This window comes from Arvicanthis niloticus, chromosome 2 (genome assembly GCF_011762505.2).
Source record: "Arvicanthis niloticus isolate mArvNil1 chromosome 2, mArvNil1.pat.X, whole genome shotgun sequence".
NCBI lineage: Eukaryota > Metazoa > Chordata > Mammalia > Rodentia > Muridae > Arvicanthis > Arvicanthis niloticus.
The window spans coordinates 83,880,298-84,007,134 of NC_047659.1; the positions used below are offsets into that span (position 1 = coordinate 83,880,298).

Sequence of the window (126,837 nt, forward strand, 5' to 3'; positions counted from 1 at the left end):
TTTGACCCAATTGTTCTGCTACCCTGTGACCTGCCCAAGGTTGTGTCCCGAGCCGAGAATCTTTCTGTGCCTGTCATTGGAGGTGAGAGGGTTCAAGAGGGCATAAGGGGGAGGAATGGCAACCCCCGGGCCCCAAAAAGTCAGAAATGAAAACACTGGCTTCCAGTGTGGAGAGAAAAGTCAGGAGGGGTACTTGTCTGTTGGCAGATGAATGTAAATTAACACCAGTCAGTTTGTCAACTGATCTCAAGGCTCTCAGGGCTGGGGCCAGAGACAAGGTGCTAGAAAGGACAGCCTACAGTAAATAGATTGTAGCAATAAGTGGATTGTTGAAATATCTCCCACTGTTGAGGAAATTGAAGCTGCCAGATGTCAGTGCCTCAGGGACAGAACCAAGTGACTCCTCCTTTTAACCTTCCCCACCCAGCCCTTCTTCGATTTAATCAAGCCATCCTAGTATCCCGGCATGACCCAGCCTCTCGTCGCAGAGTGGTTGAGGAGGTCAGAAGGCGGGCCACCTCGGGAGGCAAGTGGCCTCAGGTGGGTAAAGATCTTGAAGCTCTGCCTCCTGTGCCGAATGGTTGCTCTTTCCTCCCCACTTCACTCTGTGCTTTGGGTTTTTTGTTTTTGTTTTGTTTTTCACCCAGGTACTATTTTTTCCTGAAGGCACCTGTTCCAACAAGAAGGCTCTGCTGAAGTTCAAACCAGGTGAGTTAAACGATAGTGGGTGGTGAGACCGAGGGAGGAAGGGAAGAAGCAGCTCCAGCTTGGGGGGGAGTAACTCACAAAGTAGAGGGGAGGGTAAAGGGTAATGGTGATAGGGAGCCTCCTACCTCTCTGACAAGGTGAGTCAGAGAGGACGTTCTTAGTAGAGCAAAGCCACATAGCATTTAGGATTTGTCCCAGACCCTCATGCTACCTCCGTGTACTAACTTCTGCCTTGGGGGATGGGGGTGGAAATGGGATTTAGGAGCCTTCATCGCAGGGGTGCCCGTGCAGCCTGTCCTCATCCGATACCCCAACAGTCTGGTGAGTCTCGGTGGAAGGAAAGGGTGGAAGCAGGGAGCATGAATCCCTCCTGAGTGGACATAAGTGGAAACTGCTGGTGCTGTGTTAAAGATAGGCATCTGGGGTGAAGCATGAGGTGAGGTTGGGGTGTGCTAAAGCAGATTGGCCGGTTTCCAGAAAGAGGAGTAACCTTCTGCTGTTCCTTCTGCTTTTCCTGTAGGACACCACCAGCTGGGCATGGAGGGGCCCTGGCGTGTGAGTGCTATTGTTATTGGGTTTAGGGTCGGGAGTCGGGTCCACCAGAGCATTTCTGGTCCAGTCTCTAAATGAGATGAATGACCTACGGTGTAGGACTGAGAGAACTCTAGAGGAAATTGCCCTCTGACCTCCCCATATTACTTGGCAGTGTTTCTAAGCCTCCCACCTAAGACACTCCTGCTGTAATTACAGTTCCTTATTTACTGTCCTGTGTTTCTTGTTTTCGGGTTTTGGGGGGAGGAGTTGGAGGCTGGTTCTCAACTCAGTGGTCCCTTCTAGAGAGACCATACCACTAGAAATGCTTCTTCCCTTTACCTCAGTACCCAGACTTCTCCTCGACTGCTGCCCTTCCTCTCTGGCATGTTTCCTGCCACTTTTGTCCCACCTATCACCTTTCTGGCCCTTCTCACAACCTCCTGGCTAACTGGAGTTAGGGGTCCCATTTTTCATATCACTGAGAGAAACGTCCCACTGCCTTGCTCAGGAGGAGCAGCTCATCGTTAAACAGTGGCAAACACCTATCTCTCTTCCCTTAGACTCAAAGTCCTCTGGCTCACCGCCTCTCAGCCCTGCAGCATTGTGGATGTAGAGGTAAGAACCCCTTCATGGGATGGGAAAAAGAGTAGTTAACCATGCCTAGCTTTCAGGTCCTGATGAGCTGTGTCTGTTTTTCAGTTCCTCCCTGTCTATCAGCCCAGCCCAGAGGAGAGTAAGGACCCCACCCTTTATGCCAACAATGTCCAGAGAGTCATGGCACAGTGAGTATTACAAGTTACTTCCTGCTATTCCATGAAGTATTTCCTGGAGCAATTCTGCTGAGCAGAGGAACCACAAGGAGGTGCAGGAGGTTTTGAGGCAAAGATAAGGGGTAATGGGGAAGGGTTGAGAGACAGCCGAGACCAAGGAGAGAAAAAGGCAAAGGGAACTGACCGTGCAACAGAGTATAATGAAACCTTGGGAATGTCTTCTGCCACCTCCTCTTGATCTCCATCCTTCTTTGTCCTGAAGGGCCCTGGGCATTCCAGCCACCGAATGTGAATTTGTAGGGAGCTTACCTGTGATTGTGGTGGGCCAGCTGAAGGTAGCATTGGAACCACAGCTCTGGGAGCTAGGAAAGGTGCTACAAAAGGCCGGGTAAGTTACCTTGAAGGTGAGGATATAAGCAGTGTCCCAGAAAGGGGAAACAAGGGCAGGTAGAAGTACTGTGCTGCATTTGGTCCTCAGTACAGGGGCTCAGGGGACAGCATCTGAGCCTGCACTCGGAGCCTAGTGCTGGGAATAAGGCTGCGTATGGCGCATCAGAAAACAAACTGAGTCAACTCTACTGTCATCGATTTCGTTGTAGGCTGTCCCCAGGCTTTGTGGACATGGGGGCAGAGCCAGGCCGGAGTCGAATGATCAGCCAAGAAGCGTTTGCCCAGCAGCTGCAGCTCTCGGATCCTCAGACAGTGGCTGGTGCCTTCAGCTACTTCCAGCAGGTAATGGCTAGAACCCAGGGCAACATGGACAACTTGTCTTCCAAGCCGAGGAACTCAAGATTCAGGGATGATGTCTGAGTTATTATTTTTGGCAAACTGTATTTCCAGAAATACGACCCAAGTATCCTGTCAATTTATAATTCTAGTTTTTGTTTGTCTGTTTTTACACTAGACAGGTGCTTTTTACACCACTCACAGGGCCCTTTCTGTGCTAATAAGACACAGACTATGAGTCTCTGCATCCTCAACATTCAGAGGGAACAGAGGCAAAGTATCTTAAGTTTAAGGCCAGCCTAGGTGTTACAGTTAGATAGACCCTTCTAAAAGTTTTAAAGTAATTAAAAATTTTAAGTTTTGAGCTGTGCATTTCTTAAATTGAGGAGGACCATCTCCATCTCAGCCAACATGTCCCCTGTAGTCATAGTCCTGCTTAGGTTTTTATCGTAAAAAAAAAAAAAAAAAAAAAAAAGTTAGGTCAGTGGCCCCCCAAGTCTGTTGGACCAGTTCTCCCACATAGGCTGAGTCAAAGGAAAACCAGTTTGTCTGGGTTGGAAACCAGGATTGTTTCCTGGTGGTATATCAGAATAGACTTCAGATTCCTGGGGGATCCCCTGACATTCCTAGATCTCTGTGGGAGGGTGTGGTCACCACACGGCTTGACATAGCTTATAGCAGTAAGCAATAGTGGAAGGAAGCACGTGGCCTGAGAACTCCCAGGAGTCCTGGGGAGTGTGCTGATGACTTCTGAGCAGGGTGCTTGCCAGCATCGTTTATAAGCCGACTGAGCAGAAGCCGGAGGAAGATGCCCAGTCCCCACATTGCTCTGGTTTTTTACCTTCCAGGATGCCAAGGGTTTGGTGGACTTCCGAAATGTGGCCCTAGCACTAGCAGCCCTGGATGGGGGCCGGAGCCTGGAGGAGCTGACTCGCCTGGCCTTTGAGGTACCTTTGAGGGACAGCTGAGATGCTTTACCCCACAGCTCCATCCCAGGAGGGCAGTATATTGTACTGTTCCCAGTTAGCTCTTAGATAATGCAAGCTCAGGGCCCTCCTTCTGTCCAGAATCTCCCACCAAGGCCTACCTGGGAACAAGAAGGCAGAAGCTTGCTGGTTTACATTTGTCCTGAAAGAACAAGTACTAGAGATCCAAGATGATTTACATGCAGTAGTCTTGGGGAAAAAGGAGCTTATCAGGCGGGCAATGTGAGGCACTGTCTGAAGTAGAGAACTTAATGGGCATCTCTGTCTCTCCCTCCTTCTCTCTCTCTCTCTCCTCTCTCTCTCTCTCCCTCTCCATCTCTTTTTTCCTACCCCCCCCCCCCACAGCTCTTTGCGGAAGAGCAGGTAGAAGGATCTGACCGCCTACTATACAAAGAAGGCTTCAGCACCATCCTGCACCTGTTGCTGGGTTCACCCCGCCCTGCTGCCACGACTTTGCATGCCGAGCTGTGCCAGCCTGGATGCAGCCAGGGCCTCTCCCTCTGTGAGTCTGTGTTCTTTGCCGCATGCACGCTCTGGGGGCACTGTCAGCACCAGGATCCGTTCTGAGCACTGAGCTGGCCGAGAAAGAGGGCTAGTGGCCAGTGTCAGGGACCAGAACCTCTGAGAAGAGGCAAGATGGGTGGGAACTGGGCAAGAGAGGAAAGAGGTGCCAAGCTGCATTTGAGAAGGCAAACAGACTAGCGGGGCTGGGTTCTGAGGAAAGAGAAGGGAGTGTCCCCTCTCCTCACTCTCAGGTGGTGTAACTTTTCCATTTCCCACTCTTCCTGAACAGGTCAGTTCCAGAACTTCTCCCTTCACGACCCTCTGTACGGCAAGCTTTTCAGCGCCTACCTACGCCCCCCACACAAGCCTCGAAGCACCTCCCAGATACCAAATGCCTCATCCCCCAGCAGCCCCACTGCCCTGGCCAACGGGACTGTGCAGGCCCCCAAGCAGAAGGGTGACTGAGTACCTCAGCCTCCCACTCTTTCCTCAGCTCAAACCCAGCCCTGCTCTCAGGACAGCGCCAGAGGCCTATCCTCTGCCTCAGCCCCACCTCTGCTCCTGTTTGATTTTTTGGTTATCATAGTTTTTTTTGTTGTTGTTGTTTATTTTCATTTTTTGTTTGGTGGGGTCTTTTTGTAAAAGACTATTTTATATATAAATATAAATATATATCTATTAAAAAAAAAAAAACTGAACCTGAAGCTTAGTCCTGAGGGTGGAATCATTAGTTGTGAAGGAACGAGATGAATGGTTGGTTGCCAAATTTCCATTGGAATTTCCAGAAACTCCAAAGATTGATCTTGGCCATACCTGAATTCTCTCATTCACAAGCAGACCGGGGTGTTTTCCTCTATGGAAATCATACAGTGATTTTTTTTTTATCTGCCTCTCCTGTTACCACCTACTAAATATGCACATCTTAATTGACTTCTTCATGAGCCTCTTTTTCAGCCCATTCCCTCTCGTTCTGCCCTCATTAAAGATGAAAATATAGCTTCCTACCATTCCATATTTAACAGTCCCACTGAGAGTTTATTCCATCGTCCATACTCGGAGCAGAGCCCTGTGTTCAGTGAACCTCCAGGTCACACCAACCTCATGGTGCTTCCCTACAGCAGCATGAGCTAAGGAACATGAAAGTTCCCTTCCTGTCCAGCCCTTAAAGGAAAAAAAGTCCCCTTCCCCCTGCCCTTGCTCTCCTAGCACCCAAGGTGCTACATGTCTTGACATACATACATAGAATAAATTAGATTTAGGAAATCAGATCTGACCTACAAAAAGAATCCCTCTGCCCCATAGACTTCAAGGAGGCAGATAATAATAGGCTATCCAGACATGACCTGCCAATGCCAGGTTCAGTCTTGGAAAGAGGGAGGTCCCTTTTGGGACTACTGTTGGAATCTTACCTGGTCATGAAAGTGATTCTTAGCAAAACACTACAGGGAACCAAGATAAGGCTAGCAGCGTGGACGGTGGGTCCACAAGCCTGCCTTTATTGTCACTCTTCGCTCTGTGCTCTTTGCAAGGGTACTCACACAGACGAGCACATAACATTTTCCAGCCACAAACTTTTATTTTTCCATATAACTTTTGAAAGCCGAACTTTCCCTTTACTTCCCACTAACTGGACCCCTGCAACCTAGACAGTCTGACCTGCCCCAGGCTCTCCAGCTTCTTGCACAACAACGAAAACAACATTGGGCTGAGGCTGCTTCTCCACTGAGCAGTAAAATGGACTCTGGGGCACCCCCTCACACACAACTTTGGGTGCTGCTAGGTGGAGCAGGGTGGCCCTCTGCTTCCTACTGGCTGCGACGTCTTTTCTTCCTTTTGCTGGTGACAAAACTGTCACGACGCCTTTTACGAGGCTGTGGGAGCTGTGCCATTCCCAGAACAAGGGGTTTCTGCCCAGAACTACTAAACTGACCTCCCTGCTGGGGTCTCTCTACAACAGTAGCTGGACTCCCAACTAGGGCTTGCTTCCCAGACTTGGGTGGGGGTGAAGGCTGACCATGGTCATTTACTTCAGCAGAGTGGCCATTTACTTCAGCAGAATGGTGGGATGTTTTCACAATTCCCTGACCTCCTGAAGATGTTTTCACAATTCCCTGACCTCCTGAGGCTTGACTAGTACTAAAGGGAAGCCCTCCTGAGGACAGGCTGAGTTTGGAAGCCAAAAGGTAGGAGAAGTTGGAGAGCTCTTCATCTTCCTCCTTCTCTGTCTCACTTCCTTTGGCTCTATCTGCTGATGTTTCTCTAATAGGGATTTCTCTCAGAATAAAAGCATCCCTGGTTCCCCACCTTGGGGAAGTATGGCCCTGGCCCTGGCCAGATGTCAATTTGGTTGTCTCATGTGTACAAGATTCTTGATGACCTTGTAAAGGAACAAGGTCAGTGGGTTTGGAGGAAACTGTGTCTTCCCTGCCCTCTCCTTGGAGGTTATAAGAATTAAAACTTGATGAGCAGGAATCCTTGCTGACCCCTGGCTGGGGGCCACTGTCATTTCTAACATCTAGTATGTTGACCTGTTCTATGTTTTCCAGCATAGGAGGAAAAAGTAGATTACCTCTGCTCTCTGCCTTTTGGCTAGCCTGGAGGAAAGAGGAGGCATCCTGGGTCCCAATAATAAGGAGATTGCCTTGGCATGTGGGTATCAGGGTGTCTTTGGAAGACCCCAGTGGAGAAGAGTCAAGTGTTTGCAGCAGTGGGGGGCAAGCTTCAGCCCACAGATCACTAGAATTCTGTATGGTTTCAGGGCTCAGCTCTTGCTTTTCTTTGGACCTCAAACCTGGACCACTGGCTCTCAAAGACCCTGGCAAGCTGCAGGAGTTTCTCTTTTCTGGGACGGCTGTTTTATCTGTGCCTCCACAGGGAATCACACTGTTCCCCACATCCTTGGGCACTGTGTTTTTTCTAGGACCCAGAGAAGCACTGTTTTTAGAACTCAATGTCTGGTCCTCCCGTCTACATGCCTTATCTTGGATGCTATCTATGACATTTTCAATTTGTAAGGGAAACTCTAAGCCTACAGGATCCATGTCACTGCTCAGCCACAGTCCTGGGCTGAGAGAAACCCTGTCTAGGTTGCCAGCTGCTCCAGGGGAATGGTTCTGACTGTAACTCTGAACCACATCAGGACCTCTGTCATCTCCCCAAATGGCTCTTGAGCCCTTCTGGGAAACCGCTGAAGGTTGTTCTCTTCCTTGAGTAAGCATCCCAACTCCCCCGATCTGCTGTCCAATCTGCTCTCCTATCTGCAACACCAAGGTCTGTTTTTCTATCACAAGTCCTTGCAGAGGAACTGGCTCTATACATCCAACATCCAAACTGGAGGCTCTCATGTGTTGGGGATCTTCTTGCCAACAAAAAGGTAAGACCTCTGGATTCCTATCTGCTACTGGGTAGTGCCCAGAGGACCCGGTACCTCCCAGGTGGCCATCATGAGTTGCAGATAGCTGTTTTATAGCCTCCCCAGACCCTTTTATCTCCATACCCAAGGGTACTGGCATTCCCTGTGAAGCTGTGAGTTCTAGCTGCAGGTCCCAGCTGCTAGGGGATGGCAGACTATTTCCATCCTTGTGAATCCCCTGTGAACCACCTAGTGTTTGCTCCTGCCCACCATGCATTTCTCTTGCCTGCTTGCCTGGAGAAGCAGATTTTCCAATGCGAACAATGCCCGCAGCCCCCTGAAGCCCAGGTGAGGGCCGACGCCTTTGACCCCCATCTTCATCTTCATCAGAAACAGAAGGACTTGAGTCTGACTGAGCTCCACTGCAACTTGGAGGTGTCTCTGCATCTTCCTCCTCCAAGGCCAAGAGTCGTTTCTGGACCAGCTGGAAGGGAATGGACAAATGCCAGTTCTATACATGGTTAGGAGAAGGGGTGGCTGAGTGGGTGACAGGAGATGGTAGATAGTGTGGGGAAAAAAGTGTTTTAAGTGATGGTATCCAAGATAGATATTGTAGCTCTTTCTGCATTAGAGCTTTGTTCCTTTTCTGTGAGCCTTTCCTTATCCCTTACCTACTTGTTCTAGACCATAGGCTTAATGCTTTTGTGCACTGTGTGAAGATTATTCTTGTGTTATTCAAATGCTGATTTCTCTGCTCTCATATGACCCAGAGTCCAATCCTAAATCCTCTAAAAAAAACGGTATCAGGATATCAAAGGGCGATACAAAAATCAGCCAGACTCCTCTTCCTGGTGTGTTCTTTGCTTCCCAACTTTACCTGGGTAAGAGTAAGTCCTTCTTCTTGCTCTAGCTCCTCAATTAAAGCCAAAGGATCTCTCTGCTCTTCCGGGGACAGCAGGTCTGCCAGAAACTGAGGGTGAATGACCGCCTCCACCTGGGGAACAGCAAGAAGAGTGGTGTAAATCCTGATAAGAAGTAATCTGTAAGTCCAAGTGCTCTAGAGACAAAGCTACGAGGCCCATGCCCCCACTTTCACACTGGAGTTAGTTATAAAAATTTGCGGTAGTCCTTACCATCCTACCTATATGTCTACCTATTTCCAGTTTATAGAATGGAGTCACTGACTTATGCAGAACCCTAGATTGCTGGTGCCCCATAGTACCCAACCCCCAAATATCTACTCAAAATTGTAGAATGGAGGCTCCTGCCATGTGCAGAACCCCAGAGAGCTGATGCCCCATAGTGCCTAGCTCCCAATATCTATTAGAAATTAGCCATGTAGACCTAGCTCACCTTGGAGACAAAGACTTCCTGAGAACATAGTTCATCAATATAGCTCAGAAGACTTGGATCTGGATACATCCCTGCATCCTCCTGTTGCCCCTCTTCCTCCTCTGTCTTTCCAGTGTCCACATGGCTCCCCATCAGCCCTTCCATGATGTCAATATATTCTTGCACAGCTTCAGGTGGGATCTCTTTGGGTGCCTCAGGAACTGGAGGCCTTTGGGGTTTGCGCTGCCGCCGACGGGGAGCCCGAGTCTTAGAGGCTGCCTTTTTCGGAATGTACACTGAGGGAAGAGAGAGAGATGGGAAAGAAGCTTTGGTATCTACTGCCCAGTGATGCTTATAAGGAAAGAAATCTGGGTTCAGGAAATGGTTCTAGAATAGGATCAAGCTTTAGGGGGAGAAAACATAAAAAGTTGGAGGGCATGAGAGAAAACACTCTTAGAAATCTTTCCACACACCTTGACATTCCAAGAAACCACCTGATCCAACCCCGTTTTTTAGGCTGATAAAGTATAGGATTCATGCACAATCTAGACGAGAGAGTAGTTAGTTTACTTGGCCAAGATCAATAGCTAATTCCAGACAGAAGGAGCCAAGACCCCAGTTTTCTATGGGACATTGTGTTTGGCTTATACAATGTCACTTCCAGGAAAGACAGCTACAGAAGCAAAAGCAGAGCATTTTCCAGTCCTCATCTGCTTTGTGGGTAGCCTTACCTGGCTGCTGGCAAGCCTCAGGGACCATGGACCCTGGAGGGTCAAGTTTCAAAGGGGCTATAGGGGACAGACCGGGGGACCCATTCATCAACTGTGCGTTCTGTATCTGTGTTTCCTCCTCAGCCTCAAACTCCATGAACCTGCAGAGGGTAAAGAAGGAACAATCGGGGCTAGAGACATGGCTCAGTGATTCAAGTCTCTGCACCCACATGGCAGCTCACAGTTATCTGTAACTCTAAGATCCAACACCCTCACACAGACATACATACAGGCAAAAACACCAATGTACGTTTAAAAAAAAAAAAAATTACAAAATAAAGCACAGTCTGTGGTAAGGAGGAGAACCCAGTCCATCAGTAATACAGACATCAGGCAGTATCCACACATGGCCAAGAAACCAAGCACCCTCATTCTGGCTAAGTACTGTTGAAGTCGGGTCAGCCAGGGGAAGGTGCTCACAGGTAGGCAGTAGCCTAATGACAGTTTGAGGAGATGCCATTATATTGTCCCCTTCACCTTCAATGGTTACTCAAGAAGCTAACTAAAGGAACTGGTGGTATACAGCTTGGATCAGTCTCCAGGACAAAGTGATATCCTCTACTTCTGTGCCATGTCAATCTCACCTGGTGCTTTGATTAATTATTATCATATAAGCTTGGCGGATTCCTTTAAGTGTGGCCCATTTAACAGTCTAGAAATACACTCTAAAGTGTTGCTCCTCATCTGCCCCTTTCTACAACTGAAAATGATGGCAGACTTTCTGAAGCACAGCCCATCAGAGTGCAAAAGCTGGAACAAGTCCTCAAGGGTAAACCTAGGAAGCTGAAGGTTCAGACTCAGGGGAAAAAAAAAAAAAAAAAAAAAAGTACATTTGGAGGAAAAGATTCTTTCCCCAGTTGCTGTGATAAGGATTCTCACTATGTTGCCCAGGCTAGCTTTGAACTCCTGGCCTCAGATGATACTCCCGTCATTCATGGGTGTGCTGACTCACAACGTAACAGTCAGCCAAAGTTACTTTTTTTAGACACAGCTATCCTGTACAAATCGGGGGATGAAGAGCCAGGAGACCACTCTGGGAATTCAGTACTCTGTTTATTCTGGCTAACCTCTTTCAGAATTGGTCCCTCCCAGGAATGGGGGAATAACAGGTTTTCTGTGGTATTTTTAAAAACAAAACCAAAGCTAACTGTGAAAGGAAAAGTGCTCATGACGTTCCACAACAATAGCCACTTGCCATCTGGTGAGCTAAAGAGCCTTCGTGTGAGATTTTAGAGGCCCTGGGTTCAATCCTATGCTAACACCTTCAATATGAAAGCCACATACAGATCCAAGACCTGGAGACAGGGGAGTTTTCAAGGACAGGATAAGCCAGGCAGTGGTGGTGCACACCTTTTAATCCCAGCACTTGGGAGGCAGAGGCAGGTGAATTTCTGAGTTCGAGGCCAGCCTGGTCTACAGAGTGAGTTCCAGGACAGCCAGGGCTACACAGAGAAACCCTGTCTCGAACCCCTCCCCCTCCCCCCCCCCCCAAAAAAGAACAGACAGGATGGAGTAACCCCAGAGATGGGGTGGTAGAAGCAGGAAAGGGCCAGGAAACCCCCATGTGGCCTACAGCCCTCCTCCTGTAGCTCGACTTTATTTTTAAATTTACTCCATTTATTTTTTATTTGTGTGTGTGTGTGTGTGTGTGCGCGCTCGCGCTCGCGCTCGCGCACATGTGGGTACAATGTGTATGTGTAGACCTCACATGACAGCTTCCGGGAGGCCCTTCAATCCTTCCATGTGAGTCCTGAGGATCAAACTCAAGTGGTCAGGCTTGTGGTACCCGCTGAGTCATCTTGCTGTTACTCCCCTCCCCCAACATACACATACATTCACCTGTCTGTCTCTGCTGCCCCTGTATTCGACCACTCCCCCGCCCCTGCGAGGTGAATGAGGGTTCGTCAAACTCACTTCTCTGCCATCTCATAAAAGATCATCCGGTCAAAGTTGCTGGTCCGCTCCCATTCCTGCAGAGCCCTCGGCAGTCCCTCCTCCAAGGTCATAGTAGGCTTCAGTCGGGCCAGGGAACGAAGCACTGGGCTAAAACCCCCATTAGGTCAGACACATTGTAAAAGTGTGCCCTGCACCTGTTCTAATGCCCACCTCAGTTCATATCCCCCGTTTCTCACCAAATCTAGTATGTCCCTCAGGCCCTGTCGTGTTCCATTTTAATAAGACCTCCAGACTCCACAGCCTTGCCTCCCGTTCTTCACCATTCTTGCTGCCCTTCCCACTGAGATGTGCAAATCACACAAATTGAGTGATTCTTCTCCTGACCTTCTGAAATCAACAAGGGCACCCACCTTTAATTCTCTCAGTGCTAGCCTTAACTGAACATTAAGAAGGAAACACTCGGGTTTGTAACTATGAAATAGATTTAACCCAGTTGGCAGTAGTGGTACATGTCTTTAGTCCTAGCACTTGGGAGGCAGAGGCAGGTGGATCTCTGTGAGTGTGAGGCCAGCCTGGTCTACAGAGTGAGTTCCAGGACAGCCAGACCTACACAGAGAAACCCTGTCTTGAAAACAAATAAACAACAACAACAAAAAAAAAAACCCACAAAAACAGGTATAGTAGTTTGGGGATTATGTCCCCCCACCCCCAATTTTCATTCTTTCTTTCCAGAATGCCATCATAGATTTTCAAATAGAATATTGGACCATTACTTCTGGAAAGCTCCAGAGGAAATAAGGGTGCAGATTAAAGCAAGGACTTCATTTTAACCTCTCCAGCTTCTCTTTAGGTTCTTAAACATTATTGAGTATCAGAACCACCTGGGAAAGCTTGCTGTAACCAAGGATTTTAGAAGCCAGGGTCCCAGATGGCTGCTGTATAAAATCTTGATCATGCCTGGCATAAGATCCTACCCAGCACTGAAGCTTGTGGGGAGGTGGGGAAGCTGGCCAGAAACAAAAGGGGATGGGTCCTATACAAATCTTGAGAATTCATACTGGCTCTAGACTTAGAAATTGTGCCACCAGGTCTCAAGAGAGACCTGAAGAACCATCTCAAGAAACCAGGAACTCAGTAAGGTGGTGTTTATTGAGGACCTTGGGAATGTCTCTCGATCATTGATCTAAAGTCCAAATGAAGCTCTCCCACTATAAGGGAGCATGCATTTTTTTTTTTTTTCAAAGTCTGGGGGAGAGAGAGACAGAGACAGAGAGAAAGACTGTTTACTCAATGGTCTGCAGCTGAGAGCTACCCCATGTGGTTGGGAAGTAGAGAAAATTTCCCAGATGACTAATAACTAATATATAAACAAAAACAACAGCCTGTAACTCCAGGCGTCTTGGCTCTAAAGGAGGGATACTTTGCCCTTTTGTGGGCTCCTTTCCTCTTTCAGGTTGCCTTTTTATAGTATTAATAAAAGAATGACCATTTGAATGATTCATTTTCTATGCCAGGCACTTTGCCAAGCACCATTAATCTTCTGATCAACCCTAGGAGATAGGTATAATTACCCCATTTTGTGATGAGGAACCTGAGGGCAAAGGTGTTAAAAGTCCTGTTCTGGATCACACACCTAGTATGTGTGGAGCCAACTGTGCTCCCCCTCTCCCCATTTCACCTCAACTCCCGAGTAAGATAGGGTTCACACACACTAAGGTCTTTGCCTGACTCAGTGTCATCTTCCCCATTCCTACAAGAATGAGTCAGGGCCCAGCCCACCTCATCCCAGTCAGTGTCAGAGGGCAGGCAGGCAGGGCCCTGACATTTGGAGTCAGGACCTACATGTCAATCTCTGTTTTATGACAGGAAGTCTCTCAGACTTTTCAGGATTACCATAAAATGCTTGCCTGATTTCACAGAATTGTAGGTAGTCTTTGAGAAATGGTACCTGAATGGTTCTTATAAGCTGGGAAGAACATAGCACTGTTTTTCATTCTCTTAACAGTGTTTTTTTTTCACTCTCACAACTGCCTTCAAGAATTCTGGAGTAAACGGAAACCTCTGTGTCTATCCTAGAGTCCTCTCTAAAAGCCCTAGAAAAAAAAAGTCAACCTTGGATACTCCCTACCCCCACTTACATAAGAAAGCAGGAAAGAGCTTCTGCATCAGGACTCTGGGATAGGTGAGTCCGGGCCAAGACTTTGTAGCGCTGCCAGCGACGATAGTTCTCATAAACACCCTTGGAAGCATAGGCAAGGTCACCTTGAGAGGGCTTCCGGGCAGCCATGGGACCTCCTTCCATGGTTGTTGCTTGTGTTCCTGGCCAGGGCTTTTCCAGGGGCACAATGGGAGCCAGTTGGGCAGCTGGTGGGAGAACCTGCAGAGGAAGCCCTGCAGGGGCCTCCTGGCTCACTCCAACAGCCACAGCAGGCAGGATGGTCTTCACATTAGAGGTTGTCACATACAGAGGAGGAGGCCCCTCCTGGCTCCCACAGGGAGCACCTGAGGGAATCCAGTTTAGGGCTGTCTGAGTAACTATAAGGTTCTGAGTTTGAGAGGACTCAGCTGACCCCACATCTGTCTTGACTTTGACAATGACCTGGCCAGTTCCAGCCACACTGGGGCCAGGGCCTCCTTCTCCTGTCACCAACAATGGGCTGGGGAAAGCAGAAAGGAGGAGAGGATTGCCTGGAGAGAAGACAGGAGGTATAGGGGGCTGTGGTGACAGCTCCCAGAGGGGTTGGTCTGGTGGAACAGGAGGAGGTGGGGCAAAAGGAAGTGCACTGAAAGGGGACAGGCCAGCACCAGGTTTCATGGCCATATCTGGTCCTGGTAATGGAGAGGCTGTTGAGACAAAGAAGAGAAGGGAGTAGGAGGAAGATGAGAAGTTAGGCCACTTGACTTTGTTTTAGTCCCTATGGGGTTAGAGCAATGACTTTCAATGTGTGAAGGAAGGGAAGTAGATGGGTGTACTTGTAAATGCCTCTCAAGGAGTCCTTTACCCCTGGGCTAGAGAAGTTGCTCCCTTTCAAAGAGACACATAGACCTGCATCTTCCAAGAAGAGCAAGCTCAAGCCATCCCTGCCTCTAACAGCGTCTCTCAAAACACTCCTGAAGACCTCTCCTGCCAGTTCCATAGGCAGATCAAGAAGACATGAAATAAGATTGACAGCTGTTCTACAGGAAAAGCAGTTTGCAAGCATGCTAATGCAGGGAAAATTCCAGGCTCTTGAGAAGCACTCATGGGACCCTTGAGAAGGAGGCGGTTTCACAAACATTGGTCTATCCTTCTCCTTCTTTTCCTATACCTCTTGTTCCTAGTAATCTCCTCAAATAACAGAAGATGCAGGTTATGAACACGCTTACTGACCGTAAGACTCATAAGCTCATTTCTCCAAAAATAGCCCCACTCAACATACATGGACACTTACCCTGCCTACTCCACAAAACAGGGAAGCCACCTGATCCCAGCTGCTCTGTGGCTCCTGTCACTAGCCACAGAAGCACAATTCCCAGGACAGAATATGGTAGTGTAGACTCTTGGTTCCCAGAAACTTCATTATGAAGCAAGGGGAGGACCTTGCAGGGAGGGAGATTTCCACTTTCAGGTCCAACTATGGACAAGTTGATACTTGGCAGCGCAGACTATCTGTGCTTCTGCTGCTTCTTAACTAGAAGTTTAGGGCTCACGAAGAAGAAAGCACTGGAGCTGAAGAAGAAAGCACTGGAACTAAAGAAGAGAGGAATCTAGAACACAGCTCCTGCTAGGGACCAGCTATGTGGATGCTGGTCAGGCAGAGCAGGGGGATAAGCACACAAATGTGCTTCATTAAACAGGGCCTGCCTGCATCCTACATGACTTTTAATGATAAAAACAGAGCCCAGTTGGCCTAATTTCATGCAATACCCTTTCTAAAAAAAAAAAAAAAGGCCGGGTGGTGGTGGCACATGCCTTTAATCCCAGCACTTGGGAAGCAGAGGCAGGCGGATTTCTGAGTTCGAGGCAAGCCTGGTCTACAGAGTGAGTTCTAGGACAGCCAGGGCTACACAGAGAAACCCTGTCTCGAAAAACCAAAAAAAAAAAAAAATTCCACTGACAAACCAGTACCACTCAAATTCCACTTTCTGAATGAAATAGGAACAACCTAATGTTCACATACATCTGAACCATACACCAGAGGGCCAGGTTAGACCACCAAGTTCTGCACACAGTAAAAATGTTCCTAAGATCTGAGCTCCACCATAGGAAAACTGAGCATCTCTGTCTGTCACTAAGATAGCCTATCTCCTTCAGCCTGAAAATCAACAAAGATTGACCCTAACAAAAAAAAAATGCATTGACTTAAAAAATAAATGCAGGTTTGTAAATACAACCACTCTGGAGGATGATCACAAGTCCAGCTTGGGTTACAGAGGGAATTCAAGGGCAGCCTGAGCAACTTTACGAGACCTTGCCTCAAACTAAAAAGTGAAATGGGCGCTACAGATTTGGCTCACAGAATGCTGGCCTATCAGATGCAAGGTCCCAGATTCAATTTCAATAAACAAATATTTGCACGTGCACACAGAAAGAGAGAGGGAGGAGAGAGAGAGACAGAGAGAGAGGGAGGGAGGGAGGGAGAGAGGGAGGGAGAGAGGGAGGGAGGGAGGGAGGGAGGGAAAGAGAGAGAGAGAGAGAGAGAGAGAGAGAGAGAGAGAGAGAGAGAACACACGAACACATGAGCCCAGAAATAGAATTCTGCTCCCCAGAACACTAGATGGAAACTTGACCTTAGACTTCCCAACTTCCAGTTATATGCATAATAAATTACAGTGAAAGAAAAAAAAAAGAGAAAAAGCCTGCTGCCTGAACTGATAAGGACCACCTCTGTTAGAAGGAGCGTCAGACCCTGAGAGCAAGCAATTTTACAAAATCTCTAGCTTTGTTCACTGGCTCATAAGTGAATAAGTGAACCCCACTGAGTTTTAGCTTTCTGAGCAAGGCTAATAGACCTGGCCCAATTCCATTCTTTAGCCCACTTTTCCTCGAAAGATCAAGAGAGCTGGCCCTTACTTCTCCATGGTGAAGTCCTAGAGCAGGTCAGAAGACAAGGATCATGACTCTTCCCCTGAAACCCTGGCAACATAATTTACCCTAATACATAAGGCTCTGTTTCCACCCCAAGCATGTTAAAGTGGTCCCTCTTCCTGGGAATCAAATTGGTAATTGGTATCCAGTCCCAATATTCAGTGTGTTACTTCTGACATACTTTAGTTCATTTCCAAGGATGCTCCTCCCCATTCTTAATGGTAAAAATCTATTTCCCTGGGCTCCCTAGTGCCTGTGGGGGCTCTAATTCCTCAAATCCTTATAGGCTGGCCTAAATGATTTGTCCCTAGGTAAAGTGGCAAATGTGACACCCCAGGTGGCAGATAGCCCACACTCCACTATGTCTAGTCTTACTTCCATCTGATGCCATAATCTGAGGTTTAGGCACACCAACAGTGGCAGTCTGGAAGGCTCCAGAATGAAACAGTTGGGTTCAGGATCCAGGCAATAACCTAGCTCCAACAGATGATATCCAAGGAAGATGGGCTAAAGACTGGGTCAAAACAGAATTAGAACCTTGGAGTCAGGCATTCTGTAGCGGGGGAAGGGAAAGGATATTGTGTAGTGAGAATGGGGAGATACTACTCAAGCAAGTAAGCAAAAATTAGAAAGTCCCTCCCTCCGTGAATTTGGTAGCATAACTGTTGGATGTCCTCCTTTCGGACAGTTTGTACATCGTCTCTCAGATTCCCAGCATTGCACTGCAGTTTTCACTGTTGGCTTCTCATTCTATTCTTCAACAATACGTCTAATCCCGAGCCCGCCCTCTCTCCAGTTCTGCAGCTGAATTACTATTAATAACAGAATGGTGGTGGACCTTTGGCTTGTTTCAGTGATGACTCTATTTTCTGAGCCAGATTCAGCGTGCACAGTTTGTATACTCAAGAATTAAAAAACAAACAAACAAAAAACCAAAAAAACAAAACTGAATGCTTGGCATTGAAGTGTCTCAGATGATCCAGAGTGTTCAACTGCTGTGGGCTGAGCGCCACCTTCCTAAAAAGCTCACACACACACACACACACACACACACACACACACACACACGCACGCACGCACAAACACAATCCTCGGACTCAGGAGGTCAGAGTTTAAGAAAAGCCTGGGCTACAAAGTGGGACTAACTCTGAAAAGAAAAGTTCTCTCTGTAATACCCAAACAGTCCTGTCACAACACCTCTGCAATTCATGGAAGCCACAGCCTCTTTTCCATTTGCTGAAAAAACTTAACTAAATTAAAAAAGATTTTACTTAATTGATTATTTATATTTGAGACAGGATCTCACTCTTTAGCCCTAGCTGGGTAGGAACTCAACAAAGATTTGCCTGCCTCTACCTCCTGAGAACTGGTATTAAAGACCTCCATCTTAAAAAAAAAAGAAAGAAAGAAAGAAAGAAAGAAAGAAAGAAAGAAAGAAAGAAAAGAAAGAATCTTTAATGGTTTTTAAAGGGTTTGTGTAATTTTGTTTTATGTGTATGAATGTTTGCCTGAATGTATGGCTGTGCTGGGTGCATGCCTGGTGCCAGCAGAAGCCAGCAGAGGGAGTCAGAACCTCTAGAACTGGAGTTGGAACCAGTTATGGGTTGCTAGGTGGGTGCTGGCACCTGAAGATAGGTCCTCTGCAAAGGAGTCAAATATTCTTAACCACTGAGCCTTTTGGATTTTTTGAGAGAGTCTGGCTATGTAGCCTAGGCTGAAATCTGACCTTAGCCCCTTGAGTGCACAACCCTTGCCTTAAAATTACCATGAAGTTTTTTCATTAAATTACTTTTTAAATTTTAAATTAATATATTAGCACGACTCAAAAGTCAGACAAGAAAAGTTTTGAGGGTGAGTCCAAGGAGGTTAAGAAAGGCTAAGGTTAAGATATGGGAGGGTGAAAACAACTAAAATTGTGTGTATGTGTGTGTTAAAACATTCGACAACAGTAACATCAAAACCTACACAGAACAAACAAAAATCCAGCGAAATAAACCATACATCAGCAAGCACTCTTTCCTTTCATTTTCCTGTACCAAGTCCTCCATGCCAGAAGATACCAATATTAACTGTTTGTTGTACATTCCCACCACTGCCGGCAAAATCCCAAACACAACACACACACACACACACACACACACACACACACACACACACACCAACCACTTTTGTTTGTTTGTTTCTCGGTTAAAAACAGAGTCTCACTGTTTAGAATACTGTCCAGGCAGACCTTGGACCTCTTGGATGTTAGACATCCTTCCGTTTCAGCCTCCGGAATTCTGGGGTTACAAGCACGTGTTAAGCTCCCTGGCTTTTTAAGCAACGGCGGGCAAATCGTCTATATTCATTACTTTTAAAAAAAATTATGGCTTTTCTGGCTACAAATTTAGTATGCTACTATATTTTTGCCACTATAAGTAGTGCTGCAGTGATCATTTTGCAATATCTTGATTTTAGTTTTTAATTCTTTAAACTAGAGTCTTAATGAGACTTTTCAGTCTTTTAAAAATCTGGAAATACTCCGAGAAGGGATACCTTATTGTGCTATTATCCGCTACTCACCATATAAGAAAGAGCTGAATTTGTGATCCGGTCCCGAGTTTTAATCTTGGTTCGACCTCTAAAACAAAAGCCACCAGTTCATAAGAAAACCTTAACGTTCTTTTCGCTTTGCATAATATTGAATACCCATCATGCACTCTTTGCCGCCAATATTTTGAAATAGGGCGGGAGACCGGATGTAAAAAGTAGGAATCAAGAAAAAAAAATCTTAACTTCTTCCTTAGGATATAGGAGGTTGAAAATCCTGGAGCCCTTGTTTCTCCAGGATCTAGAAAACTATTGTCTCTGAAATGGGTGTGCAATTTGAAATTAAAGATTGGACTGCTATCAACAGTGAATGATACATTAACATTCAACCCACATCCATCCTTACTACCTAATCCCTAGCACTGCCTGGCACACAGTGGGCAATTCCATGGATCTTAATAACTTTGCAAGGTTGCTACTAGCTGGAACCCAAGGCCAAGCAAGACTTGCTCTACTATGCCCCCTTCTGGTCACCTGGAGATGACTGAAGAAATGGACTACATTTCCCAGCATGCCGCGGAGAGACTTCCGTCCAGACAGGAAGGATGTTGGCGCACAGGATTGAGACGGCGCACTCGGGGTAAACGCGGCTGGCGGTAAGCGGAAAGGTGTCTTCCTGTTGAGGGGCAGTCATGTTTCTCCAGTATTACCTCAACGAGCAGGGCGATCGCGTCTACACGCTGAAGGTAAGGGGAGGAAACAACTGTATATCAAAAGGACGAGAAATTTAGATGAGAGGAACGGTTGGAACCGGCTCTGCGCAGCCCAGTGAGTGGAGCCATGTCGGAGCCAAAACCTGGTAGATGGAGGCTGTGGCTTCTTGTTCTGACCATCGCGTCTCCCGACCTCAGGTTTCCCATTTTCTTGTCCCCTTCCTATCATACCATTCATATATTGAGATCATTTTTTTTTTCCTTGAGCAGAAATTCGACCCTACGGGACAACAGACTTGTTCTGCCCATCCTGCTCGGTTCTCCCCAGATGACAAATACTCAAGACACCGAATCACCATCAAGAAACGCTTCAAGGTGCTCATGACCCAGCAACCGCGTCCTGTCCTCTGAGGGCTCGTCAATCTCTTGTGCTGCTAGTCCCCGGGCCGATTATCAGCAACCAAACGCGCTGTAAGCCTTGAAGCCTTCCCATGCTGCTTGGAGTACTATCTCTCTCCCTAAGTGAATGAGTCTATACTGATGGGCCTCGACCGTAAAAGGAACAATCTTTTTTTTTTTTTTTTTCTTCATGTTTTGACCTAACTGCCAGGTTATTAAAGATACAATGATTTGAAAGTTCATTTTGTGTGTTGTTGGAGGAAAAGATGGGGGAAAGGTAATAAGTACCGTTGGTAGTACAAGGCCTCTTGAGATCTTTTTGGTTTTTCAAGACAGGGTTTCTCTGTGTAGTCCTGGCTGTCCTGGAACTCACTCTGTAGACCAGGCTGGCCTTGAACTAAGAAATCCGCCTGCCTCTGCCTCCCAAGAGCTGGGATTAAAGGCATCTGCCACCACTGCCCCGCATTCTTGAGAACTTTCTTAAGCCCTCATTGTAGCAATAGAACTGTGCCATCAGCAACAGGGTGTTGGGGAAGAAAGACTGTGAAAGACTCCTTACAAAGGTCAGCATTCGCTGGAAAAACTCTATTGTCTAATTGTGGCCCCTTTTAAAATACTCTGAATTCTTCAAAGATTTAAAAAAAATGTGTATTAGTATTTTTCTGACATTTATTTATACATATGTGTGCTAGTAACCACCAAGGCCACAAGAGGGGGTCAGATCCCTGGTGACTAGAGTTAGACAGTGATAGCCAGCTTTTATATGGCTGTTGGGGATAGAACACAGGTCCTCTGGGAGAGCACCCCTCTCTCCAGCCCCACCACTACATTTTGAGTTCTAGGATAATAAATGTGCCCAACCCTGGAAGTGTTCTCTCTTTTTCTTCTTAGTCGGAGTCTCTATGTAGAGCTGCCTTGGTTCTCAGGTCTAAACTGCCTCTGCCTTCCAGCACTACCTTAAAGGCGTGCACCAGCCCATGGAAGTTTCTTAACCAAGTCAGTGAGGTCTTGTCTGGTAGGAGGTGTGTCTTCTTGTTTTTTCAGTATTGAATACAATTCTGCCCTTCACTTGCAAAAATAAGTAAAATATTAGCATTGTTGGCATTATTCCATGCCACCAGCTGTGCAGACCAAAATGAAAATACTTCAGCCTGGAAGTAGTACTAGTAGTCAACATGGAGGAAAGGAAACTCATGGATGTAGCAAGGACTTAGAAGATCCCCTGGATAGTAACATCTGACACATGGCTTAGAGAGCTTGATTCTCAGTGTTCAGAGGCAGGAAGAGCTGTGACAGTGGGCTAGGAGGTTTATATAAGTGTATGCAAAAAAGACTGGTATGTGTCAGAGCAAAAATTGTACAAAATGTCTTTGTAAAGTCTGAAGTCTGAATGACCAGCAAGGCTGCCTTAGAAAGTAGATTGCTTAGGAGATGGATTTCTTCAAGTACAATTATAAGTTTTAATCAAGAGCCATAGGCTATAAAAAAAAAAAAATCCATGCTGTGCATGGTGGCTCATATCTAATCCTAGCATAGAGAGAATGAAGTAGAAGGATCCCTATGAGTTCCAGGCCAGTCAGGGTTATGTACTTAGTTCTTGTATCAGAAAACTAAAAGGAAGCTGAGGTTGTACATAGTAGGTCAAGTGCTTTCTAACATGCACAAAGCCATACAGAAGATTGGGTTTAGTCACCCTATTCCAGCACTTGTGACGTGAAGGCAGGTCAGAAGTTGAAAGTTATCCTCTGCTATCTAAAGTTTGAGGATATCCTGTGCAACGTGTGTGAACTCATGTCTCACTTTGTCTCTAAAGAGCAAAAGAGGTATTTTGGCCAGCAAAGGTGCTTCGACAAGTCTGCAGACCTGGGTTCAGGTTCAGTTCCTGGGACCCACAAATAGAAGTACTCATGTATATGTACACTCGAAAAAAATATGTGAGTGTAAAAAAACAAACAAACAAACATAACCAGTTTTTTAACTGTGCCCTCACACTCACTGATGATAGAATCTAGGGCTTTGAATCTGTCAAATACTCAAAGATTAGATACAGTTTTACATTTTAATAGCTTTCCTTTTATTCCCAGGCTATTAGACTAGGAATTGTCATTTAATCAAAGGGATTTTTCCAGACTAGGAATTAAGGCAGCTTTCATCCATGTCTTTTAAATTTTTTTAAAAAAATATAAATCTTTTATATGTATTTAAGTGCAGTGCCAGCAGATCGCCTAGACCTGGAATTACAGGCAGTTAAGAGCTACTTGTGAGAACTGGGAACTAGGAAACTAGGGTTTCCTTCAGAGCAGTAAATGCTCTTAACCACTAAGGGTCACTCTAGCCTCCTGATTCATTAAGTATGCAGATTTAACTATTTGCACCTAGGAGAAACCAAGGACTCAGGAAAGGCTCCAGTGAGCGCATTTTGGTCAAACTTTGAGAAAGTTTTCAAGCAAACATGTTGAATTGAAGTTATTAGACACCTTGACGAATTAAACACTAAACTTTCTAGTGTTTTAGTAAAGTAGGTCAAACCCTGGAAATGGTGCAGAACAGATACCCCAATGTCTTTTCTATGTCTGTATATTTCTCTTTAATGGAAATTTAAGCCTGGCTTGTAATTTCAAAAGGATAGGAACAAGAAGGTGGAAAGTAGCCCACGATGAAGATGAAGATGAAGTCTTTTAGAAAAGACAACTGCAATTTTTGAGAGGTCACATCTAAGGTAAATAGATACAGTTATGGGAGGTTTGGGTGCCATAAAGTTAAGGTTTCCAGAGAATTTTTAATTAGAGATGATCCTTGCGGTTCCAGGGTATAGTGACTGCCTTTACGCAGCTACGAGCAGCACAAATGACATAGAAGAGTAGCTCGCCACATGCGTTCAAGCCCTGGGGCGGACTACATTTCCCGTCGTGCTCTATGTGAAAGTCGCCAGTCCGCGCAGGCGCGCTGCCCTGTCTCCGCTCTGCATACTCCGGGCGGGGCTGTTGGTGCCCACCCGCGGGACGGCACCGCCCTCTAGCTCCCCAGACGTCTCTAGACGGTTAACCTCGAATGAGGAACGAGCGGGGCGGGAAGGGGAGGGCTGCGGCGGCGCGGGCACAGCCCGCCGCGCCCGGGGCGGGGGGCGGCGAGGTCACGTAACGGCTTCGGGCGTCTGCCGGGGAGGGGGCCTACAGCGCGCCGCGGCTCCGAAACGGTTAGCGGCTAGTAAACAACAGCTGCGCGCGCACCCGCATCAGCTGGCGCGAGCTCCCGCACCTGCGACCTCCTCCTCCTTAGCTGGGACCAGCCTGCCTGGCTGTCTTCTCGGCCGAGACCCAAGGAAAGCCAGCGGAAGGCTACCCGCGCCGGGCCCGGGAGGAAAGCGCGTCCTGTCACACGCAGTGCAAACACGGCGAGCGGTCGTGGGCTCGAGGGACTCGCGACGACCAGCCGCGACCCTGCTGCGGGAGCTACCCTGATCCGCTAGCCGCCGCCTCCTCCAGCTCCTTTGCCAGGACGAGACCTCTGGGAGGCAGGAATCCGCTCTGTCTCGGCATCCTGTCGCTGCTCTCCTCTTTCTCCATCCTGTAGTGTGGGGGTATTTTCCCGTTATGCATGCGCATCTCTCCCACCAGACCCAAGTGGATTATCGACCTCAAAAACATCGGGTGGCTCAGCACACACCTCCTCCCAGCCAGACCTGTGGGGTATTCACCTGATACACAACAGGTGGCTGGTGCACACCTTTGCGCAATCTGATCCACTCTATACGCCTGATAAGGGTGGGCCTGCATGCTCAGTCCTCAGCTAGAACCGTGGGACACTCGGCAGATAAAGGACTAACTACCTCATCCGGACCCTGGGGGTTGAGCAGAGGGAGGCGTCACCAGCTGCTGTGAGATCATGGCTCGGAGCCCTCAGCCCTGGACCAGGGGAGATAGCTAGGATTCTGAAGGAACCAAGTTACACAGCATAAGCATCGTTTTGTTCTCATTTTGTTTCTCAAAAAATATTTTTCAGTTACTGGTGGTGCACTTTATAAAACAGTTGGCTTGAATTCTAAGTAGAAGGATTTTTAATTGGGCCTTTGTGGGATGTAAATCAAGGTAATTGAGTTCTTTTTTTTTTTTTTCTTCTATTTTTGCAATCAAAAGTAGCTAGTGTAGGAGGAAGAGGTTTTGTGAGCTTTTCCTTTTTTCTTTGTCAAAAAGGAAAGGAAAAAAAATGCATCCTCCAGAAGCCACCACCAAAATATCTTCAGTTCGGTTCATGGTGACACCAACAAAGATTGATGACATTCCAGGTTTGTCAGACACCAGCCCGGACCTCAGTTCTCGATCTAGTTCTCGAGTAAGATTTAGCTCCCGAGAAAGTGTGCCAGAAACAAGCCGTAGTGAGCCTATGAGTGAACTGTCTGGGGCCACCACTTCTCTGGCAACTGTTGCCCTAGATCCTTCCAGTGACCGGACTTCTAACCCCCAGGATGTTACCGAGGGTAAGTAGAGACTCGGAGAACAGGATGTTTCAACCCCTGGGTGTCCATGCTGGGTAACTACCCAATTCCATTTTATAATAATCACCTGGACTTAAGGCCCCTGTGATGCTTACGAGTGTGGGAATAATAGCGGCAGTTAGTAGGTCACTGCAGTAGTCTTTTGGCTTGGGAAGGTAGCTGGCAAGAGGGCAAGGAAATGTATATTTTGATTTCCTCATTTTTGTCTTATAACTAAAGTGACTGTTTTTGGTAAAAGATATATAACAGAAAATTAAATCGCTTACAAAACAAAACAAAAATCCTAGACTAAAATTTTAATGGGCTGGATATGTGCTTTTTAGAGAGCTTTGACTCCAAAATCAGCACTTAAGGCAGGTTGCAAGGAGTAGTTACTTGTGTCTTAGTGGCTTCTTTTGAAGACTTAGTTGGGCATCATAAAATTATTTTTTGAAATTTATGTTTTTATAGAATATTTGAAGTAACTGAATTCACTCAAGGAGATGTTATTCTCTTGAACGAATGGAATTTGCAAGAGGGGTTTTTTTTTTTTTATTTATTTCTTTCTTTATTACTTTTTTTTTTTTTTTTTTTTTTTTTTTTTGGTTTTTCGAGACAGGGTTTCTCTGTGTAGTCCTGGCTGTCCTGGAACTCACTTTGTAGACCAGGCTGGCCTCGAACTCAGAAATCGGCGTGCCTCTGCCTCCCAAGTGCTGGGATTAAAGGCGTGCGCCACCACCGCCGGGCGCAAGAGGGGTTTCTAGTGCCAGATTCCCACATAATTTCCTTTCTGAGCTTTAAATAACTATTTTGTATATTGTTAATTGGGTTTCTGTAGTCAGGACATACAGAAACCACTTCTGTTCCTATTGACCACTTTCCAGACTCGACCTTGAACTGACCAGACTGACTTGTATTAGAAGTTTTCATTTGATTTAGTGGACAGAGGTGGTGCAAAGAGAAAAGTTAATTTTTTTTCGGACTCAATTAAAAAGTTTGAGAATTGCCACTTAGTTTTTATGCCACATTCTGACCAGCATATATATATATATATATATATATATATATATATATATATATATATATATTAGTTTTTCCTTAAGACTCTTAAAGAGTTTTAAAATTTCTACACAAGTTTGAAAATACGGCCTTAGCCACTGACTTGTTAAAGCAAGGCTGACTTACCGTTTCCGGTCTCAGGAAATACTGTTCCTCCTGACCTTAAGTGCTCCGGAAGCCAGAATAGTTTTAGTTCCTCAAATTTGTTTGTTTTTAATGTCTTGAGAAAGGTAGACTTGGTAAAGCTTATAGTTCCAGAATTTACTAATCTTCAGCTAGTCATATTTCTTTTATAGCAGTAGTATGTGTTAATATCTGGTCTAATCGCTTTCCATTGTTTAATAAACCTTACACTGGATTATATACACTGTGTTAAAATTAAGATATGAAATAAAAAATCATAACTTTCTTTTCTTCCATTATCTATCTATCTATCTATCTATCTATCTATCTATTTTTATGACAGGATCTCAAGTAGCTCAGGCTGACGTTAAATTTTCTATGTGGTCAAGGATGAGCTTGAACCTGCCTCTACCTCCCAAGTGTTGGGATTGAAGGCCTTCTCAACCACACCCAGTTTTATGTGCTGCTGTGGATGGAACTCAAGGCCTCTTGCATGCTAGGCAGGCACCAAATTACTTACAAATTATAGTTTTAATCTTTAATTCATCACACTACATTTGAATTGTTAAAACATGCCAATTAAAAACTACAATGTAGCCGGGCAGTGGTGGCGCAAGCCTTTAATCCCAGCGCTTGGGAGGCAGAGGCAGGCAGATTTCTGAGTGTGAGACCAGCCTGATCTATAGAGTGAGTTCCAGGACAGCCAGGGCTACACAGAGAAACCCTGTGTTCTCTTTTGTTTTGTCTCGAAAAACAAAACAAAACAACAACAACAAAAAAACTACAATGTACATAAGTCCCTTCAAGGAGTACTGATACCTTTTTATTCAGTCCTATAATCCAGTCAACTTGAACAGGTCATATATCCTTATGTCCCTACTCAAGACTATAACTACAATGTCTACATCACTTTATTGTGTTTATTTACAAATCATATTTCTCAACCAGACTATAAAGTTCTAGAGGACAGGGCCACAAAAGATATGGTGAAGCACCTGAGGTGATGGCACACTCCATTAATCTCAGCACTTGGGAGGCAGAGGCAGGTGATCTGTGAGTTCAAGGCCAGCCGTGTGTGTGTGTATGTATGTATGTGTGTATGAATATGATAAAGGAGATGAAAGGCAACTACTGAAGCAGAGAAGCAAAAGAAGCAGGTTGCGTGTGTGTGATGTATAATGAGAGAATTGTTTTAAATGTTTCTATCCTAGTGCCATTTTTTGACATTCTAACTTATTTAGATTAATATTAAAAAACAAAAAACCTCTCCAGCTGGCTCAGGTATGAAAACAGTGCTGACTATAGCTCACATGGAAGAATGACTAATGCTACATACATGGAAAACACTTTCATGTCATTTGAAAGGTGATCCAATGTGCACCAAGTGCTTAGGGCACATCTAGCTTTTTAAGAGAATGTTAGAGGATGTTATAGAATATTTACCTACATTTGGAATCACTACATTTCTTGTGGAAGTTATCCTACCCAGTTGCTCTCCCAGTTCTGTGATGTTGTATAAGTAGGTTTCATCCAATCCCAAGCCCTTTTCATAAAACAGTGGTTTTAAAATAACAATCACTTTTTGTTTGTTTTTTACTACAAAGACCCACTTTGTAGTCCTAGCTGGACTAGAACTTGCTACAAAAGCCATGTTGGACTTGAATTTACAGAGCTGTCTGCCTCTGCCTCCTGAGTGTTAGTATTAAAAGGGTATACCTTCATTCTCAGCCTCACCAAGCAGTAAAAAATAAATAATTAATTAAATAAATAAATAAATAAATAATTCTTTTTTTTTCAAATAATTTTCTTTGTTTCCTCAAAGCCAGAACAAATGAATCTCATTGTATACACCCTTTTCTTAGATATCCTATTAATACTTATTGACCACCTCTCATGTTTTACTTGGCTTAGTTTTGTGACATTATATAAGGAAGTAAAAAGACATTTTGTTGTCACATATCTAAGACATTTCTGTGAGTCTGTCTGTGTGTGTAAATATTGGCATGGGTCTGTGGAGGCTAGTGATTGTCTTCCTCAGTCACTCTACACTTTACTTTTTAAAGCAGGGTCTTTCACTGAACCTGGAGTTCATCTGTTCATGGGGCCAGCTGGGTAGCCAACAAGCACCAAAGATCATCACCTTGTCCCTCCCTCCACAGTGTTGATATAATAGGTACACAGTGCTACACCAACTTTTTACATGTGCACTGGGGAATCCAAGCTCCAGTGCTCATTGTCCGTGTTTGGCGAGCTCGTTAGGACTGCTCTGTCTCCCTGCCTTTCCAAAAGGGTGTGGATTAAGGCTATAATTGTTTGTTCCTCCTCCTCCTCCTCTCCTTCCTCCTCTCCTTCCTCCTCTTATTCCTCCTCTTCCTCCTCCCCTTCCTCTTCCTCCTCCTCTTCATACTCCATGTTAGCATTAACATTTACAGCATTCTGCCTTCTCCTTTATTTATGAAATACCCTCTTAAGTACCTTGGTCCCTAAAGCTAGTAGAATTCCAAGATCAAGTCATAGAAGTGAGATGTGTGGACCATAATTGATGAATTGACAAAAGAAAAATTATACTTGGTACAGCTCATTTTAAAACCTGATCGTATATTAATATTACTGTGTATCACAAAAGCAATCAGCCAAATTCAAAATATGGGAAATTGTATTTAATGAGTTACATTCTTCAAAACATGAATGGCACAGGTTAGAAGGAAAGTGATTTATAGATTAAAAAGAGCTGTGTCAATTAAATGCAGTGTTTAGGTTTGGTTTAGCTCTTACAGTGGCCAGAAGGACTATAAAAAGACACTTGTGAGATAATGGGAACTGGGTAGATAGTGTGTATCTGTAGTTCCAGTACTCAAGATAACAGGATAGAGAGGGATTAGTTATACCTACAAACAGGCCTCCAGCCTAGACAGCATAGTGAGACACTGCCTCAAAAACAAATGAAAGTCACAACAATTGAGGGAATTTGAAATACATGGTATTAAAAAACATTAATGAATTACTCATTTTCTTAGATCTCCTTATGATATTGTCATGAGAAGCCCTCAGGTAAAGATAACCTGTTGGAGTATTTACAGGTGAGATGAAATGTTCTGGGTTTCTCCTTCCCACCTACACACCTTCACACACATACACACACACACAAGAGAAAAAAAGAAAAGCTTGAAAAACAGTTTTTATTTACTGTTGTTAAAAAGTACATGAAAAACCATTTTATTATTTTCTCAGCTTTTATTCTATAAAGAAAAACTTTTCAAAGGTTGAGTTGCATGCTCAAGAGTCAGAGACAAGATCGTAAGTTCAGGACCTACCTAGGCATCATAGGCCCTTGTTAGAAAAAACAATGCTAGGGGTTACAGCTTCATGGTACAGAGTTTGCTGCATACTCACAGGCCTTTGGCTTGACCCAGGGCTACTTTCTTCCACACTCCCAAGAAAGGTTGAAATGTTAAGAGCTGGCTTTGTAGGCAGTATCTGCTGTTGAGGCAATCCTGGAATTCCGTGGATATGGATAAGTACCATTGATTGCTACAGTGATTCTGTCACCTTCTGATCCCCCATCATAGTGTTCTCTTTTATTCCTCACTAAGTCTTTCCTCGGTTAGCCCACATGGTTTACCTCTCATTGGCATGCTAATAGATTTAGAGTCTCATAATCTTTTTCTTTTTATTGAAAACAGATTCTTTTCTCATATAGTATATCCTGATGTCACCTTTACTAATGGAAAAGCATAAGGGGGTGAGGATAGTTCTAGAGGTCTAGAGCCTTACAAAAGTCATGCTTTTTGTTTTAATAAGGGCAGTGCTGTTTCAGGCAGCCTATAACGACCTATGAGGACATTACAGTGTTGTTATTTAAGGCAACTTGTAATGACCTGTCAGGATAACATTACCCTATATGCTTTTTAATCATGGATGGTTTCCCGTTTGTTCTTGGTGACTAATAAACATTTTTGGACCACCAAGAACGTTGCACAAATTTTAACAAGGTACTACCTTCATGCTCTGAGCAATAATGGCTGTAAGCATATGGCTTCACTGGAGAAGAGCAAGCTGGCATTCAGTCCTTGCACTCTTGGCCTGATGCACAGTCTACCCTTGACAGACTTGTTAACTGAGAATAAATCAACTTATGTGCACATTAGTTTTGGCATTAGATTTTGAATAGTATGTATCTTTTCATAGTAGATAGGAAATTTGAAATGTTCACTATTGGAATTACAAAAGCATTTCTGTTAAATATTAAAACAAAATATTGTTTTAATTGGGTTTAATAAGTTTTACAGATGAATAGGAAAACAAGGTATTTCTATTAACACTCTCTGACTAGTGCTTTAATGTGTTGTATAGAATCTTTTTGGTTTGGTTTGGTTTGGATTTTAATTTGTTTTTAGAGACAGGATTTTTTTGTGTAGATCTGACCGCCCTTGAAATCACTCTGTAGACCAAGATGGCCTCAAACTTGGAGACTGGCCTGCCTCTGCCTCTAAGGTGTTGTTACTAATGGTGTTTGTCATCACCACCAGCACCTTAATTACATATGAAGGCAAAACCACATAACATATAATGACTCATGTAGTACATACATGAGACATTTTGCCTGAGCAATAGTTCAATGGTTGGTTAGTAAGGAATATTTTCTTACTTCTGAGGTATACCTTTGTCTTGTTTTAACATTTATTGTTTTCAGAACATTTTATTCCTGCTGCCCTTGAATATCTGTATATGAGTGTGTGTATGAATGACCACACATGTGAACATGTGTGTGTTGTTAAGAGACTGAGCCCAGGGTCTGTTGCCTTGCTAACAATGGCCTGCCATGTTCTGTCACTGAGTCTCCAGCCATATATTTAAATTTTGTTGTTGTACTAAAGGTTGGTCTCTGGGCAACTTTTATAGGTTCACTTCGTCTCAAATTCCTTAATATTCTACCTCTATTACCTAAGTGCATATTTTATTTTTGAAGTGGGATGCATGTGCAAGTGTGTGCATGCATGTTTGTGTGCTTATATACATGAGGCCAGAATCTTAGGTGTCATCTCTGCAGCTACCCATCTTACTTTTGCGATAGGGTCTCTCACTGATATTTGGTGCTCACTAATCAAGATAGGCTGGCTAGATCTCTTTATTTGCCAGCAGGTTCTTTACTCTCTGAGCTGTCATGCCAATTTTTAAGCTCTTTCTAAGTCAGTAGTGAAACTTAATTTACAAGGTTTCATAATCAAGTCAGAATAAATAATCTCATAGACTGATAAGATGGTTCAGTGGCTAAAGACACCTGCCACCAAACCTGATGACCTGAGTTCAGTCTCAGGACCCACATGATGGAAAGAAAAAACCAGTTCCTAAAAACTTATTTATTATGTCTTCCACCAGCATGTGTACATGCGTGCGCGCGCACACACACACACACACACACACACACACACTCCAAATATGTAGTAAATCTGAGAACTATACCAAATTTAAAATGTTGAAATTTTTTCCATAGAGTAACTAACAAGATGGAAGCTTTGAAATGTGCAGTATTTAGGACTGGAGAGCTGGCATAACACACTGTTCTTGCAGAAGGCCTCAATGGAGTGTGAGTCTCAGCACTTACTCTAGGCATCTCACAGCAGCCTGTATCTCCAGCTTCAGGGGACCGATGTCTCCTCCAAGGGCACTGCTGTTCATTCACCTGCACACACAGTCCTACCCACATGTAAATACAATTAAAAATAGATTTTTTAAAATGTGTGGTTTTTAGAATTAAAAAGCTAAAAACTAGAAAAAAAAGCAATATTAAGTCATAAGTGGCAGGTATTTGGGGTTTTTTGTTTTTTATATTTAGTTTAGTTTTTCTTTTGGTATTTTATTTTTGTGAGTATAAGTGTGCACCATGAGGCACATGCAGAGGTTGAAGACAAGTTTGGAGAGATGATTCTCTTCCAGCATGTAAGTCCTAGAGACTGAACCCAGGTAGTTGGGCTTTGAAACGAATGCCTGTGACCTTTGTCACCTCACTGACCCCTTATGTTTACTTTTTACTCCTAATTTTAGTCTTTTGTATTTAAGGTCTCTCTTTAGTCAGGAGCTAGCCTCATTCCAGCCTCTATATTCCTTACCTAATTTATCAGTGGCAGCTTTTGCTTTGCTGTTTATTGCTGAATTTGATAAACCTTGGTATGTTTCTAGTGACCTTGAAAAGTCTATACACAAAAGCCAGTTGATAGCACTTATCTGTTTGCTTTCATAATCATTTAGTACATTTAAGATTTTTGACTAAATGGCATTTGAGTTTCTTCCAGCTTACCAGTTAGGTTTGCCTTCACTTTGTTGAAAAGCTCTTCATTTTACATATTGTTGGTTAAAGAAAAAAGAAAACAGTATTAAATAAAAACCTGGCCATACACATGTACTTTTGTACACATGTGCATGTATTTATTACATGTAGTCACCTAAGGAGTAACTACAGTTAGAAGTACAGGAAGTTACAACACAGATTAAACTTTTTAAAAAATATTTATGTATGTATTTATTTTATGTATGTGAGTACACTGTCGTTGTCTTCAGACACACCAAAAGAGGGCATCAGGTTCTATTGCAGATGGTTGTGAGCCACCATGTGGTTGCTGGGAATTCAGGTCCTCTGGAAGAGCAGTCAGTGCTCTTAACTGCTGAGCCATCTCTCCAGCCCTAAACTTTTTTTTTCTAAGATTTATTTATTTTATGTATGTGAGTGCTCTATCTGTATGTGCACCTGCTGCCAGAAGAGAAACTGATTATAGTTGGAATTTGTTTTGCTTTGAGATTATTTGCATTTATTACCTTAAACATATAAATAATGCTTATTTTCATTATTGAAAATATGAAAAGTGTCTAGTTACGTCCTAAGATGCATACAAAGGACTTACGATTGATTTCTTCCCTAGGTTAGCAGTGTGCTCTATTCCACTTAAGGGACTAAGCACAGGCAGGAGCTAGGATTCCTGCTCTTCTGTATAAATAATGTTCTTTCCCTTCCTTAAAAAATAAAAAGATTTGATATTTTTTCACCATAGATTTTTGTTTGTTTTGTTTTGTTTTGTTTTGTTTTTTTCCTGTGCTAAGATAAACTTTTTCTTGTCTAAGAAAAAAATCTGAGGCATTAGATAAGTAGACTGGCCAAATTTATGGTAATCATTGAAAAGTAGTGATTGAGCCGAGGAGTACTGTGTGATTCCAATAAGTAGTGTTTATGTCTTACATAAGTTGACCCTGATAGAATGTTTATTAAATTTTAATTATATAGTAATATATTAGATGCATGAAATAAATACACTGGGACATTATTTTGCCTGACATTCAGAGGAAAGCTACAAACAGAAGACAATACAATTACATGTTCTCTGGATTGCTAGAGTCCATGTTTCTTAAAGAAAATTCAGCCTAAAATATGTATGTGTGCTCAGATTAGTGCAGTGTAGTACTGCTGAGTTATTGCATACTTTACACTAGTCTAGCAGTAAAGTTAGTAAATATTCATGTTTTGAGCCAACTCTTAGTAAAGTCTCGTATCTTTTTTCTTTATTATTTATTTTATTTATTTATTTTTAAGACAGGTTTGTGTGTGTGTGTGTGTGTGTGTGTGTGTGTGTGTGTAGCCTTAACTGGTGTAGAACTAGCTCTGTAGATCAGGCAGAGTCCTACTTGCCCCTGCGTCTGGAGTGCTGAAAGTAAAGGTGTGTGACACTTCTGCCTGGCTTCTTTATGTATCTTTTAATTTTTTTTTTTTTTTTTGAGGCAGTCTTGCTGCTGTTTAGCCCAGTTGGCCTTGAGTGTGGATCTTCCCCCTTTAACCTTCTGAGTTCCTGGATACCAGGCGTTCATCCCCACCATGTCTGGCTCAGGAAATCTCTTCATAAATGGACTTTTGGAGAGGGGCAGAAACAAAGCAGTGATTCATAAAGTTATTTTTTCTTTGAAGTAAAAATTAAATTAATGAGGATGGTCCTGAACTGAGGAAGCCACTCAGTGATAGACTGCTAACATAGCATATGCAAGGCCCTGGGGTCAACAGTTGGCACCACAGAAAAACTATTGCTTGGTTAATCAATTATTTTGTTAACAAGGACAGTTTCTTTGGGACTTTATTTTCATCGTGTTTTCCTTATGTTTTAGGACTGTGTTTATAGTTTTGACAGTACGTTCCATAGTGTCATGTTCATATACTATAGACTTTTCATTAGTAGAGATGCATTGTTAACCTGCCAATCACTTAATAACAGAAAAATGAAATGTGTGGAAGGTATATTGAACTGTAATGAGGAACTGAGTTGTTGTTTGTATTCTTAGCTACCAGTGCTGCCTCCTTGGTTGGTGATTCTTGGATCCAACTCACACCTAAGCTCAGTGACATTAGACCAAGGGGACAGCAGCCCTGTACAGGAAGTTACAACACAGACTAAACTCTTTTGTTTTTATAAGATTGATTTATTTTATGTATGTATGCACCCCTGCATACCAGAAGAGAACATCAGATCACATTATAGATGGTTTTGAGCTACCATGTGGTTGCTAGGAATTGAACTCAGAACCACTGGAATAGCAACTAGTATTCTTAACTACTGAGCCATCTCTCCAACCTCATGGATTAAACTGTTAACAGACAACTTTAAGAGCCAAACACTTAGTTTCCAGAGGCACTTAGTAATACCCCATTTAACGTTTGGACACTGTTGCCAGAGATGACTTAGCCATCACATCCTATTACATCCCTCCAGTGAACACTCAGAGCTTTGGGCCCCTAAAGAAGTAACAGATCTGAGCAGAGCGGTGGGATGTTATGCTCTCCTGGTTCTTGTTTGCTTGTGTATTATACTCATAGTTGGATAGTTCATTGGCTAACAAGACTGCCCTCCTTGCAGGACTGGGGACAGTGTCTTGCATTGTTTCATTCCCATTTCTGGTACCTACTGGACACTGTAAAAGTATAGAGTAAATGCATGATTCTTTGAGAGTCTTGAGGCCTCAATCAGAGGACTCTGCCTTTTGTCCTCTACAACAGTATGAATCTACCAGGAAGGAATGTCTCATCTTTTATCTTTAAGACTTTCAGCCCTAAAATTTATTAAATATTAACCACTACAACCATTTTATAGAAATCTGTTTTCATAGTTTTAAATAGTATGTTCTTGGTGTCCTTGTTACCTGGTCTTCACAAAAGTAATTCACTCATCCTTTCTGTACTTGTATGCTACATGAGATAAAACTTAGAATTTTAAGTCATTTAAATTGAAAATTGGTTTAGATTTTTAATTTTATGTGTATGAGTGTTTCACCTACATGTATGTATGAGCACTGCATGCATACCTAGAGCCTTGAGAGGTCAGAAGAAGCACTGGATCCCCTGGTACTGGACGTATAGACGGCTGTGTGCTACCATATGGCTGCTGGAGTTGAATTCAGTTCAACGGCTAGAATAAGTGCTCTTAACCATTGAGCCATCTCCCCAGCCCATTAGTTTGATATTTTAAACTATTATTTAGTCTCTCCATAGCAAATAGATAAAAGGTTTGCTGAATATGATAAATAGGGACGGTGTAGGCACATCTTTTACTGGAGAATGAGAGTATACTTAGCAAACTCTAGCAATAACAGTAACTCTAAATTTAAGTAGTGAACTGCTCATTATCTTCTGTGAGATGTTTACAACATTCTGTAAAACAGCCATTCGGAGTGTAGTATGCAGACAGTGCTGGGTCATATTGTCTATGAGGAAGGTAAGAAATTGAAATTTTAGAAGTTGCATAGTAGCTTAATAGAGCAATCTTATATCTGCTGAGTTTCATGATTTAAAAACTTGGGATTTATTTGGTATATCTTCATCTCATTTATTTCATTAATTCACTTTATATTTATTATTAATTATCATGCTTTTTTTTTGTTTGTTTTGTTTTTTGAGACAGGGGACAGGGTTTCTCTGTGTAGTCCCGGCTGTCCTGGAACTCACTTTGTAGACCAGGCTGGCCTCGAACTCAGAAATCCGCCTGCCTCTGCCTCCCAAGTGCTGGGATTAAAGGCGTGCGCCACCATCGCCCGGCTATCATGCAATTATTAACATGTAATGAATTGGATATTTAAAAAATTCTGCTTGGCATGGTTGCACACTCCTGAGAAGGTGGAGGCAGGATGATCAGGGCTTTAAGGCCAGTCTCCATTCCATAATGAGTCTGAAGCTGGGCTGGGCCAGGCTGGGCCATATGAGACCATGTCTCATTAACTAGAAAAAAAAATTCACCAGAAATAGTTTCCAAAACACTTTTCTAAAACACTATTCTAAAACAGCAGTTAATTATCTTTCATATTTGTGCCTGACCCTCCAAATGACACCACACTCAATGTAGAGATTGAGTAGTTTCTCTACCATTGGTTCTAAATAGGAGTCTGAAATAGGTTTTTCTTTCATGCAACTATTACCTAAGAATCACTGCTCTAGAGCTGGGAAAATGACTGTGTATGAGAGTGCTTACTGTATAAGCATGGGGGTCTGAGTTCAAATCCCAACACCCACATAAAGGCCTACTATGTCTGTATGTGTCTGTAGTCCCAGCATTGGGAGATGGCAACTGGTAGATTTGGGGCTCACCGTCTAGTCTGCTTTTCCAAATTCAGTGAACTTCAAGTTCTATGAAAGACCTTGTCTCAAGAGAATAAGGCAGAAAGACATAATAGAACACTTGATTTCATTTTCTGACTTACACATACACATATGAACACACTTCACCACACACACACACACACACACACACAAGATCTCTGTTCAAAAATTAACATAGGTTTCTTTACAAGATAAGTTTTATACTTTATAAATTCTTTAGTTCAGACATTTTAAATAAATGATGGGTGGAGGAACTCATGAGGGTCTATGCCTAACTGAGAAGTTATTGGTAGCTAACAGCTGCTGGAGAAGTGAATGAGGGGACATTTTTCTTCAGTGGTGTAACCACTGCTAGGTAGCCTGTGCCCTGACTAACCCATACCATGCTCATGCAAGCAACACTAATTAACTTGAGTGGGTCACTTAAAAAAATACATGAAACTAGAAAGGGGATTTACTGGAAAGAAAGAATTAGGTGGGAGTGAGAGGAGAAAAAGAGGGTAAAGAAGGAATATTATCAAAATATGTTCTATACATTTTTAAAAGTTTCCCCGTAAATGAAAGTATAATTTTTAACTTATTTGAGTGCTGGCTAATGGTTACCATGATTTAGTAAAAATATCTACTTAAAGCTAGATGTGGTTGTGCAGGCCTTTAATCCCAGCACCAGGGAGGCAGCAGCAGATAGATCTTTGTGAGGCTTGGCCAGCCTGATCTATGTAGTGAGCTCGAGACCCTGTTTTAAAAACCAGAATCAGAAAGCCCACCGTAACTATTGTGAAAACAGTCATATGTTGGAACTCTTCAAGTACTTGCTGCTACCTTTGCTGTTTGTTTAAAATGCCATTTGAAGTAAAATGAATACTTTAGGTGTATAGCCATCTATTGGGCTTGATTTGAAGTGTCCACCTCAGGTACTTATATAGCTCCTTAACAGCAGAGAAAGTACTTTAAATACTGTGTAAAAACTGCAGGACTTTAGAAGTTCATGTGATTTGAATCTGTTTCAAGGCCAGAATTCACTGCACTTCACTGAGGATTCTCAGTGAGCACTATACTTTCATAAACCCTTATCCTGTGTGGTGTGTGGTCATATGTGTATAAGATAATGAGAGAATTCTGTGGACATGTATATGCAGATGAAGACTGCACAGTGTGGGCTCATGGTATCTGGTCTGTTGTATCTATGTTCTGTCTTTAAAATGTTTTTATTTTTATTGTGTATGTATTGCTATTTTGCCTGTATGTATGCCTATGTGCCATGTGTATACCTGGTGCCCATGGAGGTCAGAAGAGGGTAATGGATTCCCTTGGACTGGAATTACAGATGGTTGTGAGATTCCTTGTTGGTGTTAGGAATCAAAAATCCAGGTTCTCTGGAAGAACAGCCAGTGCTCTGAACAGCTGAGCCGTCTCTCCTGCTTCTGGGTCCAGTTTTTAAAGATAATATGCCTGAACCTTTGATCAAATTTAATTTTATATTTAATTTTAAAACTGAGTTCTATTTAAATTTAAATATACTACAAAATGTTTAACATATCTGCGGGATATTTTCAAGAGTGCACAAAATGGTACATATCATAGTTCATGTTTTAAGATACATAGAGCAGTTAAATATCGGGGGTTTTGCTTTCTGCCTACTAATAGTTTTTTTGTATCATAGACCCAACTTTCAAATATGTGTTAAAAGAAACTTAAAACTATTTCAAGGTGGGTATGATGCCTCTTATTTCTCTCACTAAGGAGGCTGAGGCAGGAGGATCATAAGATCCAGACAAGCTTAGGCTACTATCAAGACCCAGTCTCAAAATGAAGACATAAAACAAAAAAATGACAACAAAACCATTCAGCAATCAGATCATATGCCTCTAGGCTGGGTGTGGTAGCACACACCTTTGATTCCAGCACTTGGGAGGCAGAGCCATCTCTGTGAGTTTGAGGCTAGCCTGTGAGTTTGAACATACTCACAGAGGATCTCTGTAAATTTGAGGCTAGCCTGGTCTATGGAGTAAGTTCAGAACAGTCAGAACTACATAGTGAGACCCTGTCTCAAAAAAAAACAAAAACCAACCAACCAAACAAAACTAAAGATCATATGGCTCTAGGATATTCATATATAATATAACTGTTAGCTTCCAAAAACCAAGATAAAAATACATAAGATTTGACCAAAATTTGAGTATTTTTGCCATTGGAGAGAATAATTAAAATATCTTACAATTTGATAATTTTTGTGAAAATAATTTTCTACTAACTTGTCCTTGTTCCAGTCTTTTCACTATGTTTAACTCATCTTTATTTTTTATTTTTTTTAAATAAACGGCTTAAATCAGACAAAATACTAGTTATAATGAATTGTAAGTTCAACCAAAAAATACATACTTGCATGGGGTGGCATGGTAAGTTATGATTTAAAAATAATTACCCCAGATAGCCTTGTTCTTTTGAAGGATGATTGTTCTGTCAATTTAAAAATAGTTATAAATAAATGTTTTTTACTGAAACTAATTAGCAAAGAAAATGTGTCTACTTTGGGCCTAATCTAGACAACACTGTTGAAGGAGATGTTAAAAATGCTCCTTTGCATAAAGGCCGATGGCCTGGCCTGGTATCTTATTCATTTAAATGCTACACAGTTTTACAACATGACAGGGCAATATTTCAAACCGGTACAACAACTCTTTCAACATCCATAGCATTAAAATGAAGCTATCGAACCTCTGTGTGAAAAGGAGGGTAGCCCCACAGTGACTGCTGAGAGTCATCTTCCGTTGAACTTCCTAAGGTTTCATTAGGAAAATGTTCAAACATACAGAAAACTTGAAGGACTAATGCAGTGTCCACTCATAATTTTTATTTTGTAGGTTACTATACCTTTCCCCTTTACTAATCTATTTTTAAGCATTTTAAAGTTGTCAGAATCAAAATGCTTCACCCCCAGCAACACTGCTATGTGTTTCATTTGTGTTGTCTATAATGCATAATCTCTAATGTTGTGGTGTTGAATTTACCTGATTATTCCTATTCATTGTTGAGTAACAGTCCTCTGTCTAAATCTACTGAAGTGTTTGTCCTATTGATTTATAGATACTGGCCTGTTTCCTTTTGGGCCATTTGGATCATTGTGAAGAAAGCTGCTATATACATATTAGATTTTTTTTTTTGTAACTACATCTTTTAGTACTCTTGGTTAAAAATACCAAGAGGGTTTGCTGGGTCATATGATAAAAGTATGTTTTAGACTTATAATTCCCAGAACTTTCCCCAAGGTATTTATATGTGCTCTCCATTTTGTTCATTTTCATGTGTATCCCCCTGATGATCCCTGATGGGGAGTACCTTTTCAAATGTTTCTTAGCCATTTGTTTATTGTCCTTTGTCAGTTGTTTGTTTTAATCATAAGTCTTGTCTTTTTATTACTGAGTTTAAGAAATCTTTGTGTAGGGCTGGAGAGATGGCTCAGTGGTTAAGAGCACTGACTGTTCTTCTAGAGGTCCTCAGTTCAATTCCCAGCAGCCACATGGTGGTTCACAACCATCTGTATTGAGATCTGATGCCCTCTTCTGTGTCTGAGGACAGCTACAGTGTACTTGTATACATAAAATAAATAAATAATTATAAAAAAATCTTTGTGTAGATATATCCAAAGTTCTGCATTTCAAGGTAAATTGAGATACCGGTTCACTTTCCTACAAACTTGAATGTGTATTATTATTTAAAGCTTAGAATTTCTTCAAGCCTCCTTTTCTTTTGAAGTAGACTTTGTGTACAGTGAAATGCAAAGGGACGTTCCAAGTGAATTACTGAAGTTGACAAAAGCACACACCTAAGCCCTAGCAAGATCGCTGTCATCATCATTTCAGGAAGTTTTGCCATGTTGGAGCCCAGTTACTCTCCACTCCACCTTCTCAGAAGCAACCATTGTACTAATTAGAAGGGCCATTAGCATGAGTATAACAACAGTAGGTTATATTCTAACATTTTCATTCACATATATTTGATTCTGTCCTCCTCATTGCCCCCTTTCCTTCCCCCTCACTGGTACCCTGACTCTTCCTTCATCAGTAGTCCAGTCTTAAGTTTAAATTCCAAGTACAAGCTATAGTATAATAGTTGTTATTCTGAGCATAGCTTATTTTGCTTAGCGTGATGATTTCTGGTTGCACTCGTTTGTTTTTTTTTTAAACCCATGTTTTCTTTATCTATTTATTTGTTGTTAAACACCTAGACGGATTTCATCTGACTTTCCATGTCATAGACTACTTGTGTCTGTTTTAAAACCTTAAAGCACTGCAAACACATTCATGTTGTGTTTATCTATTGTTCATTTTTAATTTCTTGAATAGTAAATATACTTTGACTCTATATTTTTCTTGTGAATGAATATCTAAGGTATTTCCACTTTAGAGATGTCAGGAATACGAACTTTTCATGGAGCACAGTTCGACTGTTAGGAGTGCATGCTTGAGTGAAGTTGTTGAGTGCTAGGGCAGGTTTAGGCTATTTTCCATGGTTATCCCCATTAACAGCCCCAACCGCAGTGTTTGAGAGTCCTTTCATTCCTTTCATGCCACATTTAGTCTTATTAATTTTAGCTGTCTCAGTGGGACTATATTAGTACTTTATTGTGACAGTGCATTGCACTTTAAGTATCTGTTTATGATATCTTACCTTTATGTAATTACTTTTTGTTCACATCATATCTTAACATTACTTCACCTTCAGTGTTCTATGGCCTGCACTTCTATCTACAGTTCATCCTAGGAGAGAACTGTAAAACTGCTGACCACTGTGGTACAAAGCACTGAGTTGGTAAATAAATTACTCCTATCATAGAGTTTATTAACAGGACTTTGTCACATTCCTACTTGTTTAGTTTGGTGGACTTTTAGAGAGGAGGGTGAGAGAATAACATTTAGATTTAGTCTTTTTTTTAAGATTTATTTTTGAGTGGGTGTGTTTATGTCCGTATGCATTCACATGCATACAGGTATGTGTAAATGAGAACAGAGGTATCAGACTCCTTGGAACTAGAGTTAAAAGCAGTTGTAAGCTGCCTGGTGTAGATGCTGGGATTCGAACTTGAGTCCTCAAGAATGCCTAAAATCCCTAAGAATGTTCTCTTATCTGCTAAGTGGTCTCTCCAGCCTTTGGATCTAAGCTTATACACAGAAGCTATATACATGTTTGTAAACAGTGTTTCTGTCCACCAACTACAGAACACTAGCCACAGTTCTGCTCTTCATAAGACGAATGTGAAAAGCAGAGTCCAAGTAGAAAATGTACTGGTACCAAAAGTATTAATGAATGTTGAACTCTGAATATAAGAGTGAAATCTTTGACATATTGGTACTTTTAAGTTCCTTCAAATAAATCAGTGGAGTAGCTAAGTTATAAATACAGACAAAACACAAAAAACAAATGACAATTTATTTCAAAGAAAGAGATATTAAATAAGCCAAGTCAGGTGGTACATACCTTGATTTCCAGCACTGGAGAAACAGAGGCAGGTGGAGGTCCTATCTCAAAAGACACATATGGAGGATTGGGGGAGAAAAGGAGAGAGAGATGAAAATATTCTTTAAAAAAGACAAACACAGAGCTGGAGAGATGGCTCAGCGGTTAAGAGCACTGACTACTCTTCCAGAGGTCCTGAGTTCAATTCTGAGCAACCACATGGTGGCTCACAACCATCTGTAATGGGGTCTGATGCCCTCTTCTGGTGTGTCTGAAGAGAGCTATAGTGTACTCATATGCATAAAATAAGTAAATAAATCTTAAAAAAAAAAAAAGACAAACACAGACTTCTCTGGTGATAAATTTAACCTCTATAGCAGTCTTCTATTTAAACCTTGGTTGCACATTAAAACAATGTGAAGGGACTTTTAAAAGTCTTATGGTCCAGGCTCTATTGCCAAAGCAGTTAAATAGGAATATCTGAGATGGAACCAAAGCACCAGTATTTTAAAAGCTCCGAAGATGAGTGAACGCAAACCATGACTATTAGGAACACGTGAAGTAAACGTTAAGTACTTGTGAACTTTCTTTTAAATATAACTTGTGAACTTTCTTTTAAATATAGTCTACGGTGCCTACCATAAGGCTTTAGGTATTTTAAAGTTTGCCTTACCATTCACCATGACTTCAGGCATCTTTTGTATCTAAATGTTTGTGCAGTGAATTAATGAGACTGGTGTAGAGTTTCTAGTGTAATGCAGAGTACAAAGGAGGACTGACTACTGGATCGGTCTTCTTTAGAGGTGGTGTGCTTTGAATGAATGATGGCCACATGCTTTTATTCTCTACTCAGTACATTTTGCTCAGTCTTACTTGTCTGGTAGAAGACATTTCTAATGACAAAGTCTTGCTATGACAACATCAACATGGAAAGTAACATAAGGCTTAATTTTCTTATCCATCTCCCTGCCTGTGTAATCAGCTGAGCACTTGTTATAGCTATTCAATATTACTGTGGAGTAGAGTATGTTAAATGTGTGCTTATGGAACTACAGACATCTTAAAGATATCTTTAGGTTCTTTTTCTTTAAAACAGTTATGTTGACACTTCCTTTACACACCATTTTAAAACTTTAAATATAGTTTTCTCTTTTAAACTTGTGCTTTTGATAAAATTAGTTTCTCCTCTTTTATGTCCTTGCATACATCTGGCAATCTAAACTTTATTGTTTATAAAATATATTTGTGTCATTAAATATTGGCTAAATAGATGTTTCTCCTGAAGGAGGAAAAAAGCCTTTCACTGACTCTTGCAAGGTTTTTCCATATGCTTTGACCTTAAGCAACAATGGAAACTTGACAGCCTACCTTTTTTCTGAGTTGACATAGTGCCAGTCTTCACTAAAGAGGGTAGTTTGTCAAATAAATTGTTTCCTAATCGTTCTCGTGTGAAGTAAAAGGACAGATACTGTGAGTAAGAGGTTGAGATGATGGAGCCCAGAGAGGTGGCAATAAATTAAGTAAAGGAAACAAGTGGGAGACACAGGGTTGACGAGCTACGCCCGGGCTTCAGCTTTCTGCCGCCTGGAGAAACTGCCCAGACAGTAGGGTTTCCACAGGTTAATAACAATAAGCCAGGGTGGAGTGCTTAAGCCTTTTAAGAGAATGATAAACACGGCGGAAGGCGTGTCTTCAAGCGTCCCACTCCCTTGGGGCTGTGGTCACGTGGGCTCAGTACTTCCCGATTCCCAGCCACTGTCTCCCTAGGCTGTGCTGTGAGTGTGGAGGGAGGCAGGGACACACAGGAAGGAAATTTAAAAGCAGAGAGCAAGGGTCTATAAGAACAATGCCGCACTTCACCGTGACCAAGGTGGAAGACCCAGAGGAGGGGACAGCTGGCCCCCTCTCTCTTGAGCCCAGCTCAGCAGAAGTAAAAGCCCGAATTCAGGATCCCCAAGAACCAGGTAAGTCCTGTGCTTGTAGCTTTGGGGACCCACAAACTAGTTTTCGTGAGGGAAGTGGTAACTTGGCCATCAGTCTTCCAACTGTTGCTTACAGATGCTGATGGAGAAAAGGCTTCTTTTTCAGTTATTTCACTCCCCGTATATCTGATAACGTGCCTTTTTTTTTCCACCAAGCGGTTTGTTTTTCCCCCACAAAGAGTTTTCTGTGTCCATTACCAACAGGTGAAATTGAATCGGTAGCAATGTATGAAAAGAGTTTTCAAGCGCAAAGAAAGTAAAAGTCATTTATGCAGATTTCAGAATTCAGTTTTCTCTCGGATGGCTTAGATGCTATCTAGAAAAAGCTTCGAACCAAACAGATAAGTGTCCTTTTAATCTTAGCTGTTTATATAATATATACAAAGGGAGCATGGTTCAGTAGTTTTGTTCTGTGGACTTTTTTACTTGTGAACCTGCGGTTATTCAGAACTCTGCCTCAATTTACCCGGTACACAATCAGTAACAAATGTTCTAATAACTTAAAGAATAAGTACATTGGTTGGTCATTGTGGTGATCAGCATAGCATTGGTTTAATACAATTATTTAATGAATGTGCTTATCTCTCTTGTGGCCTCTGAATGTTGACAGTTATACTTTCCTGGGGAATTGTGGTTTGGGATTTTTAAACATGCAATTAAAGTCTTAGTTAATACTGTGGTATTAAGTATAGTTACACTTTGACTCTTTTTTAAAATTCCTAAATCATCAGCAACATCTGTATGTGGACAAAGGTAAGGAAAATGTACAATTCCTCTGTAGTTCTTCCTTGTGACAAGCAGCTGTGGTAGTATCTTAAGTACTAGGGACATTTAACTTGAGATGGAGAGAAGTGTTGATATAGAGTCACATGTTTCATTTATTTGTTCTCATCCTTGGAGTGAGAGAATTTGTCAAGAGACAATAAAGAAGATAGTTTATGTAAATGTTTTGTCCTTTACGTAATTTTTGCTTTGCTGAATAACAGCAAACTGTGAAAGTTAGTCTATGTTACCTTGAACTTAAACCTGCTTTTCTATGGCTTCAGGTAGAAGAGCTAGAGTCAGTCTCTCAGGCCTGGGTGTTTTGGAAGTTATCCTTTCTCATTTGCTGGTGCTTTCAATTCCTTTAGCGTTTAGTCTACTGTCTTGAATAATTTCACGAAATGCAAATGATGTATCTCATCTCTCATTTCTTTGTGCCACTTTTTCCTCTGCCTTTGATTATTTCATCTTTACTAGTCTGATTGTTTTGAGAAATTTGTTTTTTGGTAGGAGAGGTTAGAGCAGAGTAATAGAATCAGTCTATTGACAGCCACCGAGAAAGCCATATAAGTTTTGATGGAACCCAGTGTTATTAATAATACAATATTATTAGGCATAATATATTTTTCCATAAAATTGCTGTGAAAAAGGAAGAGACAACAGAAATAAGCTAACTCAAATTTAATAAGAGTCTTTAATTTGGTGTTTTCTAAAACATTTCGAAGAGTATGCACTTGAATAAACTATTTGACAAGTGAGCAGCTACTGGGACTGTATTATCTCAATTGTTTTTACCCCAAAGTTAAGTTAGAAGAAAACAAGGGATTGTATTTTATTTACTTGTTATTGAAAGCTTATTTCTCTCCCTTTCTGGGCACATTTGCTTGAAATGTAGTGAGTTTTAGTCCCTTGCTCTTCTAAGTTGAAAGAAAGAACGAACAAAAGAAAGAAAGAAAGAAAGGAAAGAAAGAACAAAAGAAAGAAAGAAAGAAAGGGAAAGGAAGAAAGAAACTCATTGAAGCCTACTATTTTGTACAGTGAATAGTACTAATGAAGATACTACCTCGTTTATTATTTTATTACTTCAAACCCTGATGACTTATGTAACCTTTCTTTTTCTTTCTGCATCTGTGTAGCAAGAAAAATATATAGTACATGCTATTAATAAACTTATTTAAACTATAAAATAATTGAGATAAAGTAGAAATATGAAAATAGGGCTAATCCAAACTAATTTTTACATAAAATAATTTTAAATGTATATATATATTTATTAATGTAAATATATTGTACATGCTGTTGGGTTACATTAACATAAATTGCTGTTGGGGTACATTTTCATAAATTGTACATAAGTAAAGTAAGTATAGTCGTTATTGCTGCATGAGTTACGAGAAGGTCTGTAGTAGACTCTGCTGGAGTTTCAGAAGGAAAACAAAACCTCAGATTTCTGTAACATCTTCCTTTCTTCCTCTGCACTGTTGTCTTGGCAGCATGCCTGTGGAAGTAGCACTACCATGCCTGTGTTACCCTCTGTCCCCACACCAGACTGAAACAGAGAGGCTGAGACAGAGACTTTGTCAGATCATTTGTATCTCAGGGTCCTAAGCTATTTAGCAAACAGTTCAGTGACTAGGCATGCTCTCTTTCAGCGTTTCAAGTCACCAAACTTCAGGCCAGGTGTGGGACTTTCCTCCTAATGTTCCAAAGGTGTAAATTTTACCAAAGGTAGTAAAATGGCTTTAGAGTCAGGGATCTGGCTATGAATCCCAGACCTACTAATTACTCCTAATTAGTAATAGTGACAATTTGTAATAATTAGTACTTGGGTGACTTTCTGCAAGTTGTTTAGCTTCTCTCCTCATTAATAAAACCAATGCCTACTTTACAGGGTGGCTACAAGAACTGTATGGGATAGGTAATTCGTAGATACATGTCTGACATCACACTCACAAATATGAATACCTGTTCTTACATTGTGATAGTGGTTCATTGAGAAAAAGGAGAAGGTTTGCATAACTGATGTTGGAAGAATACTAAATTGCCTGGAGGGCATTGTAGGTAGGTATCTGAGTAGGGGATCCAAATGATTCTTATGGAAGGAAAAGAGAAAAATCATCAAGAATAGAAATAATTTGAAGATATCAGGAGAGAGTTAAGCTCTTATGGGAAACGAAATTTGAGGGTAATCCTAAGGCATGTGGTAAAGAAGAGGTGGGGGAGGAGGTAGATGGAGACCAATTAGCAAAGCTCTATCCATTTCATCTCCTCTTTCTGTGGGATACCCATCCAGGCCAGTACTGCCATGGACCACATAATCTGTTCTGGACGTGGTGCCTAGTTACTGGTGCTCCCCATTGCATCATTTTGCTAAGTCCTAATAGTTTGATAGGATTATTAAACATATTTTTTTTGTCTAGGTTTAGGGGTACAAGCCTGTAATCCCAGGCTCAGGCAGGAGGGCAATGAGTTTGAAACCAGACTGGTCTATACAGTGAAGTTCTTTCTTTTCCTTCCCTTTTTTCTTCCTTCCTTTTATTCATTCTTTCTAAATTGGATATTTTATTTATTTACATTTCAAATGTTATCCCCTTTCCTAGTTTCCCCTCTGCAAATCCCCATCCCATCCCCCCTTACCCTGCTTCTACAGTGGTGCTCCCCCACCCACCCCCCCCCCCCACCTCACCACCCTAGCATTCCTCTACACTGGGGCATCAAGCCTTCATAAGACCAAGGGCCTCCCCTCCCACTGATGCTAGATAAGGCCCCTTCAGCTCCTACAGTCTTTCCCCTAACTCCTTCATTGGGAGCCCTGTGCTCAGTTCGATGGTTGGCTGCAAGCATCCACATCTGTATTGGTCAGGATCTGGTAGATCCTCTCAGGAGACAGCTGTATCAGGCTCCTGTCAGCATGCATTTCTTGGCATCAGCAATAGTGTCTGGGTTTGGTGTCTGCATGTGGGATGGATCCCCAGGTGGGGTAGTCTCTGCATGGCCTTTCCTTCAGTCTCGGCTCCACTCTTTGTCCTTGTGTTCTTTAGACAGCAATTCTGGGTTAATATTTTGGAGATGGGTGAGTGGCCCAATCCCTCAACTGGGGGTAGGGGGGAGTATGCCTTACCTCTGGATATGGTCTTGACAGGTCCTACCTCCCCTTTGTGGGGTATTTCAGCTAATGTCATCCCTGTGGGGTCCTGGGAGGCTCTTGCTTTCCTGGTGTCTGGGACTTTCTGCTTGCTACCTACAGTTCCCCATCCCCCATCACCACATACCTCTGTTCAATTTTCTGACCCTCTATACATCTCCTCCATCTCCTCAAGGCTTTTTCTCAAATAAAGAAAAAAGTTATTTTATAGGACTGTTACAGACCTTAACTCTTCATTGCATTTTCTTAATCAGATTTGTATACTACATTCATTTCTTGATTTAAATATTAAGTTCATATAAATATTTTCATTAAATAATTGCTCTAAATCTCCTTGCTCCTCAAATCAGCTTATGGATTAGGTAAATGTGGACTGCCATGTGTGCCTCAGATAGCAGATTGGAGATGTTAAGTAGGATGCAAATAGAGGTCTAAGGGAAGTTTCAGAAATGGACTTGTAGAAGTAGAGAAAATATCCTCTGCTGTTAAGAAACAACTGCTCCATGATATCCTGGTAGAAGAGCAGGTGAGAGTTCTGTTAAGTAAAGATTAAATCTTAGTAACTCTCACAAAATGTAACTGTTAGTTACATGTTAGTTGTATTTGTTACCCATGAAATATTCTTTAAATGGTGGCTTTTGACTGTGTTGTCTTATTGACTAAAATTAAAATAGGTTGAACTAGACAACTACAAATTTTCTGTATAGATTATTTTCTGGAGTGAAGATTTTCAGTGAGATGTGCTGGCATACACTTGTATCCCCAGGCTGGGTAACAGCCAGACCTCTGTCTCTGCACATTCCTTTAATCCAGCACTTAGGAGCAGAGGGAGAAACAGAGGGATCTCTGAATTCAAGACCAGCTTGATCTACATAGCAAATTCCAGACCAGCCTGGATACTCCATCTCAAAAGAAATTTTTTAAAAACTTTACTTTTTCTTCCTTTCTTTAATTGGGATTTTTTTTTTTTTTTTAAACTATGAAAGCAGAAACAGATCTGCAGGTTGTAAAATCTGAGTTAAAAGTTTTGAAACTAGCTGGGTGAGATGTGTTTTTCTGCCTCCTACACTACACCACGGTATTCCAGAATTGGAAGAAAGACTTCACATGTCCTGCAAATATCTTTCCAATTATTTTGCTATGATTTTTATTGTACCTAAAAATAAGAATACAGATCTTGGAGTTAGGGAGGTGGCTCAGTGGTTGGAATGCCTGCTCTGAAAGTGTGAGGACTAGAGTTCATATGCCTGCTGGGCATGTCACCTGCCTGTCTTTCCAGCCTCAGAAGGTAGAGAGCTCCAGAGTAAGGTGGCTAACAAGACTTGCTGAGTTCTGGATTTGCCTAAGCAATGTTGGAGTCTTGGACCTCTACATGCATGTACATACACTTGCAAAGCACAAACATGCAGATACACCACACATACATAGAACATGGAAAAAGAAAAAGGACTATAAATCTGAATGTGCTTCCCTACAGTCTTTGCATCTTGAAACACTGTGTGGACTTGACATGTAACAGTCTTCAGATTTGAACATTTGCCCGCTCTATTTCTACACTGCTTAAGCACTGATTTAGAACTGATTTCCTAGGATTTCTCACTCCCAAGATTTCTTTCTTAGTATCCCAACCCTCATGTACTGTCTGCTACTTTGGCCCCACAAGAGACATACCAGATTGAAGATTGAATGCTATAAAGATAAAAGCCCTATAAAAATACACTTGTAAGTGGGTGTGGTGGCACATGCCTGTAATCTGAGTACTTGGAAGGCTGAGGGAAAAGCCTATATAATGAGGCCCTGTCTCAAAAATTAGAAGCCTCCAAATGACCTCATTTGATTTTAAATATTGCTTATTACTTTTATATTCTATACTCAATATTTAGTTGTCAGTGAAGAATGTATTACATATAATTTAGCATATGATTCGACTTTTTAAAACTTATGCCATATGTCCAAATTCACCATGAAATTGAAAATTTGAAAGATTTTAGATTTTAATCCAAATTTGGACATGCAGAGAAAGGAGATTATCAGCTGGTAACCTCTAAAGAAACTAGTATTTTTTGGTTTTGACAGGTTGAAAGAGGAAGACATATAAAATGTTATCAGCAGTATAGTAATAATAGCCATTGCCATTGTGAGGCCAGGTGAGTAGCTGAGCCAGTGTTAACCCAGGCACCTAATAATATTGACTTACTTCATTCCCACAATGACTGTTGAACCATGGCAGATCAGGAAAATGAGGTGCCAAGAAATCTGAGCTACACAAGCGGAAGGTAGAGAGTGTCTCAGATAGAGAGTCGGCACAGCAGCACAGCCTGCCTTCCTCACAGGCTGGGGTATTCCTGCACCACAACCCCATAGTTTTTTAAACATACTTTAAAATTTTTATTTAATATAAATAAAATACAATTACATCATTTCTCTTTTTCCTTTTCTCTCTCCAAACCTTCCCATGTCCCTTCTCTTCATTCCCACATATGTGTGTGTGTGTGTGTTTATATGTGTAGATATTTATAGATGTGTAATGATAAACACTTTTAAAAACTCTTATACTACTAGGCTGCTGTATTCTTTTAGTTACTAATTCTGAGTCTTTATTTCTTTATAAATATGAATTCCTCAGAATTTGGTGGAATTTTATTTGTCGTCAAACTTTGTATTGCATTTGAATTGCATTGCTCTTTTATTTGGTACGGAATATTTCCAAATATACTGTATTTTTCTAAATTATGCCAAAAAATTGAGAAAACTGAAGAAGCAGGAAGCTTGGCTTAATCTGACTGTTCCAGAGTGTCTTTCTGCCCGTCATATGTAGGCAGCCACACCCTTACCAGTGAATGGAGACTTGGAGACTTGGAGACTAAGGGTAGTGGTCAGATGTAGACAATGTAAAATTACTCATTTTTAGAATTACTTAAAAGTGATAGAAGCTGGGAAGTTGGCCAGTGCTGCAGTAGATCTAGCAGGGGGATCATTAGAACCAGCTCAGGGCCAGCCTGAGCTACAGAGTGAGACCTGTTTCAAAAAGAAAAGCAAGAAAAACCTACATGTATTGCTGAAATTATACTAGGTGGTTTTTATTTAAATAAAATAATTTTTAAAAATCCCATTTAAAGAATTTTCATATAGGTGAAACATACACACGGTAAAAATTGAATATGGCACATAAATACATAGATAAAATTATTTTAATTCAGTAAGCCCTGTATATATGGTGGGTGACTTCATTTCCCTCCCCAGTAAGTGTTCTTCTTACTGCAGCAGAACCTTTTGTGGAAGAAAATCCTAATTTTAGTGTTAGAAATGCCAGCTCTGGAACAAGAGTCTAAAAAGCTGTCGCCATCTTTCTCCCATCTCCTCGCTTTTACTCCAGTTTGCTTTTTATCTGAACATCTGTTTTCGTTCTTTACATACCATAAAAAATTGCACACAACCACATTGAACTCCTCCAGTATCTCCAGGTCTGGTCCGTCTCCATTTCTTCTGGGATGGCATGACTGATTGTCCCTGGCTTTATTTACTCCATTTATCAGTATCTGTCAGCACTCAGGCATACCAACTCTGTGTGTCAACTTGCAGGTGCTTGTGATTAAACCTATATATTTTATTTCATTGATTGACGTGCAGAGGGCTAGTTTCAAACTTGTGGTCCTTCTGCTTGGGCTAACAGGTGCTGGGATTATAGGAATGCACCACAGTATTTGACATTGTAATTATAGTTTTATTTCTTCAGTTATATTATGAATTGTGGGAAGATGAGAGATAGTCTTTTTTTTGTTTTTTTTTTTTCATTTTATTTTATTTACATTTAAGATGCCATCCCCTTTCCCCATTTCCCCTCCCTAGAAAACCCCTGTCCCATGCCCCCCTTTCCTTTTTGCTTTTATACAATTTTTTTAAAATGTTAATCAAAGGATTTATAAGTTTGGTAATGCTCAATCAGAAGGGTAATCCAATACCCAACCTAGATATAAAGACTATCTTTGACTGGTGGAGACCTGTGAACATCTGCCTCCATGCCCCCTCTCTCTTTCTCTCTCTCATCACCTAGCTTCTCCTCTCCTTCATCTTCTCTCCTTACTCCATCTCTTCCTCTCAGTACTCCTTCCCACTTAGCTCCTCCTACATATCACTCTTCCTGTTAAAGTAAAACTTTTCTCTCAAAATACAGTTAGAGCATACTTATTCCTAATTGTACCAGTGAGGTATAAGATAGTTCTAATACCCAGTCCATCATTTTGTTGACTAACCAGAACCTCTGTCATCTCTTCTAACTAAAACACTTACTTTTGATCCTGGCTTTTTTTTTTTTTTTTTTTTTTTTGGCTTTATAATGAATGTCAGCTGAAAACTATCTACTCAGATCTTTTCTCTCAAAGTAAATAGCCAGGATTGGCTATGAGACTATGGGTCTTCAACCCCGTCAGAAATCCAGAATGACTGAGTTAACTGAAGTTATAGGAAGCACTAAACATAGCTTCTAAAACTTAGCCAATTTATAGAGACCTCTGAACACCTGAGAAGCCCCTATACTACGAAATGTTCGAGCATCAAATCTTCAGCCTTCTGGCCCAGAGTCATCTGACAGACCTTAGTGATGCAGGATTATTAAGGGCTGATTACTCTGTCTGGGCAGATATAATCAGTCGACTATTCTGCATGTGTGTCCTCTTCGGGACAGTAGTTAGTCTGTAGATGGAAAGAGGCAATTTTTGCCTAGTGGCTGTCACCACACAACTGGCATAACTCCAAGGATGCTCAATTTCTTCTTAGAATCCACAACAGGAAGCTGTCAGGAGCAGACAGGTCTCTAATCAGAATGGACATTTATATAAATTTTTGTAGCGTCAATTCTATGGACTTCTGACGTTTTGAAAACCAACTATCCATGTAAGGTCACCTGGACTGTTGTCTGTTCACTCCTCTTGGCTATTTCTAAATAAAATATGGTTAACCTCCTAACAATTAACTCAAAGCCATAAATTTGCTATAGTCTCTTAACTCACAGGCTAACCATCCCAAATCAGTTAAAAAAGTTAAGGAAGGACTGGGTCTAGGCCTTGTATTCCTAAATGTGTTATACAAGCACATTGCCCATGAGAGTATCAATATTCATCTCACTTTTATATTAATGAGGAGCTCGTACCAATGAAAACCTTAAATTTGAAATCAAAGTAAATTTTGTACCATTTAAGAAATTATAACTTCATCTTGATAATAATTATACAGATTTCTACCAATAGGTTATGGCTGTGCAATAAGTCCTAACTAATCCTCCCTGTTCCAACAAAACCACTACTTTTCCCTAGAAAGACAGACCATTATTAACCACATTAGTCCCCAAGCCCAGGGAATAGGGGCGCTGACTCTTCTGTAACTTCTTCAGGCTGATTACGGGCGTTGAGATATTAGAAGAGGGGTGGGGGGAAGAGTAAGTTGATAATCCTCTGATGCTGTGTCTTCACTGAATCCAGATGGAATTCCAGGACATCGGTGGTTTGGGCAGGTCTGCTCTGTAGACTTGATGAGTAGATACACCAAGGCTGTGTATTCTGCAATATACAATTCTCAGAACAAGTTTTAGTATCAGGGAAAAAAAGAAAAAAAAAATTCCCCCCCCCCCCGGGGCTGACATTTTTTTAAAAGATGTTGGTTCTAACAACTTTTCTTCCCTCCCCCCCTTTTTAAAATTGGTTGCAATATTTACATTTCAGGTTTTATCCCCTAACCCCACTTCCTCCCACCACCCAGAAACCCCCCATCCCATCCCCCTCCTCATGTTTCTATGAGGCAGTGACCGCACCTACCCCCCCAACTATCCCCTCCCCACCCTCACATTCCCCCTCACTCTGTGTTTATTTTTTTTTAATGGGACCAAGAAACTCCTCTTCCACCTATTCCCGACAAGGCCATCCTCCCCTACATATATCTCTGGAGTCTTGGGTCCCTCCCTATGTGTTCCCTGGCTGGTGGTTTAGACCCTGGGGGGCTCTGGTTTTTGGTATTGTTGCTTTCCTCCTGGGGTCTCGAACCCTTTCCGCTCCTTCAGTCCTCTCTCTAAGTTGATGAGAGATAGTCTTAATAAAAGTAGTTTCTACTGCAGGAAATTTCAAACTGGAAAAACAGCGAATTTTCTGTCAGTATCTCTTTTCTCTTGCTGTTTTGTTTGTTTGGTTGGTTGGTTTAGATCTGTGTATTTAGAAATATCAATCTTTAAAAAAAGTTGGAACTATTTTCCTCAATCATTATTTTATTAATGTTTCATTGAGGTATAGGTGACATAAAACTAACTACATAAATGTACCATTTAATGAGTTTTCACACATGCATGTACTTGTAAAACAGTCACCATAATCAAGATAATGAACGTTTTTCATTACCCACAAATGTTTCCCTGTGCCCTTTATAATGTGCTTTACCTAATTCCCTGGTTTGCAAGCAACAGCTAGGTTTTTTTTTTCTCCTGTCACTATTCACTTGTTTACATTTATGAGAATTTTATATGAATAGAATAATAGAGTATTACTGTCTTCTTTTATACAACATAATTATTTTGATATTTATTCTTTTTTTGTTTTTTGTTTTGGTTTTTTTGTTGTTGTTGTTGTTTTTTGTTTTTTTGAGACAGGGTTTCTCTGTGTAGTCCTGGCTGTCCTGGACTCACTCTGTAGACCAGGCTGGCCTCTTACTCAGAAATCCACCTGCCTCTGCCTCCCAAGTGCTGGGATTAAAGGCGTGTGCCACCACTGCCCGGCTATTTATTCATTCTTGTCAGTATCCTTTGATTCTAATTCTCCTTAACATTTTTTCTTTTAGAACTTAGCATTCAAGGGAGTAGTTGAAGACAACACAATCTATAAATGTGTAGACTTCACAGAGAATTTGAGGCAGAAGGAACATTGAACCCAGGAGTTAGAAGCCAACCTGGGCAACATAACCAAAATACATACATACATACATACATACATACATACATACATACACACACACACACACACTACTCTCCCTACTCCCTGTAATTCCCCTCCCATCTCTGACACTCTCTCTCATCCATCCCAATCCCTTTCCCAGATTCTTGAATATTGGTTTGGTTTTGTGTCCCACCAAATTTAGCAAGAGCCATCTGTGTTAGCATTGTTTTGGAACTATACCTTAGAGCCTGGTGGGATCACCAGTGGATACACAACTGAAGGCAATGACTCCCTTTCTTCCTGTGTCTATCATTAACAAATAGTTTATCAGTGGGGGGTGCGGTCCCCTGAGACCTTCCTTCATCCATACCTGTTAACGGGCCTGTTTTTTTGCAGACACAGTGTAGGTATCCATAGCTATTGCGGTTGTGGTGTCTGCCTTTCCCAGAGGATGGCATGTTCTAGTCCTTCTCTCTGTCTTCCAGCTCTTAGATTCTACTCCGGCTTCCATGAAGCTCCCAGAGCCTCACAGAGAATAGTATAAAAGTCTTGGTTAGTGCTGAACATTTACCCACTACTTATTCTCAGGAAGTTTGGTGCTCTGTCAGTTTAACTAGTAAACAATTTGCAGTTCCCCACTAGGGCTTATGATATCTACTCTTTGGAGTTCTTGACAGGCTGTAAAATACCAGACATCATTCCCTCCTGTGTTACAGGCCACCATATCAATCAGAGAGCACTTGGTTAACCCCTATCAGTATTGTCACTCTTGTATAAGTAGGCACATCTTGCTTCACAGGTTGTCTTATAGTTCACAGGGTTTACAGGTGGTGAGACTGTTTTAGTTAGGGTTTCCATTGCTGTGAAGGGACACCATGACCAAGGCAACTCTTAGAAAGAGCAACATTTAATTGGGGCTGGCTTACAAGTTCTGAGGTTCAGTCCATTATCGTCAGACAGAAGCATCCAGGCAGGCATGACACTGGAGGAGCTGAGAGTTCTACATCTTGTTCCAAATACAAACAGAAGACTGGCTTCCAGGCAGCTAGAAGAAGGGTCTCAAAGCCCATCCCAAAGTGACACACTTCCTCCAGCAAAGCCACACCCACTCCAACAAGGTCACACCTTCTAACACTGCCACTCTGGGCCAAGCATATTCAAACCACCACAGAGACTGTTAGTATTTTTTTCTCTCTGAATGCCCTGCATAGTGGCTTCTTCCACTATGGAAGCTAGTCATCAGAGAGGAAGCTTCCAGGTCAGTTCCAACTTGATTTCTCTATATGATGCAATCAAGGTGTATAATGTCTTCAGCAATAGTGTCTTTTTATATAGTTCTGCTGGACAGCCAAAGGAATGGCAGGAGCTGATCTTGTTTAGGGTTACTCCTGGGGCTCCTATGATTGACAGCTCAGTAGGGACACTAGGGCTTTTGTTTAATCATTCACAACTCCAAGGAAAAATATGTTTTAAAAACTGGTTAAAAGATAGTAGGTTTCTTTTATATATGTTTGTCCAAATTTTAGTGTGTGTAGGATTACTCTATAAGCTGAACCACTTTTACTGAATGTTTTGTTTCAGAGCATGTTCTAGAAGGGTTGACTGTTTTCTAAGTTTTAAAAGTTGTTGGTTTTGTAGCCCAAGCTGGCCTTGAACTTGAGATTGTTCGACCCTAGACTACTGAATATGGATATTACAGCTATAAGCCATCCTACCTCAAAGGTGGGTATTTGGATATCCCACTGTCTGTCCATTCCTAATTCCAGCTTGTACCTCTTTCTCTTTAGCAGAAGTACCCTGGATCTAGTGAATTGTTGGGGATGAGAGAGACAATGGACCCTCAAGGCCCTTTCAGGAAAATATGGCTTAGGATTGATTTGTTTCTCAAAGGCTGCATGAGAGCCTTTAGTGCCTCAAGATAATATTGAGAATGGAAAAGCTAAAAAGGACATGACTTGTAGAGATCCCTGAGATCTCCCTATCTCTGAGGGTAGAAGGTAGATGCAAGATTCAATAAGGTAGGTGTGAAGAGGCTTCTTCCTGCCCCAACAGAGGCCTGTGCTTTGTTGTTGTACTGCTTGCTAACAGAAGCAGACATTGAGTTCTTTTCTTCTCTTCTTCTTCCTCCTCCCCTTCACCCCTCCCCATCTCCCTCTTTTTCCTTCTCTTCCTCCTTTTCCTCTCCCCCCCCCCTTTAAATTTAAGCCTCTGTAAAAGAAATGAATTGGTTCATGATTCTGGAAGCTGGAAAGTCCAAGATAAAAGTGTCAGTATAAGATGAGGGCCTTCTTGAGCAAGAGAAGAAAGAAGTGGACCAAACACCTCGTTATAACAAGCTTGCTCTTACATTAATAATACTCATCCATCCAGGAAGACATTGCCCTCATAGCGTAACACCTGGGCTGAGGTCCATCCTCCCAGTCATGGTGGATCCAGGGTTAAGTTTCTCGAACTTGCCTTTCTTCCAGTCTCATTGAAACTATAACAGATGTTTGAATTACATCTTATTTTATTGTAAAGAAGCTAATGTTCATAACGTAAAAAAACGGAATAAATCTCCAAGGCATTATACCAGCTTCAAAAGTCATGCATGAGATTGCATTTCCATTTATTTATTCAGTGTGTGTGTGTGTATGTGTGTGTGTGTGTGATGTATATAGTATACACACATGAGTATGTGAACACATGTTACAGTGTCCATGTTCCTGGAAGCCAGTGGATAGCAGGTGTTCACCATTAGTCTCTACTTTCTTACTGAACATAGAATACGGTTGCAGCCAGAAAACTTTAGCAGTCCTCCCAGTCTCTGTTTTCTACAGCATGTGAGTTACCAGACTTACATGGCCACCCTTATCTTTTTACATGAGTGTTGGGGATTTGAGGTCACATCCTCATACTTGAGCAGCATTCACTCTTACCCACTGAGTCATTTCTCCGGCCTCCATTTCTATTTTTTATATGGAAAATCAAAGTACATTTACTAATCAAACTGTGTGTTGGTATATACATACTAAAAAAAATTAGCTTCACATATATAGTAATTGTTTCTAGTTTAATATCTGTATTTGAAGCTTTAGAAACAAATTAAGCAATTAAGTTATTTTAAATTTCTATTTGTGTGTGGGTATACTCTGGTACAACTTGTGGGAGTATGTGCAGGTGTACGAGGTCAGAGTACAACTTGCAAGAATAATCTTTTACCATGTGGGTCCCTAGAATCAAGCTCAGGCCATCAGACTTGATGACAAGCACCTTTACCCACTAAGCAGTCTCACTGTCCCAGCAATTACATGGTACAAACAAAGGCATGCACCACTCGGCTCTCGTGATTATTTTTAGAGACTGCTGCAGCATCTTTATTTAGCTAGTCCAATCAACTGTTAATTCTAAATGAGTTTTCTCGCTGGCTGCCTGGTTTCCCTAGATAGATTGCTTTTTTTTCTTTTTCACTTCATAAGAGCTTGAGTTCATTTGCTGGAGGATGACAAGTGCTGGCAATCTCAAGAAAACAAGGGTGGGTACAGGAATTTTTGTCTTAATTGTCTGTCTGTGGCATGGAATCAATAAAGACTTAAAATATCAAAAATGTTCACAGTGTTGTCTTTAATGCCTGTGACTCCTGTTATAGTTTAAATGTTAAATGTCCCCCAACAAGATCTGGTATTTGAACACTTGGTTTCTAGTTTGTGGCATTATTTTAGGAGGTTATGTAACCTTCGGGTGGAAATTATGGTTGATAGAGTTGGGTCACTGGGAAGGAGCCTTTGAAGGTTATAGGCCAGTCCTACTTCCAGCTTGAGCTCTCCATTTCCCGGCCCACAATGATGTGAGGGTCCCCAGCTGCACTCGGCCAGCACCATGAACTAACCATCTTTCTCTGTCTTGATGAACTGAAAATGTAAGACAAATTTAACCTTTGTTTTCAGTATTTGGTCACAATGATGTAAAAGTCACTACTACAGAAATTGGTGCTGGACAGAGCAGTTGTCACTTTAATAAACCTGATCACTAGTTTATAGTTTTTTGAGCTGGTAAGCAGGAAGAATATGAAGAAGTGTGGAGCTGTGGACTAGAGAGACCTGAATGCTGTAAGCAGAGTTTACTGGGGTGATGATGGTAGGGATCCCAGGAGCAAAGTGGGGAAAGGAGTGTGGCAAATAAAGATGGTGTGCATGCGGCCTCAGAAGGCAACAAGGACTCTGGGGAATAGGAATAGAGGCAGTTGATGTATTCTAGCAAAGAATCAGGCTATCTCTTGTCATGTATGTCCTGAAATTTAAGTGAGGTTGAATTTAAAAGTCATGGCCTAATTAATTTGGTGAAGGAAATAAGACTAAATGACATTGAGTCTGAAGCATGGTTGTTGCTGGCGGCTTGTAGTAAAAACAAAAAAGGAATTAAAAGTAAAATGTGGGGCAAGAAGATGTGAAAAACTGTAGTTTGGGAAGGAAAGAAGTGAACACATTTACAGTCATGGAGGGGTAGGTGCAGACACAGAAGCTATAATATTCAGGAGATTAGTACAGTTATAGGAAAGGGGACAATGGGGGCAAGACCCTATTCATCAAAGGCTTCAGGGAGTCAAAATGCAGACGTTTTTTAAAGGAGTGGGGAAAGTATCCGAACAGACCACATTACAACAGGGGTTCCATTTTGTACCAGGACCACCTAAGGACATGTTTCCCCAGGTTTAGCTGTGCAGGTTCTCCAAGGCAACTGTAGCTGTGCTGAAGGGGAGCAACTGTAATGCAATAGGTAACCAAACCATGTCATCCATTTGTGCTGCTTTTGTAGGCATGCGCTTGTAGAAAGTTGATGAGGCTAGGCAATGAGTATCCCTACAGGACTACAGTATTATGGGGACTTTGGAACTAGAAGTGAATGTATTTTGTCTTATAGAGTCCCTACAGGAAAGCCCTGAATGGTCAACAAATAAAGTAAGTTGCCATAGAAACTATAGGATGTTGGATATGCCAGGGCCTTGGAATATGTACCAAGAAAAACTATGTGTATAGAGTGGAACTAGCACAAGAAAACCCACGTGGGTCACCAGTGCAGGGCTATGAGTGCTGGACATGAGTTACAGGTTGTTTGCCTGCTTAATCTTTATTTGATCTAATCTTTGTCAGTTTCCTGTTTCTTCCTGTTGTAATGAAAATGTTTAAGTCATTGGTTGAAATACAACTTTCTGTTTTAGTTTTATAGCAGATCATAGCTTACGAGTTGCCGTGAGTCTCAGACAAGACCATAGTTTTGTATGTTCATTTTACAATATTAGAAATTGAACCTAGTCATGTGTACAAGGTTCACACTCTACCAAGTGATCCTTGTCCTCAGACTCTCAGGAGAGACTTTGGACTTTTGAACGGCTTGGGGACTGTTAGTATCATGGGGACTTTGGAACTAGAACTAAATGTATTTCGTCTTATGAGATGGCCATGAAACACAATATTATGATTTGACTGTGAAATGAGACACACAAGCCTGTATGTTTGAATACTTGGTCCCAAGCTAGTGGCGCTGTTTCAGAAGACTGTGGAACCTTAGTTTGGTATGCATGGATAGATAGTACAGTTGATCAGTGCAGAGCAAGCCTTTAAGACCTAAATAGCCCAGCCCCACTTCTGACACAGGTTCTGTTTTCTGGTCCAAAGAGCTGTAAGGTGCCCCAGGCACTTCCTCCATGAGCTCCACCATACCTTCTCTACCTGGATGGGCTAAAGCTGAATTTTTTTTAATTAGTGATTGATGTGGAAGGGCCTATCCCTTTGTTGGTAGTGACACCCCTGGGCAGTTGGTCCTTATGTGTGTAAGAAAGCAAATGGATCAAGCTATGAAGAGCAAGCCAGTATGCAGTGCCCCTCCATGGCCTCTGCATTAGTTCTGACTGCCAGGTCCTGGCCTTGAGTCCCTGGCCTGACTTCCTAGGATGATTGACTACAAACCATACAATGAAATAAATCCTTTCCTCCCCTTGTCGCTTTTGGTTGTGGTGTTCTGTCACAGCAGTAGAAAGCCTGACTAAAACACCTTCCTTCCCAGTTGCATGTTGAATTAGTAGTAACTGTGTACCAGGTAATCTATGCCATTAGGCAGGCTGAGGTGGGACTGTCAGCTGTGTTCAAGAATTCAGTACCAGCTTGGGCAACACAGTAGAACCTAATCTCAGAATAATAACTCTTACTGCTGACCTGGAGAATGCCTTAGAGGTGCTGGGTTTGTTATTGTTTGTTGTTATTGTTTTGTTGTTGTTCTTATTGTTGTTTGCTTGTTTTTGGCATGTACCACAACTTCCTTGTAGAGATGCTGCTGTTAGCATGGATGAATTACACTGACCCAGAGTGGATTTGATAAACCTTTCAGTCTAATGTTCATCTAATTTTCATATTGCTTGCTAAAATTCTGCTTTCATTTTTGAGTTTTACTCGGAATTTTTCAATTGTTTCCTTTTTTCGTTTTTCGTCCAAGATTTTTCATAATGTGATCTAAATCCCTCACACTACCCAGACATGTGCCCTGCTTGTTTTTTCTCTGATTTTGGGACCCTTATTGTTTTTAAGGATTTTTAAAACCCTATCTACAGCTGACACTGTGCAGATTTCATATGATGGTAGTAAGAAAATTCCCCTAGAATCAATCTTTCACAGATTGTATTTTTAGTCATTTCAGCTTTATGAATCATCTTCACATTATTGTTTTTACTTAGGTTGAGTCACAGATTTCATGGCTGCTTTTAACAAAAGATTTGTCAGAAAGTGAAATATCAACTTGTGTGCTATGAACACAGTATAAATTAAAAATAGATACATACAAGTATTATTAATCTTGTTAAATACTGTTGCCAATTGTAGGCTCTAAGAAAAGATTAGTAAGTTCTAAAGATGTTCTAACACATTGAAATTATATTTGATAAAGTAACACTTAGTTTATTGATCTAATAATAATGTCAAGATGGTGGTGAGAAGGTAGAATCAACATCCTGAAGCCTAAAAACCACAGGTAAAAATTATCTGAGTAGCCAATATAAAACTAATTTAATAAATATTTTAAATGTTTCTTTGTATTTAAATTAATAACTATTTATGAATTTTCCTTATAGAAGCAATGGGAAGTATTAACATAGGAACACTAGCTTGATGACTACACAGAAGCATTTTCTTCTGTGCAGTTGTTCTTGGCATTTTTCTAATTTCTCTTTATCTGATTTTGGATAGGATTCCGTGACCTTGTGAACTGCTTTTTCCAATGTTCCGCCATGGGATGGGGGATGAAGTCCTCTTATCTGAGTACACAGTGTATCTGAAGTATTAACAGTAGGGCATCACATGGTTATCTGTGGGTCCCATCCAGTTCCTCCTACATATTAGGTAGCTTCTTATGTGATTGTAATATTACTTCATCAAAGCTTTATATGATAACATTTACCCTATTTCATCTCCTAGTGATGAAGTTACCTACAATGATAATAATTCATTCTTATAACTAATAACCAGTATAATGTAATGGGAAAGTCATAATTCAGGTCAAAATTTATTATTATAATTATTATTATCTTATAAACTGGCTGTTTTAAAATATCTTATTAGTTACTTGAGAATTTCATACATATTCACCCACCCTCCTCCAACTATTCATAAATCCACCTCCTCTTCCCTTCTTGTATCTTTTTTCTTCCCCATCAAAGCCAATTTGTGCTGCCCCAATATTCTTGGATGTGTGTCCTTCAACTGGAATATGGTGAACCAATCAAGGGCTACACTATTAGAGAAAACTGACCCTTCATCTCTCAACAGCTAATGATTGCCAATTTCCACTGTGCTAAGACTGAAGCTTTGTGCCCAGCTGCTCTCTCCATGAGAGGATTTGGTCTAGTTTGGGCTTGTACAGATCATGTGATCCTGTCCAACCACTATGAGTTCATAAGTCCAGCTGCATGGCTGGTGGTCAAAAGACACTTTTTTTTTTATAGTCATCTACAGCCTCAGGTTCTTATATTCTTTCCAACTCTGGAATTATCCCCGAGCTTTTGGAGAAGAGTATGCCATATATTCCATTTAGGGCTGAACATAATAAATCTTTTATTCTCAGCATCATGGCCAGTTGTTAGTCACCATCTACTACAAATAGCAGCTTCTCAGATGAAGGCTGAAAATTGCATTGATCAATGGGTATAATCATAAGTCAATAGAAATTGGTTTAATACTGTGTCTATTTAGCAGAATAATAGTAGTAGTTTCTATGACCTGTGGTCTTTCTAGCCACAGGTTCTTGTTTCAGTAATGGTGTCAGGTGTAGATTTCATTTTGGGGAGTGACTACCCTAGGTCCAGGCTGAAAGTGGCTGGCTGGTTACTTCACGATGTTCTTTTTTTTTTTTTTTTTTTTTTTTTTTTTCCTTTTTTATTGCATATTTTATTTATTTACATTTCAGATATTACCCCTTTCCCCATCCTCTCCAGAAACCCTTATCCTTTCCCCACTCCTGTTACTTCTATGAGGGTGTGCTACCACCCATAGACCCCCCCTCCCTGCTCCCTGCCCTTGAATTTTCCCACACTGGGGCATCTAGCCTTCACAGGACCAAGGGCCTCCTCTCCCACCTATGCCCAACAAGGCCATCCTCCACTGCATATACAGCTGGAGCCATGGGTCCCTCCAAGCGTGTTTCCAGGCTGGCGGTTTAGACCCTGGGAGCTCTGGTTGATTGGTATTGTCGCTCTTCCAATACTCCATGATGTTCTGTGCCACTATTGTACTACTGGGCACTTCTTGCCAGGCCAGTCATTATTGTAACTGGCAGGATTTATTTCTGGGAATGATTGGTAATTACTTTTCTTCTCTGGTAGCAAGCATAGGAATTCCCAGCACCATGAAAACTAGCCAGTAGGGATGAAGCTTTCAAGTCAGTACCAACTTGATATCTCTATTTTCTATGACTCATATTTGGTGTCTTTGTGTATCCTATCATCAAACACTGGAGGATAACCAAGAGAGCACAGGCAATAGCCTGTTATACTTGAAGGTCCATAGGACCTGAATAACCAGCAACTCCCAAAGAAACAGCCTATTCCTGACACTGGGTTTCTTATTTGTTAGCCTCTGCTATGTAGCAGGGGTAAGGACCCATCTTATGATTAACTCTTTATTTAAGTATCTAGATATATTCTAGGAAGCTTCTGTAGTAGTAGGCTTCCATATGAATCTTTTGAAAAATCTTTGGTATGTCTCCCTCGCAATTTCCTCCTCCTCTGTCCCTCCGCCCCCAATGTGTCCCTTTTTGTTCATTACCCCTTGTAACCCTTTATGTACAAGAATAGTCTCTCCTCTCTCGTGGAAGCCGTTCTCCCTGTTAGGAATTTCCACAGGAAACACATATGTCTGAAGACTCAAAGCTAATATCCACAAATGAGAGAAGATGTGATATTTGTCTTTCTGTTCCTGAGGTATCTCACTCAAAATTATTCCTTCCAGCCCATCTAATTACCTGTGAATTTCACAATTTCATTTTTGTTAATAGCTGTGTAATACTTGACTGTGTGTAATACTTGACTGTATAAATTAAGAATACCACATTTCATTATCGTTCCCTCGCTGTTGTGACTAGAGCAGTGAGGACCATGGGTGAGCATCTCTGCAGGAGGATGGAGTGTCCTGGGGAGTGTGCCCAAGAGTGGGAGAGTGGAGCTAGTCTCACATTTTTGAGGAGCTGTCATGCGGATTTCCATGGTTGCTTCACTAGTTTTCACTCCCCCCAGGAGTAAGTTTCTTTTACCCACATCCATGCCAGCGTTTGTCATCATTATTACTTTTTTTTTTTTTTTAATAAAAAAGTTTTCCAGACACCTGTATTTCAGCTTTGGAGAATTCCCTGCTTAGTACCACTCCCCATTTTTAATTGTGTTGTTTGTTTGTTTTAATTTTTAGGCTTTTTAAAAATATGTTCTAGATTTCCAACCCTCTGTCCTATGAATAGCTGGCAAAGATTTTTTTTTACCCATTCTGTAGGCTTACTCTTCACTCAGATGATGGTGTTCAACTTTTTAGCTTCATGAAGTTCCATTTATTAATTCTTGGTCTTAATGGCTAAAGTATTGAGATCTTGTTCAGAAAATTCTTTCCTGTACCAATCAGTTCAAACATATTTCCTACTTTTTTGTCAGTTAGATCCAGAGTATCAGGTCATATATTAAGGTCTATGATCCATTTGGGATTGAGTTTTGTGTGGAATAAGTAATAAGGAGCTTTATTCTATATGTAGCAAACCAGTTTGAGCAGTACCATCTGTTGGAGACGCTTCTTTTTCTCCAGTGTGTATTGTTGACTTCTTTGTAAAAATAAGTAAATAAACAGGTAGCTCTAGGAGTGTGGGTTTATATGTGCATCCTTAATTTGATCCCAGTGGACAACATGACTATTGTTCTGCCAGTACCATGCTGGTTTTATTACTGTAAGTCTGTAACACAGCTTGAAATCTGGGATGGTGATGCTTCTAGCAGTTTGTCGTTGTTATTTTGGCTACTCTTGGTCTTTTAAAATTTCCATATGAAATTTAAGAATGATTTTTCAATTTCTATAAAGAACCATACTGGAATTTTTGATGGAGATTGCATTGAATCTGTAGATTGCTTTTGGTAAGATGGCCATTCAGTCTCATTCCTGCCAATCCATGCATGTGGTTGGGGTGTGTGTCCATCTTCTGGTATCTTCTTCAGTTTCTGTTTTCAGTGCCTTTACTATTTTTATTATGCAGATCCTTTACATTCTTGGTCATATTTATTCCAAGGTATTTTAAAATACTTTTTGAATAGTATTGTCTTTTTGGTTTCTTTCCTGTTATGTTTGCTATCAAACTAGTTTTGGAAATTTAGATTCTTTATGTGTTGGTCAGAGCATTGAGCCTAACTTAGCTTTCGCTTCTTAATACATTTCCTACTGATTTCACAGGGTTATCATGAGAACCAAAGAAAATATATGAAAACAGTTTTCAAGTGTAGGGTGTTACTAAATATAAATAAAATACTGCCACTGTTCTCAATTTCTTATATTTAGTATAAGCTTCTTATATTAGGAATTGTCTTTTGTGTGTGTGGTGTGTCTGTGTAAGACAGGGTCTTAATATGTAACCCTGATTGGCCTAGAACTTACTATGTAGACAGGCCCTCCTCCCACTCCTTCCTGCCTCTGCCTCCCAGTGTTGTGATTCAAGCCACATGACTTCATGCCCAGCTTTTCTGTTCTTTTATTCATATTCATAAGTATTCTCCACCCCCTACCTCTCTCCCACCCTGCCCCTGAAATGCTGTCTTGAGAGCTCAAATCAATCCTCTTATGCCAGCCTACCAAGTTGCTAAAATTGAAGCCACATACCATGGATGCCCAATATGTTCAAGTCTCTTAATAATATCTTCCATCTCTAATCCTCACAAATTTACATTTTATTATATTAACAGAAAATTTTATTTTCAGTGCTTAAATTGAAAATTAAAGCTAAGAAATATTTAGTCTTTTCTCCAGGTTAACTGAATAGTGCATGGTGGAGTTAGAATCTTACCTGCATTTTCCCTCCCAGTCCTGTATTCTTGTTTCCACTGTCTCTTATATGTGCCCACTATGATGGTGGGCTCTCCATACATCACCATTCTGGGAATTCCTTTGTCTCCCCTATAAAATGAAATGATAGTAACAGTAGCCACATCACGGGATAGAAATGCTGTAGAAATAATACAGATAAACTCTTTGGGTGTCTGTCATATCCATAATCTAACAACTGCTGTGGATAACCATTGCTGTTATTTTTATACAAAAATTTGTTATATTTGATTCCAAAATCATTATGACATATATATTTATATCATAAATGAATAGACTGATTAAACATCTTATAAAACTGATATGATATCTAAAGAGATAGTAGAGCATTTCTCTGAAAGCTAACATGAATTACTCATGCAAGTCAGCAAAACAAGATCTGTGAAAGAGAGGGGATTAGCACAAAGTTTTAAAAAGATACAAATATCATCTGACTTCTATCATTAACCAAAATTGGAAATGATAGCTACTGCCTAGTAGGTATGAGTCGGGTAAGAAGACATAAGAAGCAAATTCAGTCAGCAAAATTGTATAGCTTCTATCAAATGACTTAATTGATGAGTAGATACTTATAGGTTTACACATTTAAACTGTTCATGTACAAGCATATGCTTTAATAGTGGAGATCAGAGCACAGCCACCTTTATACGGGTTTCAGGGATGGAACTCAAATCTTCAAGTTTAGCAGCAAGTATGTTAACCCACTGGATCATCTCACCAGCCTTGTAAATACATTTTTACAAGCTATAGCCTTTTATCTGTCCTGATAACAATGGATAGAAGTCCTCTATTTTAACAGTGTCTATTTTATCTAGTTGCTATCCTTGAAGCCATATGGCATAAGTCTCTAATCAACCAAGGTCTTACACTGGCAGTTTTTAAGTTTGCTCCCTCAGCTTTTTTTTTTCCAGAAATACTGGAATAGCATTAGTAATGTTTGTAGCTGTATTAGCTGGCTTTATATTTAAGCTGCATGATGAGTCATCTTCTGTGAAGCGTGTCGTGAGCCCATACTGTCTTGTGACTTGTGACTTGGGAGACAGGGATTCTGGAAAAACTAATGAACACAGAAAATATTAAAAATAACAAAAGTGAAATTTTGTTTTAGACTTGTGAATGCTGTAAATGAAAACCACAGTCTATCAAAACTGTAAGGTGATCCCATCACTCAGGAGGTTGTGAGGTCATCCTGAGCTTCGCAGTGTCTGTCTCAGTCCTGCCCCACCAATCCCCACTGTCACCAAAATACAATCCTCCCAAGCAAAAATCATCATCATCTAGTCTTTTCTGAATTGTGACCTAGTGTAACACAAATCTTCATTTTTTACACTTATTTATTTTTTGTCTTTTGGATATAGACTCTTATCATGTATAGCCCAAGCTTCTTCAACCTTGAGATTCTCCTGCTTCATATTTAGGATTATAGGAATATAATCTACCAAGCCTAGCTCATGGTTTTTAAAACGTACAGTTCAATTGTATTAAGCATCTTCACATTGTTCTACAAAAGAGCTTCAGAACGCTTACACTGTGTGAGTCATCGTACAAATCTCCACTTTTCTTCCTCGCAGCCCTTAGTGATCATCCTTCCTGGTTCTGAGTTTGACTACTTTAGATTTTCAGACAAGTAGAGTCATATGATACTTGGCTTTGTTCCTGTATGACTGAGTTATTCCATTAGCATGTTCTCAAAGATTCATCTATGCTGTTTGTGCCCACATTACCTTTTTTTTTTAAAGGCCTAATATTTAACTGTACATTTAGTTTACATTTACATACATTTATATTTAGTTTATCCATTCAACAATGGACATGTGAACTGCTTCTCATTAAATGAACTCTTAATGTATTTACTAGCTTCTGGGAAACATCACACCTAACCGAAGAGCTCCAGGCCACTGATCTGTCACCACATAGACTCTCCTATCCAGCTGCCTTGGCAAACGACTGACAGCTGACCTCTTGAGCTTGGTTACTTGTCCTGTCCCAGTCTTCTGTGGTACTCATACTCAACTCTGACTGCTACTTGTCATCTTCAGTACTTCTGAACTTATTCAGGGTGCCATTTTCTTTTCTGGGATTACCTTAGCTTTCTGACTGTACTTCTTGTACCTCCTCATTACTGTGCAGTCTGTTCTTGATAATAGCTGTAGTGATGCTGTGGAGACATAAAGCCTTCCAGTGGCTTCCTATCATAGTCAAAGTAACTCAGAAGTCCTGACTGTGTCCTAGAAGGCCTCATGTGACCCATGTGCTCTTCATTGCCTGCATTCATCTCTTATACCATGTTCTGTTGCTCTCTGTTTATGCTGCTGATAACCTGGTTTACTTGTTCACTGAACAGGACAGCTCAAACCTTTGCTCTTGAGTGTTTCCTCTATCTGCAGTGTTCTTTTCTTTTTTCTTTAGAACCTTGGGTGTAACTGCTATCTACTTGTGTCCTAACCTCCTTTAATCACTATGCTGTTCCTTCCACTTTAGCTCATTACAAGTTCCCAAGTGTATCAAGCTGATTCCCATTTGGTACAGCCTTTCTCCATCCATTCCTCTGCTCCACGCAGTCATTTTCAAGATTTTCACGCTTACTTTCTTTCTATACAGGCCTTTATTTTTTTTAAGATTTTATTTTTATTATTTTAATTATGTCTCTTATTCTACATACCTTGGCCAGTTAGTCACCCTCTGATAGTCTACTGCAGATAGAAGCTTCTCAGATGAAAGTTGAGAATTACATTGACTTGTGGGTATAATCATAAGTCATAGGAATTGGTTTAATACTGTGTCCATTTGTCAGAATAATAGTAGTAGCTTCTATGACCTATGGTCTGTCTAACCACACATTCTTGGTCCAATAATAGTGTCAGCTGTAGGTTTCATTTTGGGGAGCAGCCTTAGAGTCAGTCAGAAAGTGGTTGGTTACTCCCATGATGTCCAGTCCACTATTGTACTGTTTCCTGCCAGGCCCGTCATTATTGTTGGTAACTGGCAGGATTCATTTCTGGGTATGATTGATGATGATTTTTTTTTATCTTTTCTGGTAGCATGCATAGTGTTTCCTAGCACTATGAAAACTAAGGGGATAAAGCTTCCACCAGCTTGATTTCCCCATATTCTATGACTCAAATATGGCTTCACTCATCAAGTTCTGAAGGGTTAACCATCTCCATGAGTAGATTTAAGAAACCACACGCTTATCCATAAGAAAGCAATACCTTATTCGATTAAGTTTTGTCAAAATAGACATGGTCTCTGACTCTACTTCTAATCCTTGCCCTCTGCCACTTCCATATCTGGCTATTTCCTTACTTACGTTTCAAACCTCAAACATGAGGTCAGGATCCAACTACTTCCAGCTCCTGTCAGTGATGATGCACTGATTCCCCATTGGCCAGAAGTGTTCTCAAAGTTGAGTTCATGGAGAAGATGGCTTGAACATTGTTGAAATGATTACTATTTCAGAATATCCTACATTGTTGGTAGAGCAGTAGTAAGGTATCTGTTACAGTAACGTTTTCACAATGGCCAAGCTCTAGCATCGGCTTACATGTCTGTTAGCAAATGAGGATAAGGAACTATACAATACACAGTGGTTTTTAAGTAGCCCTATTAAAAAACTGAATTATGTTATTTCCAGGAAAATGGACATAAGTGGACATCATTATGTTAAGCAGAATAAACCAGATTAAGACAGATAGTTTAGGTGGGACTTCGACTGTTTTTTTTTTTTTTTTTTTTTTTTAAATACATGAAAGTAGAAAGTGGGTTACTAGGGAAGAGAGAAAGGGTCAGAGCAGGGTAAAGGAAGAACTTGGGTCATATGGGAGAATGAATACAAGACACACATTAACAAAACACATGGTTTTATACAATTAATAAACACTGCTGAGAGGAATAAAAAGGAAAGCAGTGGCAGTGTTGGAGAGGATTTACTAATTTGAAAAATTCTATGAATTAAGTGGCTACGAAGTGAGATCTTGTTTCCCCAAGACAAAACAAAGGAAATGCTGTCACACAGCATCGCATGCTCCAGAGACATTCTTTGTGTGAACAATCAACCATCACAGATTTCATATTTAAAAGTTGCCATCACCATCCACCTAGCCTTAAGTGTGCACTCTGCTAAATGGCAAAATCTTCCACCAGTGAAGAGACTGCAGCCCACGAAAGGCTCAGATGATCATGAACATTCTCTAGCAATAGAGTATTTTGTAATCGAGGTATGTATATTGTTTAGGGAACAATATAATGCGACTGCACACTTCATAGAAACTACGGTGTATTATAAATACAAGTTGCATGTGCACTAGGGAACCAGAAACTACAAATTATGTGACTGACTTATCACTGTGGTCTGGAACCAACCTCATGATATTTCTATTCTCAACTATGAGTGTTATTAGGTAAAGAAAATATAAATAGAACCAAAGAAAAGAATTATTTTATGGGCAATAGTGAAGTAGCAAGGATTGTTATAAAAATATCTATAAATAAGCCCCACCTACAAACATTTTTCTTTCTGCTTCCAAAGGTGTGTGACAGATTGAATCCTTGTCTGTTTTTAGATTTCTAAAGTTTTACATTTTTCATATAACGTATCTTGATCCTATTCTTTCCTCTCTCCGTCCTCCCAGATCTTCCCTCCCTCCCTCCCTCTCCATCATTCCTACCTCCTTCCTCCCATCTCTTCCTTTCTCAAAAACAAACAAAAAAGAGAACCCTCAAAAGACAAAAAGTGCAAAACCAAAAGAACACACAAAACAAAACACGGGGTCTGATTTGTGCTGAGCATGAGACCTGCCCAGGAGTTTGGTTCATCTGACCAGTGTCACTCCATTGGAAAAAAACCGGTTTCCCTTCTCTCAGCATGTGACCATTGCAGATAGCTTTTTGATTAGTAGTGGGACTCTGTGCACACCTCCCCTTCTCAGTACTGAAATTTTGTCTGGCTGAATTTGTACAGGCCTTGTGCATGCTTTTATTCAGATGAGAAGAAGCATTTTTTTTTAAAAGCTAAAGATTCACTTGCTAATGTGTTGGCCCAAATGTAATTGAATAGATTAGTTTGGAATTTCTCTTTCCCAAAATCAAATCAAGGAAGAAACTCTTCCTTGAAAATACAACTAAAATATTAATCATTTAAAACTTTAATTGTGGAAATAAGGTATCTACATTATGTCCTTTTTTGATGACACTGTATACGGACAGGGATATTGAAATGTATATAAGGAACCCGAATTTCTTAAGCACTCCTTTTTATTCCTTCTGTCTTGGAGCTCTTTTTCACTATTGCTTACTGAAGTAGTGAAGGTCAAACCCTCTCTAACACTAGCTGTGTCCTACCCCTGGGATCTTTCCTTTAAAGTGTTACGTTTAATTACATATGACATACATATGAACATGGTGAATATTATTTTCATTTTGTGTAAAATATTGGTAACATTTAGAATATTTACCACTGGACCCCCCCAAAAAAACCACTGCTACTTTTTTGTAGCTTTTTGCTGACAGAATAATTGGAGAAAATATAAAACTTCAATTAGAAATTAGTAAAATTCATTGTTCACAGACCTATGGTTTAAATTTATTTTCATTCCTTCAGATACTTCAAGGAAGCCAGATGCAATTCACAGCATCTCAAGAAACTTAATTTTTGAGGAAAGTAGAGCTTAAGGCTGTCTCCATATTTAGTCCTTAATGCTTTTCAAAACCTTAAAATAAGCAAGTGGTTGATGTTAAGTGGCGGTTGTCGGTCCCTTGTGCATTAGGCATTTGGCTTGTTGTCGCCACTTTCAGATTATTGATGAAACAGGTTTTTATCAAAGCTGCTTAGTCACTAAATGTTCAGTTCACATTACAGGATTCTGGTAGTAATAAATGCTCTGCTCATGTCATGCCTCTGGGTTCCTGAAGAAAATGTAACTCGTGTCACAGGTCCTGAAAGGTCATACTTTTACTTTATGAACTACGGTTGCCTGATCAGATGTGCATGATGATTTTCTATTTACTGTTTATTGTGGCAATACATATAGGACACAAATTTCCTGCTTTATTCAGTTTTTAAATACGTATTTCTTGGCAGTTATTATCTACAGTGCTTTCATGCCCTTACTCCTAAGTTTCCTGAACTTCACAACATCCAAACAGTACCTCTTGGTTATTTAGCAATAATACCCACCCTTCACTCACCCAGTCCTCTTAGGCACCCATCTTTGTCTGTAACTTTGCTTGTGACAAATATTCTGTGTAAATATAATTATATAATGGGTTCTTTGTCTGTCTTTTTCTATTAACATACTGTTTTCAAGTTTCATCTGTGTTTTATAGAGCATGGGTCAGAATTCCATTCTTTTTATGGGAATAATGCTGCAGCCTGCGTGGGTAACATGTTTCAATCACTCCTCCATCTGCCGGAGCACAGCTTGGGTTGTTTTTGCCTTTTACTCTTATGAATAATGCCACTGGAAACTTGGTTACATATATATCTGAGTCCCCATTTTCAGGGGTTTTGGGGATAGATGTGGAATTGTTGGGTCATATAGTAATTCAGTGTTTAATGTATAGAAGAATGTGACCATTGTTTTACAATAGTTCATTCTGGGTATTTTTTTTTTTTACTCTTTTGTTAATGTTCTTTTGTTTGTTTGTTTTTGCTTATTACCTTGTTTGACTTTCATTAATTGAGTTTTAAATAAATGTTTGGTTTTGTCATTCATTTTTTTTCTATCCTTTCAATTGTTTGTTTTTCAGACCCGAGTCAGAACTCCATCACAGGGGAGCACAGCCAGCTGTTAGGTATAGTATTGCTCTGGGACGTGTCTCTGTAACGTCACCTCCCTCTTTGTCCCTGCACAAATTACCTACTCCCCTCTGTTGCTATTTTGATTCTTTCACTTTGCTCTTCATCCCACAAGCCTTTCAATGTTTATTTACAACTTGGTAAGCCATAAGAAGCTACTTTTGTAATTATTAAAATCAGTTTAATTAAATTTTAAAAGTTAATTTTACATAATCTGTAGCTAAAAACAAAAATCTTAGAACTTCTTTTTCCAGGATAGTATTGAAAAGAAGACATTATCCTCTACACATGTGGTATGGCAGGTTTGCACACAAACACATCTTGTATACACAAAACTTATTTCAAAGTTAGATTAAAGTGGGTCAAGAGATAGTCAATCAAGTAAAGGAAAGGGCTTGTTCCGAAAGCCTGGTGACCTGAGTTTTGTCCCCAGGGCCCTTGCACGTGGGAAGAGGAAGGAGAGAACCAACTTCACAAAGCATTCTCTAACCTCCACACTTACACTGTGGCACATGCACACGCACACACATCCTGTTATGAACATGTACAGTAATAATTAAGATTGTAACATAATGTAGTATCTTGGACTTTACAGATATTCTTCTTTTTTATTATGTCAGTGTTGAATCACATTTTAATTGCTGGAAGCCACTCAGCATCTCACAGATGCTTATCAAGTAAAGCATATCCCTGACAACCTGAGTTCGAGTCCTGACACGCACATAGTAGAAGGAGAGACCCGACTCTATCAGGTTCCTTTGACCTTCACAGCACACTGCAACATGTGTGCATGCACTCATCATTACCCCACATACAAACAAATAAGATATAATAGTAATGTAATTACTGAAAGCCTTCATAGACAACAATGGCCTTTAATAATCATAAAATCTATAGTCCAGTTTCTTGCCTATGAAACAAGTTATAGATGTGAATTGATTTCCTCTAGGTATTATTTATTGTAGGGAAATTGTAATTTAACATGAATTTCATAAGCTCTCAGAACTTGTAGATTTCAGAACATACACTTGCAACTTGTACTACTTTCTACAAACAGTACAATGAGGAATCCAAGCAGCACAAAAGATCAACATTAAAAAAGTAAATCTTTCAAAGTGTCTCTTCTCCCCAAGTACTTAATTTTGATTTATTAGGAATTCTAGAAAATTTTATTTGTAAATGTTAATGTTCTGTATTACTTTTCCCTTTGTGTCAGTGGCATTATATCATTCGAGTGGCCTTTCGTCGTGTCATGTTTTAGTTGTGGTATCTCCTATCACTTCATCCTTGATGTAGAATGCAGAGGGACATGGTTGTCACTGCAGTTTTACTCAGCCACTTCCCCTATTCATGAGCATTTAGGTTATTTCTAGAACACTGATAAAAAATAATTATGTTGAAGGGCATGTAGATGGATCAGCTGCTCTTTCTGAGGACCTGGATTCAATTCCAGGCACCCACATAGCAGCTTACAACCATCTATAACTGCACTTCCAGGGAATCCAATGTCTTCTTCTGGGCCTGTGTAAGCACTCTGTGCATGTGGCCCATGAACAAACATACAAGCAAAATACCCACACCCATACAATGTTTGAAAAAAGAAATTATGTTGCAATGAGCATATTGTACTTGGATCTGTGCAATCAAAGTTGTCAGTACATTGTATGCAAACTTTTCTCAGAGGGTTTATACATTTTCAACAAGGTAAGTCACCATAAACTCCCACTAATCTGGGTATGGAGGAATGCTTGCCACATTGTTTTCAAACACTGATGTTATTTTATTTTATTTTTAATGTTTTATTATTTACTTATTTAATATAGGGAATGACATGCATGACATATCATGTGTGTAGAGGTGAGAGGACAACTTTCAAGATTGGTTTTCTCCTTCTACCTTATATGTTGTGGACATTGAACTCGATTTGTCAGGCTAGGCAGCAACTGCCCTTACTTGCTGAGCCAGCTCTCCAGCCCAAACTGATATTATTAATCTATATTTTTTTAATATTTACTAATAGGTAAAATGTCATTTCTAGTTTGTATTATACTTTTTTAGTTAAGGGTGAGAATAAGAAATTTATTGTATGTTAATAATTAATGTTGTATGGTGGTATGCATGTCTGGGTTTGTACACTGCTGACTTTTTAGCTATTAGAGTATACAATAGCAGCTGTGGAAAAATGTGCTATCAGAAAGTTCACAGTAGGGAAAGAACTTGATATGACTTGTTTGCTTACAGAAAAAGCTCCAGAGAATTGAAGAAACTGGGTGTGCACGCATGCTCTGTCTCTTTCTGTTCATCTGCCTGTCTCATGGTAGCACATTCCTGTAGTCCCAACATGTGGGAAACACAGGCAACAAGGTCAAGATTACAAGGCCAGCTTGGGCTACATTAGACTTTGTCTCAATTTTTTTTCTCCCCTAAATTGTGAAATTGGCAAGATAAGCTAGAAAGTCCGAGACTACTTTGTTATCTGACCAGGAATGTTTGTGAAGTGGAGGTAGGGAAAGGTAAGAATCTATACAGATCATGAATTACCAAACAGCACTGAAATAGACAAAGACTGTATTTTGTAATTTTTTTTTTTTTTACAATTGCCCCACCTTTCAGGAGTGGGGTTATAATTCAGTGACACAATACTAACTTAGCAAACACCACACCCTGGCTCAACCCCAGCACCTCAATAAACAAATCCCAGCATCTCCAAAGCCAAACCCCCAACACCACAAACACCCCCCCCCCAGGTCTTTCTAAGAAGCTCCTGTGTGTGGGTTCACCTGCAGGGAACACTGGCTCAACTGTCTTGCTTGCTGAATTCACTTTATAATAACATCTTTCAGACTTTCCCTGCCAAATGGGATTTAAAACAGCATCTTCCGACCTGCTAAGTGCTGCTCCTGCCAACAGGCTGCAGTTATTTTAATGTATTTACTGTTCCCACTGACTCATCAGCTCTCTTGCAAAACTCAGGGTCAGGCTGAGGTAATGTATGGGAGGTGAAACTGCTTCTGTGATAATGTATCCAGTGTGTACTTAACAATTTGCGAACTTTTCCCTATGTGTGTATGTGTATAATTTTCGATTTAAAAATTTTTAGAAAGCACGCAGGCAAACATTAGTGAGTCGTGGCAGGTTTTCTTAAACATGAGAGGATACATTCTTGTACAATCTTCTTTCATAGTATAAAAACCAAACACTTTAATTAATTTGAGTCTTTCATAGCCTTGATACCAAAACTTAACAGTGGCTGGATGAGAAAAGCGTTGTCCAGCCTAAACAAAGTATTTGTAATCTGAAGCACACAGTATTTTTATTTTAATTTAAATATAAAATTGTTATTACTGTTTTGAGATTGTCATGCATGCTGCATGTATTTTGATGATATTCACCTTGCCCCTTTCCTGGACCTCCTCCCAGACCCTCCCTCTTTCCCCATGTGCTCCAGTGTTCCTATCTGGTGGTTTGTGTTTTGGGGGGTTGTTTTTGGTTTTGCTTTTGTTTCGTTTATTTTACAGCCCACTGAGTTTAGTGTATGATGCCCACATACTCGTGGATATTGAGCCATCCAGTAGAGTGTGGTTGACCTACCAGAGGCCACAAACTTAGAGAAAAGGGATTCTCCTTCCCCAGAAGCATTACCTGTCAGTAGCTATCCAGCAAGGGGTTGGGACTTCACCTCCCCGTTCCATGCTGGAATGTTAGCCAGATTGGTCTTGTGTAGGTCTTCTTATATGTAGCAGTTTCTAAGATTATCTCCACAGCTGTGGTTTGGCTCAATGTTAGTATGTTTATTTACCATGCACAAAACCCTGGGTTCAATCCCCAGTGCCTCAAAAATAAACAAATAGCATTATCAATCAACTTGCTAAAATACATGATAGGCTTTTTATCAAAAATGCATTTATGTCCCCGTCATGGTGGTTCACACCTATCATCCCAGTACTTAGGAAGATGAGCCATGAGGAACACGAACTTTAGGCTAGCCTGAGCTACATAGACCCTATCTCAAAAAGTATATGTATAAAATTATATGCTTCTTATGTTCGTATTTAAGACATATATAATCATTTTAATATAAGTAGATGGAGCATTTAATAGAAAATTAAAAACTAATTGTCCATAACTGGAGTGTTCTTATGCCCCCGCTTCATTGATTGCTCTGTGAGAGAGAACAATGGATTATCTGTTTTATATTTAACTGTACCACTTGATAGCCAAGAAGTAGATTTAAAAGAACGTCTCTAGTTTGAAATATGTGACCTATGAAGACTAACACAATGAAAATATCACTTTTTCCCCTCATAAGATAATGAATCCAGGCATTAATCATCAATGCTTGTTTATATGTCAAAAAGAAAGATAACCAGACAAAATAAAGGATCACAGTGCAATTATGCAGCAATTTTTTCTCCCCTAAAAATAACAAATGTCATGTACTTGAGCCAATTCAGTTGTCAGCCAATTCATAGGAACCACAGTAAACAGAAGACAGCATCACATTGATGGCATCATCAAAATCCAATCCCTCAGAAACCCTAGGACACATGACACGATTTCTTGAAGAGGAAGAAAGCAGGCCATCGCTGGAAGAAATAGAGCAGTCAGTCATAATATGTTCTACCTGACTGCAGACTGAAACAACATAGACCAAAAGCATCACTTGCAGGGCTTCAGTATATAGCTCAGTGCTGCCTTGCTTACCCAGAATGCATGAGTGCCAAGGTCCTGTCCTCATCACTGAAGAAGTAAACAAGCAAACAAGCAAAGAAGCCAACCTGTGAGCCTTTGTTCACGTCTCTTTCAGAAAAAGGTACAAGAGAAAAAAAAACGGTTTTTAACTTTTTCTTTCTCACTAGTTAAAACCTATATCCACTGTATTTCTCAGAGTACTTAACAAATTCTACTTCCAACCTACTACTTCTTATATTTTTTCCAACCTTTCATTCACTTAAAAACAGTAAAGTTTTTACAGCATTTGAAACAATGTTTCCTGTTCTAGTAGATGTGGTTCAAACAGCTATATGTCAGAGAAAATTAAGTACTCTTAATGTTCCATCTCTGTCTAGATCAGGACAGCAAAGACCATCTGACAAGGCCAGGAGGCTAAAGAACTAGTTTTGCAATTTATCTTGGTTCCAAAATACAGTGTTACTGGTAATTGACAAGAGCAACATTGTAGAAATTGAACCAAACAATAAAGATCTTTAAACAAGATATTAGGTATGTACTTTTTCTGATTACAGAGAAAAGAGTATAGCTTAATCAAGGTGTGCTCAAAGCCCTGGGTTCCGTCTTAGCACATACAAAAAAGAACAATAAAAGCAAGTTATAGGACATAAATGTGTCACAAAAAGCAGAACAAAATTTTCAGAAGAAAAAAGGTTCTGTCAGGTTTTTTTTTTCTCCACTGTGCCATGATACACAGCAGCTTCCTCATGGTATCCATGCTGTTTGGGTTGGAAGAACCAGAGGGAAGAAACATGGCAGCTATGGTGGGATGCTGAAGTCAGGTCATTGCCACAGCCAGTGGGTATCTTACAAAACGATCTTCCTATGGTTCAGTATGATCCTTTTGTTTTAAAGATGTGCGAGTGTGTGTTGTGGCGGGTGGGAGGGGTGCCTGTATGAGTTTATACCTCGCATGTGTGCCTGGTACCATAGAGGCCAAGAGAGCATCTAATCCCCTGGAACTGGAGTTAGAACTGTGAGCTGTTGATGAGATTACTAAGAACCAAACTCAGATCCTCCCCAAGAGCAATAATTGCTGTTTACTGCCCAGGCATCTCTACAGCCCCAGAATTCTTGTATAACTTTCAAGGGCCCTGAAATATATGCTTCGTTCTGAGTTCATGACAAAAAAAGATTTTCACTTGGAATATCTAGAAATTCCATTGTGTCTGACATTCCTGTGTAACCCAGACTATAAAAGCCTGTACTGTGCCTGGTTCCCAGCCACCATGTTCTAGCTGAGAAGTGACCCATGCTTTTCAGTAAAATTGCTTCTAGTTTCATGTTTTTCTGTATAACCAAAACAAGAATTGTGGTTCTGTCTCTGGAAAGCCTCTACCTTTCATGATTGTCCTGGGCCAGGATTGATCAGGATAACTAGGTCTTGTAAGCATCATTGTCTTTCTATGATGCAAAGTCTCCAGGGAAATTAATTTCTTTTCCAAAATAAGTAGTCAAACAAATAGAAGCTGGCACAGAAAGATTGGCTGACAGGTAAGTTGACTCAGCTGGGACACAAGACTGAGGGAGCCAAGCAGAGCAGCAGTGGCGGAGTTGGACACAATGGTCCTAATGCTGGATTTTAAAACATAATAAAATTTATCCCTTGATAGTTATCTAGAATATTTTAAAGAAATATTGACATACCATGGTTGTGTTGTTGTTTGTTTGTTTGTGTTTGTTTGTTTTTACCATTAAAAGATTATCATTGGGTGGCAAGAGCGCCTTGGATAAAGGTGCTTGCTGCCAACCCTGATAACTGGAGTTCAATGCAGGGCCTCCCGTGGTAGATGGAGAGACCCAACACCCACAAGTTGTCCTTTGAGCTCCATATCCATGGCAAGTGGCACATGTGTCCAAATGTCCACCAACACTAACTAAATTACTGTTTTTTTAAAAATCACTTTATTGGGCCAGAATTGTAGTACAGACCTTTAATCCCAGCACTCAGGAGACAGAGGCAGGTGGATGGATCAGCAAATTTGAGGCCAACTTGGTCTACATTGTGAGTTCTAGGACAGAGGGCTACATAGTGAAGCCCTATCTCAAATAAAGTTATTGTAATAAAGTCTCAAATATAAAATCATCATGTAGCTATATTGATGTTCCTCTGTGGACATCTGTCCAGTTTAAATGCTATATACACACCTCAGTGACCTATGCAGTTAGAGTAGTTTTTCTGATTCCAGGCTTCACTTAATGTTTCGTGCTTTTACTATTAATTACATTTTCATGTACCTATCACCACAAGTGTGTGTGTGTGTGTGTGTGTGTGTGTGTGTGTGCATTTGTATTGTTACACTGACTTTGTCCTTCATCTCTGAAATCTATTCTTGTGCTTGTTCTTGTCTGTCCACAATGGCATCTGTTGTAGTTTTTATTTGATTGACCATCTCATTTACTTCAAGTATTTTTTCTTTTTGTTTTGTTAATTTGTCAGTCTCTTTGCTAGATGTTTCCTTTATCTTTTGAACGTTTACCTCCAATTTACTTCTGCATTTACTTTTGAGACTGTTTTGTTGAAGTCTAGGCTAAATTTCCTTAATGTGTCCCTCTGTTTAGAATCTTCTATGTGATCATTATTAAGTCTTTTAAAAAGTAAGACTCTAAATTCTTTGCTAGACACTCAACTATCTATATGGTTTTAGGTTCCTTGATTAGGGAGTTGATTTGTTAGGATGGGCCACAGCACACGGCTGCGTTATAGTCTTTGTGTTTCTTTGATGTGTTGTGTATATCTCGTAGAGTATGTTTGACTTTCAGTTTTGACTTCTCTATCTTTGGAGTATATTCTGTGGTGTTTCTGTGGTTCTTTCCAAAGAATTGTCTGCATGAAGTTCAGCTGAATAGACTGGAGCAATTTAGTGTTTTCAAGTGTAGTCACCAAGATAATCCCATCATGTGGCAACAGGATCACCCTGTTGCCATAAGTGGCAACAGGGTGGATCAGCACACGAAGAACCAATGCAGACAGGTGGGCTCAGAACCTCCATCATTGCCTGAATTCTGACCCTCCATTGGGACCAGGATATCAAATAGCAGAGCCACTGAAGTCTGTGTACTATCTGTGGGCTGTGACTAAAGCTGTAGGCTCTAAGTAACCCGAGAGAGACCACAATAGTCTAGACTCCAGGTCCTGCAGTGACCTCTGGAACCTCAGAATTCAAATCCCACACCCATACTAATCTTAAAGACCTCTTAAGCCAAATCCCCAGTTTCTCGGGGGACCCTGGCCACTGAAGCTCAGGACACTCACTGACCTCTGAGACTACGGGAGTTAGCAACTGGTCTTGCAGACTCTCAGATCCCATTGGAGCCAGTGACCTAGTCCCCCGGTGCTTCCTGGTCCTGCAGAAGTCCAAGAGTAATAAATGCAACCTTTACCAGTTAAGCATATATTTAAATTTCCCTGTTTTTAATTTTTTATATTATTTTATGTATATGGATGTTTTGTGTACATATATACCTATGTACAGCGTGTGTATCTGGTGCCCATGGGCCAAAAAAAGGTGTTGGATCCCTGTCACTATAGGTACAGGTGATTGTGAGCTGCTGTTTGTGTGCTGGGAATTTTACCCAGGTCCTCTGGAAGAGCAGTTGTGTCATCTCTAGCCCAACATTTCTCTGTTTTAGAAATATCTTTTCACATTTATTTGAGCCAGGGTTCTAACAAAGATCATATCTTAGATTTCAGTCATATCAAAGGCTTTAATCTGTAAAATTTTACTCTTTTAGGTTGTGATTTGCTGAAGAAATTAGATTATCATTATGTTCTGACTGTGGTGATTATATCTTTGAGTATGCTTACCATATATTTTGGTATTTTCCTTTGTATTTTCTGCATTCCTGGAGAGGCTTACTAGATTGAATTTCCATTCTTTTGCTAAGAATACATAGGAGAAACAGTGTCTTGCCCTCAGTGATGTTAGTGTTGGTCAGCAGGCTCATGCTCGCTTTCATTTACCACCGGCAGGTTATACTTCAGCTCTTTTATCAACAGCTTTCAGAGCCATCGAGATGACTGCCTAGATCTGTTAGTTTTACAAAGGTTTGCAAACTGCCGGGGTTTTCTATGCACTGTTCTGTGTCATAAATTAGCTACAATGTGTTTCTAAAAAAACAAACCAAAAAAACCCCCAAGAAAACCAGTCTTTGGCTATATAATTATCCTCAAATGTAATTAGCACAAAACAGACAGTATAGTTATTTGATTCTTACATTATTTTTCAGTTGTATATATTGTTTTCTTAAAACTTGGCAAAATTGGCTTAAATATTTTGAATGTCTCATGTGTCAGTCATGTACTCCTTTTCTGTACTCCTCTCAACCATCAGGAGCTTCGTCATGTCAGTCTCTCGTCCTTTCAGATGACCAGCTCATTTCCATAGTTTGCTGTCCTTTTTCCAGGCTCCTCTTAATAGATTTAAAGTAATATACAATGCTTTTAATTTTCTTTAATTTTTATATTAGTATCTTTTTTCAGTAATAGAAATCTTAGTTTTAAGTAACATCTATACATTTTTCTCTTCTCTCCTGTCAGACTGTGCAATTATGTAACTTATGTACAATTTAAAAAGCTAAAGATTAGGAAGTATTCATATATAGCACAAGCTCTGCTATCTCAGGATCTTGGATTCTTCTTTGTCTGCTTATAGCTAGTTCATTAGATTTCAGTTAGGTACTTTCAACATAAAAATAATATGGAAGGGTTCATACAAAGGTATACTAGATGTTGACCATGAAGAGACACACCTATAATCTAGTACTTTGGGGGCTGAGAACGGATAGTCAAGAGTTTGAGACTAGTCTGGTGAGACTCTTTCAAAAACTACTACTGACTTCGAGCTGCATAGTATACAGAGAACAAAAGACTACAGAGGGCTTAGCCTCAAACTGAATTTCATACGTTATCTCAAGGATGGGGGTTTTGGTGTGGGGGTGGGGCAGGAAGAGTATAAGAGTTGAAGGTCATGGGTTATTTAAAGGAAACTGTTTTCCAGACAGAAGTACATATAAACTCAGTGACTGTTAGAGTGTGCACAAGATGTACACAAGCTCCAGCCAGCCAGCATCCAGCACAGTGGGAATGAAGTGGATATGTAATCCCAGCACCAGCTGAGGAGCTATTAGCATTTAATGATTGCTGTGAAGAAGAGATTCAGGTCATCGTTTAATGATAATGACCTTAATAGTGTGACTACGCATCAGAGCACACCTTAATCCCAAACGTGAGATTTGCTGAGCAATGCAAACTAGATCTCACGGGAACGAAGCGGTCTCAAAGCTGGGTTTGAAGCAAGGGGAGGGTTGAATATATTCAAAATACAGCCTAAAAAATTATCAAAGAATTTTTTAAAAAACCATCATCAAAGATTAAGTCACCTATTAAAATTGATAAAGCATCAGGAAGGAGGTCAGCAACATTGCTCAACAGTACTTGGCATGTACTCCTGACAGCCTGCGCTCCAGACCTTACCAAGGCAGAAGGAGAGAAGCAACTTTAACCAAGTTGTCCTCTGACCTCCACATTTGCACTGTTCTACACACACACACACACACACCACATGCACATACATACACATACATCTAAAACACAGCCTTGGAAATAGCTTTTTCTCCCATTATCAGCATCAACAATTTGTAAAGTAGCCCATGCCTAGAGCAGTATAACACACCAAGAAATACTGTGTGTTTTTGTTTATTTGTGGGTAAGTTCAAGGGTAGGGCCTCCAGATGTCTCTGCATTAAGAAAAGAAATTTGTACTGATTTCTTTGGTTTCCTGATTTGCTTTTGCCAGAACACCACATTCTCTCAGCAGTGCTAACTGAGGTCTACCACTCAAGCTGAACTTGATTCTGAAGTGGTTTCTGCTAACACAGAGGCAACATAGTTATTGGTGCTGGTGTCTTAGTACCCATGAAAAGCCAGTCTTTTCCTTTCTTTTCAGATGACGGACATAAAAAAGCTCGAAATGCTTATCTCAATAATTCCAACTATGAAGAAGGAGATGAATATTTTGATAAAAATTTGGCACTCTTTGAGGTAATATTTTAACTATCTGTGTGTACGTGTCTGTGTAGAAGAGGACATCATATTTCTCTGGAGATGGAGTTAGTGGGGTTGTGAGCCTCCCAATGTGGGTGCTGGTAACTGAACTCAGGACTCTGGAAGAGTAGCAAGGGCTCTTACCCACTGACTGAGCTGTCTTTCCAACCTGCATAATGGAATTGATTAGCTACTAGGAAATATGAAATCATCACATTTTCAGAAAAATGTTTAGAAACATCAATCATTATGTTAAGCAAAATAAGCTAAACTAAGACAGATACTGGAGTGAATGTTTTCTCCTGTATGTGTATATAAGTGTGTGTGTGTCAGAGAGAAAGAGGGAGAGAGGGAGAGGGAAAGCGCACACAGACTGTGAGAAGGAAAGGAGATGTTAATGGAGCAGAGAGGTAGAGACAGGATAATAGCATGCAAGTAACATGAAAGGAGAAGGGGGAACTAATTTGGGAAGGAAGGGAACCTAGTCTCTAAGAGAGTCAGAAGGAATGGGAGAAGGCAGAGGAGGAGGGGAACAAATGAGAACACAAACATAATTATATACACATTTGTGTGAAAAACCTTAATGCATTGCAGAACTGTATCCTACCTTGACTTGTTACTCTAATTAAGCATGGTCTTTTCTGCCATCTCCGTGCTGGGAGTTGGACCCTGGACCGTGAGCATGCAGGCAGCTACTCTCACTGAGCTGTACCCTCAGCTCTGTACAGTCTTTCAAATGTGAGGAAAAATTGTCTCACTGAAGAATTTTATCATTTATTTTTCTGTATCCTGGTAGAGAGTCTATTTTGTTGCTGAATTTCAGTATCCTTCATAAATTATTTCTGGCTTTGTAGGAAGAAATGGACACCAGACCAAAGGTGTCTTCTCTCCTCAACCGCATGGCGAACTATACAAATCTGACACAAGGAGCAAAGGAACATGAAGAGGCAGAGAACATCACTGAAGGGAAAAAGAAGCCTACCAAGGTGAGGCCTCACAACAGCCGGGATAAATAAAGATGATGGAGCCATATCCACAGCATCCATCCATGTTAAGAAACAGTGTAGTAAATACTTTATGTACCCAGGACAGTGATGAGCATGGGCATCATGGCCCAGGCAGATGTACAGTATCTTAGCTTCATGTGGGAAGCCAGTCCCTATGCTCTGTAAACTGTTAAACTATATAGCATTTTTAGTGTCAGTAAGGCTTGACCAAAAACTAAGCAGGGTTTAAAACAGTGAGACTGTCGAGAGCCTGCTAGAAGAAGTTGCTACTCTGGTAGGCTGGGCAGAGGAGGCCCTCTGACATGGTAGATTTGAGCAGAAACCAAGTGGTTAACCATGTGACTGACAGCATTGCAGGAAGAGACATTAGCACATCAGTGGGGTGGAATAGATCTACGTGGCTGCTCAAGTTGTCTGCCTGGTACAGGTTTTTGGGGTTCTTTTGTTTGTTTTGTCTTTTGAGACTATGCCTCAAATATAAGACAGATTTAGAATCCTCCTGCCTCAGCCTCCAGTGCTAGAATCATAGGCATGTACCATGATAATGTTACCCAGCAATTGTTAAGGCTACTTAACAATTTTAAAATACTACTATTTTTCTTACAATAAAATTACACCAATTCACACAGTTAGGTCAGCTCTTTGTGAAGGGCCCAAATGGCCTTCAAGTTTTTATTTTCCCCATCAATTTCATTTACCAGCTATTATGAAGAATTTGAACCTGAATTCTCAGCAATTTCCACAAGTCATCATTCTGTTTTTTTGGTTTTTTTTTTTTTTTTTTCCCCCATTAAACTCGGGCGGAGTCACATGGGGAAAGCGGGATTCGAACCGCGAGAGAGCAAAGGCTCGCCCTCTGCAGGCGGCTAGCTTAGCAGCTGCACCACCGCTGGCTTATCATTCTGTTTTAAATGGAAAGAACTTTAGCAACTTTGAACAAAAGACATTTTTAGATTTTTGAATGTTCCATTGTTTAGGTATAGTAAAAACATGTGGGACGTTATCCAAATTACAGATGTATATAGATAATAGAAATATAGCGATGAACTTTACTAAGAGATCTTAGAAGGTAATGGTTAAGCTTCCTGACTCCACTTTGAGATTTAATATAGTAAATCAAAGCATCTTTTATGGCTAACTATATAATTTCTCTTTTGTCTTACATTTTTTATTTTCAGAGCCCCCAAATGGGTACTTTCATGGGTGTCTACCTCCCATGTCTACAGAATATTTTTGGAGTGATCCTCTTTCTGCGTCTTACCTGGGTAGTGGGCACAGCTGGAGTCCTTCAGGCCTTTGCAATTGTCCTCATCTGCTGCTGCTGTGTAAGTCTGGCATTGGCTCCTAGAGCTTACCTATGTCATTTCAAGCTGCCAAGAGTATATGTGCTTGACCTCCTGGGGAACAGCACAGAACATATGTGAAAAGACTCATGACCCCAACAGGAGAGAGAATTTTCATCTTAAAATCTAAAAGATTTTCACCAAGCACCTACTATTCATTACTTACTATGTAGTATATGGTTTCCTAGATTTTTGGAAATATATACATAACAAAGTGCAGGTCTTCAAATAATCTAAAATATAGATAATTTGAGCATAGAAAACACTGATGTTGTAACAGAAAACATTAGAAAATGCATACACTATTCCAAAATGTACTGAAAATACAATTGGCAGTGCCATGGAAGGGTGAGGCGGGCCTGGATTAGGTTTGGATTACTTTGAAGTCTTTTTTTCCCCTTCCTAGAAATCATGCAGTTTTCCCCAGGACTTCTCTCTCACACTCAACCCATTCTGATTCTCCTTCATTTAAACTGCTCACTCTTCTTTGTCCCATCCCTGTCCACTTTCTACTGTTCCGGTTGTTGTAGTAAATCTTCCCCCTGCACTAACCATGCAGGTTAAGCAGATATAACCTATGTCATTAAGAACTTAAGGGCACAGGCTTCTCCACTCCCAGTTTCTCAAAGTCGAAACTTCTAGGTCATATTTGACTCCTCCTTTGCCACTCACCATGGCCAATCTGTCCTCTCTGAGCTGTTGGATATGCAGCCTTTCCCTCTCACTCCCACTCCCACACTGCTGGTTTTACCTCTCATTTGCACTAAAGTAGCCGCTAGCTAGTCACTGTGCCTGCAGCAACTCTGGCTTTTACGCCTTTTCTCTACTGTGCTACTACATAATGTTTTATTTTTTTCCTAATGGTTCTTACTGTATTTTTGACATTGTAGCTAATCTGTAGGTGGGTTCAGCCTACTTGCCACGTTAACTCCCTAGCTGTTTCTTTTGAATGTTATACAGCAATGTTTCATAAAAATGGGTAAAATGTTTGCTAAGTGCTCTGACGTTCATACATGGGAAAGTAGTTCAGAAATGTCAGCTCGACTGTGTAGTAAAATTCTTCTCTTCTACAGACAATGTTAACTGCCATCTCCATGAGTGCCATTGCCACTAACGGAGTGGTGCCAGGTCAGTAGCCCAACCTTGAATTTCAGGGGTTATCAGTGAGTAATCACTGTGCTTATGCTTTTCCAAAGAAAATTAATGTGTTTATTCTGTTGTTCATAGGGTACTGTAACAGACACTTTCTGGAAGCCAGAGAGACTAATGCTGTTTAGCTTAAGGTTTTGAAATCTCATTAATTTTAGACCACAGTGCTGTAATTTCAGCCTCACTCTTTGCTTATAAAATGTTTTATTAGACTGTCTTATTTCTATAGGAAGTTTTCCAATTTTTTCCCTAATAGTGACAAAATGTAGAGTATTGGGCACACCATATTCCCACTAGCAAATCTACTTTGTTACATTTGATTTCCCAAAGTCTAAAACATCTTTTTGTGCATATTCTTAAATTATTGCTTATGACTTGTGTACAGTTCTTTTAGTGATGCTCTTATTTTATTATGTTCAAATTCTATTTTGTCTTACAGCTGGGGGCTCATACTTCATGATTTCCCGGGCCCTGGGCCCAGAGTTTGGTGGGGCTGTGGGCCTTTGCTTTTATCTTGGCACCACGTTTGCAGCAGCTATGTATATTCTTGGTGCCATTGAAATCTTTCTGGTAAGTGATGGAGTAGTCATGGACTACAGTGTAGAAGCTCTGTGGGTTTATTTTGTCCTTAGATATCAAGGTTTCTGAGATCAGGCGAGGCGTGGCAGCCAATCAGATGATAACTGCCTGCAACTGTCCTCCTACCATGACGCTTAAGCAGAAAGGTTGAGGTGTCCTTCACCTGCCTGTCCTTTCCCCTCTGTCTGATTGTCCCCAACTCTATCATCTCAACCAGGGAGTTCATATCTAAGTACAAAAGACTTGTACATATGTCAATGAAAAAAAAGTAAAATAAAGTTTATTTTTTATATTGTATGTGTGTTTGTATGTATGTGTTCTAGTATGTTAAATACCTGTGTGTAGAGGCCAGCGATCAACCTATTTCCTCACCTGCTGTTCTACAGGAGCCATCCAGTTTGTTTTATGAGATGGGGTCTTTCACTGGGACCTGGGGCTCAGCACCTTTGGCTGTGGAGCTGGTTAGCTCCAGGTTTCCTCCTGCCTTCGCCTCCCCAGTGCTAAGATGATAAGCACATCCCACCATGCCTAGCTCTTACCATAAGCCCTGGGGATCAAACTCAGGTGGTCATTCTTGTGCAGCAAGTGTTTCACTGGCTGAGTTGTATCCCGAACCTCTCTTTTTGTTAACTTTGTACCAATGAAAGTGTTTTTAATTTCTCTCCTCATAGGATACATCTTTTCTATGGCCTTTTGAATAAAATTATTCATTTTTCTTTTTTCCATTTGGAAATGCCGAAATTCAGAATAGCAAATAGAAAACACAAATAATGTACGACATAACATTTTTATAGACATTCCAGAGCCAAATTTTGGTTAATTTGGTTAATTTGCAGCCAGGTATGTACATAACCTTAATCCTAGCACTTGGGAGATAGAGGCAGGTGGATCTCTTTGAGTTCCAGGCCAACTAGGACTAGGTAATTAGACCCTGTCTAGAAACAGATGATTAAAAAAAAAGAAAGGAGGGCTGGAGACAGCTCCAGTGCTTAAGAGCATTGGCTGCTCTTGCAGAGGAGCAAGGTTCAGTTTCTAGCACCCACATGGTATCTCATAACTGTCTGTAACTCCAGGCACAAAGGATACAACCCACTCACACAAACATACATGCAGGCAAAACAGGAGTGCACATAAAAATAATAAAAATAAAATCACTTTTTAAAAGGATTAAAATTGAGCTGGAGAAATGGCTTAGTGGTTAAGAGCAGTGGCTGCTTTTCCATAGGTTCTGAGTTCAATCTCCAGCAACCACATGGTGGTTCACAACCATCTGTAATATGATATGGTGCACTCTTCTAGTGTATCTGAAGACAGCGACAGTGCACTCATATACAAAATAAATAAATCTTTTTTTAAAAAAAGGATAAGAAGTAATGTTTTGATTATCTTTTGCTTAGCTGTCTTTATTACAGCCCCTCTACTTGATTGTTTTGAAATGGCTACACATCTTAACTACTTCTCTTTCTTCTTCTGACAGGTGTATATTGTCCCCCGAGCTGCCATCTTTCGGAGTGATGATGCACTCAAGGAGTCAGCAGCCATGCTGAACAACATGCGTGTCTATGGTACAGCCTTCTTGGTCCTCATGGTCTTGGTGGTATTCATCGGCGTACGCTATGTGAATAAGTTCGCCTCACTTTTCCTGGCCTGTGTAATTGTGTCCATCTTGGCTATCTATGCTGGTGCCATCAAGTCTTCCTTTGCTCCACCATACTTCCCGTACGTACCTATCTTTGACATAGTCATCATTGGATAGTCAGTGGCGGTATCTGGTGATGTGAACATTTCTATCAGAATTTCATGGAATGATTTCCTGTTGGTCCAGTTTCCCAGAAGGAAACTTCCTGAATACTGTCCTGTTGACCCTCATCTTCATTTCTGAAATATAGACCTAACAGCTGTAGCCATCATTAAAGTGCATGTCTTTAGATGTGCTCCCCCATACCCCCCAGCGATGATTGTGTTTATGTGAACTATCCACGAAAGGACTTTGCAGCCATAGTCATTATCAGCAGCCAATGCTCAATTGCTTTAAAAATCAATTCAAAAGAATTCTAGAGTTGCGGTTTGAAGAGAGAGGACTCTGTAGTTAAAAGCAATGGCTGATCTTCAGAGGACCTGGGTTAACTTCCTAACACCAACATGATGGCTCACAACTGTCTGTAACTCCAGTTCCAGGGGATCTGGTGCCCTCTTCAGGCCTCTACAGGCTTCAGGCATACAACTGGCACACACAGACATACAGGTAGGGAAAAACACCCATACACATAAACTAAATCTTTTTCAAGGAGTTACCTAAATTGTTTATTTACTTTATTCTTGGTACTGTAAGTGTATTAAGGAGAATGACTGTCTTATCACATGTATGTCCCCTGGATGTTCCATGCCATACATAGTGTTCAGTAGTGAAGTAATAGATTTGTGCAGAGCATTCACTCACAGACTCACCTGTTTTCTCATGGATTTGTGACACAGAGGCTGTTGACACTGGGTTATTTGTAATCTTGTTACAGAAGTAGCCTTTGAAGTCATATGGATCAGCAGGGGGTAAAATTTACTGATACTATGCTGATTTAAAACAGGTTACAAGGGAAAAAACCAAAACCACTTTTTTCATGATGAAAAAGCTAGATCCAGTGAAGATGAATGACATAACCCAAAGTCAGCTAATGATAGGGCAAGAACATGGGACTTTGTGATTTCCTGATTGCTGTTTGGTATTTCTTCTATGTGATGTCAGTAATAAATCCTACCATAAAATTTCATTTTGCTTACTTAGAGCCATAAAATAAAGATCTTTTTCAGAGTTATAAAAGTTTTAGATGCAACATTTTAGCTGTATCTTAACTTGGAAAATTCCATTTTGCTTCAGGTTCCTCTTTGGGGCTTCTCCACTTCTGTTTGGTTAGAAAAGAATTCCCAGTGCAAGCTATTTTGTTTTTTAAAATTCCAGCATAATATGTTAACAAAAACAAACTTTAGAGAAACCATGAAACAAAACTAGAATTATTAAGGGTTGTTGAACCCAAGTGAGAGATGTGCGGCTTGTTGTGTATGTATGAAATGACTCTGCAGATTCTGAATCCTGTTTTTTGTAGCTCAGAAATACTTTACTGTGGATCTATTACTCCATTCTTGTTTATGTTTCTAGGTAGTAGAAAAAATAAAGCTGCAGTTAATATTTGTATTATCCTCAGATTTCCTCTTTCCCACTGGGTCTATCTAAGTTTAAGGTCAAAAACAGTTTTCTCTTGGGCCATAGAGGGATATGCTTTTGAGTCTAGTCAGGCTATCCTGCAACAGCAGCCAGAAGCCTTAGGCAGTCCCAGGAGGTTCTTTACATTTTATTTCCCACCTTCTTTCTTTCCCTTCCTCCCTCTGCCTAGAAAGAAAACAAGCAAATGAAAATAAGGACATTTGGACATTTTTTTAAAAATAAGAGCAGGAGTTCTCTGGGATTTCATTGTTGCTGGTGGTGGTAATGGTGTGGAGGTGGGGCAGTGATGGCCCACGTGTATGCCTGTGTGGAAACTAGAAGGTTTCAGGTATCCTCTGTCACTCTCTATAGTTTATTATTGTTTGCATTGTTTAGCTAGACTGGCTGGCCAGCAAGCGCCAGCCTTTCTGTGTCTTCTCCTCCCCGCGCCCCATCTCCAGTGCTGAGATTACAGGCATGTATGATCACACTAGGCTTTGACCTAGGTGCTAGAGATCTGATCTCAGGATCTCATGCTTCCATGACAAGAACTCCAGCCCCACTGGACCATCTCCTTAGTCCCTTCAGGATTCTTTTGGGCCTGAAAAATGGATGAATAGCCAAATATTTTTGGAAGATAATTGAGCATAGTTTCTTTGTATAGTTCTTGTGTTTGAATCATATCCCCTTCGTCTGTCATTTGTATGACCTTGGTGTTGGGCAGAATACTGAATCCCTGTAATCCTCAGGGCCTCCAGCAACATAAGATAAATGTTAAAATATTGTGGTCTATGAGGGTTACATTGGCAGAAAATATACGTCCCCTTGACTTAAGGTGCTCATCCTTTTCTACCCATGGCAGTAAAATCTCAGAGCGATGACATTTCTATCCTTTACTAACCAGTTTTTCATCTTTAAAACTTAGATTTCTCTGTTCTTTTTTCCCTTCTTGATTTTTTCTCTTCTTCTCTGGTTGCTTTGATTTAGGGTCTGTATGCTGGGCAACCGCACCCTGTCATCAAGACACCTTGACGTTTGCTCTAAGACCAAGGAAGCTAACAACATGACAGTGCCATCAAAGTTATGGGGATTCTTCTGCAACTCAAGTCAGTTTTTTAATGCCACCTGTGATGAGTACTTTGTTCATAATAATGTCACCTCCATCCAAGGCATTCCTGGGTTGGCCAGTGGTATCATTACGGGTAAGTTAGAGAGTTTAACTAGACTCAGTTTGTTTTGTATTGTTTCTTCTTTAAGGACAGTAGTGGGAAATAGGCTTTCCCATCTTAGATTCTCCACCCTCCCCCTATTTTTTTTACTTTGTATAATAGTATATTAATTTTGCATAACAATGAGTTTATTATATTTTATGCGTGCATATTATGTTATTTTGATCATATTGACTCATACTCATTGTCTCATTTGTTTGCATACACACTAAATTTCATTAGAACTGATTATAGGTTCATGGGTGGTATGTTTATAGCAGCATGGGCACCTTACAGTGGCTATAAGACTGAGAAAAATGTTTCTCCCTCTCACAGTAGGTGTGTATAAAACCTCAGGAATGGGTTGGGGTCTTGTGAGCTCCCCCTTCCTCAGATGACATATTGATAGAGCCCATCTTTTGAAGATCTTGTGCAAGTAGTCAGAGATACTGTGAGTTCAAGGATGCAAGAGCTACAACAAGAAGTTCGCATTCTACATGATTTCTTCTCTTCCTCTGGATTTTCCATTCTTCCAGCACCATTCCCACAATGTTCCCTGAGCCTTGAAGGGAGTGATATAAATACCTTTATGACTCAGCATAAAATAGTCAGTGCTTACCACTGTGACCAGTTGTTAATGACCCTCCACAGTGACCACTGCCCACTGTAAAAGAAAATGTCTCTGACCAAAGCTGATAGCAGTACTAATACCTAAGCATAAGCATAGTTGTTTAGAAGGCAGTTTGACAGGCACAACATGTCCATTTAGCAAATATAGGCAGTAGGTTCCCCACTAAAGCTGATGACCTAGACCTTAATTGGTAATGGTTATGATTGCAGTGGTAAGGGTTGAACCCAGGGAGTATGTGACAAGCATCAATCACATGCTCTACCATTGAGCTACACCTCAGCCCACTGTCTAAGACCCTTCTATTTGAACCTGGCATGGATCCTGTGTATTCATGGATGACTTTAAACTCAGAATCCTTGTGAGTACTGGCAGAATTATAGGCATACACTACTATGCCCTGTATATTTCTGTTTTTTCTCTTAGTGAAATTCTATTTAGAGCGTCCTTGCAGAGTGCAGCTATTAAAATTTGCTCCCTTTTGAGAACAGGTGGACAAATGGCTTTCTAGCATAGGATAAAATCAAATATTTTGTGAATATTTTTATTTTGCAATATTCCTCAAGCTAACTTGAAACTCCTGGGCTTAAGCAGTCCTTCTGCCTCGTGTTCCTGACAAGCTAGGACTGCAGGGATTTGCCTTTGTGTCTGACTTACTGTACTCTTGAAAAATTGCCAGTGGTCTTCCTTCAGTGATACCTAAAATAGAACTATTTTAATGTCACCAAACACACCTGTGTTTTCCTAGACAGCAACATTTCTGAAATTCTTTTCTTGAGTGATGTCCACCTTAAATGTTTTGTCCACAAATTTCTTGCCCATGAAGCAAGTTCATACTAAGGTTAAAACTGCTTTGATACTTTTTTTTAAAGGCTTTATATCTAAGAACTAATTTAAAAATAGGCTTTATGGAACATTTGATTTTAGTCTGCTTAACTTTACTAAGTTGTGTTAGAAAACTTAACTATAGGGGCTGGAGAGATAGCTCAGCAGTCAAGAGCACTGACTGCTCTTCCAGAGGTCCTGAATTCAAATTCTAGCAACCACATGGTGGCTCACAACCAGATCAAGATCTGATGCCCTCTTCTGGTGTTTCTGAAGACAACTACAGTGTACTCATATAAGTAAAAATTAATAAAAAAATTTAAAAAGAAAAAGAATAAAAAAAGAAAAGTTAACTACATTTATTGTTCTAAAATATTTTGTAAAATTATTTTAAAACAAATGAGAAATACCATTATGTTTCATCCTACAGTACTTACATGTGTTCATGTTAAAGAAACAGTGGTTCTTTAAAAACATTAAGGGGCTGAGGTAGAGGTAGGTCTGTGGTACAGTACCTACCTAGCAAGTAAAAGGCTCTTGGGTCAGTCTCCACAGTAATTATAACAATAATAGCTGTCTCTGGTTGACTGTTGTTTGGGTAAGAAATCATATAGTTGCATTACTTCCATGTTGCTCATATCCTTATATTCTTTCTTCTTATCCAACCTACCCCTCAACCCTTTGCAGAAAACCTTTGGAGTAATTATTTACCGAAGGGTGAGATAATTGAAAAGCCTTCAGCCAAGTCATCTGATGTCTTAGGCAACTTAAACCATGAATATGTTCTTGCTGATATCACCACCTCCTTTACTCTTCTGGTGGGGATCTTCTTTCCTTCTGTTACAGGTAAGTGGGGAGAGCTGTTACTTATTTTAGATACTTATTTTAGATGGCCATCAGCCACAATGAATGAGTTTTCTCAGGAGATAGAATTATATTCTCAGTGTTCTGTTTACCCCTAGCCTTCAGTATCAGTATGAACATCAGAGTGCCCAGAAAGCTAAGAAGTTAACTTGGTGTTTGCCCTCTAGGTATCATGGCTGGGTCAAACAGATCTGGAGATCTGAAAGATGCTCAGAAGTCCATTCCCATTGGAACTGTCCTTGCCATCCTGACCACATCCTTCGTGTGTATCCTTTTTGTGAATCTGGTTTGAGTCATGGTAATGGGGTCATGCAATAGAAGTAAGATGATCAGCTCTGTCATCTAATCTAATAATAGTGCCATCTCGTACTGCCACTTAACTTGCCAGATGGTTGGCCTGCTTCATAAGCATCATTAAAGCATTTTATAGAAGTAATGAGTTTAGCAACTGATAGTGTAGTTACTACATAAAGCCAAAAGACAACAATAATTTCCTTGACTCTTGGCATAACAGATTTAAGCAATGTTGTCCTTTTTGGTGCATGTATTGAAGGAGTTGTTCTCAGAGACAAGTAAGTGTAACAACCGTATGTGTCTGTCTTTTATGACATTTTGTCACTAGTCTCAACATAGATATCAAGAAACCAGGACAAATGTCAGTTATAACTAATAAAATAGAAAATGTATATATTGAGCTAAAGTGTGTATGTGTGTGCGTATATACACATATGCATATGTATATACATACATACATAGAGACAGCAAACATACACACACACACATATCTCAAACTGAGTTTGTGTAGCACATACAACACCCTAAGTTTCACTTTAGCAATACAAAAAACATTTGAAAAAGGAATTAAAATATATTTGCATAATTTAGCCTATGATAAGATAAAATACTTTGTGATTTTTTTTTTTTTTGCAATGTTCCTCAGCTAACCTCAAATTTCTGAGTTGAGTATTCCTTTTGCCTCAAGCAGTAAATAACTAGTAAATAATAAGGGCCAATGAAATTTTGTAAGACACAACTAAGTAGCTCCCCCCTCCAAAAAAACCCATGAAGTTGTCAAAATACTAAATACTTCCCTGTACACTAAGAACTGCTAGAAAGCTGTACAAAGGTAGAACAAGTGAAAGAAACTATGTCATATCTCCAGCATCTGCTCTACAAGAGAGAGGCATCTATTTACTAACACTAGGCATTCTGAATGGAAATTGGAAACTAATTTTCTTTATGAAGGCTACTTAGTATGTATTACTTCTTCTCTCTCATATGTTTTGTGAGATATTTGTGGAAAGAGCTCTTCCTGAAAGGTGCTATTTCTTACATTTTCCACATCTTGGTTAATACCCTCACTTCAGTCCCTCTCGCTAAGGAATGTAAGTATCGTTCTACCCTAGGTGTTTCCCTCATTGTTGAGCCCTGAGACTCTTGTCTACTTCTCAGTGTTGAGTGGTCTCATCAGTGTGTACCGGGCTTCGGGCCTCTGTCCTTCCTCTTTATAATCACATGCCACCAGGATGCTCTTTCTCCTTACTTTGTGTTGTTTCCTTTGCTTCAGTTGGTTGTTCCTGCTGGGAAGACTCACTTCATCTTCCTACAGAGTAAGCAAAGGGTCTTCTCTCCCGTAGTTTTCCATCTTTGCCCCCAAAGTAGAATCACTTCTCCTTTTGTCTGTCCACTACACATAAACTTACTGTGGTGTTGCGCTTCCCACACTGTAATGCAGCTGCTCATTTTCATATTGTATTCCCCCGACTGAACTCTTTGAAGGCAGGAGTCCTAGGGCATGCTATTATAAATAAATACTGTTGAGAAAAATAGACACCGTAGGTAGGTGGGTATGTGCACACATGCCTGCTCAGAGGCCTGAGGAGAATGTTGGGTATTTGTTCTATCACTCTCTACCTTAATTTCCGTGAGACTGGATCTCTCACTGAACCTAAAGCTAGACTGGCATCCAGAAAACTGCAGCAATCCTCCTGTCTCTGCCCTACAGAATTCTGGAGTTACAGACACATACACATCTATACCTCACTTTTTATATGGATTCTGAGGGTTTGAACTCAGGTCTTCATCATTGCACAACAAGTGCCGCTACCCTGAGACATCTGTTATTAAGTTTTATATAAATAAAACATATCAGTCATCTCAAAATGTTTTAATATATTAATTTTTGCAATTATTCTTAGGAATCTGCCTCAAGGAAAAGTATCTTTTTTTTTTTTTTTTAAGATTTATGTATGTGAGTACACTGTCGCTATCTTCAGACACACCAGAAGAGGGCATCAGATCTCATTATAGACGGTTGTGAACCACCATGTGGTTGCTGGGAATTGAACTCAGGACCTCTGGAAGAGTAGACCATACTCTTAGCCACTGAGCCATCTCACCAGCCCAAGAAAAAATATCTTATGTTTCATTGTATATGTGTTCATAATGATACTAGTTACAGTATTTCAAATAAAAGAATATTTGTAGGAGGGGGCTGCAGTTGGGATGTAAAGTGAATAACGAAAAAATATCAATAGTAGAATAACAGATATAAACTGTTATAAATAGATAGAAACATGCAAAGTATGCATAATGCTAACAAGTTAAGATTATGAACCTCTTGAGACTGGAGAAATGGCTCAGTGCTTAAGAGCACTTACTGCTTTTTCAGAGCACCCAAGTTCAGTCCCTGCCATCTCTCTGGTAGCTCACATCAAGTTTCAGGAGTTTTGACATCCTCTTCTAGCCTCCAGGCACACACTTGGTACACAAACATGCTTGCACACTAAAGAAAAAGTAATGAATGTCCTTAAATGATTATGGGCTTTTCCTGCTTTGTGTTTTTTTACACTTTTCCAGTTTCCACCCAAAGCAGATTAATAGCCATTCCAGAAAAATCTGCAAGTGAAGCATGGCTTGTTTTTTTTTTTTTTTAACTGTACTGTTTGTTTTGTTTTCTTAATATATATTATTAATTTCCCTTCCACAGCGGTGATAGGGATTGAACCCAGAGCCTCAGAAACATGCTAAGTAAATGATGTATTTTATATCCCTAGCCAGAAACTTATTTTTGAGACAGAGTCTTGCTGTGTATCCTGAGCTGGCCTTGAACTTGCTGTATAGACTAGACTGGCCTTGAACTCAAAAATGTAGGCTTCCTGTCCCCAAATTCATAATCCTCCTGTCCCAGCCTCCTGAAAGCTGAGGTGACAGGTATGTGCCACAATGCCTGCTATTATGAAAACTCTGTACCTTTACATTTTTAGTATTCATGTTTGGCTCAGTTTGAGACTGTAAAACTTATAAGCAAGAAAAAATCACTGGGTGAATGTCTTCCTAACTTTTAATCTAAAGTTGTTTGAAGCAGGGGGAGGGAGGGTGGGATAGGGAGTTAGTTCCCAGATAGGAAACCCGGGAAAGGGGATAACATTTGAAATGTAAATAAATAAAATATCCAATAAAAAAAAGAAAAAAAAGAAAGTTGTTTTCAAGTTAAATTTCTTCACTGTTTATTTCTTTCACAGATTTGGGGATGCTGTAAAGGGGAATTTAGTTGTAGGCACCTTATCCTGGCCATCCCCATGGGTGATTGTTATTGGCTCCTTCTTTTCAACATGTGGAGCCGGACTTCAGAGCCTCACAGGTGCACCTCGGCTGCTACAGGCTATTGCCAAGGACAATATTATACCTTTCCTTAGGGTGAGTGATGGTTTGCTGTTCCCTCTGCTTTTTTCCCCCTCAGGTTTTATGGAAAAATGTTACCTTTTTCAGCTTAAGAATTGGGAGATCCCACCAGTCAAAGATAGTTGGTATATCTAGGTTGGGTATTGGGTTACACTTCTGATTGATATTGAGTATTACCAAACTTATAAAGCCTTTGATTAACATTAAAAAAAAAATGTATAAAAGCAAAAAAAAAAAAAAAAAAAAAAAAGAATTGGGAGATCATAAATGTAGAAACAGGTAGAGTTTTAGTACAAGGCCCACAAAATCCTTCGCATGTGTTTATATATGTTTATATATGTTTATATATGTTTATATATGTTTATATATGTTTATATATGTTTATATATGTTTATATATGCTTGCTCAGAAGTTATTTTTCAGATATCTGAAGTGGGCACATTGTATCAGTGCCCCCAGGCCTGATGTTTTTTTCTCATTTGTACAGGTTTTTGGTCACAGCAAAGCTAATGGGGAACCTACCTGGGCCTTACTTCTAACCGCTGCCATAGCAGAGCTGGGAATTCTCATCGCCTCCCTGGATCTCGTGGCCCCAATTCTTTCCATGTAAGAGCCACTTTATTCTCTATTATGGTTGCTTAATGATAAATACATGGTTTCTATCAGTCATCCAAAAGTAGTGATGATGACAGAGTTGATCAAATGAAGGCGTCTCTTTACTTAGAAGAATCTTCCTGAGATGGGGCTGGAGAGATGGCTCAGTGGTTAATAGCATGTATCATCAGTCTTCCAGAGGACCTGAGTTCAGTTCTTAGCACCCATGTCAGGTGGCTCACAACCATGTGTAAGTCAAGTTCCTAGAGACCTGACACCTGACCTCTATGAACACATGCATACAATTATAATAAATCTTTAAAAGAATATTCCTAAGAACTTCTATATAAGGCTAATTTTTATAAATGACTGTGATTTTTATGGAGGGAGGGGTCCTACATACAAGTAACTTGTATAATCCCAAAAGTTACTCAAGTCCCTACCTCCTTTTCCTCCTGTTTTTCCTTCTTTTTTTCTCATAATGCTTGCATTTGAACCCAAGGCCTTGTATGCAGTAGGCATGCTCTCTATTATTGAGCTGCATCCTCTAGCCCCTGCCTTTATTGTATGAGTCATTAGCAATTGATTTCACTGTTCGTTTACCTGAGCATTACTGATGACTCACTGTCTACCCGACACTGGGAATATGAAGGATGTATAAGGCACACAGGTCTCAGGGAACTGATGATGATAGGGAAGGAACCACAAGTCCCCCATATAGTACAATGAGTGAAGAATGGTAGAGGTAACCACTGGGCGCCACAAAAGCATGGCACAGAGACAGAGAGGAAGTTTCTGTAGGATGTGTTTTGAAGGTAACTAGTTATTTGTTAAGCAGAGAAGGAGGATGTGTTTCTGCAGTTCCAGGGGATCCAGTGCCCTCTTCTGGCCTCTGCGGTCACCCTTACACATAAAAGTAAATAAATCTTCACTCAGTATGGTGGTACACACCTTTTAATTCCAACCCAGGAAGCAGAGTCAGACAGATCTTTGTGAGTTTAAGGCCAGCTTGGTCTGTATATCTAGACAATGAGTTCTGGGACAGCCAAAGTTACATAAATGAGACTGTCTCAAAAAAAAGTGTGTGTGTGTGTGTGTGTGTGTGTGTGTGTGTGTATAGAGAGAGGCAGGGGGCCTAGAAGAACATAGTATTGAACTAGAAGTTGAAAAAAGAATTGCAAGCCTGAACTAAGGTGAGGACACTAAAAATAAGAAAATAAAGAAGTTTGGGAAGTTTGAAGTAGGCAGAATTATAGTTCTTGATAGGTAAATGTAGGGGGAGCATGAATAAGGAAGTAGAAATATGGATTAAGTCCTGAACATCTGGGTAAAGAATGGATGTGCTAGGCCCAAGAGATAGCTCACTGGGTAAGAACACTCTCTGTCTTCCAGAGGTCCTGAGTTCGATTCCCAGCATGCACATGGCTGCTCACAATTTTCTGTAATTCCAATCCAAGGGGATCCAACACCCTCTTCTGCCTCCACAGGCTCTCAGCACACACATGGTACACAGACAGACATGCAAGAAAACACACATACACATTTTTTTTTGTGTGTTTGAAACAGGTTTCTCTGTGTAGCCCTGATTGTCCTGGAACTCACTCTGTAGACCAGACTGGCCTCAAACCCAGAGATGTACCTGCCTCTGTCTCCCAAGTGCTGGAATTAAAGATGTGTGGCACCACTACCTAGCCAAAAAATTAAAAAAAAAAAAAAAATAAAAATAAAAATGGTGTCATCAGCCAAAAGAGAGAACATTGGAAGATAAACATGTTTGGGAGAAAAGGCTTTTAAAGTTTTTTTTAAATAGTTGGTGCTCTATAAATAGGGTTTAGTAGTGCAAAGGTTAACATTTTATAATAATTCCGCTTACTGTTTTTATTCCTTCAGGTTTTTTCTCATGTGTTACCTCTTTGTGAACTTGGCTTGTGCCTTGCAAACATTACTGCGAACCCCCAACTGGAGGCCTCGATTCCGCTACTATCACTGGTGAGTCTTCCTCTTCCTCCTCATCTTTGTAGAAATTTAGGATATTCTGGGTTCTCAACACATTTTTTTTAATTGGCCAGCCACTCCATACTATTTTGATGTTCAGTTGTTGCTGGAATTCTTTCTTTCCTATTCTTTCATACTGTTATGTATCACTTTATAATAACAGCTGCAGAGACATAAGTGCTTATTTACAGGCCGCTTCAGCCTTGTGGTTCATTTATGCCTCCCTTTTGCACATCTACCTTTCCATTCTCTCCTGGCTGAGCACTGGATTGCATCTTCTCATCAGTTTTCATTCTCACACTGGTATCAGAATTTCACTCAATGTGAGCTGTGAAGTTAGGTAACCCAAGTCCTTAATTTATCTTCACTACTTCCTAGTCCTGAAATCTGCTTGAAAGCATATAGTCTCCTGAAATCTTATTTTACAAATTCATAACAGGGAGTAATACCGCTAGAGTGCAAGTTAATACAATGTTGGCACATAGTAAAGCTCTCCGTGAAAAGCTATGGTGCTGTGGTAAAGTTTTGCCAGTCCTGAAGGAGCCATCTATGGGGTGGTTTTTTTTTTTTTTTTTGGGGGGGGGTAGATTATTCTAGGTTTTGGATGGTTAGTTTTTGGGTTTTGGTGTTTTTGTTTAGTTTTGTTTGCTTTGTTTGAGACTGGGTCTCTATGTTACCCTGGCTGTCCTGAAACTCACTCTGTACACCAGGCTGGTCTCAAACTCAGAGATGTTCCTGCCTCTGCCCTCCAAGTGCTGGGATTAAAGGCGTGCAGCACCACTGCCCAGCTATCATGTCTCCTCGTCTTCCTGTGATCAGATGACCATGTGGATGGTTATGTCCTTGTGTATGCCTGTTGCTGTGCTCCTGTCTTCTAATCCCCCCCCCCCACTCCTCCTCTGGCTTCACTTATCAGTAATGGCCAGTGATGGGACCTTTATGTGCTAAAAGTATATGCCTACAACTGGCTTTAACCCCTCTCATCCTCCCTCTAGCTTTAACATTAGCTAAAAGTTTGTGGTGAACATTTTTAGTGTTACGTTTTAGTCTCCAAAGTAACAGTTCTTCTATTTATACTTGAAAATTCATCATAGAGCTAGAAAGGCAATACTGCAATCAAAGGGGGTTCAGTAGTACTTTCCATAACTTATTTGCTCAAAACAGTCACTACCAGTTTCTCTTTTAACTGCTATTAAAAGCTAATAACGTTTCATCACTGGATTCTACAGTTAAGGGGAATTAAATACTTATAAGAAAAATATTTAATATCACATTTCAGATTCCTGATGGTATTCAATCCCTGCTTTTCCAAATAAGTACTAATTGTCCTTGATGCAGATAGCACTGTAGTACCCCTCTTCATAGTTGATGATTGTCCAGACACAGGAAGGCATAGGGTTTACCCCATATGGGCCAGTGTGAAGGCTCAGTGATAGATGGCCTGCCTACATGTACACGGCATTGAGTTTGAGCCACAGCACCAGAAAGAAAAAAAGAAAAAGTAGGAGTCATTGCTACAGCAAACATGAGGATTTTTTTCTAATAACAATTTTCATTATATTTAACACAAGTTCTGTCTGTAACTGGAAATTAATATTTACTAACATTAATACTTATGTATTAATATATTATAGTATATAGTAGAATATATCAGATGAATATGATATATATTAATGCATTATATTGATTATATAATTTAATATACTAATATAATTTATATTAATCATATATTTTATATTATATAATTATGCATTGTATGTTATTTTAATTATATATAAATATATATAACACATTGATATATCTTATATCAATTTATATATGTGTGTATATATATATATACATACATATATACATATATATACACACATACACACACACACACACACATAAACAATCCCTACCATAGTCTAGGAAACACCCCCTCAAACTGGTATCTTTCCTTGCTGCTTAAGACACTTCTTGATTTCTATTTTTGATTTTCATTTTCCAGGGCCCTCTCTTTCATGGGAATGAGTATCTGTCTAGCTCTGATGTTCATTTCTTCTTGGTATTATGCCATTGTAGCTATGGTAATAGCCGGCATGATCTACAAGTACATTGAGTACCAAGGGTGAGTTTGAATTTTACCTTCATCACTGCTGAAAGGGGCAATCAAGAATGGCTGGTTTGGCTATGCATGGTGTCACAGTAGACAGGAGGCTGAAGCAGGAAGATTGCAAATACAAAGAAACTTGGGCTACATATCAAGATTCTCCCTCATCAAAGAGGAAAAGAAAAGTGCTGGGCTGGAGATATGAGGGCTGAATGGTTAACAGCACTTACTACTCTTCCACAGGACCATAGTTTGGTTCCCAGAGCTCAAAGGGCAGCTCTCAACCCACATGTAACCCAGAGGATCTGACACCTGATTTGAACATATCCACACATACATATCCACACATACACATAAGTAACTTTTTAAAACTATAACCCAAATGTAAACAGCTAGCTAACCTTTTAAAACAGGGGATATTACCAAACTTATAAATCCTTTGATTAACATTTAAAAAAAATTATATAAAAGCAAAAAGGAAAGGGGGGGCATGGGACAGGGGTTTTCTAGGGAGGGGAAATGGGGAAAGGGGAAGGCATCTTAAATGTAAATAAAATATTAAATAAAAAAATATTAAAAAAAAAGCAGGGGATAGTCTGAAGTACAATTAATTAAAGTTGAAATAACCAAAACCTCAAACAACCTCCAAAAGTGGGAATAAATTATATTCTGACTCTGGTTACTTTGGCTTTACTTTCAGTATTTTCAAAATCATAATTACAAGTAATTTCCTAATCTGAATTGCTGTTCTACATAGTTGCTTTTGAATAGATCCACATAGGGTTAAGTGAGTAACCCTGGCAGCCTGTATTGTGGACCATCTGTAAGGTAGTTGATCTCACAGTGGGTTCCTCATGCAAGTAAGGGATAACAGATAAACTATAACCATGAGTTTTAATCTTCTACTTTGTACATATTTTACTGCTAGATTTAGAAAATCCTGGGTTTTATCTTTTTGAACTTCTACTCACTATAATGTATACTAACTATCCCTCTTTTTTTCTTTTTCTCCTAAGGGCTGAGAAAGAATGGGGCGATGGCATCCGTGGGCTGTCACTCAGTGCAGCCCGCTTTGCTTTGCTCCGCCTAGAGGAAGGACCTCCTCACACTAAAAACTGGAGGTAAAGCAATCACAAAGCAGAACTTAGTAGTGTTTTCCCATAGTTAACACACACAGCTGTACCCTCTTGATCACCAGATAAAGAAATTATGTGGCTTGAGGAATGGCTGTCTAGTTTTGAACTATCCCCTAACCTTGCTTACTGTTATGTATGTATTATTGTTATTCTATGAATATTGGCCAGTTTCAGATAATACTGAACATGCAAAATAACTGAGAACCCTCAACTTACCATTTCACTGATTCCATCCCTCTGTCAAAGTTGAATGCTTTGTGAGGACCTCCTGAGGTAAAGGATGGAGCTGCTGTCTGTTTCCCACACCCATGTGCCTTCTCCCTCACCTCTTCACAGGCCTCAGCTGCTTGTGCTGCTGAAGCTGGATGAAGATTTACACGTCAAGCACCCTCGCCTCCTCACCTTTGCCTCGCAGCTCAAGGCAGGAAAGGGACTCACTATTGTGGGCTCTGTCATCGTGGGGAACTTCCTAGAGAACTATGGTGATGCTCTAGCAGCAGAGCAGGTGAGGAGCACTGTCTCTGGGTCTGGGCTTCTCAAGCATTTGTGCTCCCCAGCCTTAAGAAGCCAGCACTGCTGTCAGAAAAAGGGTAGTGATTCTCTTCCTAACTGGTAAACCTTTTTTATTAGATGTTGTCATATAATAAAAGCTGAAAAGTTATTTTATTCCTACTAACTTAAAAATTGCTTTTCTAAGCTTGGCATGGTAGTGCATCTCTGAGTTCAAGGCCAGCTTGGTCTATGCAGAAAGCACCAGTACTACATAGAGAGACCTTGACTCACAAGACAAACAAAACAAAAGCTTTTCTGTATGTACCCTTGACAACAGATTTCCTAGGAAATCATAGAGGAAAATAAAGCATTTGAATGGTATAATAGATGTTAAAAGTCAGTTTAAAAGAATGTACCTATATAAGTGTTTGTTGACCCATTTTGAACATAAGGTTCAATAACATTTTTAAAAGATTTACCAACTTACCACAAAGCTAAGTTCATACAAATAGGAAGGTCTCAGATTTCTAAGTTACATCTCTCCCTTTGTGACCTAGGCCTACAACTTAGTGCTGACTTTTGAATAATCATATGCCCTCAAACAGAAGCCAGAAGAGAGATCTATTCTTCCCATTTAAAGCATTACCTGTGAGATTATCGATAAACATAATTCCTTGTTAGACTCCAAATGTGTTGATCTGAAAGTAAGAGAAATTGTGTTGATATTTATTCGGCTGTGGAGAAGGTTCCTAAATCTTAAACCAGCAATGGTAAAGGTGACTTTTCTTTTTACCATTTTTTGTATGGAATCAAGAGAACTTAGTTTGCTGTTTCTCATTATCTGTGCAGAGCAGGTTCTTCTGCATAAAGACGTGTTTGTTCTAATACTGTAAATGATGGAACTAATCCTGTTGTTTGAGGAAACTGTCAACTGTCACAGAATTATTAGTGGATTTTATTTCAGGGTACAGACTGCTCTTACAGAGAACCTGACTTTGGTTCCCAGCACCCATGTTGGGCAGCTCATAATCTCCCATAACTCTAGCTCCAGGGAGTCCAACTCCTCTACACACACACACACACACACACACTTAATTTTTAAAATTAATCCATTTTTTAAAAACTAGAAATTCCAGAAATATGAACCCAGGTGACAAAAATTAATTTTTTAAAAAGCATATAGTTACAAATGAAGAGACTTACCCTAGATAACCACCGACTTAATTTGTGTCTTTGGGAAAAATCATATCCATTTTGTACATCATTATTACCTTACAAAGGACTAAGCTAAGAAGAAATGGACATATGATGTTATCTCTAAGTTGGCTTGACTAAATGCAGCACTAATAACTTAAATGCAGGTGTCCTTACCATTCAAATATCACAATAAATATAAGAAGAGAGAAGAGGGAGGGTGGGGGAAGGAAACCTTATCTGAGAAAATTCTGAAGTGAAACTTCCAGGTTCATCAGATTAGGTTTCTTGAAAAATAAGTCAGGGCATGCTTGAGATGACAAGTGTTTACACTCGTGAACTGACCCTGACAATCAAACCGTGTCTGGTATTCATTTTTTGGACATTCCTGTGCTCAGTGCTCCACCTGAAAGGGAAGCACACAGAATAGAGGAAAAGGGAGAGGAGCTACATGTGGACAGCCAGCTAGAGATGCTACAGATATAAATACAGATGATATAGACAAGGTAAAAACAAACAAAACAAAGATGACACTTCACTGAACACATTTAACTTCTTGAAGTCATGTAGAATTTGAGGAGAGATGGAAACACAGAAGCTAGACAGAGTGATGGGTTAAAAAGTCCAGGGTAAAGCAGTTGAAGTTTTGTATCTTTTTCAGACCATTAAGCACCTAATGGAGGCAGAAAAGGTAAAAGGATTCTGCCAGCTGGTGGTGGCTGCCAAGCTGAAAGAGGGCATTTCACACCTCATCCAGTCCTGTGGCCTTGGAGGCATGAAGCACAACACAGTGGTGATGGGCTGGCCCAATGGCTGGCGTCAGAGTGAAGATGCTCGTGCTTGGAAAACTTTCATTGGTACAGTGTTCTATATTAACCTAAGTGCCCAGAAGGGGGACCTAGATTAAATCTCTGTCACCCTAACCCTCATCCTAGAGACCATGCCATGAAACACACTGTTAGATGGCCCCTAAAATAACCTGATGTTAAACTGCCTTCTTCATCTTTACATTTATATCCACAAGGAAATTTATCCATGTTAAGTCTCAAGCTGACATTTTCAGTTGTTATTTTTCATTCTGTTGACCCCACAGGAACTAGAAAGATTATTTTTCATCAGACTGTGACAAATTCATGCGTTAAATATGTAGTTTAGAGCATCCCTGCTTACCTAAACCATGGTTCCCCATTCAGTGAGTAGCTCCCCAGACTTCAGTCAGTGAGTGACCTCTGCTTCTTAAGTGTAATGTATTATGTCAATAGGACGCATTTTTCAAAGAAATGTCAATGGGTGTTCCCTTCCTTTCCTGAAATGGTGGGAAGCAGAGCCCAGAGAGTGTTTGCATATCCCAATCCGCTCTTCTCTCCACAGGCACAGTTCGGGTGACAACTGCTGCCCATCTAGCTCTGCTGGTGGCTAAAAATGTCTCCTTCTTTCCCAGCAATGTGGAACAGTTTTCTGAGGGCAACATTGATGTGTGGTGGATTGTGCATGATGGGGGCATGCTCATGCTATTACCATTCCTACTGAAACAGCACAAGGTATTCTGGACCAGTCTCTTTACCTCTTGCTGTAGTGGTGCTGGGACTTAAATCTGAAGAGGCAGGGCTTATTCTTGGCTGTCCCATAATCCCAGCTCTGGCCTTATGAGAAGTAGAGTGGCTTTAAGGTTTTATTTTTTAATTTTACTTGGTTGTTAAGTTTTATACCAATCAACCTTAAGTGAATTCCTACAAGCTTAATAAAATTCCCGTATAACAGTATTTGGAAAGAACAAAACGCAGAAAAAACAAATACAAGAATGCATCAGTTTCAGGTACAGTCTTGGATGTCTTGGAACTTGTTCTGTAGACCAGGCTGCCCTTGAACTCACAGAGATCTACCTGCCTCTGCCTCCTGAGTGCTGGGATTAAAGATACGTGCCACCTGGCTGTCTGTTAAATTTGTAATGGTATCATTGCTATGCTGTTTGAATAAAGCACTCAGTGTACCCTGAGTGAGGATATATTTTCCCTCCTCATATGAAGCCAGCAGCTGTTCTGCAGTGGGCAGCAGTTTGGTGTCCTCTAAATCAATTCTGACATAATTATCTGTAGGTAGCACTCTATCCGTTGTAGATTGATGGTCAGTCTTACATTATCTTCCTGTATTTTAGGGATGCTGACTGCAAGCCCTGATTATTCTACTCATGCTTTTGATTTAGGGGTTTACATGCCTCCCTTCCTAGATAGTTAATTTACTGGACATGCTTACTGAATCCAGAGAAAACAGTTTGTTACATTTACTGGTTTATAATTTTAAAACATTACAAAAGATACAGATATGGAGACATACAGGGCATAGGGCAAGGAGTTTGTGTATCCTCGCTGGCATGTACTGCTCTCCAGGAACTCTCTCATGACCAATTATCCAGAAGTTCCCCAAAGTTCAGTCTAGTAGGGTTTTTCATGGAGGCTTTCATACATAGACCTAACTGACAAATCATCCACCATCGGTGGTCAGCTCCACCTTCAGCCCCTCTGTCCTTCGGAGGATTTGCAAGTTATGTGCCAGAAGTCATGGACAAAGACCAATTTTACAATACTACATGAGCAAATTTCTTCTTAGTAATGAAATTAAGAACTTAAAACCAGGAACGGTGAAATGTGCCAGTAATCCTACTACTCAGAAGGCCAAGCTAGGGTATAGTGTTAACTTAGAAAGCATTTAATGTGTGGCTTAGTCAGTCTTATCAGGAAGCAAGGAATACTTGATACTACAGCAAGGTCATTCTATATAAATGTCTCTTCTTAAAAAAAAAATCACTTTTTCCCTTCTTGCATCTAATTTTCCATGTACATATGGCATTATGTCAGGTTTGGCGGAAATGCAGCATACGGATCTTCACAGTAGCCCAACTAGAAGACAACAGTATCCAGATGAAGAAGGACCTGGCCACCTTCCTATATCATCTGCGCATTGAGGCCGAAGTGGAAGTGGTAGAGATGGTGAGGAGTAGAGTTTGAAACAGAAAAGACTAACACTTCTTCAATCCTAGCTTTCTTCCTAGAATCTAGTTTGGGACATTACTCAGCTAGAAATGTGTGCTTTAATCAACTAGGCCTAACAAAACCTTAAATAATTGACCTAAGTAAGTAGAACATGTAAATGCTTGCGATTGACTTACTTGCTTTCTTTTTAAAACTTTACATTTTTATTACAGAATAAGTGTATATGTGTATGGGTCAGAGGATGATATACAGGAGTCAGATTTCCTTCTATCATGTGAATCTCTGGACCTAAATTTGGGGAATCCGATGTGGCAGCAAGTGCCTTTACCCTTAGGGTCATCTTCCTACTCTGGGGTTGCTTTTTGTTTGCTTTGTTATTTATTACACAGCTCTTATATAGGTCCCAATTTTTAGCTACTTAGTTTATTAATATTTAATTCATGCTAAAAAGTCATATTGGTTTTGTGTGTTTTGTTGTAAAGAAGTGAATGATTAGATCATATAAAGACCTCAAAGCCTCTGTATTTAATCTGCATCCCCCAAACCATGTGTCTTTATAACTGAAGACTGAACAAAGTAGGAGGAAAAGGTTGCTGTGGTGGCAGTTCTTCTGAATTAGGTCATGTGTAAAAATAAAAACGGGGGAGGAGGGCTAGAGAGATGGCTCAGTGGGAAGAGCATTAGCTACTCTTCCAGAGGACCCAGGTTCAATTCCCAGCACCCACATGACAACTTACAACTGTTTGTAACTCCAGTTTGAGGGGATCTGACACCCTCACACAGACATACATAAGGCACAACACCAATGCACACAACATAAAAATAATAAAGTTTTAGAAAATAAAAACAAAAATGTGTGGTTAACTCTTCTTTGTGCCTACTTTGTATGCTGTCTGTGGCAGCATGACAGTGACATATCTGCCTATACATATGAGCGCACCCTGATGATGGAGCAGAGGTCCCAGATGCTTCGGCACATGCGGCTGTCCAAAACAGAACGAGACAGAGAGGTAAGACCTTGCTGAATTGACCTGATCTTGTTCTGTGAGGCCTGTCAGTGATATAAAAAGACAGGTACTTTCTTCTCCTTTTTCTCAGTCCAGTATAAACCTACTGTTTTCAAAATATTTTAGCATGACAAAAAGGATAGTAAAAATAACTGTGTTTGACTTTGTCCAGGCACAGCTGGTGAAAGATCGAAACTCAATGCTACGCTTAACTAGCATTGGCTCTGATGAGGATGAAGAGACAGAAACTTACCAGGAGAAGGTGCATATGACTTGGACCAAGGATAAATACATGGCATCTCGGGGGCAAAAGGTCAAGTCAATGGAAGGATTCCAGGACCTACTTAATATGCGTCCGTAAGTGTTTGCACTCACAAGCTTATCCTGTAATACAGTATCTTAGACAGTGGTACATACGTGACTGCCTGAACACAGTCACAAAGCATGGGTGTTCTCATCTTACCTAAATCAGCTATTATTGTCTGCTTCTGAAGATTAGTTCCCAATTGTAAACACTGGAACAAGCTAACCCATCTTTTTCTCCTCCACATAGTTCTCATTTCTATATTATTTGTCTTATTATAAAATAGGCAAGCAGAATGAGAAAACTAGGCCAGTGAGATAATAGCTTGTTAGGTAAAAGTACTTGTTGCCAAGCCTTAGTACCACCAGGACTCATCTCTTGTAAATTGGTGGAAGGAGAACCAATTCCCCAAAAGCTGCCTTCCTACATACACACACCCTTTAAAGAATAAGAAAACTAGAGATGTTAATATAACAACAACAAAAAAATCACATTATCCATAGTCAAGTGAAAAAGCCCTGGGCCTCAAAATAAAGAGTATGTAAACTGGTTTTCTTTTTGCCTTAACTGTTGACTTCTCCACTCAGGGACCAATCCAATGTGAGACGGATGCACACAGCAGTGAAGCTCAATGAAGTCATAGTTAACAAGTCCCATGAAGCAAAGCTGGTTTTGTTGAATATGCCAGGACCACCCCGAAACCCTGAAGGTGATGAAAACTGTATCCTTTCCAAGAGTGAAGCTACGAGTGGGAAAATATTCTTCTCAAGACTGCTAGATAGTGGTTAAAGTCAGTCTATTCCCTAAGCAATTCTTTAAGGAGGAGCTTAATGCCATAGGTAGGGATGCTTCCAAAGCTGTGAGATTAACTGATCAGGAAGCTGGGGCAGCAAGTTACTATGTTCTCTCTGAAACTCAAGTATACCAAGGTGGTAAATTTACAGTGACTTACAGTTTTCAGCGATAAACCTAGAGACAGAATACCCATCTATTCTCCTTTTCAAGATTCTCCACTCTGCAAAGCTGCTTTCTTTTGGATGGAGTTAGGTAAGAAGCACCTGAGACTTCTTAACCGAAATGAAAAAAAAGACCAAGGATTCTTCTTCATCCCAGGGTTATTTTTACAGGAACCCTCCAGCCCTGTAGTGACAGACTGGCCCGTTCTTAGCAACACCATTGAGGAAAACAGGGGTCATTTGTTTTATTAATGAAAAAACTGGTATGAAACTCTTGACTCATGCAGCTTTACTTAGAATGTATGTGGGTTCTCTACATATCTTTTGAGCTGATTTTTAAAAACCTTTTTTTCATTTTTGGTATTTTTGTCAAAAGGATAACATATTACTTGTGAATTCTTTTTCATTTTTGAATTGTGTATGTATACATATTTATAGAGGTATATGAGTACACACATACCACAGCCTGTATGTGGAGGTCAGAGGGAAACCTTTGAGTCAAACTCACCTCATTAGGTTTGTACAGGAAGTGTCTTTACCTGCCCCACCCTATCCCCCCAAGCCTTTTTTTTTTTTTTTTTTTTTTTTTTTGGTGTATTGCTTACATGTGTGAGTAGTGGCCATGGAGGTCAGAAGAGTTTGTTGAATTTTCTAGAACTGAGTTACAGATGGTCATGAGCCACAACATGCAGGCAAGGCACTCATACCTGGGTCCTTTGCAAGAGCATCAAGTGCTCTTAAGTATTGAGACATCTCTCTAGGCACTTAAAACTTTTTATTTATACCAGGTATGGTGACTCACACCCTTAATCTCAGCATTGGGGAGGCAGTGGCAAGGTGATCACTGACTTCAGGGCCAGTGAGTTTTGGGCCAGCTAGTGTTACACAGTAGTGTGCGCATGTGCGCTCTCACTACTTATTCCAAGGAACTGAAGTCGGGTTGTCAGGCTTGTACAAATGCTTTAACAGTGGAGCCATCTCACTGTTGACTCAGTTTTAAATCACATTTAGAAAATAACAAATACAGGCTGGGACTGCCGCTCAATGCTAGAATGTTGGCCTAACATGCATAAGACTCCTGGTTCAGATCCAAGTACTGGAGAATGGGAACAAATGAGAATGTCTTGTATTAAATACACAAAGGGTCTAGATTCCAGTATTATTTCATAAGTTTAAAACTGAATTCAGTTCCAGGCTTGGTGGTATAAGCCTAATCTCAGGAAAATTTACAGATGTCTACATGGGTACCATAGCCAGTCAAGATCCGCCTGGGCAATTTCATGAGACCCTGTCTCAGAATTTTAAAACATTGAAGTCTGAGCAGATGAAGCAGCTCCACATAGTAGGATGTTTGCCTAGCAAGTACAAGGCCCTAAATGTAATGCATAGCACTGCTGAATGAATGAGTGGGTGGATATATAGATGGATGTTGAGTCAAGTTCAGGCTTTTCCTACTCGGAGTATAGAATTAAGAAAAGCATGCTAAGTTTGCAGGTCTATGATCAAATAAACTTAGATTACTGATGCCAGGTCATAAAGTGCACTATTGATCATCCTGTTCCTTGACAACTTCTGAAGACATGGAATTTCTCGAAGTACTCACTGAGGGGTTGGAGCGAGTCCTCCTTGTCCGTGGTGGTGGCAGTGAAGTCATCACCATTTACTCATAACCAGCTGTGGGAGATTCTGCGTGATCCGACCTTCCCTAAGACTCATCGTCCATGGAGATGATAGCTCTTTCCTACCACTCCCACTCTGTTCTTGCAGAGCTGAGTCCCAACTATGCTCTTGGCTGCAACATGATCTGCCATCCTAGCAGAAGCAAATAGTCCCTCAACTGCAGAATGGTCAAGTCCTAAAAGCTATTTCTATGGCAGGAGAAGGCAAGTCAAAATTAACAAGCTAAGCCAAGGGGAACCTTTTGGCACACACGAAGGTAATGAGTTAGTAAAACATATGCTAGAAATTTAACTAACAAAAAGCAAGTTCATATCTAACATTCAGGACAAGTCTCAGAAAACACAGGTCAGAGAGCACCAGAAAGTTAACAGGCAGATAAGCCTCACCTTAGTAAAAAATGAGTTACCATTATAGAGACAGCTTGCAGCAAGCCAGGAAGGAAACAAAGGATACTGATACCAGAACCTGAAACATAGCTGCAGCCTCTACTACTTCCCCAAAACTAGATTCCCCCATGTCTATTGTCTGTACTGTATATTTTAACTGTCGTTGTTTTAAAACCCATTCTGTGGTTATAATGCAGACAGTAGTGTTACTATAGAAATGTTGGGTTTTTTTTGAAAGGTAAAACTGTTTTTTCAGGTTTTCAAATTGCTGAACTAAGGGGATTCCAAAGAGTGCCTATTAAAATGTATAGAACACAGTGGTTGGCTATGCAACACAAAGCACACAAGCTATAATAAGAGATGTGGGTTGTTATATAGTTAACCAGAAGGGTCTCTTCTACTCTTAGTAGGCATTGGTCTAAAAAACAAACAGAACCTGTAAGAAGAGACGCTAAGGCTGTGTGATGACACGTCCAGGCCCAGGGTTCAGAGGTCAGCAGTGGAGCTGGGGTGTGAAAGCCATGCCCTTTCCACTGTGCCAGAATCGTCTGCCTACATCGGCAGACAGGTTTGCATCGGCCTGACGCAAGCACCTTTTCTTTCAGAAGAAATTAATCTGTGGCCTCTTCACCAAAGCCATAGTGTAGATTTGAGGCACTCGACCTCCATGCCCAGAGCTGAGCTTTTCCCGTTTCAATGTTATTATTCATTCTGACTCCAGAAACTTGGCTCTGAAATAAGTAGTTCAGTGAGCCAATGATCTGATGTGTTGGTTTTGTTTTCAAAAAGCTCTAAATGTGCCAAGGAAATACTTGTGTAAGCGCAGATTCTTTGATCACAAACACTTGGCTTCCCAGCACAGGCAGCTTTTGCGGCTGAGCAGTATTGTCAAGTGTGTGAAACCTCCATGTCCTTTACAAGATAGTTTACAAGATAAGGAACTGTCTTCTTGATTACATTCATGGCTGCTTTTAAATTTCCTTTCATTGGTGGTAAATTGTGCCACTCTCCATATAAGGAAACACCCAGAATTCAACCCAAGACAGAAGAAAACCCTCAAATACGGCTAAAAAAGCTGAGTCATATGGTTTGTTCTTCCTCCCAGGCCCACTTGAGGTAGCAAAGGATCCAGAATTTTTTCCTTTGCCTCCTGCAGAGGGTAGAAACTATTCATAGTTCTCTTTCCAACACTCCATTGCATACTTGAGTATAATCCCCTAGGTTCTAAAGCATTGGAGCTGCCCATTCTGTAAAAGCTAGCCTACCCAGGAGTTGCCTGACACCTGCCCTTGACCAGTGATACATACTTTTTTCACATCAAACAAACATGGCAAGAGAATAAGGTTACTTTTAGAAAGGCTGTTTGTGGTTCGAGTTTGTAAGAATCTGTTAAAGGGTAAGAGAATAGTGGCTATTAATATAGCTATTACGTCAGTCCCCAAGACAAAAAATCACTGTTACATGGAAAAATGGTTATTAGGCCAGATTTATACTCATCTGTCTAGAACATTTCATGTCTATGAGTTGCTTATGTTGTCTGTCTGCAAAGTGTCTTATCTCTTTTAATCACTGCAAATAAAGCAATACTGAAAACTTGAGAGAGAAAATGCACCTTAGGGGAAGGGGCCAAATGTTTCAAGAGGGAAGAGGAAGACCTTCTCCTGCCTTCTTATAAGACCCAGCTTTTGTGTCTTACCTATGAGTTTAGCAGGGCAGGCTGTAACATTCATTGTCCCCCAATTGGCCCTCTGCCTTTCATAGCTACCTTAAAAGCTGGAGTTTGAATTACAGGGCCTGCTTGACAGGTGCCAGCTTCCTCATGGCAGAGGAAAAGTCGCTGCTTTTCATCTTCTGTTGCCTCCTTTTCTAGTGGCCCCAAGGATCCCAACAATCCTCATTCCCCCTAAATGTTAAAACAATTCCTTATTGTGGATATTAAGTTACACTGTAAGCATATTTACATGCTCTTTTTTTCTGGTTTATTTTTCTTTTCATCATGTATAATTTGAATCCAGTGGTAGTTTCTCACATCTTCCAAAAAAAGTCTGCTTATGTGATATAGAAGTGAAATATTAAAATAGACTGAAGGGGAACTTGTGAAACATTAGAGCATTGTTCTCAACCATTTAATTTATTGGAAGGAGGTACTGCTACTCAGCAGCTGCTGTTCTTTTGTTTACATAGAGTCTGGTTTTGTTTGTTTTGCTCTGTGCTGGGAACATAAATAAAGTTTTCTACATTATTTTCAGTCATAAGTTGTGCTATAGTTTCTTTTCTGCTATAACATGCTGCACACTGTCCTTGTAGAATCTCTCTCCTCACCATGGGAAAATATGCAAGCTTTTTGGCTCTTCTCAACATGCATGATTATTTTAAGTGAGGATGTTTTAGGTGTCAACAGCTTAAAATGCAAATGAGGTCCATATATATGGTGCTTTCTTGGGTTCACAGAAGTAATCCTCCACCACTGAATTCCATTCTCTAAAAAAAAAAAAAAAGAAAAAAGAAAAGAAAACAGTAAAGAGGTGAGTGGCAAATAACTTCTTAGGTACTTAATCACAAGCTCTGCCATACATGACCTTGTAACTTCCAAACTCCTGTAAACTTGAGAAATGCATACTTGGGCCAGCAAGAGCGCTCAGAGGGTAAGGTCACTTGCTGCCAAGCTTGATGACCTGAATTCAATTCCCCAAAACCCAGATTTTCAGTCAGAAATTGTGCTATAGTTTCTTTTCTTCCAGCTAACTTGCAGGAGCAAGTTCTCTGACCTCCAAAACACACACACACACACACACACACACACACACACACACACACACACACACTAAAAATGTAAATGCTTTCAAAAAAGAAATGAACCTTCAATATCACCTCTAATTCTCTACCATCAAATGAACTAACTAGCTATTTGTTGTACATTCTATTTGCCTGAAATTTAACTTTAACCATACCTCAGGAGGCTCAATAAAGGCTAGCCAATCTGATGCATGTGTAGGCAACAGTCCCATGGACTGGCACTTGTAAACAGCCAATGCCAAACCCATCAGGTTCCCAATGAGATAGACCAAACCTTGAAGAAACTTCTGACTTGAACTCTCCAGCATCTTGAAAGCTGTTGGAATAAACAAACATTGTCAACACTATTTTTCTTCCAATATGAAACCTTGAATTTATAAATAGAGACGCAAAATAAGATTATAAATGGTACCACGACTACCACCACCAAAATACCCTCTAGCCAAAAATATGCCAAAGAATTTGCCTTCAGTCGTTAGCACTCAGGGAAGGATTATTATTTTATGAATACTTACTGGCTGAAATGGCCATAAGTGCTTGAATGGGTCGCCAGGCCATCATACACACCATCATAGTAGGGAAGATGGAAATGGTATTGCCAGCCATGTACATGATGAAGAGGTTCATGGGAATCTGTTTGAGGGGCCCCAGGGCGATGTCCCAGCAGCGCTGAAATAAACACACAGTTTAAACTTCTGGTCATTACCCTTCAGTCTCTCATTTACTGTACCACTGATGCTTAAGCCAAGTGAACAAAAGCTTCAATTCTCTGCTAGACTCAACAGACTTTTTCAGCTCCACTACCTCTTCAGGTCGCTACATGTTTCTCTACTACTCTACCATTGTGCTTTTCCCTATATAAACTTTCTGAGGGTCTTTTGTTTTTCAAGATCTTTCCTCTGTATAGCCCTGGCTATCCTGGAACTCCTTCTTTAAACCAAGCCAGCCTCAAACTCAGAAATCTACCTGCCTCTGCCTCCCAAGTGCTGAGATTAAAGATATGTGCCACCACTGCCCAGCAAGTTTTGGAAATTTTATAATCTTTTTGTTACTTGAGGCAAGATCTCGGTATGTCTAGGTTGACCTTCAACTCGAGATCTTTTTTGTAATATCCTCCAAAACTAGTAGGATTGTAGATATGCACCACCACACCCAGCTAGAAATTCATGATCTTAAGTATGTGTGAGGGGCTGGAGAGATGGCTCAGCAGTTAAGAGCACTGACTGTTCTTCCAGAGGTCCTGAGTTCATTTCCCAGCAACCACATGGTGGCTCACAACCATCTGTAACGGGATCTGATGCCCTCTACTGGTGTGTCTGAAGACAGTGTGCTCACATACATTAAATAAATAAATCTTTAAAAAAAAGTGTGAGAAGACTCAATATCTATTTCATGTAAGTCAGAATTAAAAGATTTTGAGAAGAAAACAAAAATGAGAGATCATCAAAGATAAGCTTGTCTTTTTGCAAGATAAATTCAATTCTGGTAAACCTGGCAAATTAGAGAGGGGAGAAGACTTCCATGTCCAGAGGAAAGGGGGCGGGGCAGCTTTATAGATCCTACAGGCATGACACTATTTTAAAAACTCATTCACTATTTGAAATTTTAGGAAATAGATACATTCCTAGAGATATGACTCAATAAACTGCATAAGAAAAAGGAAAAACAGTTCCATAGCACTTAGCAAAGCTGACCCAATAATGAAGCCCAGATAACTTCGCTTGGCAAATGCTAACCATTTAAAGCTAAAAATACAAGTCTTACACAATCTCCTTTGGAAGGAAACAAATCAAAACTAAAAATTCTGCAATTCAAATCCCATAAATACCCAAACCTTAAAAGACCATTACAAGAAATGTATGCATGTGTATTTTTGTATAAATACAAAATAAAAGTTACTTATGAATCTAAATGCAAAATCCTAACAAAGGCACTGGAGAGATGAGTCAGTGTTTAAAAGCACTTGTTGCTTATTCAAGGGGACTGATGTTTGGTTCCTAGCACCCACATGGTGGCTCACAATGATCCATAACTCTAGAGCTGAGGGATCCAATACCACCTTTTAACCTCTGAAAGCTCTAGGCATACACAATACACATATATGTGTGCAGACAAAACACTGATATGCATAAAAGAAAATAAACTTAATTCTAACAAAGTATGAGATACATAAATCTATGCAAAAAACTATTTTGATTATTCACATTAAAAAACCAGCCATATGGCCGGGCGGTGGTGGCACACGCCTTTAATCCCAGCAATTGGGAGGCAGAGGCAGGCGGATTTCTGAGTTCGAGGCCAGCCTGGTCTACAGAGTGAGTTCCAGGACAGCCAGGGCTATATAGAGAAACCCTGTCTCGAAAAAAAACAAAAACAAACAAACAAAAAAAAAACAAACAAACAAAAAAAAGATTTATTAAAAAAAAAAAAAACAGCCATATTTGTAAATAACTTTCTGTAGAACACAACATTGTTATAGAAGTATTTTATGATCTGCCTTTTAAAAATATCATTTAATAACTTATAATGTAATCATATTATACTCTGATATACCAAGATAAAACATTATGGGATAGGATTTATCCAAAAATGATTAATGATTCTGTCATTTTAATATTGTAAAAAACTGAATGTATGCATTCCATGGAATAAAAATCATTTATTCAGCAATATTAAGGCTGCTAGGGAAGTATAAGAAGGAAAGAAAATATCAAGCACCCCCTCTAAACGCTTGGGACACACGTCTGCTTTAAAATTCCTGCTAACACAGCTTACAAGAGTACTAAGACAGATGCTAAATAACATGGGCCACACGATGTGTTCCTAACATATAAATGAAACAGTGGCACATGGAAAGGCTTGACTATTATTAGAGAGACAGCAAAGGGAGGCCTAAGCAAGTTATGAAGGAATCCAGAGGAAGAACATTCTAAGAATAGAGAACAAACAAACAAAGCAGGGAAGGGAAATCTGTCTGGTATTCTTACAGAGTATCAAGGAAATCATTATGACTACAGTAAACAAATGTAAAGATGGCAGACAGGTCACAGATGCTACAAGGAGTCTGGTACATGCAGAGTTGTGTCTAATACTAAAAAAGACTTGGTTTTTAGGCTGAATGAACATGGAATTTTAGACTGATTTTGAGTAGGGATGATCTGGCATGTTTTAACGGGATCATTTTTAATGGCTGTGCTTTGGAGACTGCAAGGAGGACAAGGTAGGGCATAACAAGACCCATTAGAACTTAGAAAGGGATATTGAGAATTTCAGAAGGGGGAGACTTGAATATAGGTTCTCTTTCAAAACAGGTGGTTTCATTGCAGGTATACACTGTTAAAGCTCATCAAAGTGTACCTCTTTAGACCTCCTAGAAAACATTTGGTAATGTTGGAAACATCTTTAGTTCACACAATTATGGAACGACATAATGATACCTAATGTGTAGCGATCAGGAGTACTAAACATCTTACAGTAAGTACCCAGAATAATTCTCCCAAACAAAAAAAAAGTACTTAGCCCCAAATAGAAAACAGTGCTGAGGTTGAGAAACCGTGCTTTATTCAAAATAGAGGGATGGAGGGACATTTGATGGATGATTAGTCTACAGCTGGTGATGTAAGAGTTGAAGGCAGTAAGAAATGATCGCAAGATTGCGATGTTTTGAAGGTAAAAGTAACACAATATCCTAACACACTAAAATTATGTCAGGGAACATATATGTAAGACACTGTAATATGAATTTTAAGCAGTGTGGCTCTCAAACACTCAGGTAATGACCAGCTGCTTTACCTCCACTCCAGAGAGTAAGGTGAGACAGGACTGGCCGAAATGCTACAGTAACATCTAATACCTCTGTACCTTCTCCACCAGGATCCGGTCGGTCTCTTGCACGCTGGTATCAGGCACTTGCTTGTCCAAGTAACCGACTGGATAGAGTGAGTCTCCCTGTCCGCTGCCCCGGTCACTTCGGCCCCTAAAGAACCAAACCAAATCAAGAGACTAAAACTGCGACTCCCCAAACGCGGGTTTCCAGCCCTATCAACCACAGGAAAAAGAACCTCAGATGTAGCTACCCAAATTAGATCCTCTCGTGCGTCCGTGTTCTCAGCCTATTGGTACAACTAAAAGATCCTTGGGAAAAAATAACTTCCACAGCACAAAATCTCCTCAGGTAACATCTGGGTGCCGCCCACTCGTGTCGGAGACTTACACCTGAGACCCAGGTCCGCTGGATCTCGGGCCGTTCTAAGGTAAGGATCGGACACCAAGCTTCACTCAAAAGACTCACCTGCTGCCTCCTCCTGGCCCACTCAGCTCAATGGCCCATTTGAACCGCCGACCTCGGTTGGCCACCAGGCCCCCCTGGGTCGTCATGACAGCAGCCACTGGCTAAACGTGTCTTCAACCTCCAGCAGCTGCGTCGGCTCGTAGAAACTAGCGGCGATTGCAAGCTCTCCGACTTTCTGACTTTCGCCTCAGTGCACTTCCGGCGCATAATGTAAACGTCACGCATTCCCGGAAACGCGTCTGTCGGGAATACAGCAGAAAGAGTGCCTGGGTTGAGAAAAGCCTCAAAGCGACTCGGAACACCAGTTTTCTGAAACCTCCCTGCAAATACATCTCTCACTTGTGCTCTGCTCTCCTTAGGTGTGCGTCACCGAGCTGGTGTGAAGTCCAAAATGACAAGAATTGAAGCCAAGAAGAGCACTAAATTGAAATCCTGTTTTAATCCTGGAGTCATCCGGAATTGGGTGACCTTGAGCGAGTTATTCAACCTCTGTGTACTATGTGTCCACGTTGCAGGAGCTATGTATTTGTCTTGTTTTTTTTTTTTTTTTTGGTTTTTCGAGACAGGGTTTCTCTGTGCAGCCCTGGCTGTCCTGGAACTCACTCTGTAGACCAGGCTGGCCTCGAACTCAGAAATCCACCTGTCTCTGCCTCCCAAGTGCTGGGATTAAAGGCATGCGCCACCACTGCCGGCTGTCTTGTTTAAATGGTTTTTTCCCCTTTAATTCGCAAACTAACCCAACAAGGTAGACACTGGGAATGGAAAGATAAAGTGGGTTCAGGATTTAACTGTTCTCCTTTTAAGTCCTTCCACTACTTACGGTGCCACCTCGCCTAGGTTAAATTCATTGTTCCACCTGCCTCATGCAAAAAGATGGATAATCGCCTAATTTTGATCTTTGTGAGATTAAATAGGACGTATAACCTAGACCTTTTTTTTTTTTTTAAATCATTAAGCAGTATCATTCCTGTAAAATGGAATTTATTGGGTCTCTGAAGTATGCTGAATGTTCTTTTGGCATTAATTATAGCAATTTTAAACCTAGAAGCACAGTGGCTGTGCTTGGGAGGCACATGTGGGGAGTACATAAAAGTACTAATGCTTGGTTTTGTTTTTCAGGCTCTTTGGTGGCTATGAATGAGTTTGTCCCTAAACAGCAGCTACAGTCACCTCAGCTCCATCTTTAGCCCCTCAACATTTCCCTTGGATAAAACGCACTTAGCAGCTTTCAAGTTCAAAGCCTCAAAAGGCAGTGGCAAGGAAGACAAATATGAGCAACTGGAAGCATTTTCTGTATTGCTGTATGAACATACACAGCAACACAAATTGAAATAGTGGAACCTGCACACGATAGGCAGAGTCATCCTAAAGGGCATGATAGCAATCGTGCCAGCTGGTCTCCTAATCAATGAGTTGACTCAGAACCAACTCACAGGTGAAACAGTAAAAGGATCATGTATTCATAAAAGCATGACACTTTGAAGAAAGCAATGTACCTTTGAGACCTTAGAAAAAATTAGTAGTAGTGTCTGGGCACCGTTTCCAAAGATTGGGATTGACTCCCTCTGAGGGGCCCAGGATGTCAGTATTTCCTGAGGTTCTTTTGATGCTACTGTACAGGAAGACCTAAAAAGCACAAAACAGAAGCATCTCATTGCCCTAAAATAACAAAGTTTGGGTTTTTACAAATGAATTCAAGAAAAAATGATCGGCTCTTGGGATCCTCTTTGTGTGCCTCTGACTGCACTAGAAGTGAGTTGGAAAACTCATCAGGAATACTAAACCTGAAACAAAAAATTAAATTTCCCTTACTTTGTATTTTTGAGCATTTTAGTGATTAAAACCAGGCAACCCTCGATTTGGTAGCTCATGAGTTATTTTGTTTGACTTTTATATGGGACACCTGCACATTTTGTTTGATCTATCTTGCAGGGTTGAGGATCAGACCCAGGGAGGGCCTCCTATATACTAGATGGCTACCCTGTCCCTGAGCTGCAACCCCTGCTTCTCTTTTGTATCTTTTTCTGTATTTCATTCTTTGCCTTCTACTAGGCATCAGAAAAGCTATTCCACACCATTCTTCTCCAGCCAGTCATATTTGGATTAAAACCTGAACAAGGAAAGTTTATTCAGTCAGATTTTCAAGAATGGATAACTCTAGAGAAATCTTTTATAAGTATGTTGTGAGGTGTTTTGTTTTGTTTTTGTCTTAGCATCTGACAGCATCTTTATAATACTTTTATTTGGCTACCCTTTCTTGTCCAACCAGTTATCTCAGTGTGCTCTAATAGTCCCTGACCCCTCTTTGTTGTGTCAATAAAATTTGCAAAATTTCTTGTTGTTTTGACAGTCTCAAAGACCAGCTCTTATGATGCATACCCCCACCCCTGTGCCAGTAATGAGGTCTCAAAAGGAAAGTTCACCTTCTGTTTTGTGTTTTCAAATCACATTAGTGGGGTGATGGTAGGGAAGACCATACCTTGCTAATTACTGTTGGGTGATCACATAATATCTACATGGACTCTAATTTTAATTTTTTTTCTTTTCTGGTTCATGACTGCAGTGTCATAAAATGCTCCAGCCAGGGTAACATGAACTAGTTAGTGGTGTGGTGTTCTGAAATGATGCTGATTCAGTCAGACCACTCTTCTCCTTTTCTTCATTTCAAGAGTGTTGTGCAATTTACTTGTAACAAGTCCCCATTATAGTATGCTTCCCTCTGGCACTTGCTTAGGAAGCTGGGAGGGTTGCCATTCCCACAGAACCCATTAAAGGATAAGACTGACAACCGTAGCATGAGTCATAATGATATAACACTGAGGGCCTGACAGGTCTCTCCACGTTAGGTTACGCTGGATCCATCCATTCATTCCGGAGAGCAACTTAAGCCTCTTGAAAGTGGGCTAAACTGTCTCTAAATCTGAATGACCAATTCAAGTTTTTTAGAAAAAAGTTTCTCTTTGTCTTAATTTTTAAAACAGCAATCAGTTCAACCTTAGATTTTTGAAGGACTATGATGGACTAAAGATCTGTGTCTCTTGCAGATATCTGATGTTGAAATCCTAATCCCTAGTGTGATGTATTTTGGAGATAGGGCTTTGGGAAGCATTTAGTTTGGATGAAGTCATAAAGGTGGAGCCCTCATGATAGCATTAGTAACCCTGTAAGAAGAGAGAAGAGACAGAAAATAGCTCTCTTCCCACTACCCACCATTTGAGAACTCGGTGAGAAAACAGCCTTCTGCAAACCATGAAGAGAACCATAACCCCTGGACAGAACCAGCTTACACACTGTCCTTGAACTTCCCTGCTTCCAGAACAGCGAGGATGTTTGTTTCTGACATCTAAGCCGCTCATACTCTAGTGCATCAGCCCAGACAATGAATACAAAGGGAAGCAGAATTCAGTAAAGTTTAGCACTTCAAACGGTAAAATCACCCCCTTAAAACACTTAAAGCACATATATGGGGAGCTAGAGAGATGGCTCAGTGAATAAAGTCACTTGCCACCAAGCCTGACAACATGATTTTGATCTCTGGGATTCACATGGGTGGAAGAAGAGAACTGACCTATATACACAAATAAATATAAAAAAAACTCACACATTTCTGAATGGAGTGTTTGATTTGCTCATCATATGAATACAAACATAGGAAACTATTAATTTACTCTTATTTAAAGTGTTTTGGATGTCTTCCACATCTGTTATGTCTAGCTCATTATTTTCCAAGGATGGAAATATATACAGCATGGATGCTAACTTAACCAATCTCCAAATGGTGAACATTTAGGCTATTCCCATCTTTCATTATTACAAAAAAAAACCAAACAAACAAAGAAACAAACGTTGCTGTCAACATCCTTGTGTACCTGTCACTATAGTTCTGTAAGAGAATCATTCACTTAGGATTTGAACTATTGGTAGATTCAAATATCACCTCTAAAATGTACTGCTTCCCAACTGTAAAGATGTAAGAGAGTTGCATATACATCAGAAACAAGTTGCCTTCACAACAGAATCCCCAAACTATCACTCCCCTCTTCTATCCACTAGAAACAAACAAACTTGCTATTAGTAGCACAAAGCCAGGTGTCGGTATTGTGTTTGAAACCATCATGAGTGCATTAAAACCGGAGCTGCCTTATCTCATGCTGCCGCTACTTCCTCCCACAGCCTGCACAGGAAGATGGGGATTGACTCTGTTCGCCAAAGTCAACTGGCTGGAATTTTCCAGAGGTGCTTGAAGCAGAGCAGTGGACGTTGCTTATGGCATAGATGATCTGTTGCTGTGGGCAGGTCTCTTCAAACAGTGTCCTCTTAGTGTCATTCCGAGTGAATGAACATAACACACAAGGCAATTAATGCTATAGTTCCCTAAACCTCCAATCCAAATCTTCATAAATAAAGTTCTTGCCAACAGTCCTCCTTGCCTGTCCCTTTGCCATCCTGCACCCTAGTGACAGATCAGTTGGTAGAAGAAGGAAGAAATTGTTACTTACTGCCTTGCTTAGGAGTCTCAGCCTCTGCTGAAGCCTCAAATGTCTCCAACCACTGCCTCTTGATAAACCCATGTGCTTACAACATTCTGGGTGCCTACTTAAGTTTTCAGTCTTCCAGCCTGTCTCTCTTCAAAGCTGTCTTCACTCGATTCAAATAGGGCAGACAGTGATCCTGAAACTTACTGTCCATTTCCTGTTCTCTGTCTGGCACAGCAGACCTGTCAGAACCCTGTCCAGCTCTGTAGGCCTAGCTCAAAGCCTTATTCACACCTAATTCCACTGAGAGGTGCACATAGGTCTTTGCATAGAGTTCTTTACTCTGTGGGGTGTCTGTGGGTATGGGCTTCTTTACACCAAGTCATCCTACACACTGCAGGGAATGAGGCAGGAAGACTAACTCATCTGGCTATTCGTTCACAAGGGAAAGATAAAGAATAGAATCCTTCACAGACTGCCCATTGTAAAGACCTGGAATCGGTCACCGTTTGGTGCGTATGTATTCATGTTGGGACATGAAAAATATGCATGTGCTATTTATTCTTCCTTATGTTCATGCGATTGCAGGTGCAAATCTCTGTGTGGCTGTTCTTGTGTGTGTGTGTGTGTGTGTGTGTGTGTGTGTGTGTGTGTATGTGTATGTGTGTGTACATGTGCCAAAACTGGGTAGGGGGAGATCAGAAGACAATTTGCTGGAGTTGGTTCTCTCCTTCCATCCTTGTATAGGTTGCATCAGTCCTTGATCTCAAACCCAGGCCAGCAAGCACCTTCACCCACTGGGCCATCCTGCTGCTCTCTCTCTCTCTCTCTCTCTCTCTCTCTCTCTCTCTCTCTCTTTATTTAGAGATGGGTCTTTTTCTGTGTAGCTCTGGCAGTCCTGGGATTTGTTCTGTAGACCAGGCTAGCCTGGAACTCAGAGATCTGCCTGTCTCTGCTAGTTCCCTCCCCACCCTGGGTTTAAAGGCCAGTGCCACTCTGCTCCACAGCCCTCCTCCTGAAAAGCATGTGCCATCACAGCTAGCTTTTAAAATACGGATTCTGAGGATTGTACTCAGGTCCCTGTACAAGGCAAGTACTACATACAAATGGAACTATTTCCCCAGGCCCATGCCAAACTTCCAAAAAAAAAAAAAAAAAAAAAAAAAAAAAAAAAAAAAAAACAAACTTTATTAAGTACCAAGAAAAAGTATTCAATTTATTGATAGAAAAAGTATTGGTGTTCTCGATATCAAAATGGTACAATTTGTATGTATTTCAAAAGTTGCAATATCAAAACATCTTTCTTTATTCTTTATGTTAAAATACAAGAGCCAGGATGTAAAAGTACAGGGTTTTTTCTATGCCCTCCTTTGTTCTGACATAATGACACAAAGACCTGGAGGATTTACTTGAAAGCTTCAGGCACTGAGCTGGGCAGGATAATGAGCATTTCTGACCTGACTATGCCAGCCTGGCCTACTTCCCAGTCACTTCACTTCCCAGCCATGTGGTGTTAACCTGCCATCTTGGTCTCCCCCGCCCTCATCTCCTTCTACTCAATGGAGACTCGCTAGTGACTCTTCACCTGGGATCCTTTCACTGGGATCAGAAATCTCACCTTAACTCTCCTCTCCAACTATAGGCTGATCAGATCTTTATTTGACCAATCAGAAGATGATGGAGAACAAAGTTTTACAAAATAAGGAGTCAGGAAATGCCTCATCATAATGACAATATCAAAATCCGGACTGCACCCCAGATCTCCTGGTACAGAAATCAGTATTGGAATACACAACACACAAAAACATCCCCCAACACCAGGAAACCTTAGCAGCTCATTACTGGTATAAACCTTAAAATCTGCGTCTGGAAAAGAATTTCAAACTATTTGAGAGTTTATATTTTAACACATTCCATAATTGAGAACATCGAAGAACTTTTCTTGATGCCTTATTTTCGATAAGATTTTTCTGTTAAT

At 40.5% G+C, this 126,837-nt stretch overlaps 5 protein-coding genes and 1 long non-coding RNA gene across 8 annotated transcripts in view; 4 read left to right on the forward strand and 2 right to left on the reverse strand.

Moving 5' to 3' along the window:
* Positions 1–5,242, forward strand: part of Lpcat4 (lysophosphatidylcholine acyltransferase 4) — a 7,448-nt gene extending 2,206 nt beyond the window's left edge. Inside the window, exons 3-14 of the mRNA XM_034496556.2 lie at positions 1–82; positions 428–540; positions 648–708; positions 971–1,029; positions 1,229–1,263; positions 1,803–1,857; positions 1,942–2,024; positions 2,275–2,400; positions 2,612–2,744; positions 3,587–3,685; positions 4,070–4,226; positions 4,518–5,242. The exon at positions 1–82 is cut by the window's left edge and continues 139 nt beyond it. Of these exons, the coding sequence (XP_034352447.1) occupies positions 1–82; positions 428–540; positions 648–708; positions 971–1,029; positions 1,229–1,263; positions 1,803–1,857; positions 1,942–2,024; positions 2,275–2,400; positions 2,612–2,744; positions 3,587–3,685; positions 4,070–4,226; positions 4,518–4,693 (1,179 nt within the window). The 3' untranslated portion in view covers positions 4,694–5,242. The remainder of the gene's footprint in view (positions 83–427; positions 541–647; positions 709–970; positions 1,030–1,228; positions 1,264–1,802; positions 1,858–1,941; positions 2,025–2,274; positions 2,401–2,611; positions 2,745–3,586; positions 3,686–4,069; positions 4,227–4,517) is intronic.
* Positions 5,243–5,780: 538 nt separating this feature from the next.
* Positions 5,781–17,178, reverse strand: Nutm1 (NUT midline carcinoma family member 1). Its single transcript, XM_034495814.2, has 7 exons — positions 17,022–17,178; positions 13,717–14,422; positions 11,597–11,725; positions 9,644–9,783; positions 8,934–9,208; positions 8,458–8,574; positions 5,781–8,064 (listed from the first exon to the last, which is right to left on the reverse strand). The coding sequence occupies exons 1-7, from the start codon at positions 17,035–17,037 to the stop codon at positions 6,034–6,036; spliced, it is 3,414 nt and encodes a 1,137-aa protein (XP_034351705.1). The 5' UTR covers positions 17,038–17,178; the 3' UTR covers positions 5,781–6,033.
* Positions 7,475–8,625, forward strand: LOC143441394 (uncharacterized). Its single transcript, XR_013108743.1, has 3 exons — positions 7,475–7,601; positions 7,971–8,100; positions 8,491–8,625. It is a non-coding gene; the product is annotated as an uncharacterized LOC143441394 (long non-coding RNA).
* A 2,612-nt stretch (positions 17,179–19,790) lies between the features above and the next one.
* Nop10 (NOP10 ribonucleoprotein) lies at positions 19,791–20,529 on the forward strand. The gene is made up of 2 exons (XM_034495675.2): positions 19,791–19,921; positions 20,159–20,529. Exons 1-2 carry the CDS (start codon positions 19,868–19,870, stop codon positions 20,297–20,299), a joined length of 195 nt encoding a protein of 64 aa, XP_034351566.1. The 5' UTR covers positions 19,791–19,867; the 3' UTR covers positions 20,300–20,529.
* Positions 20,530–23,593: 3,064 nt separating this feature from the next.
* On the forward strand, positions 23,594–115,552 carry Slc12a6 (solute carrier family 12 member 6). Of its 3 annotated transcripts, none has more exons than XM_034496413.2 (25): positions 23,594–24,764; positions 73,163–73,207; positions 83,891–83,985; positions 84,843–84,974; positions 86,174–86,320; positions 87,412–87,466; positions 87,927–88,057; positions 89,544–89,785; positions 92,250–92,464; positions 94,611–94,769; positions 94,955–95,053; positions 95,302–95,359; positions 98,312–98,486; positions 98,959–99,077; positions 100,956–101,054; positions 103,051–103,170; positions 104,169–104,273; positions 104,625–104,793; positions 106,636–106,831; positions 107,346–107,515; positions 108,830–108,961; positions 109,867–109,974; positions 110,144–110,328; positions 110,863–110,996; positions 112,810–115,552. In XM_034496413.2, exons 1-25 carry the CDS (start codon positions 24,494–24,496, stop codon positions 112,899–112,901), a joined length of 3,453 nt encoding a protein of 1,150 aa, XP_034352304.1. In that variant the 5' UTR covers positions 23,594–24,493; the 3' UTR covers positions 112,902–115,552. The 3 variants fall into 3 exon arrangements, with proteins under 3 accessions (XP_034352304.1, XP_034352306.1, XP_034352307.1); XM_034496416.2 differs by lacking the exon at positions 23,594–24,764 and adding an exon at positions 43,774–43,988; XM_034496415.2 differs by lacking the exon at positions 73,163–73,207 and having other exon boundaries at positions 24,354–24,764.
* Positions 115,410–120,587, reverse strand: Emc4 (ER membrane protein complex subunit 4). The gene is made up of 5 exons (XM_034496417.2): positions 120,385–120,587; positions 119,955–120,069; positions 116,609–116,762; positions 116,249–116,409; positions 115,410–115,778 (listed from the first exon to the last, which is right to left on the reverse strand). Exons 1-5 carry the CDS (start codon positions 120,468–120,470, stop codon positions 115,743–115,745), a joined length of 552 nt encoding a protein of 183 aa, XP_034352308.1. The 5' UTR covers positions 120,471–120,587; the 3' UTR covers positions 115,410–115,742.
* Positions 120,588–126,837: the final 6,250 nt, after the last annotated feature.

Excerpts from the sequence above, each read along its gene's own strand:
- Nutm1 (XM_034495814.2), bottom strand. Across the intron at positions 11,726-13,716 it reads GCTCTTTCCTGCTTTCTTAT|CCCAGTGCTTCGTTCCCTGG; the intron begins GTAAGTGGGGGT and ends TGGGGGTTTTAG. Across the intron at positions 8,575-8,933 it reads AGGAAGTCTTTGTCTCCAAG|GTGGAGGCGGTCATTCACCC; the intron begins GTGAGCTAGGTC and ends GCTGTTCCCCAG.
- Nop10 (XM_034495675.2), top strand. The coding sequence starts at position 19,868 with ATGTTTCTCCAGTATTACCTCAACGAGCAGGGCGATCGCGTCTACACG. Across the intron at positions 19,922-20,158 it reads ATCGCGTCTACACGCTGAAG|AAATTCGACCCTACGGGACA; the intron begins GTAAGGGGAGGA and ends TTCCTTGAGCAG.
- Slc12a6 (XM_034496413.2), top strand. The coding sequence starts at position 24,494 with ATGCATCCTCCAGAAGCCACCACCAAAATATCTTCAGTTCGGTTCATG. Across the intron at positions 95,360-98,311 it reads GGAGTTGTTCTCAGAGACAA|ATTTGGGGATGCTGTAAAGG; the intron begins GTAAGTGTAACA and ends TTTCTTTCACAG. Across the intron at positions 106,832-107,345 it reads TGCTTGGAAAACTTTCATTG|GCACAGTTCGGGTGACAACT; the intron begins GTACAGTGTTCT and ends TTCTCTCCACAG.
- Emc4 (XM_034496417.2), bottom strand. The coding sequence starts at position 120,470 with ATGACGACCCAGGGGGGCCTGGTGGCCAACCGAGGTCGGCGGTTCAAA. Across the intron at positions 116,410-116,608 it reads ACTTATGGCCATTTCAGCCA|CTTTCAAGATGCTGGAGAGT; the intron begins GTAAGTATTCAT and ends TTATTCCAACAG. Across the intron at positions 115,779-116,248 it reads CCTTTATTGAGCCTCCTGAG|AGAATGGAATTCAGTGGTGG; the intron begins GTATGGTTAAAG and ends TTTTTTTTTTAG.